This window comes from Orbicella franksi, chromosome 2, assembly GCF_964199315.1.
Source record: "Orbicella franksi chromosome 2, jaOrbFran1.1, whole genome shotgun sequence".
In the NCBI taxonomy this organism is placed as follows: domain Eukaryota; kingdom Metazoa; phylum Cnidaria; class Anthozoa; order Scleractinia; family Merulinidae; genus Orbicella; species Orbicella franksi.
Window position 1 is genome coordinate 21,094,407 of NC_138146.1, and position 142,933 is coordinate 21,237,339.

Below are 142,933 nucleotides of genomic sequence, written 5' to 3' on the forward strand. Positions count from 1 at the left end.
TTTTCACTTTTCCATTTCAGGAACAAAACCCGACTGCTCGTGATCGACAGAAAATGATGATCACAGAACACTCCTGACCTCTTGACTACTGACTAGTTTGTTTAGAAATCATCGTCGCGTTGCGGACTGAATATTTTAATAATAAGAGAAAAGTTTACAAGCTAAATTAATATCATCACAGTAAACGAAGGATTCGTTTCCCAAAATACATTGGTGCGTGTTTTTATGTAAAATCTTCCATTGTACCTGAAGAAGGCTGGTTTGGTCAGCCGAAATATAGTACACCTTCAAAAAATCATTCTACGTTGTGTCGGTTTTTGCTTTTGTATTCTTCATTTTATATGTAAAGCCGATTAGATCACTATTGATCCAACGTATACCAGCAGGATCATCGTTCCGGTTGCTTGCTTAAACATTTTATAGTCTTTGTATTCTGTCCAAGATTGTAGCTTTAGCTGGCGGGATCGTCGCGCGGCTACTGGGGGTATTCTTCTGAGCGAGGTATCTAATTCCACGTTTTACTACCAAGAGGAAAAAAGGAAGTCGAGGGAATATTTGAAACCAATAGTAAATTGTCTAGCGTGTGTATATATAATAAGGAATTAACAGCAGGATCTATAAAATTCAAATCAAATCACGAATCCAGTGAAAGCTATATAACTGTATCATTGTCTACCTCTAAAGTTTAGGGTGGAAATATGCTCAGCACTTTTGTCCAAACGTCAGGTAGTGAGCTTGCGCGAGAATAAAACTCGCATTAGGCCCTTTGCGGCTAAGCCATGACGTGACCTATTTTTCATAAAATTATGGGTTATAACTTAACGAATGCCAGAAATGGAAAAAGCATGTCGAAAATATCAAAATGGCCAAGTTTGAGGCCCCCATCATCAAAGAATGAGATTTTATGACGGTCTGAATTTTTAAAAGAATCAGAAGATTTGGGTGGAAAAAGTTGTTGGAGAGCAAGGCCTTGCTCTCCAGCTACATTTTCCATACAAATCCTCTAAATTTTCCGAAAATTCAAACTGTTGTATAAACTTACTTTTTAATGCCAAGGGCCTCATATTGGTATTTTCGATGTGCTCTTTCCATTTCTGGCATTCTTCAAGTTATAGCCCATAATATAAAAATTTTCTAGGAAAAATTTGGTCACGTGACCCCAGCTGCAAAGGGCCTATAACACAACGTACAGTGCGATAACCATGCAGCCTTTTCCGCGACCAAAGGAAGTCACCCAGGTGTAAGATCCTTCAAAAACATACCCAATTCAAAACTAGAGTCCAAAAAGCATACCCACAACGGCTAAAAACCCTGCACATACCCGTTCATGCACATGCACATACTATATAGCCCATTTAAGGGAGTACTCCACGGGGGGTGGAGGAAGGGGAATCAATCGTGTTGTCATTTTGGTGTACTTTTGTTTACAAAAACGGTCGTGAACTCATGCGTCGCCGCTGAACCGGATGTACAGAGAAAACCCTTGGACACAGGAAGGAATTAGAGTTTGACGCAGTCACGCGACCTGCTTGCCTCGTTGCCTTGGCAACCAAATAAACGATTTGGCAATTTTGTAATTCATTAAGCCTTTTAAATACTAGTGAATCCGGAAAATGAGGGGGTCAGTCGGTCATGAACTCTAGACAATTTTGCACGCACATCCTCCATAGAAGAAATTTCGTAAATATAAAACGTGTGCCATTCTTGTCAGACCTTACCATTGAACTGTATTGTATATTTCTGATTAAATGTATGCTAGATAATGTTTTTATTGGCTTTGAAGTCTAATCTAAAATTCTTTCGTGGGGAGTATTAAATAACTGAAAGTTAATTCTAATCCGACCATAAATAAAGGATTACATTTTCCAAAATTTAACGTGATGTTCTGTTCAAAGATATATTTTTCTACGCTTTGATATTTATTTATATGTTATATATTTCTCCTTCCTTCATATAAACGTTAATATTTTTATGTTAAGTATTCGTTCATTGAGCGGCATTTTGACGCATCACAAGTATAATTAGACCATTTTCCAACCTAGTCACGAAACGAAGAATTCCTTGAAGAATGCGGACATCTTAGCTTCGTAAAATTTTACGTCACGTTGACGATTTCAGTATGAATAGTTCCATTGTGAAGCCTAAAGAAATCTACCACAACTCAACCACAACTCATTGCCGTGTTTGTCATGTTTAGATACACGTCAATGCGTGACAGAGAGAGACTGTGACCAGGGACTGGGAGCGACATCAGGATATGACGTCATATTGTGGAATGGCCGGGAGGAGGAAAGAGTTTACGAGGGAAATTGATGTGAAAATCAGCGTCTGTTTGTGAACGAGAACTAGCTGAATATTTATGCTTGGCTTAAACCAGCATAGACCGCTTAAAGAAAGGTTATTCAGGTGCGTAGCTGTGAAAGTCTGTCAAGTTCAATGCAAGTCTTGTAATTGTACAACTTTGTGGTAGCTGCATATGCTGAGAATCCAAGATGTCTTCGTTCTTGAAACAACTATTCCCCTTCATGAAAGTCAAGAAAAAGAAGGAGTTTTCCTACATTATTCGTGGAGTAGACCCTAATACTATTTGGAGTCTTGTTGGCGAATTAGGAGATGGTAGTTTTGGAAAGGTTTATAAGGTAAGATTAAAATGCATATTAACTATTAATCTTAAAGCTTGCTGAGCTTGAGATGCCGGCTATAAGTGAGCTTGAAGCTTAATATCCTGTTTGAGTTTGCTTGATACAGCTTGTAGCTTCCAGGATACAATATTACGGTACAATACATTGGAGAGTTTTTAAAATATTTCCGTTGTTAACTCAGATAGCGGTGGAGTAGGGAAGCATTTGACGAAAAAACGTTTGTAGATTTTCCCAGTTAAAGTTAGTTTTTGCTCCAGTTTTTGTAGAAAATATTTAAGGATTTCATATTCATTCTTAATACCTGTAGGTTTAGTATCTTGACAGTGATAGAAATTTGTCACGGTGAAATCAGACATTTTGTGTGTCTTTGATCATGTTTTATGCAAAGTTGTTCAAACATACACGATGTTAAATTAGTGTTTTGAGTTGCTGGACGTTGGTCAAGTTTTAGTAATACAGATCAGTTATTGGGTTTACAGACCTCGTTCAAATCAAGTTTGCAGAGATACCGAGCCACCACTCCTATTCAATATATTTCGTATAGAATACTTTCCATTCTTGAATTCAGATGATTAGTTTCGATTTGAAATAGACGTTGTTGGTTATTTACACAAACTAACAACACAAATAAAAGTAATTATTGCTTTCAGCTGTGAGTTCAGTGAAGTGTAACATCACAAGAATTGACCACCGACGGTTGTATTTAATATTCATGCATAAAATGATATTTATGGGTTTATTTGAAGAGCAGCTCAAGTAGAATACTTGAACGAGAAACAGAAAAATAACAAAACAAAGCGAAATCTTTGTGCAGAGCACATTTGTTGGTGTTTATTTCCTCCAGAAGGGAAGAGTATGATTTTGTTGCAATTGGATTTGCTCTGCTTATGTTAAGTGCAGTTTTCTGGTCATACATGTAACTTGTTTCCTTGAGCTGAATGAACAAAATCAGAGCAGTAAACATTCATGACAACCTGATTTTTTAAAGTCATTTTCGTTCTACCAAGCAAAGCATTATTGTATTACAGAATTGGAATTTAAAAGGAAAAAATAAATTTATTTTTGTTTGCAAAGATAAGGAAGTCAAAATAAGCAACAGATGTTACCCAATTCATGATCAAATTTTAAATTGAAGTGCCTGGAGCAAACACTGTTGTTAGAAAATGGAAATATGTAAATTGCTAGACTTACTGCCAAATTTGTTGTGTTTTTTTGTGCAAAAAGTATATTAATTACATAGCACCATAACTATAGGAATGGATCTAGAACCACATGCATGCATAGAAATAGAAATCCAATCCATGCAATACCTTTTTCATCGTCAATATTGTTAGCAGCATGTATCATGAGTACGTGTGCCCTACAGTGACAATGTTGTCAGGCAACATAGGGGTCATTCTCCAGCTGATAGGTCGACTGAGGTATGCAGCCCTGGTTTACATTTAGAAATAAAAACAAGTTGTTGCTGTGTAGCACTTTGAATTAAATTACTTCAGTTTAAGTTATATTACTTCCGTTTAAGTTAACAAAAAGTGCTAAATGGTATTTTTTTGAGACGTTTTGGGAAAAACCCCTTCATCAGTCGCAAATGAAGCCCTGGTTTACAACATACATCTTTGATATTGGGCGTCCATGTTATGGTCAATTGACACCTGTCAAAACAAGGTATCTGCTGACCATTATTGCGTGATCATATCGCAAGCTCAGGTTTAAAGCACATCAAGATCACATGTTTTTTTTGAAGTTGACCACTGCCCAGGCACTGGCTTTCAATTAGATCACTGGTTCAAGCCAGGTTAGCTCATTGCAATCAGGAGCTCCATATTTAGGCTTGACTAAGTCTATATATTATGGCTTTCTCAAAATAATGCATGGTTTAAAAATTGAATGTAGTGCTTCATTACCTTGATATGGTAGGCACGCTGGCCTAACAGTTTGTGATTTGGACTCTGGATTGAGCAAGAGACTTAACTCTGACTCTCAGTCCCTCCCTTTACCCAGTTGTGTAAAATGTTGATGGCTAGCAAGTAAAATGCTGAGTAACCCTTATAATAGACCAGCAACCCATCCAAGGAGAAGTAGAAATATGGAATCAACTGATGTTTTTGAGAGATCATTGTAGGAGGGGGCAAAAAGTTTTGAATTCTTATTCATTAGTCCAAACTGATGCAAAGCACTCTTGAAAGACTTTTGGGACTGGGCATGTTTATTGATGTGCCCATGAGACTGGCACATTAGAAAATTCTATATCAGCAATGATCAGATGGCTGGTGTTTAATAATCTATTTGCAATACAGGCACTAATCTGAACTGTTTTGCATGGAATATTCTTAGGCGGAACGCAAGACAGATGGTGTTCTGGCAGCTGCTAAAATCATTGATGTTAAGGATGAAAGTGAGCTGGATGATTTTATGGTAGAAATAGACATTCTGAGTGAGTGCAAACACAAACATGTTGTGGGAATGTATGAAGCTTACTACCATGAAAATAAATTATGGGTAAGTGTTCAAGATACATGTACTGTGATTAACAGTAACCTTCAGACCTCAATATATCATATTGCATGCTTTCTATGAACAGTGTAGCACCACATCTTATAGCTTGCTATCAAAATGTTTGTTATTGAGAATAGGAAACATTTTCTGTGTTTTTTTGTTCAGTTATAACAATGCTAGGGGAAGTTTGGCAGAACAGGAAATACTGTAGGATCATGAGCCATGGATCAGTGTTTCCAAAGCTTTTTCATGCTCTCCCTAACCTCTGTGAGAAACCACAACCATTGTGTGAAAAAGAATGGAAAATCACTCAGTCTATTAGTGATTATCAAAATGTAAATTCTCTTCACCCACCCCATTATTAAGTAAAGCAATCAGTGCTATTCAGTTCTGTGTTACTATCAAGTTTTAGATTGTAGAAGTACAGTTGTACCCCTGCTTACCAACATCTTCCTTAATCCCCTTAATAGTAACTTCCCATAAGTGGACACCTCTTAAGCAGACACTTTTTCTGGCCCCTAGGGTGTCCCCAGGTTAAAGAAAGTTTGACTGTATGGCTTTTAGTGCATGCTTTCTAACATTGAGATTTCCAAATTTATGAGGGTTGTGTTGGCCTGGCCTGATCCCCTTACTATCACAGCATTTTTCCTCACCCAACAGTGTAGATACGAAAGGTGGCAAATGGTCCTTAAAAAATACATATATTGAGAAATTTAGTCAAATATCACTTGTCTCACCATATTCTTTGCAACATTGTTTTGGAGTCTTGATTTCTTTTGTGGGGCTACAGAAGTCTTGCATTTGTGGAAAAGAAATAAAGCTGACCATCTCCTAAAACCTCACTATCATTAAGTGCGGCAAATAGGTGCTGCATATTGTATCACAACATGGCACAGTACAGGTGTAATGACCTCCATCCAGGAGGTGTTGCCATGTATTGCTAGCCACTTCATGCTTCAAACTACAGAAACAGAGGTAAACTTTGGCTTGGCTTACCACTTTACCCTTTGTGTAGTGAGCTGGTCCAACACTGTTTAGTCCTAAGTTCCAAAAGGACTTGAGACACTGAGAAACTACAGTAACAGTAATTCCAGACATCCATAATATAACAGTTCATGAATCATACATTGCTTACTGTTTTCCACATTGGCAGTGTGTGGTTATCCATTGACAAGGTTTGTGATGTAATGGAATTGACAACGATTATGGAAAGACTGATTAAATTTTCCTTTTTAGATGATGTTGGAATTTTGTTCTGGTGGAGCCTTAGATGACTTAATATTAGGTAAGCTTGCTTTTGGTAAAGTTCTACTTTGTACTGTAGTAAGCTGAGACAATATTTCCAGTGAGGACAGTGAGGACAGTAGTGAAAATGTCAAGAAAATCACCAAAAAGTCTTTGAATCTCTGGGAACATTTTTGTCTTTGTGTCGAGTGCCTTCTGATCACACTCTTGTGTATAATATTTGAAACCTTAACAGGGGTTTTAGTCAAGTTAAGAAAGGTGCACGGTACTTCTTAAAAAGTATAATTTGCCATTTGCTATACACTACAGAATAAGGAAATATCAGGTGCTTGTTTGCTGCAAACGTGCATAAAGCTGGAAAAAAATTCCTGTCACCAAAAGAGTGGCATTCCGCAAAACTGGGAGAAGATCTGGCATTGTGGACCACTTTAACCCTAGGGGATAAGGATTTACTTAGAACCTTACTCCTGATAAGCCACAGTCATTCATTAGTTAGTTGGTGATGATGATGATGATGATGATTTTAATGATGATGATGATGATGAGTGCATGTCAATAATAGATCAGACCCACAAATAGCATTGGACTGTCTAGTTTATGAGGGGTTTAGCAGTACATGTTACATACAGGACTAATTTCTTTTATTTTGTGATTATATAGAACTTGAACGAGGTCTTACTGAAGAGCAGATCAAGATAGTTTGTAAACAAATGTTTGAGGTACTTTTGTTTGTGATTTGCTACACTACATTGTAGCTGTTGTTACTTTATTGAATTGCAGTATTAATTTTAGTGAATTATTTTTACAAAGCCCACATTTTACACTGATATTGCTGGAATCAGATGGGTTACTGTATATTAAATGATTTTTTTTTCTTGATTTTAGTGCCTCCATTTTCTTCATACTCACAAGGTGATCCACAGAGATTTAAAGGCTGGAAACTTGCTCCTCACAAATGATGGGAACATTAAACTTGGTAGAGTATCAACTTAAAATAATCATCAAAGTGCTGCTGAGTATCCCTAATGTTTGAGAAGGAAAACAGATACAAGTTCCCTCTCTCGTCAAACAACAGCAGTTTTTATTTTCTCAACAGAGATTTCTAAGAATTTGCAAAAAGGCACACTTACAACTTGAACTTAATATTTATATTGTAAATCTCCAGTTGGTTAAAAGATGATCATGGTAGCAAGGAATTTGTTTTTGATACAGTTCACTTTATTTTTCAGCTGACTTTGGTGTTTCTGCTAAGAACAAGAAAACAATACAAAGAAGAACAACTTTCATTGGAACACCTTACTGGTGAGTTTTATCAGGAGCTCATAATTAGCTGCTGGAATCATCGTAATATTATGTTATGCATTTGTGGTAAATCTTCAGGGTAACATTTCTTTAGAGATTCCCTGCTTTGTTTCAAGACCTTGGACTCTTGATTTCCAAAATAAATTTGTTGTTCTTTAGGATGGCTCCAGAGGTTATTGTGACAGAGACCTGCAAGGATGATCCGTACGATTACAAGGTAATGTTAAAAATAATAAATATGCTTTATAAACAAACTTTCTGACAGTGTTGTCTTTTTACTGCCCTAAGCTGGGAAAACCTGGTCTTTTCTGGCCTAGGTGCAAAAAAGGAAGTTGGTCTCAACAGGTCTAGCTAGGACACTTTATTGCACAGACCAGGTGCACCAATCTGTATGATTATGATATTGTGCAAGATCACTGGGATGAACAATAAAAATCTTCAATATTTGTGATATGAGACGTGAGATATGGACAGTTACATTCAACAGCAATTCCACAGAAATAGGCTAAGTGTATCCACCTCTGTCAGTAATTTAAATGGTGAACTGTTGACTCGTTCATTGAATCAGGTTTGGTGATTTTATTGCAGGACTTTTTAAAATGGGGAGTTGTAGAGTGTTAATCTCCTGAAGCATTGCTATGTTTGTTCTCTGCAGGCTGTAATAAAATTTATGTGTGATTTTTCCAAGAATCAAATTCACTGAAACAAACATACGAAATCATGTAGTGTCCCACAAGCTTTTGCCTTTTGTAATCATTAAAATTGCTTAAGTTTCCTTTACTTTTTTTTTTGTCAGGCTGATATCTGGTCTGCTGGCATTACACTCATAGAACTGGCAGAGATGCAGCCCCCTTACCATGACATGCACCCCATGAGAGTGCTGTTCAAAATACCTAAAGCTGACCCTCCTATGCTGCAGTTTAGAAACAGATGGTAAGTTTGTTGGTGGAGTCTCTAACTTCCCTGTAAATTCTCGATGTGTATCCCAAGAAGTATCTATATCCACCCTTGGGTAGGTCATTGGAAATTCTTAAAGGGAGTTTTTGAGCAAGGTAGGAAGTTGAGCTGAGATTTTCAGAGAGGTGGAAACGTTCAATCCGAAAATCAAGTTTCTTTAAAGGGTGAATAAATCTTTTCTGGGACAACAAAAGATCGCAATCTACATCTCAAGCCCACAGAGATAAATGTGAGATAAATGATATCTTTCACTATCGTTGTAACACAATATCATTGTAAAGAACAAAGTTGATCATATGTTTCTATGGTGTTAACTGAACAAATATTTGTTATATCAGAGAGTTTTTATTGTGTTATGTTTGCTGTCAGTGTTTCCCATTCTTTGATTAATATTTCCAGGTCCAAGGACTTTCATGATTTTCTTTCTCTTTGTGTGGTGAAGTCTCCAGAAATGCGATCTTCCGCAGCTGATTTAATTACAGTGAGTAGATGATGCATGTTTAGATGGTAATGTGGTATTGTTGATATTGTTGCAAATTATGCTGTTACTAACTAGTTACAGTATAATGATGCAAAAATGAGCAAGGGACTTAACAAGGAATAAAAAACTTGTACAAACACAACACCTTAAGGTGGCTCCCTTTAGTTTTAAGATCACACATGCACTGATGATGAAAGCTCAAGTAATCTGCCCGTACTCAAAGGAAAACGTCAGTGTTTTTCGATATTTTATGATGTCAACATGAGCACAAAAAGCAAAACGGGCAGTGAATTTTCTTCCTTCAGTGAAATTCTGTAAAATTTGGTAGACTGGTAGTGAATGTTTTACTTTAGTTGGACCTCATTTTTCAGGGAAATCTATAAGACCAGTGTTTTTCGCAGTGTTAAATCAAAAAATCTATGAAACTGCCTTCTCAAACCCTGCTTTTTTCACGTTTAAAATTTGTAACCCCCAGGATGCGATGTGCTGTGAAGGAAATTCAGAGAAGGAATTTCAAGAAAATCACAAATAAGGCCATAAAAAAAGTAAAAAGCACATTTGTTTGGGCATTTATAATTCAACACTTAAATCCAAACTTTAAACAGAGATGATAGTAAAACACTGTTTAATCATTGCTTATCACATGTAATACATTTGAGAGGACTGGGTGTAAAAACAAATGCAAAAACAGCATTCAAGACGTAACACTTGCACACGCAACACCATAAATGATTACCCTATGGAGCCACCTTAAGATAGACAAGACAATAACAATAATTGTGTTTTGATTGGAAAATAAGGACAAGCAATTGAGTTCTGTATTTTATGTTGTCTGCTTCAAATGTACCGTGCACATTTCTGGAATGCGTCAAATGAGTGGCACTTCATGGCAGTGTTCATGTAATGTAACTCACAAGCTCTTTTTTCTTTTCTTTTTTTTATCAGCATCCTTTTATTGCTGACGTTGTTGACAATAAACCCCTGAAGGAACTTTACAATGAAGCCAAGGCTGTTGTGATTGAGGAATTTGAAGATCTTCCTGAAGATAAAGAGGTGCCGTTTGTTTGTTTGTTTGTTTTAGCTCTAATGCATTGTTGAACAAAGGCTTGTCTTACAAACTGGAGAGTAGATGCCGCATTACCACATTGAACCTTTTTGGATAAACCTTAAAAGGTTTGTAGAGCAAGAGGAGAGAGGGAGTGACCCTGATGATTAGTACGTTGAACTCCAGATCAGCAGATCCAGGTTGAAGGCAGTGCTGGCGTCATTGTGCCGTGTTCTTAGACAGGATATCCTCACAGTCCCTCCCTCCATTCAGAATTATGTAGAACTGGGACTCAGTCTAGCAAATTGTAAGGATGCCTGATAAAATAGTGTGGTTTACCTGTGATGGACCAGCATCCTCTACAGGGGAGAAACCATAAGCTACAGAAACGTCACTTAATTAAACTGGAGATAAAGCACTGTCAGTTATGAACCACATAAATTCATGAGGCGTCAGCAGATCTGTTATTTATGATGCCCCATTGTGAAGAAAATGAGCTTTGCCTGCTGAATAGCAATCCGATTATCATTTGAATAAACATTTCAAGTAGCTTAATGTTAAAAGATGTTATCGGAGACAAGTTTTAGTAAAAGTACTTTTATCAACGAGCCATATAAGGCTTGCAGTCAATAGCGAGTTGCCTTACGCCAAAATATGTTGCTTTTTTGGTGTTAAAATACCACATGACATAACATGTTTCACCTTGCCACCATTAAAATAACTAAGGAACTTTCTACTAAACTGTGATTTGATTTTTGTATTATTTTCGTCTTTTCAGAAGAAAGGTAAAGACGAGCTAAAGGCTGCAGAGTCCACCGAGTCTTTGAACGAGAGTGAGGAACTGAGTAGTGAAACAGGCTCCAAGGATTTTGAAAAAGAAGGAGAAGAGCGAGAGAAAGAGCTTGAAGAATCTACAGAGATTGAAATAGAAGAAGAAACAAAGGAAGGTGACGAGGAGATCAAGGATTATGTAGAGGAGAGTAAGGATGAAGCAGAGGAAAAGGAGAAAGAAGAAGAGGGAGAAGAAGTAGGGGGTACAAAGGAAAAAACCGACCAGGAAAAACAGGTGGAAGTAATAACTAAGGAAGGTGAACCCGTAGAGAAGGAAGAAGTTTCAGAGGAAGCGAAGGAGGACGAAGTTCAACAAAAGGCAGAGGATGTAGAAGGGGAAAAGGAGAAGCCAGGAGAGGAAAAAGAGGAAGTCCAAGAGAGGGAAGAGGAAGCTGAGGGGAAGAGAGATGGGGCTGAAGAAGAAAAAGAGGAAGTGGAGGAAAAGAACGATGAAGCCCAAGAGACAATAATAGATGAAGCCGAAGAGAAGAAAGACAAAGTTGAAGAAAAGACAGAAGAAAGAGAAGAAAAAGAAAAGAAGAAAGAAGAGAAAAGACAGAAATTGTTCGTCAGCGTCGACAAAGCTGAAGAGAAACCCGAGGAAAGTAATAAGCAGATAGAGGTAGAAGATATTGAGAAGGAAGTGACTGAAGATAAGACGAAGGAAGCCGAAGAAAATAGGATAGAAACTGAGCAGAAGGTTGAAGAAATGGATGATAAGAGGAAGGACGTGGGCGAGGAGACGAGAACAGAGCCAGAACCAGAGGAAGGAGTTTCTGAGGCAGCTGTTAAGGAGAACGATGTTTCGGCCGAAGGAAAAGAAAAACAAACTCAGCAAGAGAGAGATAAATATTCGGCACGTTTAGACAACATCTTAGACAGCCTAGAAGAAGACGAACAAGCACATCCGGCAGCTGAAGGGGAAGAAGCGCTGGTTTCTCAAGACAAACGGGAGGACGATGGAAAACACGAGGAGGAGAAAACCACTGCTGTTCAAGAGGACGTAGAAAAGAAAGAAGGAGAAGAATCCGGTGAAACTGAAGAAAAAGCCACAGAAGATGAGGCTAAAGAAACAGAAGACGAGATCGAAGGAACTGACGGCGTAACAGAGGAGGAAAACAAAACTGAAGATAAGGAGGAGTTGGATGTTAACGAGAAGGCTGCAATACCTAACGGTGATGTGTTGATAGAGGCAGTTGGCAAGGAGAAAAAGCCATCCAGCGGCACAGAAGAGAAACAAGAAGCTACTGATGTTAGTAGATCTTTCCTCGCTTTTCGGTTCCTCTGTTATTGCATAAAATTGATCCTTTGTCAATCTTAAGTGAGATGGGTAAATCCCTTCCTACCAAAGCTTTGCACTTAAGCTTGCGTTATCTCTTCTCACAGGTTCAGCTGAACGCTTTTTTATATTCCAAAGTTCAGGATCACTGACATTTTGGATAACCTCAAGTACATGGGACTTTGACATCTGTCTTTTAAACGAAACAAATTGGGGGAGTTGGTCAATTGATTGATGCGTTAGGCCTAATGCAGCGGTCGTGACTTTTTTCTCTGGCTGTTGCCCTTGTGTAGTGTTCTTCAGTTTCTTTGTCAGCTGAGCCATTATTGGTTACCGGTAAATGTGACATCTTAACAGATATTTAAGGCAACCTCAGGGAGAATATTGATAGCCCGAAAGGCTTCAAGGCGGCTACAGAAATCAGACATTCATGAATCGGACGGCTTATTGAAAGACACTACTTTTTCTCTTACAGTCTGTCTGGTTTCTCTCTCGACAGGGCCCAGAGGAGAAAAATTTCAAAACACTGAAAAGGATTCGTAAGTTTGAAAAGGATGGCAAGATAGTGACGGAGACGACATCACGAGTGGTGGATGTGAGCCAGGAGGATTACAGAAATGCTCAAATGAAAGAACAGCAACAGAGGTAAGTTCTGACAGCTATCCCACACCACTTCGGTCTTAGTTAGACACGAATCTTTAGCCTGAAGGACTTGACTTCCTTGTTTTGATAAGTGCTTAAGTCACGTATTTTCAGTAGATGTTGGCCTAAAAGACTTCCGTCTTAGTTAGACACTAATTTTAACATGAAGGATTCTACTTCCTTGTTTTGATAAGTGTCTAAGTCACGTACTCAGATGTTAGCGCAGAGGACCGACTGCACTTCCTTGTTTTTGATAACTGTCTAAATAACTTTATTTAAGAAATAGAGAACATGTACCGTGTTTCTATCGAGTTATAGAAACACGAGTGGAGGTTTGAGAGAACGAGAAATGCTGTGGGAACACGAGCCGCAGGCGAGTGTTTCCACAGCTTTTTCGAGTTCTCCCAAACTTTCACGAGTGTTTCTATAACTCGATAGAAACACGGAGAACATGTTTTCTATTTCTTTTAGAAAACACCGCGACGAAACAAAGAAAAACAGCTTGTTCACTTTGTTTCCATCGAGTTATAGAAACACGATTTTTAACCAATGAGCGCGCGTATTTTCTTAGGGCTGTTTTCTAATTTTAGACGTTAGCGTAGAGGACTCCACTTCCTGGCCTTTGATACTTACCTTATTTTGTCAATGAGAAGCCGAGTAAGTCGTGTTATCTCTTCTCTAGAAAAGTCAATTTGCGCGAGATGAAGATTCTCCAGCGCGAGGAACAGAAACAAGGCATGCTGCTCATGGCCAAAATTCGTCGGCAGTGGGACGCTCAGGAGCAACGATTTGAACAGGAGCTGCAGGTATGTTCTGAAAGATCGTGAAGTAACGTTCGTTGAATGATTCACCTTGTTATATACACACGTTCAGGCAGACTTTGAACACCGAGCACTAAGTCCCCTACTATGTTGTGAGATATATGTTGTCCCTTCGTACTGTGACAGTGAAGACACTGAGCTCAACAAATCTGTCTTAGGACGCGGTCTATTTGGTCAGACACGCTTGTGCAGCCAACATGATCTCACCAGTTATTTAGTTGCCAAGAAGTTGGCAGATGGGCCTGATGTGGGTGACAGTACTCGTCGCGCTTGTTTAATTTTGTCAGTAGCATAGTGTAGTCTTGAAGCTCAAATAGTGCTAACGTGACTATTGTTTTGTAGGATTTGGATAAGAAGTATGAGTTAGATTTGGACACGTCGAGTAGGAATCAGAAGAAGGAAATTGAAAAACTTGAACTAGCGCAGAATGCTGATCTGCGCACTTCGTCACGCAAGATGAAGCAAGATCAGGTAAGCACAGAACACTTGATTCGACAGAAATTTTTTTCCCTGCATGACATCTTTGTGTTTTTATAAGATTAGAATATATTTTATAAGAATATCGAGGCTGAAATTAGCGAAATTTTAAGAATAAACCCGATGCTGGGCTTTTGAAAAGAATATAATTTTGTGGGTTGAAAATATGAAAATACAGTACAATTATGTGTTTTTAACTAAACCGTATAAAATTCGTCCTTTCTCTTAACGGCAAAACTAGCCAAGAAACAACAAACTCAGCAGTAGCTGTATTTCGATGCTAATAGCGCTTCTGTTTAATTAAATAAAATAAAATAAAATAAAATAACGTCATGCGTGTCACATCAGGCAGTATTGCCAGCAGTCTGGCTCCAAAGTTACTTCAGCGGCATCAAAGTCGTGATAGGGTAGATGATCTGATATTTTATTGGCATAGTCCACTTTGTATTCTTATAATCTTTGAATATTCTCAAGAATATTTTCAGCCTAATATCGGCCGAAAAATAAGAATATTCAGCCTGGGTCGGAAAAACAAAATTCTTATAACGAAGTAATAAGTAAGTAGAAAATAAGAGTGTAGTTTTGCGGTAAAAGCGGTAAAGCTTTTGCCTTACTATTTAGTAGCAGCATTGGTGACAAAACAATTCATATTATTTACATTCGTAGCTGTTCCTCCTCGCTGCAGCTTTTCACGTGACGTCATCACTTTCTAAAATCCAAAACTAAAGAGCCACCAAAGTTTTTATCCTCATCAGGCATAAGAGGCGGTACATTTATATCTGTTTACAATTTTACAGCTCAATAACGTGCTTCGTTTGGAATCCAGAGCATTTTGAATTTCGGGTCTATGGAGGTTCGTGACACAAGGCTACGATCGAGTTCGTCGAAAAATATATACTTATCTTATGATTTTGAGCCTTTTTAGAAGTTAGAGCATTAGGAAAAGTGCTTCTGTAAATGCTTGTTTGATCAGTACTGATAATCAGTCGCCTAGATAGCCAAAATAAGTTCCAGATGTTTACACTATTTTCCGTCCGCCATATTGGTGTACCACGAAGGTACACCAACATGGCGTTTTCATACTGGACTCTGTAAATATCTGCGAAACATTTCGACGAATATCTGAAGTTTGGGGAAACGCACAGGCCTAAAACTTGGAGAAGTGTCTTATTTAGTTATCTTCTATAACATCATAATTTCATAGCTTTTTCCAATGGATGGTTTTCGATTTATTTTTTTATTGCGTGACAGTGAAAACGATCTATTGAAAGCGTCATCAGCGGAAATGACAGTGTAACTGATCGATCAAAATGTGATTATTATTCTCAACAGGAGAAAGAACTGAGGAGATTCAGGGACAACCTCAGAGAAGAACAGAAGTCTGCTAAGAAAGAGGTTTGACAAATAGCTTCACGTCAATGGACCATTTTGAAGATGTCACGCTTTTCCGATTTTCCATTCAAATTTATCAGTTCTGCCTAACTTAGTACATATGCGAAGTTTCATAAGAACCGTTGCAAAGTCTTTGAAATATTAGACCATAAAGCTGCCTATTTTACTTCGAAATGTATGCCAGCAGACAACGCTTGGCCCCTGGCGTACTCTTCTTGAATATTTGCTAAGTTGATCTCTGGAGCTGACTTTTGTTTATGTGAAAAATACAAAAAATTGTTGATATTGCGTGACATCGTCAAAAAGGTCCATAGACTTGCCATGCGCGGTTGAGTCTAGTCTAACTGTAGCTTTTCTAAACAAAGGATTATGTTGTGTTTTAGGTGGATCAAATGCCAAGAAATCAAAGAAAAGAAAGTTGGAGAAAGAAGAAAGAAGAGATGGAAGTCTCACAACGGCAAGCTGTGAGTACATCGAGTACACTGTAGAAAGATTTTCCAACGATTGGAGAATTGACTGGACTTCATTTTCCCTCTATTTGATATCGAAAATTGCACGTAATACAGTAAACTTTCACATATAAGAGCCTATGATTTCGGGGTTCAGGCTGATCAAGTTCTTATTTACTGAGCACTTAGTGAGAAATCAGCCTGAAAATGTTCTTAAAATGTTCTTAAAATTTGGTTGAGAAATACCATAATTTATACATTACTGGAGGTATAATTAACATGCAATGTTTTATTACGTAGAAATACAATAAAAAATAAATTTCAAATAAAAAAAAAATAAATAGAGACTATTACTAATAAAATACCGTACTACTTTAACATGAGTGCTCTCTTATTCTGGCATCCTCCTACTTTTTATATAAGAACATGTATTATTTATTAGGCTGAATTGGTTCTTATATGTATATGGTGCTTTATGGGCCAACTTTCAGCCTTGATGTCCTTAATCCACTTGTTCTTATGTGTGGGTGTTTAGTGTAGTTGTTGACAAGTGACCCTCTCGCTTGTCGAGGCTCTAATCGTTGTCCAATCTATTTGGTAGGAACATGAGTTCTTAGCCATGCAGCGGGTGGAGTTTGAGAAATTTTGCAAAGAGCTGATTGAGTTGCACCGTGAACGGATGTACAACCTAGAAATGCAGTTCCTAAAGGCCAAACACAGCCTCAAGAGAGGTACGTTTCTCTTCAGAAATTGTTAGTTACTAAAAGGAGCTTAAAGATTTAGATTTGTCCGTCTCCTCAACTTTATTTTATTCTTGTTATTACTTGCTTTGGTGTTTGGAGTGGTTTTCAATGTACTGTCGTAAAACCAAAACCGAAATATCACTTCAGCCAATCAAAACGCTCACAGGCAATACAATAAACCAATCAAAGCTTGAAGCAATTACATGTATGTGACGCGAAACGCGGGAAAACGTGTGCAAGCGAGCTACTATTGTGATTGGCTGGCGCGAGTTTTTTTAAGCCAATCATGGTGTTCCTACGGTTTGAGATTGGCTGAGTAACCAAAACCAAACCAATCACAGTCAAACCTCTCTACAACGGCTACCTTTAGGACGCGCTTTAGTGGCAGTTGCCATTGTGGAGAGGTGGCTGTTGTAGAGAGGTTAAAGGAGGTCACTCCAGAAAGCTTACTTTTTTGGTCTTCGCCTATAGCAAGTAAACAGTAAGCTTTTCCACTCACCGAAGTTTCATCTCTGAAGTGCCCGCTATTCTGAAGAAATTCGTCTTGAAGAAGCGACGTCGGAGGCCACCATTTTGAAACTGTGTTGGCAGCCAGGCCGTGTTTATGTGACGTCATTCCGTCCGACTCGAAATTGGCGGAAAGGAGAAAAACCTGCAACTTACTTAGTATCCTTCTCAAGGTCAGCAAAATCTATTTTTTTCCACGCGATTATCCATTTCACTATCTTCAATGCTATCATTTCGGAGTTTGGAGCATGTTTGGCTCAAAATATGGCTCAAGAGCAACCATAACCCAGAGTGGTAGTGAAAAGGCCCTTCGGAACCATTTGGACAAAATCTCTTGGACGGAATGACGTCACGAAAACGCAGTCTGGCTGCTGAATACTGTTCAAAATGGCGGCAACGAAGTTCGAATTTTGGGCTTCTTTGGAGACGAATTTCATAAGGAAAATCTGCACCTCAGAGGCTGAAACTTTGGTGAGTGGCTAAACTTAATGCAAGGTTTTTATTAGCGCTGACAAAAAATATACGTTTTTTAGAGTGAATGTCTGGACCGTCCGCTGGGACGAAAAAAAGGGGTCGTTGCAGTGAGGTGGCCGTTGTAGGGAGGTTGCCGTTAGTAGAGGTTCGACTGTACTAACCAATTAGGCTACTTAGCCAATCTCAAACATTAGTAAAACCAAGACCAAAGTCTTGGCTGATTACTTTCGACACTCAATTGAAAACCGCTCTTAAAGTGCTACATTACTCTCAGAAAATGACTGTGTGTTCCGTGACAGAGATCGCGCCTTTAATCATGTTATCAGACTTCGATGTGCAATGGGAATGTTGTTTGCTTGTTTGCAGGTCACGAGGCAGAACTGTGGGAGATAGAACAGCGGCAGCTACACGAGAGACACCAGTTAGCCAGAACACAACTCAAAGAGACTTTCTTTTTACAAAGATCACAGATGCTGAACAGACATAAAAAGGTCAGTGTTGCCACGCACACAGACAGCAATTTAGGCTTACTGAAGAGGTCTTGAATGATTTTCCAAAGTGTTAATGTACTTACTCTTTATTACTGACTGCCACCAGTCGTAAGGCAAAATGTAATTGCGACTATTCCTGTATGTGTAACACACATTGAATTTTGGACTGCGCGATCTGGTTTCGAGTGCTGGCCGTGGTCATTGTGTTGTGTGTTTGGGCAAGACACTTTACTCTCACATTGTTTCTCTCAACCAAGGGGCCGGAAACCTTTCGGGCCCGAAAAGCCATTTTTAGTTAATCGGTATTTAAAGAGAGGTGTATCCGCCTGAAACTTCTTCAACGGAATGGAACTTCTGTTTATATTAACAATACGCGAATGAAACAGCTGTGTAATCATAAGGTTTGAGATTTTGCTTCGGCTTTCCGGGTGCGAAAACTTTTCGAGACCTTCGAGAAACGGGCCCCTGGTGTCTAAATGGGTCCTAGCGAAATGTCACAGGGCAACGTGACAAATGCTGAGGACAACCTGCGATAGACCAGCACCCCATTCATTGAGAACACAAATGCCCTTATTGTCTTCATGCCACAATATTGTGACAAGTTCCAGATTAAAACAGAAACCAGTCATAACTTGACAGTTATACCCTTATACCCCTTACACCCTTATACCCTTATACCCTTATACCCCTTATACTCCTTATACCCCTTATACCCCTTATTCCCATTATACCCCTTATACTCCTTATACCCCTTATACCCCTTATTCCCATTATACCCTTTATACCCTTATACCCCTTATACCCCTTATACCCTTACACCCTTACACCCTTACACCCTTACACCCTTACACCCTTACACCCTTACACCCTTACACCCTTACACCCTTACACCCTTACACCCTTACACCCTTACACCCTTACACCCTTACACCCTTACACCCTTACACCCTTACACCCTTACACCCTTACACCCTTACACCCCTTATACCCCTTATACCCCTTATACCCTTACACCCTTACACCCTTATACCCCTTATACCCTTACACCCTTACACCCTTATACCCCTTATACCCCTTATACCCCTTATACCCTTATACCCTTATACCCCTTATACCCCTTATACCCTTACACCCTTACACCCTTATACCCCTTATACCCCTTATACCCTTACACCCTTACACCCTTACACACTTACACCCTTATACCCCTTATACCCCTTATACCCTTACACCCTTACACCCTTATACCCCTTATACCCCTTATACCCTTATACCCTTATACCCCTTATACCCTTATACCCCTTATACCCCTTATACCCCTTATACCCTTATACCCCTTATACCCCTTATTCCCATTATACCCTTTATACCCTCATACCCTTATACTCTTATACCCCTTATACCCCTTATTCCCATTATTCCCATTATACCCTTTATACCCTTATACCCCTTATACCCCTCATACCCCTCATACCCCTTATACCCTTATACCCTTATACCCTTATACCCTTATACCCCTTATACCCCTTATACCCCTTATACCCCTTATACCCTTATACCCTTATACCCTTATACCCTTATACCCTTATATCCTTATACCCCTTATAGCTGGTTTTCACGTGACATCACTAAAATTCAAACTACAAAACTATTGATCTTCCTGAGATTTTACTTTAATGATGTATAAGAGCAGCTGAAAACTAATATTCATACAAATTTTCACTCCGAATGGGTTTTTGGTTTTGTGATACACTACGCTTGAATTTCTAAGCCTTTGCGTGACGCGGCATTTACATGACAGCCTAGAGAGTTGTCATGATGGTTAAAAACGTGACTTATTTCGGCGAATTTTGCTATCTGAACAGTTCATGTCTTAGAAAAAGTATTATTTTGATGGATACACCAATTATTGAATTTGTTTGATCATAAATAGTATTCTTTGTCAGTCATGACCTGATCACTTTGCTGAACGCTTTATTTCGAAAATTTGATTGGTATTAGACCATATTAGTGTCATGGAAAATCTCTGCCCGCAGACCCCTCCCCTAAATTTCTACAAGTCACTCCACCCCATGTCTTCCCTAACCTCCCCGACCTCCCCAACCCCCCGGATTGACCATGGCAAATTTTATCCTGGGGTCCTAAAAAAGTGGCTTGGGCTCCTAATTTTTGAAGTTAGAAGACCAAAGGACTCCTTAAAAATTTCCTCAGGCAACAGCCTTGTGACTGGTTGCGTTATCCCGCGCTTGGGACCCTTTGGGGGTTTTCCCGCAACGGAACTAGTCGGAGGGTTTCCCGCACTCGGAACCATTTGGTGGTTTTCCCGCGCTTGGGACCAGTTGGAGGTTTTCAGGCGTATGGGACCAGTTGGACTTTTTCGCGCGCTTGGGACCAGTTGGACGTTTTCCCGCGCTTGGCGTCGGTCTCACGTTGTCGATTCGAGTTCTGATTGGTTCGTTGTGGTATTTGTGATTGGCTAAGAGTAAATACTTTGATAAGAAAAAGCTCCAGCAAACACTAGCACCGGGTTGTCCTTGAGCCGTGTCGTGTTTTAATTTCCTGCATTTGCACTTTTGTAAGTTGAGTCGTTATTTTCTTTCAGGAAGAAGAACAGCACACTCGTCTTACCAAGCTTAAGGAAGAAGAAATGAAAAGACGTCACGATATCGAGAAAAAACGGCTCCCCAAGATACAAAGGGACGAAATCAAGAGCAAGACACAACAATACCGCAAATCACTAAGGATAGAGAAGAGAATGTCCGTCGATATTGAACGAGAAATGATGAAAGAGGTAACTTGAAAAACTTGGTTTTTGTTGTTGTTGCTTTAACCTGAAGTATAAATATAGATGGTTTGAGTTAGACTGAACAAAAAAAATCAAGGAGCAAAAGTAGATGTAGCCTCCTGCGCAGACATTCTTAGGGCTCGTCACGCAATCTTCCTCCCCCTCGAGGAAGATTGCGTGACGAACCCAAAGAGCGTCTGCGCAGGAGGCTAAAGTAGTTGCTGCGGAAGCGAGCCTGGCAGTGCCCAGCAAGGACGAGACAGCTGACCATGGCTGCTCACTCTCGGGAGTTCTTCAGTACTAATTTAATATGAGGTGTGGGTTTCACGTGCTACCACAACTGATTTTGCGTATGATTTTTGCCTGGGACCGCCGGCTCCAAGACGAATGGAGTAGTAAACGGAAAGCACAGAGAATAATTACTGCTACTTACCGTGATCTTGAGACGTGGGGCTAACGTATCGTTCAAGTTTTAAAACATACGTCCTCTAGTAAGGCCCCGCCCACACTGATGCGTTGACGGTTGAAAAACACGTACTATTTGAGGCGTTTCCGTCTTCCGTCCACACTAATCAGGCGTTTCCCACTACTCCGTGTTTGCCAAACACGGAGCGTTTGAAAACTCTCTCCAGAGTGAATACTTTCGCCGTTTTCCTGTTGCAGTGCAGGCGAAAGCGAGTGTGCTATTCGAAAATGCTGACAACACGACGATCACTGTAACGCTGGCTTAAGAATACTGCCCATGCTTCATTCGCACCCGCTTATTGCCTGTTTTCGTGTGGACAGCATAAACGATTCAAAAACGAAAGTGCGGACCAAACACTTCTTAGTTCTGGATACCATCACACCCTTTTGGAAAACAAAAACGGATAATCGCTGAAAGGTCCAAATCATCAGCGATTTTCTTTTGAAAAAAATAATATTCAAAAAAAAAAAAAGAAAAGAAAAACTGTGTTTTATTTGGAGCACTAAGACGTGAAAACGTTCGTGTTTTTGGTGTTACTGTGGTGTTCAAGAATTTAACTTTTGTTTTTCAGTTTGAACTGATGGAACGTAAAAGAGCTCGTACAGAGTTCGAGAAAATGCTGTTCCGTCAGGAAATGGAGGCTGAGGAGCTTCGCATCTCCTCTGAATCGGCCCTCAAGGAGTTACAACAACTACAGGTCAGTTGCTCATAACTCTGTTACTTTTCTCTGTTTTATGCAGTTGTGGTGCATTTGCGCTCAGGTGAATGACGACCACTCAGAGACTAAAAGCGAACAAACTGTGGCGTTTACAGAAATATCTCTCAAGGCGGTGCATTGAGACTCTTGTGCATGCTTTTCTGCCCGCTAGGATTGACTATTGCAACAGCCTTTCGTATGCTCTTCCTGACTAACGTCTAAATAAGCTACTGAGAATACAGAATGCAGTCGCCAGACAGTAGATATTCCCAGCAAAGTAGATATTGCCATATAACACCACTCCTATTTAATTTGCACTGGCTCGCAGTGAAATTTCGAATTGAGTTTAAAATTCTTTTAGTTACATTTAAAAGGTTCTTAAAGGTTTGGCACCTAATTATATATTATATTTAATTGCTATTAAATCACCTTCACGGTATGATCTAAGGAGCTCTCATGACAGCTTCCTTCTTAGTTGCCCTAGGTCATTATCTAAGGTAACTCTTGGTGATCGCTCCTTCACATATGTCGTGCCAAAGCTTTGGAATACTCTTCTCCTGGACATCAGGTCTGAGGACACTGTTCCCGGCTTTAAAAGCAAACTTAAGATATACTTTATTGTAAAGCGTTTTCATAAAATCCGATTAACTTTGTAAATATATGAGAATTTTAGCTTTTAATTTAATTTAATTTTATATTATTTTATTTATTTTTCCCCGCTTTGATAACCACCACTTTTGTGATTTAGATTATTTAGCTCTAACTGTAATTTTAGGGCTTGTGACTTTTAGTTTTAGATAATTTGAGTTTTAATGCGCATTTGAACATATCCATACAGAATTTGCGTACTTATTATCATTGTCATTGTCATTGTCATTGTCATTGTCATTGTCATTGTCATTGTCATTGTCATTGTCATTGTCATTGTCATTGTCATTGTCATTGTCATTGTCATTGTCATTGTCATTGTCATTGTCATTGTCATTATCATTATTTGTGAGGTTGTTTATGTTTCGTTTGGTAGAACGAAAAGCGCCATATGTTAATGGAAAGCGAGACGACGAAGTTAAAAGAACGAGACGAGAAACATCAAACGCAGTTAGAGGCCTGGAAAGCCGAACTTGCACCAAGAAAGAAGGTAAGGCACCCACGCATGGCGAGTCTCGTGCTTCAACTTATTTCGTGTGTCTGAGATTTGCAAGACAAAAGTAGGTAAAATACCAATCTGCAAACGAGATTTGGGGAAATCACGGGTACTAAACGTATTTTTGCTGGTTAAGAGATGCATATGAGATGGGAAAATGTCAGGGCTAAAAACACCTTGACCATATTTGAGTTTCCCTGAGCTTCCCTGAGCTTCCCTGTGCCTCTGTGAGACGCCTGAGGCAAATTAAACTCCTTTCATATGCAAGGCCATTTGTCAGTAGAATGTGATATTTCTTACCTTGTCAAATTTACTATTTCCTCTTCTCTCACTAGACGCTTGAAGAGGAATTCGCGCGTGAGGAACGCGAACAGCAGTTGTTTTACGCGCGAAATTCGACCGATTACCCAGTCTCTCCGGGAACGCCGACTAAGGAATCAGAAGAAGAGCCTGGGGAGATTCAGGTAGATGGAGAGAAAACTCCAGAGGACAATATATCAAGTAAATCATCATCTGGATCCATGGAAGTTTAGTTCTGAGCTTTGTAGTTCTTGTACAGTTTCTATTCTGTATGATTGTGGATTTTACAGTCAATTGAAACCAAGCGATATCATGACCGGTGGCTAACTCAGAACCCAGTTTACCCGGGAAGGCGGAGAAATCAAAGTAGCTAACAAATTGTTGATCGTTGTATTGGCTAATTGCTTAGAAAACTAACACAGATGTCAAAAAGTATAGAACATAAATAAATAACGACTGGGAAAGGACCTGTGCGTTTGGCTGAGGAGCAAGTACCTATCGTTCGGTATCCCGCGCGCCTTCATTCAGCGGTTTTTGTCGCAGACGTTGCTAGGCAACATGACGTAACCTGCAGGATAACATTCGGTCAACCTCGTTCTCAGGCTCTCTTTCTCCTTTGCCTCAGGGAGGCAGAGAAGAGAGAGCCTCGGATCGAGGTTGAAATTCGGTGTACTCGCAAATTCCAAATTGAGTTTTATTGGCTATTGAGATTCGGAAACTGTTCGGGTATTCGCTCCACTGACTGCCTTTTTCAGCAGTTATTTATAAGTAGTATGCAATTGAGAAATCAAGCACGGAGGGTGTAAATTTCTATATTGAGCTCGGGGTTTGGGGAATTACAAAGGTAACGCTAATGATAGTTAAAAGATAGGAAAATATATGGATTAATGCTTAGCTGTAAGTCTGGATACTTAATTACATTATATAATGGGGCAGTAAGCCAATCAGAATACACGAGAGAAACTCGCACGCGGTAAAGATAGTGGGGAATCAGCTGATTGGCTAAACAGATGATATCTGAGCTCTGATTTGTTGGGGCGTTCTAAAATATTGAATGAATTTCTTCTCCCCCTGCGTGAACATTATTTTTCATTCGTAAGGCAATCCCATCCTTTCCAACTACAAGTCGATAGAAAAATCTGTGTAGAAGTCTAAACTACCCGCCATTTGATTGATTACATACATTTGAGCCAAGACTCAAAAGAACATTTTCGCAAAGTTATTGATTGTATGATAGACAGAGGGAATTTTCACTAAAATTTAAGTTTTCGCTATTTATGATTTTGTTTCATTGTGATTTTCTCGTACGTTCATAGAGCTTCGACTGTACCTTGCTGATTCGTTTTGTTCCTACATTTTCATAATTTCTTTCTCTCTATTCCGTGGAAGATTTTCCTTTCACTTTTAGAGGTGTAAGTGCTGCGATATAATTGAAGGGTGGTGAGTTTCGTCGCTTTGCGCATGTCACTAACCGGCAGGTTATAAGCACACATAACCAGTCTTAGTGTATCCTGTTCTTAACTGGCATGTGTAGGTATGTCTTACGTTCATCATTTCGGTGTTTCTCAACCTTGGTGAACTTACTGCCGGGTTTTTTTCTTCAATTTGAAGATAATTTTATTTCTCACGTAAAAGCCCGAGACAGCAAGTCCAAAATTTTTGCTTTTAATAACGAAGAAAACATCCTTCTTACTTTGTTTTCTGTAAGCTTAAGATAACAGGCCTGTTCTCTATTAAGTGCCCCGAAAGATGGAGGTCTGTTTTCTTAATATGCCTACTATTAAATGTGTCCACGATTTGGCGCAAGTATTTACTATTTAGGGATCTCTATTCCCGTCTAACGATTATTTTGTCCAGTGCTAGCAGTAGTTGTTGAGACGAATACTGGAAACAGTAGAGCAGCGCTCTCGTAGACTATCTCCTAAAACTGGATTGGGGAGGTCAATAAAGAACATAGATTTTTAACTGAATCAAATAAACAGATTAATACTTACTTGTGTGCTCTGTTTTATTTCTTTATACTAGTATACGTATGTTAAAATCTTTCACTCTGTTAAGTACTTCTGATATTTGTATTATACGACCGAAAAAATTACTTTATTGTGATTGGCCGAGAGCAGGCAAATTAGTCGTTAATTTTAATTTGCACTGCAGTGCAAGCTACTTGGCGCGAGTTCGTAATTTTCCCAGTCATATAATAAACGAGTAATCATATGAAAGCTCGAGCAATTAAGGATTTTCACTAATTGTGATATTTGAAAATTCTTTCAAATTACTCTCGCCAAAAGGCTCGTGTAATTTTAAGAGACATTTCAAATATCACTCGTAGTGTAAATCCAATTAAAATTGCGCTCGCATTCGTCTGATTACATGTAGTTAGAAGAGAAATCTTTTCCAGCAAACTGCTTTTCACTTAATTGATGGTTATCAACCAATCCTGAGAGATTCAAATGATAAAGGCGTGGCGGCTATCATTGTATATTGGAAGACACAAGTAAAAGAATCTAGTAGGAGATCTTTTGTTAATTCCATCCATTATGACGGCGATGAAGTCAGGTGAAAACCAAGAATTCGGCACTTCAGTCGCTTAAATAATGTTTTAGTTTAGTTTACAAGACAGATAAATTCAAATAGACAAACAAATCATCATAATAAAAAAATCAAAATAGTACGGAATGTGACGGGGGAAAGAAACAAAACTAGCGTCCCAATTTCGATCTAACCCCCAACTACAGTCAACATACACTTAATAAATACACTAGAAGTAAATACACGCAAATAAAAATGTCATAAATATGAAAATCATTGTATAAGACCTCATTAGTTTCTAGCCTGGAGGACTGTAAGTTCCTCGCTTTGATATCTATAAATATCAATTAAAGCTGGCCTGGTCTACAACGTAGTAAATGGATTAATTGCTTTAGTACTGGATGGCAACGAGTTCCACAGTTGAGCAGTTCAGCAACCCTAATAATAAAGTAAGCTCCCAGTTTAACGATTCTAAGCTCAGTCAAGTTTTCACTTAAGAAATCGACTTTTCAGTTAAGAATTTTAACTTTTGGAAATCGATTTTCGAATTTGAATTTTCACTTTTAATGGCCACTCTCAGCCACCGTACAGATCATGGTCCCAGCCACCTTTCTCTCTCTTACTGTTCCTGCTCGTAAGGGTGTCCGGGTTTTATACCAGCTGCTCGAATGAGAGCGTCAAAGGGTCTCTCTGATATATCTCGAGTAAGTTGGTGCGAGCCGCGAAAGACTTGAAGAATTATATGCCCTCTTGTAGTTGTTCAGACTGTAATCTTTATTCCACAAATCCTTTTGATTCGTGCATATGTGGGCGTTGCAGGCTAAGAAAAGAATGAGACTGCTTGCAGTCTAGTAGTGGTTGTTTTTTCCCAGTGGTTCGGGCGTCTTTCGTAAGGCGTGTTCACCCGCGAGATCCCTCCGCGCGCCAACTGGCCACTTCTGCAGTGCATGGTGGGATATTAAAAACCGTGGTGAACTGGGCCCTGTTGTGAAAAAATGGCGGGCAAAACGTCGTCTCATGATAGCACGTTGTTGGAAATTACCTCAGAGTGGTTTTTGGATTATTGTATTTATCAGCTATGGAAGGAATTCAAAGAGAAACGATCGTTTTCTGCCTGTTGGAGAGATGCTATACAAGGTAAAGTTATGGGGACGACACAGTACAGTGTTTCAAACGCGAAATTGCTCGTCGTTGTTTACTCCTTCTCCTTTTCGTGCTATTTCTTACAGATTTTTTGGAAAATGGACGATTTGATATAGGAAAAGAACTTTCAAATAAACTCAGTTGCATCAGATTTATTGTTGGGTTGCTGGAGCATCGGGAAGACGTGGCTGTTTGTTCAAGTCAGGAAAGTTCATCTGATGAGGAAGATTGCAGCGAACAGAGCAAAAGGCTTCTGAAACCAGACTGTCTGAAGTTTTTCGACAAGGTAGCGGCAATATATCCATTTTCTGACGTGGAGAAGTCGCATATGAGAAACACATTAAAGTTACAGGTAACCTTGGATCCAATATCAACTGATCACTTCTAAACAAAATGCTTTGAAAAATAACTCACAGCATTCGGTAATTGGTTGAAAACGACAGAAAACTCCCACAAAGTGTTTTTTAGTTTATTAGAAAAGTCAAAGCATTTTTAGACGAGGGTCAAGAAGACTCAAGATGTTGCCAATGTATGGTTTACCTTGACTACCTGCTGTTACTTTCCCTGTCCCCAGGGATTTGCCTTATTTTTTTACTTGGCATCCTATTTTCCACCCCAGGCAGCAACAAAACAAGTAATTTTCCATCCCTAGAACTCTTGAGCTGTTTTACAAGGTCCTGGAAGGGGTGAAAACATCTCTCCCACTGGCCTCCTCCTGCTGACAGTTTTCTATGCACACTGATTAAGTATTCCACCCAACAATATACCTTCCACTGAGAGGCAACATTCCCTAGCAAAGTTCAGTCACCAAGTTTGTCCTATATCTCCTTTGCACAACTATATACTTGAACTATTGCTACTCTCTGGACTGAACTACTGTCAAAACTGTTACAAACTACTCGGATTACGTGTACTAAAGGTATCCACGGTCAGGTGTCAATCAATACCCTTGATCAACCCTCATCTTGATCAACACTCAATCAACATCTCCATCAATAATCAGTCAACACAATCAATATCAGTTGACATTCAGTTCAGAGTCAACTAACTTTCACAGACATGCCATCAAGTGTTGATCGATATATAAGAGTCAGTCAATGCTCTGCCAACTATTGACCAATTGTTGACTGAGTGTCCATCAAGATGTTGATCAAGTGTCAAACTAGTGTTGACCGAGTGTGAATTGAGACGTTGATTGAATGTTGATTGAATGTCGATCAAGATGTCGATGGAGTCAGCTGAGGGTCAATCAAGGTTATTGATTGACACTTGACTGCAGAAGCATTAAGTACACATGATCCAACTACTTGACCATCATGGTGCAAGAGCTGATTTTGTCCTGCTGGTTACTGTGGAGGGATGATAGTTACAGCTGGAACTGAACCATACATACGTTTACCCAGTTCAACTTGTTTAAGAAAATGTGCAGTTTCAGTTCCAGAAATATCAATACTTACTGTGTAGGTCATAAAAGTTTCCAGAAAGTTGGGTGGTCTGAAAAGCCCGTAAAAATTTACAGGACGTGTGGCAGTGTGATAAGCATACTGAACAGATATACACAGTTGCAACATTCAAAGGTAAAAATTAAATAAATTTATCCATTTTTACAAGGCAAGTCCCTGGTATCTCCATCATCATTGCTAATAAAAGCTCCCTAATAAGTTCATGTGTGTGTCTTTTTTACCAAGTTTAACTGTACACCATATTTTTTTATTATAATTATTTTTCAACAGATCATTCTGTCACATTACAGATGTGGAGATACTAAAGGTGCTGAAAAGTTTTACTCACTGCTGTACACTGAAAAAGGAGATGATGAGGTATTAACCAAGGTTCTTGCTCTAAGAAACCTTCATGCATCATGCCATCATCACAAAATTAATATTCATGTCTGCAACTAAAAACAGTTAACAGGCATCTTCATATAAATGAGTTCAAAAAATTATTGTTCAACTTTATGTAGTTAACATAGATTGATTCGCCAAAGATGATAATCTTTCCTGACAACAATATGCGATTTGTATGATGGCGCCACTTGACTGCAACTACCAGAATCCTTCACTTTTTCTGTTTCTTAAATGCTAATTAGGGCAATTGTTATTTAAACCTTACTGGGAATTCAAAATTTAAACAATAAAGAAAAAATGAAAGGAATTCTGGTAGTTGTAGTCAAATGATGATATTGTGCAAATCAGTTATTGAAAGTATTCTCAGTGTAAGTAATATTGGAATCTTGAAAACTCTTTACTCAGTCAGAACAAAGAAATACAGGTGTTTCATGAACGTTTTCAGCAGAGGGGTAACTGGTTTTCACAAGTGGGAAAAACTATTTCAACCGAACTTCTTTGATAGAAAAACTTTCCACTTGATGGTCAAACCAACTAGGCAAAATTATCCTCACAGCCACGGGTAAATTTGCCCGTTGCTAAGCCCTTAATGAAATTGCTGAAATATCAATAGCATCTTACTATTAATAACTTAAAGATAGGAGATTTGCATATTTGTTTTTCAACAGGAGTATCAGAATGATCTCCAGGAGTTATTTCAGTCTGAAAATGGTACATTCAAGGAAAAGTTTTTAAGGAAACACACATATGATAAACTTCTAAACCAAGTTCAGAAATTTTTTACACCAGCATGGAAAAAGTTTGAAATTCCGATCTTAGAAGAGGTAAATGGAAAAACCATTATCGTAATATGGATCTATTCTTATTGTAATTAACATAGACGTTTTCTCAACAATGCAATAGGTATGATTAGGTACATGTATTTTGGATAGTTTATAGCTGTGTTTCTTGTGTTCCATGTCCTGTTATATTATTCTCAGTCTCGATGATGCATGTATAATTTATATATTTAACTAATAACTGCCAGTCAAAACCTGTCTAAGAAGAGATATTATTTTTTCTGAGCTAGGGATAGTGGACTAATGGTTGTTTTTTTTTTTTACTCTTGAATGGAGTTCTGGGCTCCAGACTGGGGAGGTCAAGGCTACTTTCATTGCACCTCTGTACCTTATTCATCGGGGTCCTTGACCAAAGTACTGCTAGGATAACCTGCAGTAAATTAGTATTTTAATTTAGGGAGATCTGCTATATCCCTTGCCACTTCATGCCACAGTCTACTGATGAGCCACAGGTCTTCAATTACTAGGACTGGGACATAACTGAATCTAACATGACTTTTTTACAAACATCTTTATGTCCACCAGGCTCCTTTTCTGGAGGATTCAAATAGAGAAAGGTAAAGGAGACTGTCATGTCAGTACTCCAGTGATAGCTCAATTTGATATCCTTCAAAGAACAGTATTATTATTAGCTCATGATAGAAAACTGGTTCATGTACTGTGTTTCTATCAAGTTACAGAAACATGAGTGGGAGTTTGGGAGAATGAGAACTGCTGTGGGGACACAAGCCAACAGGCAAGTGGTTCCACAGCTTTGTTCAGTTCTCTCAAACTTCCATGTGTGTTCTATAACTTTATAGAAATACAGCAAAAATGTTTTCTATTTCTTTTAGAAAATTCCACAACAAAAAAAAGCAAACAACTTGTTTACTTTGATCATCAAAATGTAAATTCTCTTTGTTTGCACCATCATTATGTCAGCAGCTCGTGCTGGTTCTGTGTTTCTTTTGAGTTATGGAAACATGATTTTAAACCAATCAGTGCACATATCGTCTTTGGGCTATTTTGTAACATCATATATAACATAAACAGTACCTTTATACTCAATACAACTCATATAGTGTTCATAGAAAGTAACTAAATGTATTGTTATGCGATGTTCATCAAGTAATTTCCAAGTAATGTAAGGAGGTAGCACACTGCGAGTTTTGCATTGTAACTTAATGTATCTTTAAGTAAAGTAATGTAAGTAATGTATGTAGCTGAATGGTAGGAAGTACTGTGTTGTAAAATTTATTGAAATTAATGTATTGTTACTTAAGAAAGAGAAAACATGTATTGTGTTTCTATCGAGTTTTAGTGTAAATCTACTAGCGTTCTATCACGAATGCCATTCACTGATTGGCCACGCTACTCACTATCTATTCTGTTGTAGATAGTGAGTAGTGTAGCAGCATGCACTGGGAGCTGCTTTTTTGTGTTTTTGAGACGTCTTTGAAGAGAATTTAGATTAACATTTTGAACAACTATTAGATACATGTGCCCTCGCCAACTATCACATGAGTGTTTCCACAGCTTTTTCAAGTTCTCCCAAACTTTCACAAGTGTTTCTATGACGCGATAGAAACACGGAGAACATGTTTTCTATTTCTTTTAGAAAATGCCATGAGGGAAAAAAGAAAAACAACTTGTTTAGTTTGATCATCAAAATGTAAATTCTCAAGGTCAAGATGGCTGGATATTGGTCAAGTCCTTTTTTTGTGTATTTATGGACCAAGACGAAGTCGAGGTTTATAAACTCACAAAAAAGACAGAGTCCAATATCCAGCCATCTTGACCGAACAAGCTTGGTCAATAAAGGATTTTTCATATGGCTTTTGTGGAGATTTTTCTTGTGGGACACAGCAGGTAGTCCAGAGCAGAGAAGATAGTGCCATCTTGCCTACTCGGGTAGTCAATCACTGTGCAGAATTTTGGTTCATCTTGCCTGCTGACTAAGCCAGCCATATAATAAATCTTCATACTGGATGACGTGATCAGATAGAAGTTAACTGTTAACTATGCTTAACAAAGTACAGCTTGAAGACTTAAATGGTTACCTGTAATGATTTCACAAACAATAGATTGAAACTGGTGTTTACCCATTGAAGTTTAATTGCAGACCCAGGATAGATGCAAGAACCTTAAGAGCCCTTTACTTTGCATGGGATAAGTCAGGTGAGGCAGAGCAAAACTGGACAAGCATTGTTGAAGAAACTCATCCTGATGTTAAAGCTCTGAAGAAAAAGTTCAGCAAGAAGAATGGCAGAGATACCACCAGCAACCCAGCAGAAAGAAGTCCTGTGACAAGGCTGCGACAACAGGTACAATAATACATGACTGTAGCGATACTCTTTGGAATAATCAAATGTGGCGCTTTCTATGTTTTTTTTTATGTAAAAGATAATATTTAGTTGTCATAGTTCAATCTGTTTCTGACTCAGACATCTCACATGAAACTGTCATGTCATGCTTTTAATTTAAAATGCAGGTCCTGGTTGTTTGTACGTGGGTTAATCAGGTACATGTAAGTTGGGTGAAACAAAAAAGTAAACCCTGCCCAGGTTTTTTCATCGTAGTAATGACAGCTAAATATAATTCAAAAATTATTAAGAAATTACATTCTGAGACTGTGTCCACTTATCATAGACTGAGGTAATACAGATGTCTGGGATCAAGACAACTTAATACAGTTTTCACAGGGTACGTTATATTTTCTGGCTTCCAAAAGGTTACTAAAAGCAGAGCAGAAACAAGTAGTACTGCAATGACCAGTGTATCAGAGGGTGTCCAGCGGTGTGAAGAAGTTATGCAGAATTTGAAGACTTCATCTTCAAAACTCTTGTAAGGGCCTTTTCTTTGTTTTCCACAAATTTTTGTTATGATTTTGTTGCACCATACTTGATGTTGGATGGAGATTAAGATGACATGTTGCTGATTGTTGCCATGGCTAATTCTTAAAACTTTTGATCTTTATGTTAAACAATGTAAAATATGATTGTTGGCTTAATGGTTTTCATTCATTGGGTTCTGGATTCAATCACCTACTGACAATTTGCTGCGGCAAGTGTAAATGCTGGGTTGAGCTTACATGCCATCCAGGGATACTTGCGCTAACTTGCACAGCCATCAGTTATTCAGTGGACTTGAGACAAAATCCGATAGGAGATAGAGCAATCTCAGTTTTTAGTGGACAAAATCCTGGTAAGAGAATGATTTTAGGTATTTTACAGTCCTTTTTACATTTTCTTAAAGCTAAAGATATATTAAATTCCGGTAGTTTCCTGATATAACACCAAAAACAATTTCCCATGGGAAATTGAGAAAATAAATTTCAAAGTTTAGATAAATTGTGCAAACACAGAACAGTAAAATTTCATCATTAGTTTCATTTCACCAGTACTTTCAAGTGTTTCATATGAAGTTCAAAATTTGTTTTTGACATTTGGTGTTGTTAGAAATGATATTTTTTGAGAAGATATTTCAAACAGTTGCACAGAAGTTTGCATTTATGATTTAAATAATCTCGGTACAAAGTTTTTGTCCACTTGCTACTTGAACTTCTGGTGGATTCCTTCTTAAAGTGGTTCACATTTGCTGCTCAGGTGTGCAAGGCAGGGCGTGTTTGAAGGAGTCAAGGTATCTCTTGATTGATCCATACAAGCCCTCCATGTGTTGCAATATCTTACATTACATTACATACCAAAATTACCTACTACTTACAATGTCAACGTAACTTACAATTTAACAATACTAACAAAACTTACAATACTAACATTTATGATTTGTTAATATCTTACGTTACAATGATATCTTACAATTTGTTAATATCTTTCATCTAAGGGGTTAGCTACAAAAGGAGGCTTTCTCACATATTAATTTGTAACTTAGATTTATGTTTCTCAATTTTAATTTTGTTTGTCAACATCGCTAAGAAAGCATCGAAATAAAACTCTTCTTCTTTTCTTGAGGCAGTATATAAATAATATTTGGCTATAATAATGCAGAGGTTTAAGCCAAGATGACGAGCAAAGTTATCTGTCATGCCATGTACCGGTATTATTTCATTTTTATCGAGAGTGATCCTATGCCTGTTTTTGGAGCGCCACCAATTAGTAAAGAGAGACCAAAAATGCTGAGCTTCAGAACAGGTAACAAAAAGATGGGTTAACGTTTGTCTTTCTCCACAGAGGTGACATTTATCATGTTCCTTGATTGAATCTCTAAAAAGTGTCGAATTTGTGGGTAGAATGTGATGAATTATTTTGTATTGGAAAATGGCAAGTCTAGTGTCTTTTGTAACATTAAACGGAAGGCTATAAATGAGTTGTCTTGTATGTTCTCTTAGACTGGCTTCTTTCATCCTTTATTCAGCTGTAGGCGTAACAAATTTACTCTTAACAAAGAATTTAGTTGCTGATCTGCAAGAGAGTTAATCTAAAGATATCTCATCCTTCTCAGAACGTTTTTCCAAGGGTTCAGTAACATTTCCTTTGAGAATATTGATCCATTTTTGAGGGACTGTGTGGCATGGACCGAAATAGTTTAAGAAGTTTGTGTTAATTTTGAACTTGCTATGGAATTCCGCAAAAGTTAGGAATCTGTTACCTTGAAAAAAGTCTTCAATTTTAGTTAATCCAGCATCGTGCCATTTTTTGTAATAAATGGAATATCCTTCTATCTTTATGTGATGATTGTTCCAAACTATTTCATTTAGTACCTGCTTTTTGGTATTAGGAGTACTGCAGTTAATTTTTTGCCAGGCGCACAGAGCTTCTTTGTAGAAATCAATCGGTATATCAACTTTAAGTAGCTTTAAGTCAAAATTACACTGCAGAAGAAACAGACCACCAACTGGTTGTAGATAGGAAAGAGGGATATGACTCCAACTTGTGGTTCCATTGCTGTCACTTAATCTTCTTACCCAAACAACTTTAAGTACTTCATTGGTTATTTGAAAATCCGCCATGTCTAGCCCTCCCTGCTCTTTCGGCCCTAGCATTGTTCTGTATTTAATTTTAGCTTTCTTATTCCGTACAAATTGTGTGATTGCTTGATTTACCATGGCGGTGAATTTTGTTGGAAAAGTTACGATGGATGTATTATAAAAGAGTTTGGAAATCGCTAAGGATTTTAGAATCGTTGTGCGACCATAAAGTGTAAGGTTTCTAGGATACCACAAGTTAAGCAGGCTTTTCATTTTGATTAGTTTCTGTTCAAAATTCTTATTGTAAACAATTTCATCATTATACGAGAAATTAATTCCCAGTGTGAGTATAGAGTTAACTGGCCAAGCAATTCCCAGTGGTTTTGCTGTGTTTTTGCGGCTTGTGCCTAACCACAATCCTTCAGTTTTACTTTTATTTATTTCTAGGCTGGAACATTCTTCAAATTTTGACAAAAGTTTGAATAAATTTGTTGCAGATTTCGTGGCAGAAACAAAGGCAGTTGTATCATCAGCATACTGGGATAATTTAAATTCTTTGTCATGAATTTTTATTTCTTTGATGGTGTTGTCATTTCTAATGGCGTTAGCTAAAATTTCCGCGCATAGAACAAAGAGACAGCCTGAGAGTGGACAACCTTGACGGACACCCCTTTCCACTTTGAAAAACTCAGATGCGAATCCGTTATTAATAAAAGAGCTGGAGCAATCAGTGTAAAAAGTTCTAATCCACTTTTGAATGCATGGACCAAAGTTAAAAACTTACAGCGCCCTGAAGAGGAAGTTCCAATCCACCGTATCAAATGCTTTTTTAAAATCAATAAAAATGGCCAAACCAGGTATACTTTCTAGTTCTGTTACCTTCATGATGTCTGTGATTAGCCTTGTATTTTGACCAATGTACCAGCCTTTGACATATCCGGTTTGGTCTTCATTGACAATGATTGGAAGAACACTTGAAATCCTGTGTGCTATAACTTTGGTAGCGATTTTGTAATCAACATTGAGTGAGCTTAAGGGTCTCCAGTTTTCAAGGAATGACTTGTCTTACCTTTTTTTGGTATCACCTTGATAATGCCCTGCTTTTGCATTATGTTCAGTTGTCCGTGTTCATATGCGTAGCTGAGACTTTGTACCATTTCTTCACCTAGCAAAGACCAGAACCTCAAAAAAAATTATACAGAAAGGCCATCTGTTCCTGGGGTTTTGTTTTTGGAATGCTGTTTTAATATGAGAAAGCACTCCTCGTTGAGAAGCGGACGCTCAAGTTCCTCTTGTTGAGTTGCTTCGAGTTTAGCAATATTTGAATTTTCAAAGAATAGTTCATAATTCGAGTCGTTACAGTGCGCCGCAGTATATAGGTTTTTATAGAACATTTTTCCTTGTTCTAAGATTGTTTTAGGATCATTGATCTCCTTATCGTCGTTTGTTTTAAGCTTTGAAATGTGTGATTTACAATGTTGTCTTTTTTCCATATTCAGAAAATATTTGGTGTTTTTTTCGCCATTTTCATGCCAACGTATCCTGCTTCTTATTATAACACCTTTTGTTCTGTATTCAGCAATCGCATTATATTCTGCTCTGAGATGGTAAAATTTTGATATGTTTTCTTTTGTTCTGTCAGTCTTAAGCTGGTTCATCAAATGATCAATTTGTTGTTGGAGGTGCTTTTCGGTATTCCGGCGTTCCCTGTATATTGAACACAGAAACCTCTCACCTCCATTTCAATCATGTCCCAGTATAGGCCTTTGTCGTCCAAATAATCGTGTTTTGTTTTGAACTCCGGTATCTTACGCGATAGATCCTGTACAAACTTTTCATCACTTAAAAGAGAGTTATTTATCTTCCAAAAACCTGGACCTCGTTGAACGTACTATTTTGATTGCAGGTGAAGAGTTATTGCAGAATGATCTGATATTGTTGAGGTGACAATTCCGGAATCTGTCGCAAGCGCTGACAATTCTTTTGAAACCGGCCAATAATCTAGCCTGCATTGCACTTTCAACGAGTTATTGTGCCATGTGTATTGTGATGTTCTGGGGTGTTGTGATCTCCACACATCTTGGAGATCGAAATTCGTGCACAAGTTTTTGATTTTGCTAATTACTGTCTTTTTTCTCTCAGTTGAAGTTCCACCAGTTTTATCCAAAGGTGCTAGAGCACAATTGAAATTGCCTCCTAGAACAATTTGTGTATCAGTGTGGCTCCTGAGACTGTCACTGAGCTTTGAGAAGAATGTAATTTGACTGTTATTGTCATTTGGGCTGTAAATGTTTCAAAACAAAAATATAGACTCGAATATGGAAGCTTCTAGTAGCAAATATCTCCCATTTTTGTCAGCTTCAGAGCTCCCTATGCGTACATCCAGTTTGGGGTTAAAGAGAATTGCAACACCTTTTGAATGATTTGTTCCGTGACTGTAAATGATGTTCCCTCCCCATTCAGATTTCCATATCGCGTCAACATTTTGCTTGGTTTAAACCTCTGGCATTAAGTGAGCAAAAAGATGCTTTAAACGGGGTTGTCATATTCAAATCTTAATAAATTGGTTTGAATAAAATTGGAGAACTTTTGCGGTGATGACAAAGCCACCGGTGTAACTAGCATTAGAATTTGGGTATATAAATTGTTATAAAATCTTCTGTAGTTGGCTGTAAAACGGAATCTATTAAACCTAATTGGGTACTCATTCTTGATATGTAAACGAAGATCGACACTGAAAAATAAAACCAACCTAAACACAAATAAATGAAAAGGTGCCAGCATAAATTTATCGAATTTGTACAGTTAAAGCCGCGAAAATTTAGGAAATTCTAGGGCAAAGCAATCAACGGCGGCAAAGTTAGAATCTGGCACTTTTGACTACTTTACTAACAATTAGCAAAGGAGGCAAGGGAGTCTCAAGTATGCATATGACCTAAATGTACACAACTCCCTTGAAAATGTGACAGCTTACCGTGCAAGATGGATTCCCGAAGCTGTCTTGTGATCTAAATAAGATCAGATAGCGATTTTACGAAGACAAAACTTTCGCATAGAAAGGAAACTTCTCAGTTTCAGGTCCACGGTAAATTTGACCATTAATTACAAGTCTGTCCACATTGAACGAGGCTGAAGCCTTTTCCCTCTTGGCCTTTCTTAGCACTGGTAGTAGCGCCTTCCTCATTTCATCTATTCCCTTGGGATAGTCATCTGCAATGCCGATCTTTAACTCAGGGTCGATATTCTTCACATGCTTAAATATACGGCCCTTATCCTTGTAAAAACTCAGCTTGGCTATAATAGGTCTTGGTCTATTCGTTGGTGTCCTTGCTGAATGTTTAGTTGGCATGCGGTGTACTCTTTCAAATTTTAAATTCGCCACATCTTCCTTCAGCATTTTGAGCTCGTTGACAAGAAGAAGTTTTACGATCCTCTCTGTTTCGTATGGGTTACTTTCAGCTTCTGCTTCTCACACTCCAAAGAACTTAATGTTACTTCGCCTTGATTGAGCTTCAATTTTAATGTTGTGTATGGTCTGCATCTGGAGATCTTGCTGGACATATTGCAACATGTCTCTGGAGCTATTTAGTTTGGTTCTCATTTCATTCTGGTTGTTTCACAAATCATTTACTTTGTCTGTCGCTCATTGTAATGATTTTTTTAGCTCTGTATTTTCTTCCTTTAGCAGCGCTAACTGGGTCTTAAGGTCTTAAGGTTTGGCGTGACAGAAGCACAACGTTTGAATCACTGTTGTGCCAGAGTCATGTAGCACAGCAGAACTTGTCGAACTTAATTGCTTGCCAAGCTTAATTCAAAAGTTTGATTCAGATGCCATGCTTCTGCCGTGCTTTTGTTGAACTTAATTCCTGAATTTAGTTCGGCATGACAGAAGCACACCATCTGAACTGGGCCTAAAATTCTTAATAGTGAATGGATTATGTACATAGTCCTGCTTCTATTATTTCCTGCAACCTTAAATTCAAACAGGGTTTGGTTTTTGGAATTGAGAAGGTTTTTCGTCTGTACCATGCAGAGACATGATTATTTATTATTATTTTTATTAATAGCTCTCATTTGAAAGATCCATACTCTAACATGGTAGCAGGACAAGCTACGCCAAGTGGAGTTTTTGATAATGATGATGAAGACAGAGACCAAGATTTCACTGTAAAAAAGTGTTGCAAAACAGTGGTTGCCATACCTGACAGGTTAGATGTATAAGAGCAATTGAGCCAATTGTAACTATAAACAATGTAGTTGTATCATGGTTGGCTCACTGGACTCCAGGTTGAGCAATCTAGGTCATTATGATGTGTGGGCAAGACACAGGGTATGAGAACATTTTTTACCAGTGAAAAATTGAATTGCAACCATTCACAACCCGGTAGCACAGACCAGAGTGCTGAATTGCAGTGTTTGATGATACAGATTCATTTTCATGGTAATAAGAAGATCATGGGAAAGTTGTCCAAGGCATATTCATTTATAAGGTGGCTAAAAAAAGTGAGGTTAGACACACAACATTTTTTTAAAAAACACCATAATGATTGAATTTAGCACCTGAGATGCTCATTTACTTTTGGTTACTGATGAGAGGGTACTTGTTGGGTGGAGAGGGCACTTATTTTGGATAGAATGAGTTTGGGATGGAATGAGTTTGAAGGATTTTAATGAACAGTAACTGATACTATAACTCAAGAACTGTAGCAAAAGAGTTTCTCATTGTCATAGCATCATTTGTTTCCTCAACATTGCATTCAGATGAGAAAGTAGACTAATAGCTAGTTGACTTGTCTCATTAGTCAATGTTATGTCAATGTCTTGAATGTCAACAGTGGCAGTGTTGGAAACTAGCATTCTCCCACTCGCCAATGCGGGTGTTAAAAGTGTCGTGTAATTACAAATCATTGATCAATTTGTTGTAGTCATCTTTTGGTTTAGGTCTTTTAGTAGAATTTTTCATTGATAGGAAAATGCCAGTCTTCCACGTGTCAACAAGCTGTTCACCCCTATGACTTGATTCTATGGATATATGCAAATTTGGTAGCGCCAGCTGTTCATTTAGCTGTTTTTCAGTTAAAACTATGGAAATGTGGAAAAAATTCCAAGGTGTGTCAAAAGCTGATGATAAAAACGAGGATAAAACAGTAAAATTGGTCCCCAATCCTAACAAGGGGTCTCATAAATGGAACAGAAAAAGAAAGGTCAACGTGAAATGGCAAGCTGGGCCTCTGTACTTAAGAGATACCAGAGAAACGTATGTTTGTGAATCATTGCGAGTATTTTTTGTGGGGAGCATCCTTCTGGACGAGTGAAAATTACACCGGGCAAGTGGATTTTGAGAGTCATTCACCCCAGTGGTGAGTGCTGTAAAAATTTAGTTTCCAACACTGCAGTGGGGATACCTATTGGAAAAGGGTACAAATTAGAATATGGATACTTATTAAAAATACCACTCAGAGACACTTGTTAGAAAGGAGGTACTTCTTGGAAGGAGAGTGTTAAATCAAATCATTGTCAGTCTGTTTAAGTAGGTGTCCCCCTTCCCCTTTGTAGGAAACTACTGAGGGGAGATATCTGTTTTGGCAGGGGTGACTGCTTATGGGACACTGTGCAGGAGTAGTGCCTGTTTCAAGGCTGTCATTAATTTTTTTGAGTCAACTGTAGCTATGATCTTCACACCCGTAACAGACAAGTTTGTTACCTTTTGCGTGAATTGTATCAACTGTAGTGCAGTTCACCCGTAACATCAAGGGCCCATCAAACATACTCAAGCATTGCAGGTGTTATGGGTTGCAGCCCTTGTTGACAGCCCTGTGCTTAGTGGAGGTGTCCAGTTGCAGGGTTCTTTTTACTTGTTTGTTTGTTTTTGAATTATCGTCTGTTGTTTTGAATTTTCTAGCCCCAGTGGAAAAAAGGTAGACAAAAAAGGTAAAAGACCCCTGGAAACCAGATCAACTAGAAGACGATATAACGAGGCGCACAGTGATGCTGAAGAAATAGAATGGCAATCAGATGACGAGACAGACGAAATGCCCAAGACAGTCAGTGAGTCAATGTGATATTTTAATTCTGACTGATGGTTGGCAGCTGGAAAGGCAGCTGGAAAGGCAGCTGTACATACCAACTGGACTCACAACTAAGTCGGTTTAATCCCTGTTTTAATGAAATAATACTTGATAAAAGCCTTTTGTACTCCAACACCACATGAATTTCTTTTTCAGAACTGTCCAGCCCAGCTAGACGAAGATGTCTTAATATAAAGCTTCCTATTGTTCCAGGAAGGAAGAAATGGAGTGTTGAAGAAACAAAGTGGTTAGAAGAAGGAGTGAGGCTGTACGGCGAGGGAAACTGGGCAAAGATTCTGAGCAAGTATAACTTTGTTGGGAGGACATCAGTTAATCTAAAGGATAGGTGGCGCACTTTACAGAAGAACAAATGATGCTGGAAAGTACTAGATGATATGGTAACATTTGAAACTCATTCTCATTCAAAGAAAAATCAAAACTATGTATTTGGGTCAGAGCTAATGTTAAACAGGCCAACAAGTTCTTGTTTTTAGGCAACTCTTTTGTAAACCACTATAAAGAATGGTTTGTTTGTTGTTGTTTGTGAGAGAAAATTCTAATTATGTTCTCAAATGGTACCAAAGAAGTTAAGACTAATCTAATTACCACTAGATACTAAATCTAAAGAAATACAATGTGTTAGAACTAGACAGCTCAACAATAATCAGGCTGACTCCTAGCAATCCTCCTTGTTTGTGACATACCTGACAATAATGACCATCTGCCATTGAGTGATTACAGTCAAACCTGTATTTAGTGGATCTGATTGGTACAAATACTATACTTTTAACAATGTCAAGTATTTTTGACATATTTTGATCGTTTTTTGAACTTAATGTCATATTGAAAGGGATCTGCTTGATGACACCTGAAAATTGTACCCCCCCCCCCCCACAATTTTGTGTGTCAGTTGACCACTCTAGAACTTTTAATTTTTATCTGATTGTGTACATTTGGAATGTAACATAGTTGATATTTGTCACTATTTTGTCCCTTTGTTAAGGTATTTTTAACTGAATGATGTGACAGACTTGCCTCCAGTTTTGATATATTGTAGAACACTATATAATTTGTACTGAAATGTTAATTTGAGCATGCCTCGAATAAAATAATATTAATATTTAGTATTTGCACAAACTATGTATATTTTTGGTTGTCCAGTGACTATATTGCATGTTCTCTGACTTTTCCAGGTTGAAATAATTTGAAGTGTTGGAATTTTATTGCACAAGACTTTTCTAAACCACTTATAGTCTAAAGATCTTTGTATCTTTTTTGTATTTTAATATTATAATTATTATTCTATATCTACTGATTATTATAGCAGTGATCAATCAAGTAGTCTTAAAAAAAGATTTTTACTAGACTACACTTTATATTTATCAACTGACTTATACACTTAACACAATTCAGTCATGTCTGACATCATTATTGGCAGTTCAATGATACTAATCATGCAAAACTGGAAAATTTCTAACATGTAATTTGACTTTCCTATTAAGCTGCCTATAGAATACCCAGGTATTTTTCCTCACATTGGTCATTCAGCTCATAATGTAACACTCTTCTCTAGTGGAAAGAAACATTGTGTGACATTCAAGTAATATGCCTGCAAAAGAGACTATGTTACCCCTCAAACAACAGCTACAGCTAGGATAAAAGTAACTGGTTCAGAAATAAATCAAAGCAAGAACACAAAAAATGGGGATCAATACTTCCTAACCAATTCTATCTTTTTAGCTAAGAGATATATTTTGGATTATCCAGTGCTCGCAGCTTTGGAGTTATTGGCAATGACTGGAAATATGTTAAGATGGCTGTTGATTTTCAGTGCTCACTACTCCCAGGCAGCCTTTCAATAATATTGATGTTTTTTTGTTTTTGTCAAGTAGTGAAAGGTCTTCAGAAAATCTTCAACTGATCCTCATTCATTAGTCACATTTCTTTTATAAGATAGATGTATCTTGGTATTAGTTACCTTAGTCTTTGTAGTATCACTGCATATTTTTAGCAGTCTTGCAGTATCAATTTTGGCAAACCTGTAGGATAACTCAAAATACAAATGACAAGTAAGAATGAACAGCCATGATATCCACTAAAATATCTCAATATCTAATAACCTACCTGTTTCTTTCCTGGAAAAAAAAAAAACATGAAGTGTTTCCTCACAGTTAACCCTTTAAGCCCCGGAGAAAAACCTTATTTTTTTAAAATTATAACAGTACATCGAAAGACCACAAGTAATATACCAGTTGAGAGGTATTGTTTGGAGTAGGTACTAAATCACCACAACAGACATACAAGATGTCACAAATTGAATTGAGGAGTCTACAAAGTAAAAAAATGAAAACGTTCAAAAATACCTTATTCCTTGTAAATACTGGGTATACCCCTAAACAATAGCTTAAATTGCAGCTCTGGGTGTGAAGATTTTTATCAGATATTCACTTGACAGTGAAATTGTAAAGTGTAAAAGTTTAAAAAACTTGAGGGGTGGTTAATCAAGTATGATTCATGAGGGGGGTATGATTTTATGCTTTCAATGTGAAGATCTCTCAAAGATCCTTTTGGCCTCCAAATTTGAAATGAATTGGCCAAATATTAAGCTTATTATAACATTTTGTGCTATATGGCACTATCGGAACTTAAAGGGTTAAGAGGATAATTCAATCAAGAGTACAATAAACCATGACAAAGTATTTGCAATTTTCAAAGTGGAATTAGGATGCAAATTATGAAAATATTAAATAATTGAAAATATAAAGAAATGTTATTTCTCTTTCCACCTGTGTTTGAAATATTTTCACATATGGTTAATAAATGGATTGCAGGATAAAAACCAACCATGGAGATCTAATTCCCAGTGACACTAGATGTGAACAATGCTGCCACAAGTTTGTCGTTTAACCTAGGGTATCCTCAGAGCTTGAATAATTACAAAAGGAGCTTTGTATCAAAAATATGTTTGAACAAAAAGTGCAAAGACAGAGCACTTGGAGAATTCAGTGTCGTTTTTCTGATACACATCTGGGTTGCTCTGCATTCCTTGTGAATTAAAGGTCAGTGCCCTTCAGTTTGAGACAATGATCATGGATGTAGAAACAGGAAATTTCGTATCCTTTTTAAGACCCTTTGTAATTTAAATAAGTGCATTTTGGTACGTATTTCACTTGCACTTCCTTTAGGGTTTTCCCGGAAAACAGGAGACATTTCAGAGAAATGGTGGTATACCCAGGGGGCTTTGGTAAATGGGGCCAGTGATTTTCTTATAAATTGATATTGCCAAACAGTCTTGATATTGGTATGAAAACAGAAGAGAAAGGACAGAGACTAAAAGAACTGAGAATTGTGTTTTGACAAGACGTCTCCACACAAGTGTATCACTGTTGATCATGACTTTTTCAGATTTGGGTGGCCCTGAAAAGGGCCGGTGTGTTGTTGTCATTGTTGTTTTGTCTTGTCTGGGTATGTTGAGCACTCGTCTTCAATATCTTGGTCTTGTTGTCCTCCAACCTCGTGGTCTTTTAGTTTATGTGTGTTGTGCTGTACTTTAGTCTCTGAAGTCTTCTGTCTTCTTGTCTTTAGTTCAATTTCTTTCGAAGGAGATCAGTCCATTAGCTGGCATCTCAAACTTCTATGGGGTACTGGATTCGGCTGTCAAAGCGGTTTTGTCTCTTCTGTGAGGTGATAGTCGGTCTTGAGTTGCAGTCCTTGTAAAAGTCCTATACTATTTTCGGTTACCTAAGCTGTCGTTGTTTCAGTCCCTAATAATCTATTTCCTAAGTTACAAAATACGTCTCTCAGACGCCGCATTTGCCTTACGCATGCAGGCGCATCTTAAACCTAAGGAGATTTCTAGTTTTCTACTTCTCTTTTAAAAAAATCTAACTCGATCAAACACGTACAAATAACCAACAATTAAATGAAAAAAGCAAAACGAATATTACAGGTCAATATTGCCTAAGCATAGTGAACTAGACACGATTACAATTTGAAAATTGGAACGTATATAAATTCTTCTCTTATTTACAAATATACAAATTTGTACAAAATCTACAAATTTGTCTTAACGTAAGCTTAAGCTAATGTCTTTTCTTATATACACCAAGAAAGCGCTTTCACTTTCGGTCTTGTCGAATGGCGTTATTACGACTCTACTCTCAGCAGCATTCGAAGATGTTGTGACATCGCTGCGATATCCCCGTCGAAACTGTGCATGGGAGAACTTATCCAGTGTGATGGCGGTTTAGGGAGTACACTTGGTGGCGGTGGACTGCTAAATTTCGGTCCTGCGTACGGAATTACCGACGCGTCAGTTCTGTTCTCGCTTCGTCGTCGACGTGGAATGTTGACAGGAGTCGCAAGTCCCGAATCCAAAGCAACCGAAGTAGATTCTTGAACCGATTTAACTTTAATAGAACGGTCGTTTCGGAATTTTGGACTCTTCTTTGACTTATTTTTGTGATGAATACTGTCCTTATTCGGCAAAATTCGATGGCTTTGTGCCACTGGTGTTCCGAACGTCATTATTCGTCACGGTTTGGTTCTGAAGCGATCGCTGCTGAACGGTCAGTTTTTCTCTCCTCGTCCGATTCTCTATCTTTGTCCTCTCTAATTTTCACTCTCCTTTCAACCAATTCTTCTTTAAGCCGCTCAAAACAGCGAAAAGGAAGAATCAAGCTTTTCCTTTTCCTCAATATGTCTCTATCAGCAATGGCAAAGCCAAATTACCAACTCAAATGATGGCTACTGTGTTTCGCTTCCTCTGTTATGATTGCCTCATGAACCAATCAACTTAGTTCCTTACGTAAGAAGTGCCATGGCAACAGCCAATCAGCGTCCATTTACTCTCCACACCCTAATCATGTGACAAAGAATGACGTTTTGAGATGAAAATGGGATATGTTCTAATTTTAGCAGGAAGGGGGTTCTCTGTTTGTCTTCAGGTTTTGTTTCGTGAAACTGAAAGGATTTATAAATTGGGATAGTGCCTAGAGCGAAGCAAACTGGTTTATTCTCCTAAAATCATAAGAATGGGAAAGATGAATCTCCTTCTTATGGTCTAATATTAAAAGCGGATGTGTCGAAACGCATCGTATGTGTTTTGCATACAAATGTCGTTCGTTTCAACCGCGAGTCTAGCCAAAGTAACCCCATAAAACGGAAGATTTCTGGTCAATGTCTTGTTATTCAGTGGTTTGAGATGCTAGTGCTTTACAGTTTAACACCAGTATTTTTGTGCAAAAAAAACAGCATCATTCCGTGGGGTGTTTTGATTTTTAAGCGCAAAGATGATTAGTTCGTGAAAACTAAGGAACAGGCAGATGTCACGCGCCAATCGTAATCCGTCTTTGAAAACAAAGGGCCTTTCTGATGTGCGAAAACAACCCTAATCTGGATGCATGCCTCGCTCTTTGCATTATTCATGCCTTTCACCATCAGTGCGCCTAATGTAAATCGTGATAATATTTCGTTGTGGAATAGTCCACAAGGATCGAGAAAACTTCTAAGCCTTTCTCCCTAATTCTCGTTTCCCGGGCCACAAACATAAACAGGAAATGTAGAGGAACTTTTCTTTCGTAATAATGATTCTCAAACCCAAAACCGTACTCGCTATGGCTAATTATGCTTGGTAGAGCCCAAAAGAGAAGCAACATTCATTTCAAGAGCTGTTGCCTTTGAGAGCATTTTTCCGCCCCCCTAGACCGGAAGTGAGCTTTAAAAGAACTGATTTCTCTCAAAAGTAAAATATAAAGGCGGCCATATTGGTCACATATTCTTTTTATCCAGTCGAATTTTATCCATAACATGTCTCAAAGCAGCATACCAAGGAGATAAAAAAGGAAAATTAAGCCTTGGCGCACTCTACACCGGACGAAGTTGAATTAATCCACGGTGACATACAGCTGAACAAAATCACGATAACTTAAAAGCACATCCGTTAAATTAAACTTTTTGCAATCAGTTAAAGGACTGGGAAGTGATAAATCATTTTTTCCACGAATAAAAATCCTTCAATACAACGATAACTTCTCGCTATTCGGAGAGGGAATGAATGCGATCGAGCGTACAATATCAAGTGGAAGTGATTATGGATTCAGTGGGTTGGGACTTCGAGAACTGTCAAATGACGTCACAATGTGATTGACTATGATGTCAAATGTCAACAAAGGCCAGGGAGGTTTTCCATTGATCAATTTCACAAAGAACCGCAAACCCATGTGCAGAGGAGTTCATTCTCGTATATATACATTCATTTTCTACCTATTCCAATTCGATCCGAAACTTTTCAGGGCTGGTTCTTGAGCAAGACCGAATCATTTCTACTGCGAAGACTGAGATTCATTTGGCCGTCGATTTGGGAACCAAGAACAAAACCAGAAGGGCAAACATTTTCTAGGTAGGCTACATAGATGGTTTTAGGATCCTTTTGGTATGAGCCATATGTTGTTCTGTTGTTATTGCTTTCAAAAGCGGAGTAGTAGAATGTCATCTCCATAAATTATATAGTATAAGCGATCTGGAAATATGTGAAATGGTTTTGAAAGCAACATTCCTAGGTCTCACAACCCCCCTCTATTACAGTGTAACTTACTAGAGCGATCGATCGACCCTCAAACGGAAATGTTTGTGTTTTCTGAAATTCGTCCATAGGAAACGTTCAATCTGGGCCCAAACTACTGAGTGATAAATGCTTTTCGTAGAAGATTCTACGGCTGCTCAGAAACAAAATTAAAAAAAAAAAAAGATCGCGCGAAAAGTAGCGAACGCATCTATAGAAGAGAAAGGAGCGCTAAGCACGACTCGATCCTGTTGAGGAACAACAAACTTGCCCCTGTATCGATAGGTGGGTCTGCTTCTTATTCCAATCGGACTCGCAGAGCGGAGTTTCTTCTGAAAGAAACTGTCGTGGTTGTTCACTTGAGTGTCGATGACGTCTTGTTAGTTTCATGTGTTATTTCATCGCATGTTTGTATCAGAGCGCGATGGAGTTCACTTCCCTACGACCGAAGTGAATATTGACTCAAATCACGTTTTACCGTATGGTCGCCCGCCAGGCAAAACAACGAATTTTGTCTTAAGAGGGACCCCAGTTCAATCGGCAAGTGCTAACTCAATCGTCCATCGATGTTTTGTCCAGAGGTAGATGTGTTTGGTTCCTATATGTTCAAAGACGAATGAATCGACCTTGGCTAGACCATTATAGCTCAATCGCGCAGATCGAAGCACGGAAAGGCAAGGCACTGTGGTTCCGCTGAAGGCGAAAAGCTTATAGCTGGCGGCGATTTAGACCTATTCCAGCGTTCATTATCGTAGGCAGAACAATTGTTAGTCAAAGAATTCCGAACCTAAAGAGAATTAACTCAACTTTTGAATTAAGTTTCTAACATTTCAGGACTGAAACATGCCAAGTTTTCGAAAATATTTCGAGGCAAGGTTAAGGGGGAGTGTTATGGAGCAGTTTTGTAACAAATGTATTTGCATCAATCCTGAAAATAGATGTTTAGTGATTCACAGAACCCTGTAAGGGCGAAACTCTGAAATGAATCATCATTTTCTCTCTGTTCTGCCGAGGAAAACCATATGCAAATTTTTGCGGTATTTCCGAGTTCAGCTGGGTGATGTTATTTCTCTCTCATTTTTCTTGCAATTGCTATGTCCATCACTTTACAGGTAGTATTTCTCTCAAACTAAATGGCGTTTCAGAGGAAAATCAAGGTTTGCGGAAATGTCTAAAAATGTTTGAGCCAAAAATTTCTTTGCGGGGAGCGTTTCATGCTGTCTTCTTTCATGCATAAATTACAAGTCAAAAGGAATTGTTTGAAATGACGTTGTGGTTCAATCATTTTGCTCTGACAATATTGCTGCTGAGGCGTTTCACGTTAATTTCAATTTTTATAACCTAGGTTTATCTCTTGGCTATGCTATCTTTCCTTGACACAAAGAAGTATTGGAATCGGTGATCAAAGATTCGATCCGAAATCGTGCGGACGCGCGTCCGTCACGCCTGGTCGCAACAGTGGTAAAGTAGCGGCAAAATCAAAAGAAGAAAAGAACTCGCTTTGCAATGCTACGAGTGGGTAAATATTATATTAGAAGAGCTTCATCGTATTTTTCCATTGAGGAGGTTTGTTTGAAAATTTGATTAACACCTAAACATCCTGGTCGTGGCATGTATAGAAATCATTTCTGTAGTTTGTCAGGGGTGAAAAAAGACGTCCAAGATTTTTTGGCCCCAGATTCTTTTAGTTTGTGGTTACATTTACCTATCACGTTTCACTTCTTTGTCTGCGGTTCCTCTGTAGGCTGATTACAACCCTGGGGTTTGCTCTTGAAAAATGCATGCCCTTTCCACTTTCCATTGGCTTATCTTTCCTACTTTGAAATTCTCTCTGTATCTCCCTGTTACACTTAGATAACTTTTCTCTGATGTATTTTATTCACACGACATACCTGAGGGGTGAACTGGGTAAAGCTTCAGCAATTTTTACAGTCAACAGAATAAAAGTATTTTTATTAAACCGAAAACGTTTTGTGTTGCCCTAGTTCTTTGTTTTCTTTTATTTGGAGAACTAAAGCGGCTGTTGAGTATGATTTATTTACAATTTTAAGATTCCAATGGGTTTTAAAAGTTCACACATTTTTGATAAGGCACTTTGTTCTTGTTTTATTGGACCTTGACAAATGATACAAATCAGGAAAAGAATAAGCTGCTACAATGTAGCAAGTCAAGTTGAGTAAGTTTATCTTGAATTTACATTCAGAATAGGCAACAAGAAAGGTTTTGGTGCGGTTTGCAACCATCCCAGTAATTTAACCCACACTGACTTAGCACTGGAAACCTAACAAACAGTTAGGTGCAGTAGACATTGACTACAGTTAGTACTGATGATGAATATGAGAAATTATAGCATACTACAGTGATGTTCAAATGTTTCCTTATTCACTGTCATTTTTCAATATGTTTCTACTTAAATTCAAATCCTTTTGTGCAAAAAGCTGTATAGATAACTGACAGCTGATAACAAATTTTTGGACTAAGACCTTGCAATACCACTGTTATACAACCAAGGGCACGCTGTGACTATTACTTATACAGCTTCTTTCCCATATGGAACTATAACAGACTGGAACTGTATTCCCTTGCACTAAGAGCTCGAAGTTATCCAATAGTTTGGAAGCGTCTCTCTGAATAGTCTTGGCTGACCATAAAATTGGCATGATGGTGTTGTCATTTATGGATTATTTATTTTTAATTCTTTTTTTAGAATTTTTAATGTTTTATTTTTATCAAGTAGTTAGTTTTGTATTTTATTTACATTTATTTATGTATTTATATATAGAGGATAATACATGGGTGCACGTAGATATGGAATTTCTCTTTGAGTGTTCAACTTGATATCTTACGAGTAAGCACAGCGAATGAGTGAGATATTAAGATGAACAAAAGAAGAGAAATTCCATATCTACAAGCAGCCATGTATTATTTTGTTTATTATATAACCATACTAATGACGACTTTTTTGACGATTTTCACATGAAAATAACATGTTATTTTCATGTGTGAAGATATCATGTTTATGTGCAAAAGCTCACCTGGTATTTCACTGGTGTTTATATGATAAATCTATTTATATATCTCTTCTTGGTCCTACAAAGTGTTGAAGAACATTAATTATAAGTAGATTTAGGTGAATGAAATCAGTGCTTTGACCAGTTCATTTTGTATTCTTTTGTAGGTTTGTTATGATATGGCCAGAGAGTTAATTCCCAGCTTGTCGTCATTTCCTCCTTTAGAGCATCCTCCATCTTCTTGTGGCACTTTCATCAAGGTAATCTTGAGCACAGTGTCCTTATAAATATTTAGTTCTTCTAAAGGTGAACTAGCCACACATCCATTCACCGCTTTACTTGGAATTTGAGTTCATTTGGCCAGGATATATTGGGATTTTGCACACATGGTCTTAAACAGAGATTTTAGGGAGCTGGGCTGTGTTTTAATAATATTTTTATTTATAATTGTATCTGGTTCTGTATAACAGTCATGCAGCTTTTGATACTTATGAAATGCAAGCATCTGAAATTTATTAAACCTAAACTCTTGAACAGTGATTTGTTGGCCATGAGTTAATGATTTTAATTAGTTTTTGACTCAAATCTTGATCACCACTCAAATGTATTACTCAGTGAAACTTGTGCAGTCCCCAAGATTTGCTTCACACTAATTTCCACTCTACTTTCAGTAAACATCTTCTGTTAGTAGGAATTGTGTCTTGTTTTCCCTGAAAACATTCTACCACATGTTACCATTTTAAATTTGAGTGTGGAAGGAGTCTGATGAAAATTGAACCATGAGTTGATATAAAATGTTTTCTTCTTTAGAGAGATATCAAACCAAGTTGTGGTCCACAAGTGATTGACCTAACAAGTGAGAGTTCTTCAACTACTATGTCGCATCAGCCATTGAGGCACATGCCACCTTATCCACCCCACCCCCACCATTCATCGGCCTTCCACAGAGTAAATCATCCACATGGCCATCTTCCTGAAAGCCATGGGTGAGTGATCTATGAAGCTCTCTTTTTCAACTTCAATATCACCCCTACATGTAACTTCAGAAGTATTTGGATGACCTATTTTATACATTGAACACAATCAACTTCTCATTTCAGGAGTTCCTCAAGTCATGCCTGTCCCTTTCTCCAACAACAACAGCAGCAACAACACCACCACCCATCACATAATAGACTATTCCATCCCCCAACAAACAGCAATTTGTGTCCACTCAGTATGGGGTCAACTGTACCTCTACAGCACCACCCACCCCACCCTGGACCTCCAGTTATTATCGATGTGGATCAAATGCCAGATCATGTTAGAGCAGTACCAGTAACAAGTCTACCAAATTCTTTATTGGTTGCAAGTGTGCCTGTTGCAGCACCAACATATATTCAACCACACCATCCTCATCAGGTGAGTGGTGTTTACGTAAGGTAGTTATTCAAACAGGCATTCCTAACCACTTATTAACCTTGAATGTTCAGTCTTTAGGGGAAAATCTTGCTGTATTGACCGAACAATAGCGACGTCTACGGCAAGGCCAAGGTTTGAGATTTTCCCATAAAGACTGAACTATCAAGGTTAATAAGTTGTTTGTTACGTTGTTTTGCCGGCACGTAATCGGTCCATGAACATTATGGGGAATTATGCCCTAGAATTAGCCAATCAGAGTGCAGCTTCTAACACAAGCTATATCATAAGAGTTTATCTTGGCTTAGCTTGACAAATAATCTAATGCAAATTTTAAGATTCTTCTTGATCAGTACATTGTATGTGATTTCATGTTCTGTTTTGTTTCATCAGATGGATGTCGACCCAAGAGGAAATAATGGAGTCAGTACCCACCATCATCATCATTATCACCACCACCACCACCATCATCATCATCATTTTGTGCAGCCACCATATCAAGTTCCACAACCACAGGCATATCACCCATATCCTACACCTGGAAGCATGGTGAGATATGATAAACGGGCAGGAGGCATCATCTTTGATGTATTTAGTGTACCAAATTATTGTAAGACAATTGTTAATGAAAACTGATGTTTTGAACTTTTAATTGAGACTTCCTATATTCTTTTTTTTAGCATCACAGGCACTACCGAAGATGGCACCAGAACAGTTCATCACATTCACCTTGGCCATCACGGCGTTCACATCCAACACCTCCACCTCCACCCTTGCACTCTGGAGTACACCCTTACCCAGATCTACTGTATCATTTAATATCTGTGATGTCAATGCAGCCAGTACCAACACAGCAACCTCCTCCTGCCTGGGAAGAAGAACTCCATCCTCGTGAAAACTATGAGGTAACCATTCGACTTGAAAAATTGATACCTTTAATTCTGTTGAAGTTTAACCTTTGGAGATTCAGTGAGTATACAGAAGGTTTAAATAGGCAGTTAACTGTTTCAGTATTAAGTGTTTTTGTCTTAAACTTCCTTGCAGACTCTTCTAAACTTTGCAGAGCAGATGGGGGAGGTGAAACCTAAAGGTTTGTCTCGTGTAGAAATTGATCAACTACCTACGTACCGTGTTACAGCAGGACCAAAGGATGAAGAGGAGGACAAAAGATGTGTGGTGTGCTTAGTGGATTTTGAAGAGAAACAGCTTGTCAGGGTTCTACCCTGTCTTCATGAGTATCACACAAGATGTATTGATAAATGGCTCAAGGTAAGGAGATTGAGGAAGAGCTAATGTCTTAGTACATGTAAATTTTAAAAGTAATGATGGTCAGTTGGTGGGTGAAGTCATAATCTGAGCTTGGTCAAATGGAATTTTAAGCAATTGAACAAGTAAATGATTCCAGTGTGTTTTATCTTTTGCAGTCAAACAGAACATGTCCCATCTGTAGAGCAGAAGTGAACGTCAACACAGATTAAAAGATCATGATAAAAATGGATTTAAGTTAAGGCTCAGATGTCCTCTGTAAAGTGGGAGTGAAAGGATAAAAGCACAATTAAGGACAGTGAACAACAGCAAAGCATTTATAAAGCCTTTGAATTGTATAAAGTAATTGAAGCATCTGTGTAGCCTAAAAGGCACTCCACAGTTGTCAGAGGTTTGATATGGAAGTTGCGTGTTGAGACATTAAGATATTCAAGTGGTCCATGTATGGAAGATGAGTTGTGGGGAACCCATCATTATGTGTCTCTCTTTAACAACAAAGCGACATGACACCATCAATGCGAGAGGGTAAAATAACATGTAATGAATGATAAAGTTTGAAACAAATCAATTTGAGAAATACAAAGATCTTGCTAGTAATAATAATTTAGCTTTCAGTGAGCAAATTCCCAAACCAGTATGGCAGTTATTTTTATCCTAATCAAGAAAAGAGGTTGATGTGGGAAGCAAATCAGATTTAGATGTCTTGTCCCATAACTTTAAAGCAGATTTCTTTCCAAAGTTTCCGTGGTTTAATTGCATAGTTACATTATTTGTCTGTGTTAGTTGATTGATGTAGCTTGTTTCAACTGAAACAACCCACAGCCAAATTTTGTTGCCAAAGCCAAAAATAAATGAACTTGAGTCAAAATTATTCCATCCATTTCTTTATCGAATGGTTTGTCACAAGGAAAGCAAGTTAATGTCCCATACTATATGCTTTAAAGATACATTTTTGTTATGGAGTGTCGTCAGTGTCATTTATATTTGAGTTTGCCAAATCTGAAATCAACGCATTTACACAAGCTGCCAAAATTCTTGTTATGTTTTGACTTTTCTGAGCAAAATTATTTTCCCTTGCCATTTAACGTAAGTCAGTTTGCCATGAGCAAACGTCCAGGGGACAGTCGGTCATCTCTTTACAGAGCTCTTGGGTTGATGTGTTTAGATACTTTTAAAAAGAAATGGATTGAAACTTTTGACCATTTTCAATGTACATGGTAAAGATCAATGGCTTAGGACTTGATATGCTGTACTTATCAGGTTTTAATATCTTTATGTGGAACAACACTAACTCACCACCCTAAAATATGAAAATTATCTGCTTTGTACTGCATAACACTGGGTGAACTGCAGTCAACAGTAAAATGTACTTTGTGTTTCATTATATTCCATACAGAAACCGATTCATGCCAAAGCAATTTGTAAATACATTGAGTTGCTACTCAAAAGTAAGATAAGCTAGGTATGAAAAATTTAAAAGTGGGAAAAAAATAATTTTTATAAAGTAATGTCACATATATAAATATATTCTGCTGTTTTGTACAAAAGAAATGTATGAAGTTATCATGTACATTTGGATTAATTTGGCTGTGAAATGTTATAGTGTTTTGAGAGAAGGGGCATGACACTTCAGTTATCTAAAAGTGCCACTACAAGTGATTTTTTTTAATCAGTAGGATTTTAAGAATCACAGCCTTTTAAGTCTACTCTGTACTTGATGCAGCTACAATAAAATAACTTTTAAGATAAAATTTAATGTGTGGTTGTGTGATTTATATGAATACTCTGTTGAAAATACACAAATTGGGGTTATAACTTTGTGCAAGTTTCTGATCAGCAAATCAGTGGGAACCATCCACTATCAAACTTGATTAACCCTTGTAGAACACAACCAACAGCCTGATTAAACAAGAATGTTAGTGAAATGGGATTGTTCTTGTTGTCATTTTAGCACGATGTTCATATCTGATGACAGCTTCAAGACAAGGGCTCTCACCTCTTTGAGAGATAGTAATTTAAAGATGATTTCCAGTCCACACTGCACAGTCTCAGTACCCTAATGTGTATAAACATAAATCTCACTTGATGGAATGCAAATCAATGTTATTCATTATGAACCACATACCTTATCTTTGAAGCCTTTCAAATTTTTTTTTAACAGCTTCATTGATTTTTATAGCTGCAAAGTTGTTTCATCAAGTGATATGAGGAAGAATGAAGCATAAAGCTTCGACCACTTCGCATCCATAATGGTGGTTGTTTTGAAACTTTGAAATTACTTCATGTAAGTAGTTGCAAAATGTTTACATTCAATCGATCCTTTCGATTTTTACTTAGTGGATTTTAATTTTATTTTTTATGACTGTATATTTTGTAAAGCGCATTTGATCATATATATGTTAATGTGCACTATAAAAATATTGAATATTATTATTATTGTCATTGTTATTTTTATTTTGTGATGTCTTACATGAATAAAAACACACACAAACAAACTCTCGATAGTGTGCAGTACAGACTGGAGATAAAGTTTGTTTTGTCTGGCCATTTAAATGCTAGTTAATAGAAATGCATGTAGTTCACTTGGCGTAATCTTCTACAAACAACCTGATGTAATATTGAACCTTTTTTACTAATTAAATAAAGCCAAAATTTCTATGTCACCAGCTTGCAGTCATTAATGGGTAGATTATGGGCATGATGTCTAATTCTTACATATATTCAAAGATAGAAAAACTACTCCCACTATTCACCACAAATACAAATATTTTCATTCTATTATTCAAACAGCTAAAGACAGATGGCAAAAGTTGCTGTTTGCTATAAATGCCACGCTTAACTTCTGCAGCATAGTGACAAAGAACTCTCTATATTTCATTTTGGTAATTTTTTTTTAGAGTTGCCTCATATAGATCTTATGGTTCTCTTTACAGATTTAGTATTTCTTTTGCAAGATGTTTGTTGAAGGAAAGGAAAACAATAACACATTTACTCAGGACAACTATATGTTGAGTATCAAAATAACTTTAATTTACTCAAAATTATTTTCAGCAGATTACATTACAATGTCTGTTAATATTAAGAATCACTGTTGACAAACCCAAAGATTTGACAGTCCCCTAAGCCTGTTAAGTAGTAGTGTTACAATTAAATGCTGATTAATTAAAACAATGTTAAAATTATTTTCACTTCGTAATAATTTCAGCAATAAAATGTAACACTGAAAATTTTTACCTTCTTTTCTAACTTCAACAAGTTCAACAATGCTTTTACACATTGTTAAAAACATTTGATGTGATGTTAAAGTCTATAGTGATGTTAAAGAACAATACTCATACTGGAGCAGATATTCATTGTAGAAAAAAAGAGCGCAAAAATTTTCATTACTATCTGAACTGTAAAACACAGTGTTTGCTGACTAATACAGTGATATTAATTGTATCTGTAACAAAATTCTTGACCGTGATTGGTTCTCAGCCTGCCTATTTGTCATGTAATTATCAGCACAATAACGTGGGTGTTCAATTACAGGTATCTAATTACAACTTTTTGTATTACCTTTTGGAATTGGATACCCATGTGAATCACACATCAATTATGTGCACTCTAATGGCTTTCTTTTCAATTTTTCCTACAGTTTTTATAGATTGTGGAGAGTGCTACTGCCTTCTTTGTTCAAATGAGATTGTCATAAGACTTTGTCAATTTTGAAATTTGTTATAGTTACGATTGATTAGTAATTAGACTTAGTGTCATACAATTCAGGGAGTCATCGTGCTTGAAATTTCAAATTGTCCTTTTGCTTTGCGCTCATCTGATATTACTTTTGCAATATTGCTCCCTGAATTGTACTCCACTCAGTCCAATTACTATTACTAATCATGTTGCAAGATTCAGATAAGACAATGTTTAGCCATGTCTCAAGTCCAAATCAGTGATCTAAAGAATTTGTTTCATCCCTAATTACAGAAAGGTAACAAGAACCAATTATGTTCTAAAAATTTGAACTAAAAAGTGAACAATCCCTGGAAACATGAAATTGTGTGGACGTAAAATGTGCATGCCTTTCTACGATAAATATTATTGCAACACCATTTTATGCTCAGAATAATCCACAGTCAATTAACACAAATTTAAATGGCTGAAGGCTATTGTAAATATATTCTGATACTTAACAATAAATTTAAAAATGGTTTCTTCTCATTGAAAGATCTCAAAAGGGATTTCTTGTTACAATTAAACATGGCCTTTGTCTGGACTGAGTGAGTGAAAAGTAACTACAAAGAATCTCAAATTTAAAACTCTCAGCCAGTAAGTTTTAGAAATCTATAAAAATGTGTTCTCTTTGATTATTTATTTTCGTAAATTTTTATCTACCTTTTAGAGTGAATGTCATAAAATTTACTAAGTGAAAAGGTTTAAAGTGGCAAACCATCATTCATCAAACAGGCATCTAGATCAAAGTCACCAAACAGATCATCGACACTGCTTGGGGTGGATGTAGACATCATATCATCATCAGCGTCACAATTACTGTCCACCTCCATCTTCACCTCACAGGGAAAAGACTGGACACTGCTGTTGAATAAAAGAGATATATTTGTAGATATCAGACAGACAGACAGACAACTTTTATTTAAACACGATTAAAATAAGTTTTAATTATTAAAGCTTAGTACCTTTGCTTTTATGAAAAGAAAATTAAAAGAAATCATTACAGCAGGATGTTGAATTGATTAAAACCTGAACTGTGTACTAGATGGCTCCACAATCTCCACTCGTCAAATGACAGGATGGATAAAAGCCCAGTTTGCCAGCTACCCATACACATTCCTGACTGGTAACCGCTTAGCACATTTTATTTTGCCACCACAAAATCAACAGAAATAGAGAGTTGATTCTAAATACCTCTGTGAAGAGGAGGAGAACAAATCTTCTTGTCCTTCAGACGGTGGGTCCCAGACATGGAGTTTGCGACGCCAATTCTTGATCTGTCCCACCCATGATCGAGTGCTGCACATTTGGAATTTGTCAGGGGTGTTGGGGTCTTCCTTTGTGCGCTGCTCCCTGTGAAACAAGTTCAACCACAAAAATACTCCATTTAACATGAAGAGGAGATGTGAAAGAGAACATCAAGGCCAGTAGACAATCCTCATATGTTTGCCCAAAGATGGGCTGAGACGTTGGTCATTAAGTTTATGGGCACAGGAATAACCTGACCAGAAATCTCTGCCTCTATTTCTATGTGCAGACCATAGCAAATCATAGCATATTTTGCACCTCTAAAAGTACTTTTGCTGTGTACAGTAAAATTAATAAATATTGTGGAAGAGGATCTGTTTCTAAGTGGTGAATCAGAATTACCTTGACACTGCAGTTATGTAACGGCCATAAGATAACGTGTTCTTTCCAATATCAACTTGCTTTTGCCTTTGAAGCAGTTTATGTGCATCTGTCAGAACGGGTTTTGATGGTTTTGATCGCTGTGAATTCTCTTCTTGGGATTCTGAGAGAAGTAGTCTTCTTTTAAATCTGGAAATAAACAAAACTTGCAATGCTCAAAATGGTGTACTAATGTGCAGTTCCAGAAAATATCCACACTCCCCCCACATAAGAGATTGGAATTTCCTGGGAGGGGGGGGGGGGGGGGGTTCTGGAAGACCAAAAAATTTAAAGAAATGTATGAAGCTTAACTGGAATTTCCAGAGGGGTGGGGAGGTGTTGGAAAAACAATCCCTTCCATTGGGGAGGTATGGATATTTTCTGGAACTACACATTGTCAAAAAATATTATTTTATAACAAAATGATTTTGAGCATGAGCAGAAGCCAGGGCCTTAGTTGATCAAAGGGTGCATAATGCTACGCATAAGAAAAATCACTATCCAGTGGATAACTATTGACAAAACAAACTTTGCTATCCATCAAATAGTTATTTATCCATTGGATACTATTTATTTATCAATCCTTTGAACAGCTGGGGCCAGATGTATCACACTGGTCTTGGTCCTCATAATTTCACTCAACACAAAAACAATTAGAAAGCTGGATTTTGGATTAGAAAATAGTTGCATACCAGTATTGTCAGCTTATTTAGCATGTTCTGAAGAAAGAATGTTTCTCAAATGGAATGTTTACTTCATGTCAGTCTCTTTTGGTTTTAATTTTTGCCCTAGGGTTAAGAAATACCAAACCATAGTATTGTACAACTTACTGGTGAAAACTTCATTGAAGGTATTTCAACTTATTAAAATCAAAGCAAAGCTGCATTTGCATAGGTACAGAAGGATTGTAATAGGATTCAGGCAGCAGCAAGTTCAGGCTGTGAGAAGCCTGAATGATAAATACCATTTCATCTAACATTGTTAACTGTGCATATTTGTAATGCCTTTTATAATGTGCCATCAGTCAGTTTTTTGTTTGTGATCATGTCATAGCAACATGTAACACTGTGCCTATTGTGCCATCCTTATGAAAACATGATTTAATTCTACCAAATCTTGCTAGTCTCTCAAGGATGCCCAATTTGATGTTTGCCTGATCAAAGAAAAGTAATGCTATAAAAAAGTAGCATACTTCACAAAGTGTATAAAGCAGACAGACAGGAATGAGGCAACTGTCACATACGACTGGATAAGTAAGACAGATCAACATGCAATGTACAGAAGCAACAGTGAAAGAAACATGGAGAAAGATGTAGGAAGTGAATGAATGAATGAATGAATGAATGAACGAATGAACGAATGAATACACGAACAAACAAGTGAATGAGTAGGCAAGGTCACATGGCCACGTCTCTTGCACTTCGCTGTCATCACTTGGCACATGCTAATTAATAATATTTTATGTCAATGCTTAACCTTGTAAAGCCACAGGCGCCATTGATTTCCTGAACTAAATTTAATGACAGAATCTCAATTTCTGAAGGTTGTGATTCAAAAAGTATATTTCAAAACAGGACTTAACCGCTGTTTCATTTTACAGATAATGTAGTACCTTGAATTGGTTTTGGCCCCTGTTTGCATTCTTCTGCCTTTTTCTTCTTCTTCCTCAACTATGCTTCCCCAGTCTTTGGTCATTTCAGGGGTGTAACTGTACAATAATCAAAGAAATGGCTTCTTTGGAAAAAGTACTTCTCTTTATACAGCAAGAGCCTCTGCTTTACTACTTTTTGAACATAGCTTGAACACAGGCTGAATGTACTCATTGTGTACTGCTTTAGTAGATTATGTAACCAGGTTACATTCACACTCACAGACTGGAGAGGCTATTTTCCAGTCAACTAGAGTTGATCTGGAAATACAACCCAGCCCATTACTGGCAAGAGAACTATCTGTGCCAGTTGAGTATCACAACTGATCAGAGGTATCACTAAGGGCCAGGCACCAGGCAAATTGCCTGCTGGTAAGGATGATTTGGACAATATAGATACCCTGATCTGATGGAATGAACAGCATGTAATAAAAGGTGACTATTTTGGCAGAATAACATTTGTTTAAGATGTTGTTGCACAGAAGCAATTAAAATGTTTCATGTGCCCTGTCTCTTGGCTTTTTTCAGACCATTACAAGTTACAGTGGCACACGGGTTATCTGTGGAATTTTTCACAGGCAGCCAATAAACCATAACAGACGATGTAATGCAAATAGCCTCTATGGGCTACCAAGGGCATTATTTGATGGTGTGTTACATACATGTTAGATAATTTTTCATGTAGCTTCAGAGTGCCACAACAAAATGGCCTTGCAAGTTACAGGAAGTGTAACAGCACCTTAACTTTCAATGAGTGTCTGTATATTTACCTCGACATTCCAAGTGGAGGGAATTCTTTAGAGAGGTTCAGCTCGTTTTGTGTGTTGGACATTGACATTTTACTGTTTTCAGTTTTGATCCATTTATTCTTAGAGTTTTCTGGAGTCTTGTTCTCTGAGAGGTTCTCTTTCGAGTTACTCTTGGCAGAAGGAAGGAGGGATATGCAGTGGTCCTCTGGAATTTCTTTTCTTCGTCTAGTAAAGGAACAAAGTAAGCTAAAATTCCTTTAACGGCGTGTACGCAGGCTAACAACAACAAACAAAGAAGTAAGCTTGTAAGCTTTCGAGATGCTTTAACTAGCAAGTCAAGACATTTACTAATGCGATGAAGCTAAACTAGAGAATAGTTTAAGCATCAAAGAGAAATTCAAAGAATGACCTGATCAACCGATCGAACTATGAGGCAACAACACAAGGTGATGTTCATGGAGAGTTAGCTTACGTTTAACTTATATTGGCGGGAAACCGTTGAAGTACAAGTATTCCCTGGAATAATCGAGCAATTATTTGTGCGCGATGACTTCAATATTTTGTATAGAACTTACCAAATAAGTTCCTCTTTAATCCCGATTCTCCTAGATAGACAAAACAGCTGAATTACAATTCATACCTAGGAACGCGACTTTCTGGTCGTCGCTGCGTCCTCCGCGAGGAATGACCGTACTTGTAGATTTCACGGGAATCTTTTGAACTGCGCGGTCGCTCTCCGCTGTGTATGCGTGATTCTTTATATTTCTCTAACGATCCAAGCGTTGTCTCCATTTTTCAGTGAAAAAATCAAGTTGTTTTGAATTCTATTCACCGAAAGAAAGCTGTCTGAAGGAGATGAAAAGAGCTTCTTTCCGCCGTCTAGAATTGTTTGCGCTCTTTGTGAAATGAATTTCGCGCCAACCGGGTCGAAGAAGGTTCTTTTCCAAATATGGTAGTCTTCTACCAAATTTGGGTAGTAACTTTTTGAGAGCAACCGATGACCGATAAGAGCGTAGATCAGACGCTTCAGCATCCCATAATATTTCGTTTTGCAGCGTGGTTTTGGACAAGAAAGGCGGAAAACATGTCTCGGTATTCAAGACCCCCGAACAGTTCACTTTATGTAAGAAACTTACATCATGAGACCAGGTGAGATCATCAGAAGCTTGATTTCAATTTTGGTGTGGTTTTAATCTAATTCATACGTTGAAATTCACTTACTAGACCTGAAGATCTTCGACGTCTGTTTGGCAAATATGGCCGCATAACCGATGTCTACATTCCCCTGGACTACTACACGAGGGAGTCTCGCGGATTTGCTTATGTACAATATCCTTTTTGTTTCTTTCACTTTTTCCTTTTTTTGGCCTTTTGTGTGGGTTGTATGTCTTGTAGTTCGATAGTATTAGCACACTAAATGGTCTTATTGTACCTTTGGTAAATAGGGCTAAAGAAAAAGTAAGAGCTTAAAGTCCACGAGAAAAAGTCAGGGAAATCGATAAAGATATAAAAGTCGCAGCTAATCCAAGGTGGGAAAGAAGGTTAAGGCTCAAGTAAAAAGAAATAAAGGCAAAGTAAAGGCAAATGAATCTAGCACGTTCCAAAGCTCAAGCAAAAAGGGCAAGAAAGGGCAAACATAAGGCACAACTTACAAGAAAAAGTTCAGAGTGCAAGCAAAAACAGCAGGTTTTACAGCTCCAACAAAGGCACAGAAAAGGCTCAAGTGCACATTGAGATTCAAAAGAATAGCAGTAAAGTCTGTCTTCTAAAGAAAGAAAGATCAAAATGTAAGTATCAGGAGAGCCAGCCTTCCACCACCTTAACAAACCTGATTGTCTGGTAGCTAAACGCATTATAGTTACACCAAAAACCAAAATAACATTTTCAGGCCCTTTTTTTCACTTCAGAGTAGCACAAGTAAAGAAAAGTCCAAAGTTTAAAAGTCCAGGGTTAAAAGGACCTCATCAAGCAGCCAAGTAAAAGATATAGTGAAAGAATCTAAAAAGTCAAGTCCAGAGAAAGAGTCTGTTGTTTGCCTAATCAAAGTGCGCAACTCAAGGGTAGGGGAGTGGCAATCTAACAGCAGCAGCATCCTCATCATGGTTTTGTTTCCAACCAGAGTTTAAAGCAGTTTAAAGATTCAAATAGTTGATTTGGTTGTCACCTCAGTGGTAAAAGCCCATAGTTTGAGAGCATGGTCCAGACAAAGACAAGTTTCAAAGAAAAGTATCGCAAAGCATAAAAGATTAAAGTTTGACAAGTCGTAAAAGGTGTATCAAGAAATATTTCTGTCAATCCTGGCCTCGGTATTTCAGTAGCTGAGCCAAGTGCCAAGTTTTGAAAGAATGCCAGAACTGTTGTAAGTATTTGTGCATTGTTGTTTATTACACAGGTTTAAGGTTTCCTATGTTCTTCTCTCAACTTTAGAAAAGGTATTTGCTGCTTGTTAGAAGAACAGTGTTTGCAACATATCAGATGTTTCTTGCCAAAAAAGTTCATCTGTCCCTTCTTGCCACTGTTCATGGCTGTCTGTAAGTTCTTAAACTGTAACTATCTCAGCTGCATGACTGACCTATTCTCCCCTCCCTTTTGGTAACCCTGAACATCTTATTAGTCTCTGCTGACTGAAAAAATGTTTGGTAGCTTGATTACTTGTGTGAACCAAGGAATAGCACTTTGAGAAAGAACATGTTTCAAACAGTTTACAATCTCTGTCACTGCAGCACAATCTCATCTTTTTGGTTTGTTTGGTTTTATTTTTGACCATTTTGGCCTATCCATATCACCTTGATCTATCTGTAATGGACATTTATGACACAACATCAGTGAGGCTGAATAGTCAAGATTGTCAGAATTCAAAGAGAGACTAAGAGGCCCTTGCATGGAAATTTCACGTTGAAACAGTTACCAAAATTTGTCTTGTTGAGGTATTTTTGCATCAAATAGTGGATGACTTTGCTATAATTTGCATTCAAGGTTTCTTTCGTATTCTCATGGGAAACTTGCTTTCAAGTGCAGCATTTATGGGTTGTTGTTGAATCTACATGTACATGTACCCTAGAAATGGGATCATATCAGAGATTTACATTGTTTTGGACTACATGTATTAAACAGTTAGAGCAAGTGTCATGATCATCAAGTGCATGTCAGCTATGCCAGCACCATCAAGCTTCTGGCCTTGGCTAAGCTTGGTAAAGGAAAGGTCGCGCCTTAACATATCATACATTTGAAGATATTCGTGATGCTGAGGATGCCCATTACTACTTGGACAGAGTTGTGTTGCATGGAAGGGAACTAGAAGTTCAGTTTGCAGAGGGAGACAGAAAGAGTAAGTCCTAGTTGCCTTGACTATGAAAAGAAATTATTTCCCAATTAAAGTAACTCCCTATAGTTTTACGATCACATGTGCACTGAGAACAAAGGCTTAAGTAATCTGCATGCATTCAAAGGAAAACGTCTTTTTTTAAATATTTTATGATGTCAACATGGGCACAGAAAGCAAAACTGACCATGGAATTCCGTAAAATTGGGCAGACTGGTAATACATGTTTTACCTTAGTTGGAACTCATTTTTCAGGGTAATCTGTTTGACCAGTTTTTCCGCAGTCGTAAAAGACATACATTTGCAGAAATTGAAAAACTGCTTGTACAAACCCTACTTTTTACGCATTTAAAAACTTGTATCCTGTTGGATTTAACGTACTGTGAAAATTTTGGAAGATTTCACTCAAGAAAATCAAGAAAATCACAAATAAAGCCATATAAACAGTTAAAAAACATTTGTTTGGGCAATTAAAATTCAAGACTAAAAGCCAAAATGTTAAGAGAGATGATAGTAATACACTATTTCATCATTGCTTATTGCATGTACTAAGTTTGAGAAGACTGGGTGCAAAAGCAAACACAAATGAACAGCATTCATAACACTAGCATACAACAAAGTAAATGATTACCTTATGTAGTCACCTTAATCAAGAAAATGAAATTAATAATGTTTATTATATAGCTAGCTCTGTGAGTGGGCGACTCAAGGAGGCAAGATGGGGCTATTTTGCCCATTTGGGATTACCTGCAGTTTCCTGGAAGATGCCTTATAATTTACTATATATACATTGTTGTATAAGTTAACTTTGTATAACTGTGTATTCCTTAGCACCGTCACAGATGCGCAGCAAAGAAAAGAGAGATACCCATGGTGGGGGTGGTGGTTACAGTAGTAGCAGGAGAGATTATCAAGATGAAGGATATAGGTAATGAATTTGTTAATGTTCAATGCTACATCTTCTCCTGTTGTGAACTATGCATGCTTAAGGTTTCTATTGGCTGAAAAAAGTTCCAAGCAAGTCATCAAGATTGGCATAAACCAAGAAAGAACAGTCTAGCTTTGTGTAAGCGTAACCCAGTGACTGATCAATGAAACCTGTTTGAGTATTGAACATGAGCCACTGAGTTATTCTAAAGTGCAGTCACAGTGTGACTAACTCCCTTCATTGGTTAGACAGCTTTACAGATCCCATGATAATTTTTTATATAGGATTGTTTTTTTATTCTTTTACTCATGTTTTCAGTACAGTTTTTTGGTAAATTGACACACTTAATGGAAGATCTTGATAAAAAGTAATGGAAAGACTTCCACTGTTACTTACAGTTACTGTTAGAACACTTGAAATTTGTCATCCAAAAAGCAGGTGCAGTGTTGTAGAGTGATGTAGATAATGGAATAAATATTTCTCTTTTTGCAGTCGTCGCTCCCGTAGTCGAAGTCCAAGGTAATAAAGCACTGTTATTGATTTTATGTCTGGTCTTATTGGAAAGTTTCTAAGCAGCAAAGTCTATTATCTATAAGTGAAGAAATATGTAAGACTCCAAGTCAAAGGGTAATGGAATATGCAACACACAGTCAGAAAGTTTTGAATCATTGTGAAGAATTGGAAGGTGGGAACAATGAAAATTACTCCTTTTCACACTGAGGTCTCTACTTGTGCAAGGGTCCTTATTGAAATAATATACTGTTGCCTTGAAAATATTTTAAAATTGTGAGCAGAAAAGGATGACCCAACCAACACATTGTATCAACTAGGAATAGGCACCTTGCAACAGACGTTTTCGTTGACGACGGCGACGTGACGACCGATAAGAAACTGGGGCTAGAACGGCTTCAGGTTGCGGTCGCGACAGCAAGTTTATACCACTCCATCTACGAGTTGAAGATAAACTATGGTTGAAAAATAACTCGATGGAATTAAACCTGATACTATTCATGTTTTACGAAGAGATGTAAAATCATTGCGAAAAATAACGAAACAACTTAAGTTTATAAACTTTGCCTGCTTTGAAATGTCAAATGTAACGAGTAGAAATTATTTTACATGTAAAACGTGTATTGCTAAAACAATTAATTGCGATTTTTAACCAAAGTTTGTATCACCGCTCATTGAGAAAAAAACAGGTGTATTTTTAGATTGCCAAGATTACATACACACCTTGTTGTGCTAAACATAGATTTTACTGCTAAACATAGATTTTGAACAAAATCTCAGCTCACTGCGTTTTTCATTCGACACATTGATCGGCCGCTCAAATACAGGAGTTTTGCCAGCTCTTTTGATAAAGAATCGTAAGCAGCATTCTGCGAAGGATGCAATAATCTTGTATGTACAAGAAATAAAATCCAGGCGAGACAATTTGGTAGCGCGAAGTTTGTCAGCTCTTGTAAACATTAAAAAAATACATGTACACACTGTTCGAATACAAAATTCATTGAGTCGATTAAAAAAGCCTTGATGTTAAACGAAATATCAAGACGAGGGATTGCTAAAATAAAATCAATGTTATTTCACGCTATAGCAATCTACCGATTCTGCGTTGAGAAAATCTGAAAAAACTAATTATACTAAGCATCATTACGTTGGATGAAAGCAACCTCTTCGATGAAGGCTAGTTTGACATGTGAAAAACAATTTTTCAGTTAAAAAATGAGTCCAGGAATACTTCCAGAACATTGTTTTAAGCATAAAGGCAATCATTATGCAACTTTACCTGGGTTCGGCACCAAACTAGCACAAAAGTAAGCTAAAAGGGATCAAAACAAAAGATTAGGTACTCATGTTTTCGTTGCGACGTGAAAACCCACGTTCTCACGTTCTCGACCTCAGGGCAACGTCGGGTCACAACGTGTTGTACATGCGCAGTGACGTCTCGAAAGAAATGTCACGTTTCCGGTTGCCGTCGTCAAGCCGGCGACGTCTGTTGCTTAAGGTGCCTATTGTATCAACTAGGAATATGTAGGGTAAGATCTAGGAACTTTAGAAGAAGACTTTTTAAAGAGAGATGTGTACATAGTGCAATTCTTTTTAGTTAATTTATCTTCTTTCAGTTTGTTATTTGTAAACGTTTATAAGAATTTTAGATGAACTGTATTTATCATGTATATACTTTTTACGGAGTTAAATGGAGTTTATCATGCACGACCCCATAATCTACTGAGCTTTACTGAGTGAATTTTTGCTGAGGTAGGCTTTCCTTTTCCAGACGTCGTCGTCGTCGATCCCACTCTCGATCCAGATCACGCTCTCCCAGGCGTCGTGAACGCACCACTCGTGGTGAACGAAGCCGTGATAGTCACCGAGACACCAGGAGAGAAAGGGAACGGGAACGAACACGCTCACCCTCACGGTCACGCTCAGCATCACCCGCGCGATCAGCGTCACGGTCACGCTCCGGTTCACCAGCAGCAGAGTTCAGTGATAAAGAAGAGGAACAGGGTGGTGGACAAAGTCGCTCAGCTAGCCCCAACTGAGTTGTGCGACACTGAGAAATTGTCCCTTCCAATGTTGTCAACTGGAGCGCACATAAAGTGCATATAGTTCAAACATACTTCAAGAAAGAAAAAAGACCTTTTACTTACACAAACGCTTCAGGACTTGAGTGTTTTTAGAGTTGTTAAGTGTGATGTTGTTCAAGTACTGTGTTGGAGAATTATTTGTGTAGGGAGTAGAAAACACCACTTTAATCACCAATCCTACACGTCAGTATGCGGAAAAAAGAACCCACAAACTAAAATTTTGCTAGTATTAAATTGATGAAGTTTGCTTCAATCGTTCTAAAGTAATTCGTTGTTGTAGGGGCATGAGTGAAGTGAAGTGAAAAAGTAAACCGAAGCAAATAGGTTACTTTTTCCCTTTTCTGTTCCGCTGGTTAATTTTTAGCGTTTTTCTTCGCCCGTACCACCACACTTTGGAACCCTGTGTGTCGAAAGAATGTTAACTTTTATCTTTATGTTGAGGAATAAATGTTTCATAATTGTTTTAAAATCTTTTATGTTGAATTTATTTCCAATTTTAGTTGACTAGGGTAGACTAAAACATTTTCCCTTCTGTCCTGCTCGAAGCTTTCATCATCTACTTGATCTAAATTGTAGCTTACTTTACCATTTACATAAAGAGAGAGAAGTAGGGCAATTGTAATGGCTAATCACAAGGTGAGCCGGTGAACCAATGATATCATGAAGCAAATACACCAACCAGAACGGCAAAACACGCAAGGAATGGTTTTCATTCTGCATTTGATTGGTTAGTAATTTGCAATAGTTTTTATACGCCATCCACAGATTGACTACAATTCAACGAAATATATTTTTTGCGTCCTCTGGGACTCGCAGTCAAGATGGATTTCAATTTTTCAAAAGTACTCTTTCAGTTGAAAGTGGCTCAAACATTCATAGCGCGTAGAGGATTATGAATTGAGAAAGAGCAAGTTTATAATCGAGAATAAAACTGCGTGGTGTTTGCTTCCTCCCACCTCTTCCAAACCTCTATCGGGGTTCGTTTCTGAACAATTCCACGAAAAGCGAAGGAAACGGGAGAGATGGAATCGAAGCATTGTTTCGAAATACTTGAAGACAATCTATCCTGTTTCAAATACTTAGTCACCAGTTGTAGGTTACATTAGAGATACCTAAAAGAAAATACGCGCACTGATAATTCTAGGTTATTTACTATAAATCTACTAGCGTTCTATCACGAATGCTGTTCTCTGATTGGCTACGCTACTCACTATCTGTTCTGTTGTAGATAGTGAGTAGCGTAGCAGTGTGCTTCTTGGCGTTTTCGGGGTGTCTGTAAAGAGGATTTAGATAAGGTTATGAACGACCAGAAAATTTGTACTAAAACAATTAGATTATTCGCTCTCGATTTCTTTGCGAGATAGTTGACGAATGTCTTTCTTGATCAGTCCTTACTTGAGGCAGATACGTGTTCAGCATCGTCGACATTCAACAACCTGCATGAAAATAAAGCAAAACGACGGTCAATAATTACAATATCACAAAAAGAATATCAACTTCGTTACAAGGAAAATGAAAAGTTACAGTCGACAGTATAGCGTTACGTGACAACTAAAGTAGTATAGCGTGACGACCGTCACGAAAGCTTGACAGCCATAGTAACGCAGCAGAGAACTAGGATAATGCAGAGTAAAGCAACGTGACAGTTAAGTTCCGAGTAAAGGCTAGCTAACTTTAAACATATAGAAATATTGCATGCTAGTTTGCAATTGTCCTGGTGTAATAAAACAAGGAGAAGACTTGGTGACTTGGTTACTTTAGTTTCCAGCCCGAGGCCTGTAGTACAGTAAGAACAAAACATCAGAAAACGGTATCAAACCATTCATCACGATTGTACATTAGATTTTTGATGTAAAACCTGGATTTTAGATGTTAACATTGGCTTCATGAGGACAAAAGCTGGGCATTTGGGTGTTCTTAGTCAATTAAAATGGTAACGAGTAATTTTTTGGTGTGTTCATCCCCTTTTATCGGTTTCCTCTTAAGCTTAGCCTGTCAATCATCAAATCATCTTCCGTGCAGATTGGAAGTGCATAAGTTTCATCTGTCTAGATGTTTTTCTTTTTCTAAACACATGTTAAATTTTTAAGACAGTAAATAATCTCTATAAAGATTAATCAATGTAATTCAATTCCTCCGGATGACCTTTAGCAATTCCGCAAAAGAATTCATCTTATGAAACGCAGCACTCTATGATCAAGCCACCCTCTTCGTCAAATCAGCCATTTGCCGCAAAAATCTTGTTTTAGTTTCAATTAACTTGCAACTGAGGCTAATGCAGGGAGTCGTTTCAAATGCAAATGACGTTAATCTCTTTTTAATGATATTCCCCATCATGAGCCACCATTGTAAGCTAGTTCCAGTCCAATACCGAGAATACAAGAGTGTGGAACTTATTTCTAACTTTTGCTAACTTTCTTTTATTCTTCTAGTTCATGTGTCTCTTGTCTGAACTGAGGCACTCGTTGGGTAAGGCGTTGTCTGAATGTAGTGTGTATCGATTTACATGTAAGGATCAGGTTTGAAAAAGAATAGGGAAAATAGCGTTGTTTGGTTTTAAAGTGTCGACGCGCCGCACGCCCCCCCCCCCCCCCCAAATGTTCCTGGAACACCCCGTTTCGGAAGATAGCCGACTTTGTTAGCGTGAGATGGCTAGCCTGCGTAACAAGCGTTCCCGTACGAAGAACTTTTCTGCATTCTGGCCGCGAGTAAATTAGAGCGGGAGCCCGCAAAAATCGACGAGACAGGGGATGGTGGCCCCGCTTCGTCAATTTTTTGCTCTCGCTCCAATTTACGGGCGGCCAGAATGCGGAAAAGCTCTTCGTAGGGGAATGCTTGCTACGCAGGCTATGAGATGGCAAAACGCCATTTACAACCAGGTTGGAGAGTTATAGCAGTGCGATAGAATTCTTCGTTCTTGTAGCTTTCTTCAGTTCAGGGTTAACCATGAGAGGAATTCTCGCGCGTTTTGCCCTCGCGTGCTAACAAACTCAAGATGTTATTATTTTTAAAACTAAATACCTAATGGCTGACTACCTAACTACCCATAAATTTCCGGGTGTCTGGAAAACCCGAATGGCGAATAGTCGCGAATAGCGAATAGCGAATAGTCCCGAATAGTGCGAATAGTGGCGATCAGTCGCGAAAAGTGGCGAATAGTTAACAAGGCCGAATCAACTATCACCTCATAGAAATCGAGAGCGGATAATCTAATTGTTTTAGTAGAATTCTTACTGAAATAAACGTAAATAACGGTTTCTAATTATCTTTCTACGCATTATTGAACTTGACGCTTTAAGAAAATCGCACGCATTGAATTGGTAAATTTGTTGTTGTTTATGCGCGCGCATCCGTTTTTTCAATAATTTCAAGTTTTTAAAGTCAAGAAACCACTAATTATTATCCATATACATCAAAACTTTCTTCCAAAACTTACGATAAAAACTTCGCATTTTGTGGACGGTCGACAGCCACTGCACTCTATAATAATGGCTGATAGTATACGAGTAGCTCAGCCAATCAGATTGCAGCATTTGCATTAGTATACTAGTATAATTCTGCTAATGATGAATACGTCGCCAATAGTCACCGTTTTAGATCTAATATCCTGCGTCAAGTAATTATCCAATAAGCAACAGAATTTCAGTGAATTTATTTCCTTTTCTTCTCCGGACTCAGGCTATGGCTGTCCATCGCCGACATTAAGGAAACAGAAAACACAAGGATAACCTAACAAAGACGTATTTACGCTTTTGCAGCGGTTAAAACAGAAGAAATTACGTTTAGAAACACCCTTTGTCCTGATAAGCGTCTATGCTTTTTAGCGGGAAAATCCCATCCTACGTTGCTGCGAGGTTGACTGCGAGATACTAGGTACGATTTGCCACTATTTGCCGCTATTTTCCACTATTCGAGACTGTTCATCACTATTCGCACTATTCAAGACTATTCGCACTATTTGCACTATTCGCTATTCGCTATTCGGGTTTTCCAGACACCCATAAATTTCCTGCCAGGAGGTACGAAGAGGGAGGTTCGGTCCGGTCACAGCAGACTGCAACTAAAATATCAATCCGTGAAGGCATGAATGAAAGTGGATCAAAGTATCCCGGGGGAGGGGTTCTCCCTTAAGCCTACCTGGGACATCATTTATCGTCGAAAAATAATCTATCCCAGGCATTGACCGCCGGCTTGCCTGCAAGGTTGAGCTGAGTTCACCTTCGCAGGCGCAAGCTGGCGGTTGTCGGTGATGATATATTTTATGTGAACATCATCTACGGACGCAACGACGATTCGATCCATATTTACAGGTGGAATGGTTGAAAATTGCGCCCATTCGATTTGCATTTCGTGCAAATTTGAGTACGTCGGCGATCCATCGCAGATGCGCCGCGGACCCACTGAACAGATCGCCGAACATTTTCAGTTGGAACCGGCGACTACGTCGCAGGTAGGTCGGCGGGATATGAGAAGCAGGCTTTATATGGGCTATATAGGTTTATGCGGCCCCAATGGGTATATGGTTTTCAGCCGTTTTGGTCATGAGTAGGGTATCAAATATGGATTACGCGCGAATATTGTCACGACACCAACTCGCGCGTGTAACGCGCGAGATGAGTGAACGCTCCCAGCATTCTTTGCAACAACAGTTCGTCCATCTTGTTGAACCGCGAAAGAGGCCGAGAAAAGGCAGACTGAAATATAAAAGGTTAATTTGTTCTTATTCACTGTGTATTTAGTACCTTTCCTTGTAGTGCTTTCATGCTTTGTTCGCATGGAGGACTTTCTCCTTATCAGTGTGCCTGTTGTATATTCAGGGAAGAACTGCGCTTGGAGCTGGAGAGCTTTCTTGGCGAGCTATTGAACTCGGATTGCAAGTAAGCTTTTTGGACAAACAAAATATATTTGATTTATTTACATTGTTAACTGTGGTAATATGTATGTTTCCCCTTTTGATAGGGTTCCAGCGTGCTTCTAAATTAACTTCGTTCTGCACGAGTCATCATCATATATGTCCCCCCCCCCCAACCCCCCGCCAATGATATGTGTATTTTCGTGAGTGTTGCCCCCCACCGTCGGTATCTTCAGTATTCTCGTGAGTGTTGCCCCCACCCCCCCCCCCCCCCACACACACACACACACACATACACACAGCAGGCAAGATTAAATAAATAGAATGGCTATATCTGCCTTAGAAGGTGAATAATTTTATCTCAGATGAATTATTTGTCTTTGTTTAATCATAACAATATTCTTTAGAGTAATTTATCTGGAATGAGACAACACATGGCAATTAAGCTTATGTGTAAACTGCTATATGTTTTGGAAATTAATTTGTTTGAAATGCGTTTACTTGTAATGTACATATTTGTATCAGTCAATTTGAAACCATCACATCCCCTCCCTGTGCCCACAGGGGAGGGGGTACGGGTCGGCAATTTTCTTCAAATTTGAATTTTTGGACCAAAGTAGTGGTTGAAGAATAATCTCTAATTTCTGAAAAAAAATATTGAAAAAGGCTAAATATTGGCGCAGAAATGGCTGTTTTACGTTTTCACTGGACGTAAAAGTTTACCTCTTGATTGACAGCCCTATGGTGCGTATGCAATCAACCGAGATGATTTTCGCGGGAATTACCTGTATGGATGTCACGAATTGACTACACAGTTGATCAACATTGTTGTTCTGACTACCCAGCATTTTTGGTATTAGGTGTAACTCTATTAAGTTATAAGTAAACATAGACCACATTAAAACCATGGACCAGTTCGAAAAAGCGAAAACAACGAAGAATGAATGAAAATACATCAATGAGTGAAGAAACGAAAGTTTGCAACGCGGATGAAGCTATAGCTATGGTATAAGGCGCGCAAAATATTCGTGGTAAGAGTAAAGAAAGGTTCTGTAAAAATTTTGGAACTTGACAGCAATAACAGGGATGTTGACAGAGACTCTTCTGATGAGTCCGATATTGACGAATTGCCGGACTCATTGAGACCATTTGAAATATTATCCATGCACAGTTGACCACACACAATTGCTCCCCCACTTTCTTTTGTTTGTTTTCTTCGCCCAGCCACTCTAGCGTTTGTATCCTTTTTAGTCTTCCCCATTTAGGGAGACCAGCTTCAAGAAAAACCGAGCTGCAGAAAAATTATCTCTCCGCCTTTGGTTCCTTGAGCTCATTGCAAAACACAAGAGTTTTTGAGAGATTCGCACGTAAATCTCACCAGGAGGTTAACGGTAGTAAACTTTCCCTGCACTGATCGGCTCAGTTATCTGAGAACCCAGTTGAAGGCGTTTGTGGGCGGGGTTTGTTGCGAAGCAGAAGATTTTTCGTAGCACTGTTTTCTCGAATAAATTTTTTCACTTGAAGCAGACACTTTAAAGAGTTATAACTCAAAGGGAATTTGTTCAATTACCCTCTGATTTGGACAGTAGCTAGTTTAACATATAAACTACAAAAGCGTGTCTGGGAATTGTTAATTTCGAAATACCTTTTCTTTGAGAGGGATTTTTGTACGGTCACTCCACATTTTTTTAATCCTATTTCGAAAATGTTCTGTAACTTTTTACTGCAATTGAATATACCAAAACGCAGACATGTTTTTTAAGTGCTTTGGGCCCTGAAACCGAGGAAAAAATTAAATTGGCGAAAAACGAAGTTCACTTTGACTTGTAGCTTTCGAAAGGTGATTCAGGCACTTGCATTCAGTGGTCGTGAAAAATTCGGCAATTCATTTTGTTTCAAAATTCTCAGTATAGTTTGATAGCCAGCTCTATAAGCTTTAATTTGATATAGGGGTTTAGGTATCTACAGCTTAAACTGCACACGCCACATCGCTTGCATGCGAGACACCCCTGAAGGTACACTGTAGCCTTAAGTACTGACACTTAAATCAATACTCTGGCTGTTTCAGACCTGGCAACATTTAAGAATGTTTTGTACACGCAATGTAAAGCTTGCAAGCGATGTTACCATTTCAGCCATTTTTTTTATCAAGATAGATTAAATTAAAGTACCAAATTTCGCCAACTACTGTATGTATTCTACTAGTTTTCTCAAATATTTTTCTCTATGCTGATTTATCGTCTGATATTTTGTTGTGTGCGTTGTCTGTAGTTGCCAACCGCCAAATGTATGATTACTTATCCAAAAATAACATCCATTTAAAATGCTTGTTTGCAGCCTGATATGTATTTTCAATTGCAGTAACTGATCTTAGAGACTTAGAGAATGATCTTAGAGAATTAGACCGACAGGTAAACATTTCTGGATCAATGTTGGAGATAATGATCATGGTGTGAAAGGTCAAAATGTCAGGCAATTAGCTTATAATAAGTGCCTAGTCTTCAAGATGCTCTCAATTTTTGTGTTTTATAATTTTATTTTTTGTTTTGTCCAAACTAGATTTGCAATAAAAACTTAGATTAAGGGATGCTTTTAACCAGGAAAATTGTTTTGACAGGTACACGTAAACTATGTACCACAAAATTGGTCCACAAAATTGAACTAAATTTTGACATGACTCAACATCGTTGAAGCATATAATTTTTAAAATTTGATGAAAAGTCAGGTTTAAATTACATACAAATCTGACAGTGCTGAATAGCTGCTAAAAGATGATATTTTAGTACTATGGGTTAGCTTTTCTAGCCACACTTATTATTTTGGCTTTCTAGCATTTGTAAAAAGTGTAATTTTAGGGTTGCGTTTTACTTTTTGCAGCACTAAATGTGTATGTGTAAGGCTGTCTCAACAAGAAAATAATATTCAAACAACCTAAAAGGTACAGTTTTGAAACAAGTTACTGAAAACCTCCTTCCTGACAAAGTTTGAGAAAATCATTTTTTTTTTTCTATCCTGCATAAGGTATAAGTGATTGTTACAGCAAGCTGCTCTTGATATCAGGTCATGAACACCCAATTTTGGATCTCATTAGTGACCAGAGAATCGCTATTTTGAGCCCTGAAATCATTACAATAAGCAGATATTTAGTAATTAGTACATTAACACAATGGAACATGTAAATTAAAATCACAACAAGCTAAAACTATTTGACTTTCTTCTAAGTAAATCCCTCCTCTTTGAACAGTGTTAAAGGATATGTAGATTTGAAAGATTTCCATGAAACTTAAGGGGACAGTGCAGTGAATTGTGCATGTGGTAAGTTTGGTTTACTACTTAAAAAGTTTAGGCTGAATTTTTCAAGTTTGTTTGACAAATTCAAAATGGTGATGAGTAGTGGAACAAGTGGAAACTAGCCACGGTGTGTGAACAAGAGGCAACTGCAATCAGGGAAAGGTGTTTGATGAATATGCGAAAAGAAGAGTAAACCTTTATAAGCTTTGTGTCCAGCTGTCAGTCTTGAAAATATTGCAGAGTTCTCCATAAGCTCTGGCGACCGGCGAAATTCACCGTCTAGTCGTCCTTGGCGTGCCGGCTACTTGTAGTAAATAAATTATGAAAAAAAAAATTATTTGTAACAATGTGAATGTCAGCCTATCTGTCTATAAAATTAAGCATTAAAAACAATATGTCTAATTTTCTCAACAAATACGTAGCGATTAAAAAATACAACTCTTATAGCTGTAAGATAAAAGAAATCTGAAATCATTCGGGCCGTGAGAATTGCCACCAAAAACGTGACGTGGGCACTGAGCCGTGACAGCAACACTGAATATTTGACAGCCAGGGTTAAGTTAAAGCTCAGTTTTTCCTCTGATAATGAAGCGAAAAACCCAGCAATCGCTGTTCAGTATGTGGGATAAAGCGAAAAGAAAATTAAGATGGCACAAACGAAGGTCATAAGTTGTTTTCTTTCAAAAATATAATTAAAATTAGTTCTTTTATCTCCAGTGAATGTACGCGTAATTTAATTAGTTCTTTAAACACAACGACATGCAACCCAGTGCTTGGCTTGCACATGGAGGATTTACGAAAACAAATAACTGCAAAGATTTCTTTCAACAAAAGAAACAAACTTTGTAAGATCTTACACAACTAGGCAGCTGTAAGATGTTTGTGTAAATATTGAAAGTGGGATATAAAACAGGCGAGCTTATCAAGCAGGGAAGTATGGATAAATACATGCACCATTTCAAGGCTTCACTATAAAGCGAAACATTTGCAAAATATGCCAAGTTTAAGTTTAATTGTATTAATTTTATCACTTTTGAAATCATGAACAAAAAACCCAAACTACCGCAAAGGTTCAAAATGTTGATGGCCGGCACGCTTAATCAGAAAAAATTCTGAGCTTAAATCTGTGGGAAACTTCACAGTATTACAGGCTTCCGCTTGCAACGGTTACCAATCACAAGCTTCATCACGTTCAATGAATTCCACCCCTAGCACTGTGTTAAAGCCACTCAAAACTTGTCTTGTAACAAAATAAATGTCAAACCTCAATCTAGCGCCTTCAATGCCAGCAAAACTCTTTTCTCGTGTGGCTTTCTCATCTGTTTTTACACGCGTGATGACCACAAAATGAGAGTGTTTTTGACGTTTTTGATATTTTTTTCGAATTTGATAGGATGACGATGATTAACCTGTTCAACTAACACATTACATTACATGTATGTTTTTCTCGGTGAAATTGCTTTTCTTTGAGAAAAGAACAAAACCATGATTGCTTAAAATACATGCACTTTTTAGAACCCCAATTTCAAAATTTTCCCAGGGAGGCTCCCGGACCCCCCAATAAAAGGTTGTGGTTGCCCCCCCGCCCCCCCCTCGCTCCACGTGGCTCTGACAAAACCACTCCACGTCTTTTTATCGGCACTGTCCGCCGCCTACTCAAAGTTATTCTCCCTCTATTTCAAATTTTCGGGAGAACCCTGTATTGTGAGTGAAAACTTGGATCAATCTCTCACTGCTGATATGTACAGGGTTTGTATGGGTCCTGGAAAACCTGGAAAGTCCTGGAATTTTGTTGTGGCATTTTCCAGGACTGGAAAGTCCTGGAAAAAGGCTACTGGTCCTGGCTAGTTCTGGAAATCTGTTAAACCCTAGTAAAAAAAATATGAAATGTATGGCAGACAGTTAGGAGAATTAACATTGAGATCTTGGAAGTGAAAGGGTCAATGTGAATTTTAGAGTCCTGGCAAAATCAATCTGAGTCCTGGAAAAGTCCTGGAAAAGTCCTGGAAATTTGTTTCTGAAAAAGGGTATGAACCCTGTATGTAACCCTTGTCAGAATTGGTAAATAAGTTTGGAGCAGGTTGGTTGGGCTTGCTTGTCTAAGTTATGTTTCTTGTATGCTGAATCTGTTCAAGCTTTTTGTCTCCTGAGCTCGATGTTTAGGTTTATACCTCCTTTGTTCATTCTTAGCACCACATGATCTAAATTTAGGTAAATTTAGATGTTCACGTCTGTTGACTGTTTAGTGTCACGTGTACATTTGTAAATTGGTTACTTGAGGCATTTTTTTGTGCCAGTAAATTCTCATTCTTCCATGCCAATCATTTCAAGGGGGCGGTAAAGCATAAACAATGGTGTAACTACAGGCGGATTTTTTTTGTCTTATGCTTTGCTCTCATGGTTGCGCTCTGCACTTGTGTATCGCGTTTCCCTCTCTGCCCTGCTAATCCGCCTGTTCTGCAGGCTATGGGTCATGTAGCTAAGTGTCAGGTTAGAAAAGGGGGGAGAGAGTCAAAGGGTGAATTTGGGTAAAATATTTAGGTGTCTGGAAGTTAGAGAGGGTCTTTCAAATCAGTGGTAAAGAAAAAGTAACAATTTTTGTAGGGAAGGGGGCAGTTGAATGATTACTGAATTCTTAAGCATTGTGGAATTTCTAAAGTGAAGAAGGGGGTTTAGATGATGATGGAAGGGCATGGATATTTTCTGGAATCTACACCCATTGAATGTATCTTCATTATCTTAAAAATCTGCATTCATTGAGCTTTCAAATTGTGTATTGAACACAGAATTCTGTGACAATATTCAAGATTTTACACATGCACAGACTATGACACTATCCCTTAATAATAAATCAGGGGTTTCATTAGGTGCTGCGCAGTTGACCAGTTGTGAGGATGATTTTGCCAGCCTTGTTTGACCTTCTACAGAAGAGGTTTTCTCCTGAAGAAGTTCAGTTAAAAGAATTTTGCCTGACCCTACCCCATTATAAATACAGTCAACCCGTTAATGCGGCCAAATTTTCATGGCCTGTTAGTGGCTGTATTAACTGGGACCTTCCACTGTAGGTTGTTGGTATCCATATATAATCCTTGGTGAAGTATGTTACTGTTTGAGTAAAGTGCTGTGTTCAAGATCATAACTCAAGGACTTTGGGAAGGCCTCTTAATCTGGGGACCATTTCACCTAGTGTTATGCCACTACACCATAAACATTTGTACAGTATCTAAATTTTTCTATTTCTTCTTTTGAACAGCTGAAGACAAAATACCTGAGGACAAGCTTATTCTAGAATGATGATGTTTTTTGCAATCCAGGACCAGGTAAACCCTTGTGTCCTTACGCAATGATCAAATCAAAAATTAACCTGGCTTCTTCCAGGGAATCCCCCAAGGGCATCCTCACAGGGTACCCAAGTCATCAAATTCTACAGCAGAAAAAGAACTAAAATGCACCACTTTTTTTTTCCTTTTTAAGCGATGACATATTGTGTGACGTCATTGCTTTATGCTGACGTGCATGCATTCCTTTGGATAGTGATTTCAGATAGTTTTGTCGCGCTTATGTCCGTGCGCTTATGTCGCACATGATTTATCCCACTGTGGAAGCGAAATGCACTCTGGGAGTTCCTTTGCTGCTTTCCTTTGCTGTTTGTAGGTTCAGCAGAGTGCTTTTAATTGTAGCTTTTAAAAGAAGATTTAGGGGTGGATTTTGGTTTATACGGTATTGGATAAATTTGCGTTCACGGGCAAACTCATAATAAGTAAGTCGCACAGGCGATAGGTGAAGGCTTTGCGGCTTGCCTTTGCTGTTTGTAGGATTTAATTGATATGACAAGTATACAGTTAAAACAACAAATTAATTTCCGGTGAGGTAATTAGTGTTGCCAAACATTTTTTAAAGATAGTAAGGTGTCGATTTCAGAGAGAATAACTTCCTTTGCACGTTTCCTTTGCGGCTTTCCTTTGCTGTCTGTAGGATCAGTGGAGTACTTTTAATTTCAGCTTTTAAACGAAGATTTGGGGGTTGATTTTGGTTTATACAGTGTCAGATAAACTTGTGCTCACTGGCCTACTTGTAATAAGAACATATCGTCCATACATACAAATTTATATAGACAAGCAAGTCGCACACGCAATAGCTGAAGGGTCTACATAAAATTTATGGATTGGTAGCACAGTTGTACTCTTGCCAGTCTTGAAGTGAATTGAATGAGCAGTGTCTGAATTGAAAAAGCACTGTGAGAGCACTGTATGAGCATTGTATGAGCACTGAAATATACAGTTTACAGTAGTGATAATGAAGTCAGGGTACGATTTATTTGCAGTTTTCGGTTTTTTATGAAGTTTTCGAAATGTGCTGTTTTATATTTTCTGTCAACGATAGAGTGGTTGTGATTAAACAATTGATAATTGTTTTGTCATGGTAAAGACAATACGAGTGTTCATTGATGACAAGTATACGGTTAACAACAAATTAATTTTCGGTGAGGTAATTAGCGTTGCCAAATATCTTTAAAGATAATAAGGTGTCGATTTCAGAGAGAGAAACTTGTACATGTACTTTGCAGCTTTCCTTTACTGTTTGTAGGATCAGAGGAGTGCTTTTAATTTCAGCTTTTGAATGAAGATTTGGGGGTGGATTTTGGTTTATACAGTGTTGGATAAATTTGCGCTCATGGGCAAACTCATGATAACATATCTTCGATACATACAATTTCAGATAGACAAGCGGGTCGCACACGCGATATGACAAGTCAAGAGAAAATGATTTTTCTTGGATAAGTATATGGTTAAAACAACAAATTAATTTCCAGTGAGGTAATTAGCTTTGCCAAATATCTTTAAAGATAATAAGGTGTTGATTTCAGAGAGAGGAACTATTCAGCAGAGTGCTTCTTATTTCAGTTATTTAATCTTTCTTTTGGGTTGGTACATTTTGCTGACCCCCTAGTACATGGACTAACAAGATGGACCTGGTACATAAACCACTTGAATTAACCACCAATGGACTGCTCTAAATGTAAACCCCTAAAATTTGTATCACTTAAGTTTAAGAATCAAATTGTCTGCTTATGTTCCAATCTTCTAGGAACAATTTTTAAACATCATCGCTTCTGCATGCATTGCGTGCCGTTTATTAATTAATTAATGCACTATTATTAAAGGATTGAAAACAGTCAGGGAAATTTTTGTTTTTCAAAATCAGGGAAAGTTCAGGGAATAAATGGAGAAAATGGGAAGGTTCCCTTTCATACTGTACCTTTGAAAAAAAATAACTACATGTAGACCAAACTACTGAACTAACTCCATTCAAATTAAAACCTATAGTACAACACACCAAACTAATTAAGAACCAACACTACTCAACTTATACCAACTACTACTCGCCCCTACAGTAGTCACTATGGTATTTCTTGACCTCAACAGAACTCACATGATGTTCTTCAACCAACCTCAACACCTCACCAAAAGTAAACCAGTTAAATCGGACCATAACTGATCAGTCACTGATTACTACCTTTTCGTTATGGCTTGACAGGTTATCAAAGCATCAGTGCTTTTACACTAGACAAACTACTTAATGATACTTGTCCTGTTTTTTTTCTCTGTGGTTGACAACTTGACAGTTGTTCCTTTGGGCACCTCAGAATGGGACATACTGTAATATGTTCCTCAATCCCCCCCCCCCCCCCTCACTCTCCAATCTTGTCATGATTCACTATTATTTCCCAGGGTTCCCTAGGTTAAGGATTAGTTTTGAGTTGATCATTGCATTCCTTGATGTAAACCAAGTTCTGCTTTTAATTTTGAAATACCACAGACATGTAAATAATTTAAACTGCTTTCATTGGCTCAGTAAGTAAATTACATGTAGTTTTAAAGTGGATAACATTTCATTTGGTTATATTTTTTGTTTTTACTGTATTTCCTCCTTGAAACCCTTGTTGGACTTCCTGATTTTTGCCCATACTTGTATCAAATATCAAAACTGCAATTGGTATGTTGAAAAGGAGATTTGGAAAGACTTCCCTATTAGAATGGAGACTTGATATAATCAACCAATTCAAAGTTCTGGGATTGCACAAAACAATCAGATGATCTGTGTAAATGTATCGTTGACACCACCAGGAAATTCTCTCCTTTTTGACCTCAACTGGAATGGCTTAGAAATAATATGATCACCCACCATATGGATCAAAACAGGAAAAAAGAAAGAGATTGGGGCTAATTATGAGGGACACTGAATAGAAGGAGTTGAAAGGAAATTCTAACTAAAATTCATCATTTAACACCCACCACCCCCTTCTTTCTCCCCTTCCAAAAACTTCGAGCAAACTGCAATTTTTCATCATTGTTGAAAAATTGCACTGGAGCCGGGGGTTGGGTTGGTGTCCTTATACAGGTGGGCCAGAGGATCACTGGAAGAGATTGTTCTGTGATAATGTGAGAAATATGCATACATGTACCCCTGATTGGTTTCACATTCTAGACAACACCCTGCCATTTAGATCATTAGAATCAAAAATAGATTGGCATAGGACTGGTGTAATTAGGGGGAGGGGAGAAGCATACCACAACATGGCAATCTTGCCAGGTCATAGGTAACAAAGTACACCTGGGAGTATGTACATTGTATGCTTTCTTGCCTTCAGAAAAATACTGCAAAACTTCATTGTCTTTAATATAGTTGAAGGGTTGCAGATAAACTTCAAGGCAGGTTGTCAAGAAGAAATTCCATGGATGGGTCAATACATCTTTGACACAGAGACAGAGAGAATATTTTTTGCAGGGGGGGGGGGAGGGGGGAGGTGGGGCTGGAGGATATAATTCTGCTTTTATCCCTGATAGGGGTACTGAACAACAAGTAAAAATAAATGGGCAGGTTGGACTCTTTACAGAGGGAGGGGGCCAACTGAGGAAATACAGTAATTTTTCAGAAGAGTGAGAACATTTCTGAATGTAGATGACATATCATTTCATTCATTCTTGTTCTACATGTGCATGTATATTTTAAAATATTTCTGCAGTCCAATTGTAAAGAATTCTTTTTTCCAAAAATTTCCTTTCTAGCTGGTGAAAAATGAAACTCAGCATCAGAAATCAAGGGATTTTTTTCGAGTTAAAAAAGGTCACTCCAAAAAGCTTACTTTTTTGTCTTCGCCTATAGCAAGTAAACATTCAGGTTTTTCCTTTCACCGAAGTTTCAGCCTCTGAAGTGCCTGCTATCCTGAAGAAATTTGTCTCGAAAGAAGCAACTTCAGAGGCCGCCATTTTGAAACTGTACTTGGCAGCCAGACCTTTTTTATGTGACGTCATTCTGTTTGACTTGAAATTGGTGAGAAGGAGAAAAACTGCAACTGACTTGCATCAAAGTGTATTTTTTTCCGAAACGATTATCCACTTCACTATCTTCAATGCTATCATTTCCAAGTCTGAAGCATGTTTGGCTCAAAATAATATGGCTCAAGAGCAGCCATAACCCAGAGTAGTAGATAAAAGGCTTGTCGGAAGCCGTTTGGTCAAAATTTGGATAGAACGATGCAACGGAAATGCTTCTTGGCTGCTGAGTACTGTTCAAAATGGTGGCAAACAATATACCTTTTTGTGTGTTTTTTGGAGTGACCCTCTCTTTTAACCATTTCAAAACAACAAGAGACTTGTTTTTGTAGTCCAAAGAATTTTCATTGACATGCTGAATAAATCTCTGCTGTTGTGGCCACAGTGTCTTGATAAATTAATTGCTAAGAAAGTGAATATAATTGGCAAATTGATAATTGAGTAACTGCTAAATTGAAGACTCCTCATCAAAACATTTTAAGGACTGATTGATTTTAGCAGTGGTTGTAACAGTTGACAACTAGAATAAAAGTTTTGAGTAACTAATATTACTCTCTGAAAAGCTGTTTTACAAATTCTATGGCTTGTCTGTAATTTTTTTGAAGAATTCTTTGTTTATGTTTATTCACATTATTATTCACATTCTTCTCTGAGGTGTTATCCACTTTCAACAAATTTATTTAGAATGCATGTTATTTTTGGCGATGTCTGTTAGTTTTCAGTTGACCTGTTTGGTTATGCATGTCTGTGGTATTTGCAGTTATTGTACAGTGGCCCATTGGTACAAATATGACTTCAGTTTATTTATTAACACTTATCCCTTCAGCATGAGTTTGAAAACAATACATTTTGCAAGTTACCCAAATCTGCAAAACACTTGGAAAATATGATGACTGGCAGTAAAAAAGTTTGAAATATTTTGCTTTGTTCAATCTGTTAATCACCAGTTAAGTGCAATGTGCAAGTGTTAAAATTAATTGTTGATGAGGGAAAAAAAAATAATATTAACTGCACTTTGTTATTCAAAAGTTCTGCAGGGCAGGGAGACGAGTGTTTTCAAGTTCCAAAATGTCAATTGTGTATCACCTCAATCAAAGAGATTTAGTTTCGATTTCTACTGAATTCCAATTACTTTCACAATAAGGCTTTATCAAACCGAATTATTGATCAGTAGAAAATGAAAATGGTGATTCCACTTTGCTATTCAACGGTTTTATCATTGGTTTTTTATGGAGTTCAAAAACGACTTGCAAGTTTTGAAAGAGATTTAATTTTTATTTCTGCCAAACTCTCATTACTTTGACTATGCAGATTTACTACAATGCATCATTGATGAATTTAGAAATCAAAATTGGGATTTCACTGTGTGATTCAGATATTTTATTTCTTTTTAAAACAAAACTCTCATAACTTTGTTTGAACTTTTGCTGAAGTGATAAGTACAAAATCAATGTCAATTACCTGTTCTATGTATTAATCCCTTTGCAATTAGGCTATGACGTCTTGGTTGTTTTATGGTCCAGAACTCGCGGAAAATCCATGAAAATAACTACACCCCATTTGGGTTGTGTATTAAGTGAAGTCTCTTGACAAAACAATATGGGCCATTGTAAAATAGTGATGTGAGGGTACAAGGAAATCACTGATGAAATGCAATGTATGTTGTAAAGCTCTCAGAACCACAAAGACGCACAACTTGAGGATAAAGCTGTCTCTACATTGCGATACAATATAATCTTGAAGTCATATTTACAGATTCTCTTGAATTATTGCAAAATTCTTCATTATAAATTTACACTTAAAAGAGAAAAAATTTAAAAAGGCACTTAATTTTCTTGAGTATTTAGCTGTCTCTAAACTTGGATACAATTTAATTTTTAATTCATGTTAAAAGATTTTCTTGAAATACTTGACACTTAAGATTATTTGAACATTTACAATTACAAACAAAGTTAAAAACATGCATTTAATTTCTTTGAGGATATAGCCATCTCCAAAGTTGGATACTATTTTAATCTTTAATTCATATTTTACAAAATTAATTGTCTTGAAATATTGCAAAATTCTTAAAATTATTTGGAAATTTACTATCACAATTTAAAGTCGCATTAAATTATCGTTGTTTTTGTAATCCCGTTTATAGTGCGTCTTTGTGTTTAATACCTCATTTTATTGCTGTATTTGTGAGGCACAAAATGTGCTTAGTTGCTCAGTGTGGAAAATGGATTTTCCGGATTTTTTTTTTTTTCGGGACCAACGCTTTTGACGTCAACATCGGGCAAAAAAGTCATTGTCGCGTTCCGCGCGTTTTTGAAAAATTTAGCATTTTCTTTTACATGCTGAAATTTTACCGCAGATTTTCGAGGAGCTACAGTGAGTTACAGGCTGATATCTCGCAAATTCGAGGGGATTTTCAATCGCTCGTGCTTCTATTAAATTAGGACAGTCTAATTGGAGCTTACGATGTTACGCATTTTTACGGCTGTGAATTGTCTAGATCTCTGTGACCAAATTATAGCGTGACATGCAAAGACTTGCATCACGCTTACGTTAAGACGTTCTTTGACAGTTACGCAAAGGGCCAACTTATTAGTCGACTTCTTGAGCAACTAAGTACAGTTTGCAACTCGCAAATACTACAGCGAAAACGCGATAGAAGTACAATGAGAGTTTTATGGCAGACAATTGTTGAAGTAGTGGTTTTCTTAAAAGCAGAACTTGGTTTGTGGTCCCCTTATTCAGTGTAATCTCTTACGCAACTAATCTCTTAATGTTTTCGATGGCGGCGTGACAAGTGCGTTGTATGAAACATTGGGTCGTTATCATAGCGTTTAACGGACAGAATTTATGCGAAACAGTTGCTACAGCGGTTGGAGAAAGTTGGAACTTAGTTCTACTTTCTGTAACCGTTGAAGCGACTTGTTTTGCAAACGTTTTTTCCGTTGCGCGTTGTGTTACACGGCTCGATGTTTCATTAACTTTTCACGTCGTTTTCGAGAAGATTGCGGGACAAGTCGCGTGAGAGATTACAACACTGTATATCAGGACTTTGTCATGGACACAAGTGTTTACTTGGTTAGTTATGATGGATTGCTGGTAAAAACGACAACACACAAAACTGTCTCTTTGTCTCTATTTGCGTTTTTATTGTGTTAAAAAAATTTTTTAAAAAATCTAGCCGATCTTGTCCCTGCTTGTCGGGTTGTTTTCACTCTTCTCTGAGTTGAAGTGTTTCTTCTGTTCCTCATTAATATTCCAACTTTAAAATCCTGGTTTGTTTATTTGCTCCGCCATCTTTGATGACGACACTTGACCATTTTAATGATATGGCCGTTTGCTCTCAAGTGGAGATGGCATAATGAGGGCGGTGAGAGTTTGCTCCCCATGCCTCCTCGGTTTCACTCAACTACGTCATAATACCACACCATTTGAATTGGAATTTTCATTAGCTTTCAGAGCCGTAAGTAATGCGTGAAAAGATTAATGCCAAAATTTAATTTCAGATGCGTGTTCCAAGCACTGTGTCTAGAAATTTCCGTTGGAGGGAAAGGGAAAACAGGAGCGCTAAAGTACAAGTCATGTTTAGTAATTTCCATGGATGCCAAGAAAAGAATCCAACGCAAAAAATCATTGATCTGACTTGCCGACCAAACCTCCTGCCGACTGACCTCCCACAAACTTCACCAAAAGAACACAAGTCACTTGAAACTTTACCGTCCAAGCTGATACAAGTTTAGGAATTTTGCATATGTTTAAATAACATCAAAGTTAAAGCGATGAAAGATTAGTAGTTTGTTTTTATTTTGCTAAAGTAAACCAATACTAATGCGAAAGCAAACGGGCGATTTTCGTCCGTTCACATCACCTAGAATTGCGTTAACTTTGTTTTGATATTCAATTTCAGTTATTTAAAATCGATCGAGTCTAATTTGAACAGAAAATCCAAATATTTTTCGAAAGAATCGTAGTTTAAATATTCATAGTATATCTCATTAAATATTCGCAGTTAAAACCGTCTTAAAAAAGGCAAACACGGTGGAATTTTGAAATTTATTTGTGCTTTTGTTATTGTTAATCTTGGCTTTGAATAACATTAAACAACGAAGGATCCTCGGAAACTTAGGGCAGTTATTCGGAAGAGTCGACGTAAACCGAGCGGCAAAACCGACCCGACGAAAGGTTTTACCGCTCGGTTTACTTCGTCTCGTCACGATCAACTGCCGCTGCATCCCCGAGGATAATAACGAAGTTGAGCAACTATTAGAAAAAAAACGATGAGAAACGTGTCCTAGGTTTAGTTTGTTTAAGAGGTAAAAATGAACAAATGGCCTACGAAATTTAAAAAACAGAACGAAATAAATGCTTGGTTTTAGAAGTTGAATTTATAGTTTTGGAATGCAACATTGATAATTAGCTTACAGTTATGTACTTAGTCAAAAAATAAAGTTTCCGCGCTAAATCTCAGGGTTTGGAAATAAAAATGAGAAATTGGCCAAAGTTTACGGGAAAAAAAATTAAATACCAACTTCAAGATTAAGCAAGTTAAAGAAGGCAAGATAAACCCTTGACGTACAAAATTCATATCGAACTATGGATGTTTCGTTACAAAAAACCTTTACGAGGTTAGTTAAACGTTTTGGAAGTCAAAATGAACAATTGGCCTACGCTTTGAACTTTGATCACGGATAATGTAACTATATGTTTAGTAGCTAAGATTAAAATTTCCCAAAAAGAAGCCTCCTTCATAGGCGTTATCTGTATCATTACGCAACACTCCAGGAAGAAGTGTTGCGTGACAACTCAAGCAACGCCAGCGCAGGAGACTGCTTTTGAGTTCTTTTGGGTGAACTAATTCCTGGAGTTAATCAGAAAAAGAAGCCAAAGTTGTAATTCCAGATAATTTTAATTTATATTTTAAGCGGCTAATGTTCTTAATTTTTCTTTGAACTGTGGACTGATAGTGTTAATAAATTCTGTTCTTAAGATAATTGACTAATTTATTTTTATTCGATACCTAATTTATTTTTATCTTCAGAATTTAAACGAAAAAAATTATTGCTTTAATTAAAAAAGCCCTAAACGAGAATCAGCTCTTTCAGAAGAATCCCAGATGACTATTAGCTCAATCTAGTCTCGCTTGTGAAATTCCAGTCAAGCCAGATCAGTGACCTTCATTGTTCAAAACTAACCCCAACATCCTGAAAATGTACTACCCATGACCTGCACTAAAGCACTATTGTTTGACGTCCTCAACAACAGAAAAATTCTAGAAACACCGATTGAGAACAAACATCTTTCAAGCCAATTGGAATAAAGGTGTGGTTTTCTGACGTTGTCAAGTAAAGCCATAAAGACATGAAAAGCAAACCCTCACCTTCCCCCATGATGTCTTCTCCACTTGAGAGCTAACGACCTCATCATCAAAGTGTCCAAGTGCCTCCATCAAAAATGAGCAGAGCGGATAAACTCACCAGGATTTTTCAGTTGGAATATTGCAGAGGAACATCAGAAACACCGTCCTCAGAGCAAGAGTTTCCACAACCTTGCAGGGACATCGATCGGCTAGATTTAAATCTGACCATTTGTGTTGTGTGCGGAACTATGGGCCATCTCAGTTCCTGAAAATAATCTAAAATATACTAAGTTCAGTGGAAAATATCACATCCTCAAAGAAAAAACTAACAAGCTCATTAGCACAGTAAAAAAACTATTCACTTGAGTTAAAAAAACTTATAAGCTAACTAACTAGTTCTGCTATTGAATCGATACTTAAGTAGTAATAATGTCTTAGACATACTCAATCTGCCTTAGTTTATACTTTTTGTAGAAACGTAGGATTAAGAAGCCCAATTCCCCAAGTGGTTTTGAACTACTGCGAACTACTGCATCGAAAACCTAACGAAGGTTAATTTTCTCTCCATGTTTTATGATGCCAATGTTATGGCTGACTAGGAACACCCACTAGATCTGAAGGGTCTGTTCTAGACCCCTGTTCTTCTGACTATCTCCACGTTTGGCCTATCTTTAACACGTTAGTGTCAATGCTAACGTGAAGACCCTATGAAACCAAAATTTGCAGTGTTTTCTTAGCTGAGTTAATTAGTAATTGTTTACTTCTGAGCTAATGAGCTTGCTGTGGCACCTTCAAACAAAGGAGGCAAAGAATTTATCATTAATTCGTTTTTAAAAACTGATCGAGTATAAATAACAATTTTGTATAACACTTAAGTAAATTGAATAAATTTGTGAAAAGCAGTAGATTGGTATTGCATTCAATTAATAATTTCTTGATCAGCCAATCGAATTAACTTGCATTACCACAAAAGGGTGGTTTTAGGAAGCTTCCTTTGTTCAAAGGTGATAAAAAACAATACTACAGTTTCATGCACCGTCATGCTATTGATCTGAACAATGTTGCTCACCCAAAGAGAATAATTGTGACCAGTGAGAACTGAATTAGCTAATGATTTTAGAGCATGATGCACGTTGAAACTACAAAAAAAGTAAAATATTTTCTTGAATACAAGTTTCCTATTGTGCAGCTACTTTCCCAAAACAAGTTTATTTGGATTACAAAAATGTATTTTATTTTTGAAAGTAAAAACAGGAAAAATTTTTCTCAAGAAAAGCAAATACCTTAGCATTCAGGCAGCGGTATTTTAAGTACAACATACATGTAGATTTTTTTCAAAATTGGAAAAAAAATAAAGAGAACCTTAAAAGGTTTCTTATGTTGATGTTGGCAAAAGATTTGTTTTTCAACTCCAAACTCAATTTAAGATTTCTGAGGAAAACCGGTGGAAGTGAACAGTTTTCACCATAAAGCTGCTCAATAGGAATCTTGTGAGAAAGAGAAACTAGGTTTTCATGAGCAAATAAGTGGCATCTGTGAAATCAAATTTACTGTAATGATTATATCCTGCTGTCTGACTTCTTTAGTGGTACACCAAAATGCCTGTACATATATCAAAAAGTGTAACTTCAATTTCTTTTAGGAACTGAAATAAATTGTTGTTACAACTCGATAGGAATATTTTTAGCTTTGCATTTACAAGCATCCTAGAATTTAAAAATGAGAATTTTAATGAGCACTCAAAATGTCTGTACACGGGTAAAAAATAAATAAAATGGTAAATACGTTTAGACTGTATTTTCTAGTAATAGAGGCTTTGGACAAACAATTACGACAAAAAATTGGTGATAATAATTTTGAATGACCTTTTGATGACTCATTCATTTTCAAATTCGTAGAGCTAAACGTCAGATTCTTGTGAGTTCTTTATATACTGAGAATGCATGTGAAAGTCTTGTTGCATCTGATCAAAAACACTACAATGTGGAATGTAGAGAATATTAATTAAGAACTAAATAGTTTTGCTTTGATTGAGTCAGATTGTGTGTTCAGTTTAGGTTTCTTTACTTGGATGAAGAGCATTTCATAAATTCTTTCTAATTGAAATATATTTTGGTTTATTTTCTACATGGGTTTTTGACATTGCATTGTCTGTTTCTGAATTCAACAATAATAACTGCCAAATTTACTTTTTAAGGCAATTTTGAACAAAATGTTGGCTCTTTTTTGTTTTAGGTCTGTAAGCATGAAAATACAACAAGAATTACCAAACTTCTAATTCACGGAAATAGATTTAACCATAATTGAGTTTCAGTTATCTTTTAGTGATGATTGCTATTGGCATAATTCCTGGCTCTGATATAATGAATTGTATGGAAAATGTAACAAGCAAGCCACTTATTTGCAAATGAACGACACCCACACAACACACTGGTCAGTTCAATACTCTGTTTACATGGGTACTAGTTACATGTGCATCAAAGTGGTATTGGAATACAATGTTAAAGATCTTCAAATTGCAACTAGATAAATTTAAAGGTTGGTTATTGCTATTCTAGTTAGCTGCATATCCTGGGCTTTTTATCTTAATTATTAATAGAGTTATTGAGAGATTTTTTGATTGGTTAAACGATTGGTTGATTGGTTGATTGATTGATTGATTGATTGTTTCATTGATTGATTGATTGATTGATTGATTGATTGATTGATTGACTTGAGAATTTCCCTTTACCTATGATTAAAAAAGAGCTCCATGAAAAAGACAGAAAATAAATAAGCTTCTTCCCAATTTGTTCATTAACCAAAATAACAGCTGCAAAGGAGACTGCGAAACCACATATGCACATGTAACTGGGAAATAAACAGAGAGTAATAAATTGGTATTACAAATGTTTACCTTGAGTAATCAAAGAATTTTTCATCCCAGTTGGCCCACCGCAATGTGTCACCAATTTTGTTAAGTTGGAATTTAGAAATATTGGTTTTTTCAGGAGTGAGGGAAACCGGAGTACCCAGAGAAAAACCCTCGGGGAAAGGTGCACTGTGCCATCTCTGCTGGCGGTAATATCTCATATACCTTAATATATCTATAATTCAACTTATGAAAGTTCGTCACTCAAGGCTTGCATTCATCCACTGTCCTTAATCCCCAGTTGTCAGTCCTCAGTCCTATCCTTGCTCCTTGATCCTCTGTTCTGAGTCCTCGGTCCTCTGTCCTCTGTCCTGGATCGTCCTGGGTCCACGGTCCTTGATCCTGAGATCTATGTCTCTAACAACTTGCCTGCAAATTCAGTATGTAACTAGTAAGTATTTTGTACATGACTTTTGCTAAACTTGCATAAAAACAACATGCAAATAATTCTTTTCTCTTAAAATTTTGCTTCAGGGTCTTAAGAATTTCACAACCTCCTAAAGGATTACCCAAACATTTCTACCCCACCAATACAACCTAATTCCTTAAGCAATCAATCAATGTTTTAGCAGCAGAATGTTAGCCTCGAGACTGCAGGCAAGGATGTTCCTTACTGGGATAAATGATTCTGAACCAGACATTAACTCTGAAGCCGGAGGCAAGAAATTCTGAATCATTCCAAGGAATAATTAAGAGCAAATGTACACAAGAATCAAAAATTAATAGTTCGGTAAGGCTTGAAAAATAGAATTTGCCCTACTCTTGCATGTAAGTAGGCCTTAGTAAAAGTAAAAACGCTATGTAGTTTTTTTCTTCAAATACTTGGTATTTCCGAGAAAGAGGACATTATCAGTTTCACGTCCAGACATCAATCTTACGAGTTCTAACTGGGCTGAAAATTGACCATTTTCATTCAATTTGCATTTCGCAACTATTGAGCGCAGAAAAGTTGTAATACAACCAACTTAAGGTTACTATAGACCTTCAAGGGCCTATTTTGTTCAAAATAATTTTTTGTACCAAATTCAAGACTTCTACTTAAAAAAATCTGAATTCTGCAAAAAAAAAAATTATCTCAAAAACTTAAAACGCAAATGAGTTATCCACAATAATGTAAATTTTTAAAACGAGTCAGTGAACCAAACTGTGATAAGCCAGTTAAAATGTGTCAACCTTTGAGTTGAGCAGGAACAATTTTTGCGGCAACTGATCTCATCCGCGGAGTCGTATTTCGCTTCTTTTGTTTATCCCTTACGTCTTGCAATTTCTCGCACAGAAATCTTCACTTTTGTTGATTGTTTTCGTCTCTTAAGTAACAGACTGGACGATTTTGCACGGTCGTTGCGTTCCCACATTTGAACGGGAAGAGCAAATCGCAAGGATCCGCAAGCGAATGTTTCGTCAATGTCCTGCTCTAGCTTCTTCTGGCGCAGAAGTTGATTGCCACGGAATTACCGACGAATTTAATCGCTGATATCTGACAAAGCAGCTTCTCCAAACGCTCCTTTCCTGTGCTTCGAAGAGCATTTTTCCATATTCTACTAAAACAAACAGGCGGATGAAATACGCGTTTCGAATTTTTTAAAAACATGTAAATATCCTCACTCGACTCCATTCCACTATCATTCCTCTTTTTTCCCTTTTCCTTCTTTACCATTTATCTGCTGATTCCGTTTATAAGCTGCTGAATGTTTCACAGCAGACTTCGCTACTGCCCATGTAAGATATAAAGATATCCTGTCGATGCAAACATTGCACATTCATTCCCGGGAAGCGTTACTGTAGCCCGCTGGGGAGTTCAAAGCTGCGTTTCATTGGTTGGCGGCATGGCGACGTTGACAACCGCTTCAGTGAGGTGCAAAAACTGGGAATTTCTTTCGAGCCCGAAAACTCAAGGTTTATTTTTGCGTGAATCACCTCTATTCAAATGAATTCATAAGGTATGTAGATTTATCGGATTTTAACGAAACTTGGCCAAAATCTTCATCAGATATTAGCGCACCAAAGTGTGTGAGGCTTTTGCGAAAATCAGAATATTTTTCCTGTGATGTCCCATTGAGTAACAACAATCAGAAAATTTTCTATTGTCCAACTTTAAAAGGGATTTCCCAAGCAACCAATAGAAGTATCGAAAAAGCCTCACACATGATTGAAAAACGTTACTCTGGTTTAAAAATGTAAAAATGTCAGTAAAAATTCTTTTTGTAAAAGTCCCAACGTTTCGGCTAAAACTTCAGCCTTCATCAGGGGAAAGTGACAAGGAATTTGTTGAAAAGGCACGTTCTTATACTATGCAAATCGGCAAATCGGAGCTAATTATGTTCTGTCCCTTAGGGCTAAATTTAAAAATTCGTGCGGCAAGTGCATACCATCATCACGGTTCAGCGGATTCCTACAAGTGTTAATTTCCCACGCTTCTAAAATACGTCTGTTGCGCCAATTTGTGCTTGTACGTAAGATCTTTGAAGATTCCCAGGAGATGGTGTGGCCAGAGTGTAAACAATGTTCCGCTAAAGCTGACTTGTGCGAGTGTTTGTTTACAACCGCTTTTTGATGTTCTTTGAGCCGGGTGGAAAATTTTCGTTTCATTTCTCCGATGTAGCTTTTGTCACAACCTTGACAGGGAATTGAATAAATTGCGCCACGAGTCTGATCTTTCGAGACTGGGTCTTTTGATTTGGGAAATAAATTGCCGATGGTATGGTGAGGTTTTAAAGCAACTTTGATATTGTAATTGCTTAGGATTCGCTTAATCGGTTCCGTAGTGCCCTTGACATACGGTAAAATGCAAAAACCTTTTTTGTCATCCGGTGGAGTTGCAGGCGTTTGTTGAGAAGGCCGTTCCGGTTTACTTGCATGAATAACAAAGCGTTTCGGGTAGTCATTCGCCCTGAGTGCCGCGATCACATGTTTCATTTCCTTTGATTGTTGGTCAACAGAAGACGGGATAGCTCTTGCGCGATCAGTCAGAGATTTGACCACAGCCCTTTTGTGAGCAGCCGGATGGTGAGAGTCAAACGAGAGATATCTTTCTGTGTGTGTCGGTTTGCGATAGACTTTAGTGGAGAGTTGGCCATCATCTTGTCGACAGACAGTGACGTCAAGAAAGGATATTTTCCGTTCTGTTTCTCTTTCAACCGTAAATTGGATCGACGGCTCGATATTGTTCAAATGACTCTGTAAGGCTAGCACCAGGTTGGATTTAACAGCGGCACACACATCATCAACATATCGTTTCCAAAAACACGGTTGGGAAGGAGAGGTGGATAGTGCTCGTTTTTCAAGGTCTTCCATGACCAGGTTTGCCATAACAGCTGACACTGGAGAGCCCATGGCGGTGCCAAAGATCTGTTGTAGTGATTGTTGTTATACTTGAAATTTGTTGTCGACAAACAGAAATCCAACAGGTCAACAATGTCATCGACAGGAATGGTGGTTCTATCCTGCAAGGTGTCATCATTGGAAAGCAAATCTTTAGCAACTTGAATGGCGAGTTCCACAGGAATAGATGTGAACAAAGAGACAACGTCAAAGGAAACCAGCTCTTCATCTTCTTTGAGTGAGACATTTTTCATCTGTTCACAAAATTCCACACTGTTCTTGACCGTGAAATCTGTCTTGCCCATCACAGGACTCAGGATCTGCGCCAAATGTTTCGATAACATGTAAGTCGGAGAGTCTATGAACGAAACAATAGGTCTTAAGGGGAAACCAGGCTTATGAATCTTTGGTAAACCATAAAAACGAGGAGGCAGTCCATCAGAACTGCGAAGTCTTTCGCAAAGACTGTCACTGATCTTGTTCTCTCGTTTAAGATTGGCTAATTTTTCATTGAGCTTCTTCTCCGTTCGCTGTGTAGGGTCTTTATCTAACACCTTGTAGGTTCGTTGGTCATTGAGCATTTGCTGTACCTTGTCGTCATAGTCCTTGCGATCCATGACAACAGTACTCACACTTTGTTAGCCCATCAACTCCTGATTGATAATGTCCAGTGAGTTTGGACGTCCACGGTAACACAATGGCTGGTAATTCAAACAACATTCCTATCCTGCCATTTCAACGGTGTTCCATTAGGTTTGCATAACCTGTACGCATTCATCTGGTGATTTTGAATTCCCCAAATCGCTCAATATTACCAAGTTCCTATGCAAATGTTCCTACGTTTTCCATTTTGTTGTTCGGTACAATCATTCAACCTGCTATCACGCAGAAATCCCCAGTAATTAGCAGTAATAAATAAGCCATCACCTTTGATGGCTCCGCGTCTCTTATTTGTATATTGTCCAGCAAAAGTCCGTTGTTGCACATAGGGTAAGGGTAGAGTGGGAATTTCCGAAAGAAAAAGCATTAGAATTTTTCCAACATCTCAATGTTAGTTCCAATTCAGGGCCTCCTTTCTTAGGTAAAGCAATAAAATGCTACACACGAACCAGGTCTTTGTGGCTTAAAATTGAAACAAAGAAAAGCAACTCTGTTAAAAGCTCTGAGATCCCATCCCTCACCCCCATATAAAATATGTTGTAAAACACAGGTCTTGGATAACACACCTTCAGTCAAAATGGAGGACTTTCAAACGTCTTCAAAATGGAAACCCAAAAATCGCACGTGGAATAACACTTTACCAGTTACTACTGGCTCAATCAAACAACACAAATAACAGATAGATAATACATACATGGGACTTGGCAGTAACTGTTTTTCTTCAAAATCGGATATGAGTACTGACAAGAACGCTGCTGAAAATTATATGTAGGGAAAGAATCAGTTTGCAAGATTCAGGATATTACAAACCGAGGTAGGTGAACATGCTATTATTATGTGTATATCATTTATACTGCTTGGTAATGCTGATGTTTTGAACTGAAGTAATATGCTGATACGATGATAATACTTTTAGTCACGCACTCGGAAGCTGCTGGCGTGATTTTGTGTCTTTTGTGAAAGATTTTGACTAAGTTTTTGACAAGTGCCTAATCATTTGCCCAAACTGAACTTAACATATATTGAAAGACCTATCCTAGTGTAGTTAGAATCTAAACTCTTTTGGAATTCCGAGACATGGCACATGGTCAAAATGACAATTCTTTTCACCAACTGACTAACTCAATTTTGGAGAACACTCTGGTTTCATTTACCGCTAAATATTTAGATTAATCCAATATTCTTGAAATCGTCCTTTTTTAGACAAGGAATAGTTCTGCAATAAGCTGTTTGTATTACAACTTTTCTGAGCTCAATAGTTGTGAAATGTGAATCAAATGAAAATGGTCGATTTTCAGCTCAGTTGAGACTCGCTAAATTGCATGAAATTGAGTCTGAAAGTTAAATCATACATGTAAATGTTGCTTTTCTCAGAAAGACAAAACTATTTCAAGGAAAAAACTACAGCCTGTTTGCACTCTTGCTAAGGGCTAGCTATATGCAAAAGACGAGTGAATTTGAGTTTTCTAGCCTGGCCAAAGAATTTGATTTTGTTTGATTTTTGTGGGCATTTGCTCTTAATATTGACCCAGGAATAAATAAACTTGAAATGAAAAGCTTAAAATCCTCTGAACTGGGGGACATCTCAATGAAATGAAGACTTTTCTTTGCTCATTACTCTCCTTATTACGACAACATAAAATTTAAATAGTTTGCATATACATTACTTGGAAAAAATTTCAGAAAACATTATTTCGGACAAAAAAATGTCCAAATTTATAACCATCTGAAATTTTTAAGTACATACAAATTTGTAAAGTACATACTTTCTTCTTAGATAGTCCCATCACAAGCATGATGAAGCAAAAACTTGAATTAGGATTTGCTTGTTCTTTTTATCACCTGAAAGGAAAATTTTTGTTTCTTTTATGAGAACACAGAAAGTCATGTAATGGAGATCAATTCCATTAATTTTCCAGTCTGACTCAAGTTTTGTAGGCGAAAATTTAACTAAGCTATGTTGTAGCAAAGCGTTCCAAAATTAAATGTCCAAAATTTTTTGAAAGTAATGTACCTTTGGCAATTATTAAAATAAAATTAATGTTTATCAAAAACATGCCACTGTCAAGCCTGCAAATGACAGTCAGTCATCGAATAATTGTCCGCTAAATTTGAGGTTTTGACAGGTAAAAGCTTATCCTGGTCGCACACTCTGATCGAGCATTTCTGCTACAATGAAAACTAGTAGTAATAGTAGATTAAAGAGTGCGTTCGAGTTTTGGTAGGTTTGGTATGTTAAAAAAGCAAAAATTTTAGGAACATCATTTTGTGTCAAGGCTGTTAGGTAGACATGAAATTGACCTCCCTTCAGCATGGGTGAAAACAAATGAATTGATCACAAAGCACGTATACATGAGAGGGTTTGTTCTGGTTTATACATGTATTATGTAATATTAGTTACGACCGGTCAGTAAGAAACACGGATTGCAGTCAGTAGGCCACATTTAGTCCACAGTCCGTGTTTTATACCTGATCCATGAGTCTGTGTTTTATACCCAGTCTGTATACATAATGCTTAGTCCACGTTTTATACCTAAGTCCGCAATCCACAGATCATATTTATACTGACCATGTAATGGTACATTTTGCTGACCCCTAGTCCATGGACTACCCATGGCCTACCCTAAATGGACCACCCTGAAATTTGTGGCACACATAAATTTAACAATGCTAGAACCCGAACAAAATATGCAATCAATCGACAAACACAATTACCGAACACTTGTGAAGTGACAAATTTAACGATCATGGCCGGGTTGTTCAGAAGGCAGTTAACGTTAACCCAGGATTAAAAGTTAACTGAAGTATAATCTTTTCTTGTATAGAAATGTTTTTCACTGCTTGTGTTTTGTGTATTTTGAGATTATTCAAACTCAAAACAGAAGGCCAAACAATATAAACAGAAAATCTCCCTGCAAAGTTACAAAACTCACATCAAAATTCTCTTTTATCCTGGGTTAGCCTAATTGGGCTTTCAACAACCCAGTCCAGGGGCTCTGCTTTTAGGCTTGGCTTAATCTATATAATATCCATAACACAAGAACAAGAACCTCACTTGTTTTGTTCAAAATGGTGTCACATGCATACAGAGTTATTTAATATTATGAATTAGCCTATTACCTTTTGTGAAAAGAAGTCGGGTGGTCTTGGTTTCGCACAACATCCTGTTTCAAGCAGTGGTTTAATCGTACGACTCACAGACACCCTGGAAGGATAACAATTGTCCCCAATTATTTTTTTTTTAACCTAAATACTATTGAAACCTTAATAGAGTCTTTCATTCATTCATTCATTTATTCATTTTCAACGTCTTAAAAGAATCACAGAGCCACGATTCAATTCACTTCTATTTTGTCGTCATGAATAAATTGAAGCTATCACCTTCAAAACAGATTGTTTCTAAGCTAAGCTCAAGTTTAGCAAACAAAAGACACCGATCCTCATAAAAAGCACATCTTTTGTGGAATAATTCTTCTCAATTATCTGACGTTAGGCGTAAAAATCCATGTTACTCACCAGTTTTGATCGCCACTTCGGACCACAGACGAAGCTAAAGTTAGTTTTTCTCTTATTGTCCACTCATCTGGGTTTTGCCCTAGAGGAAGCTTTTGCTCTGTAAAAGAAGAAAACAAACACGACATTAATTTCAATTGTAAAGAAACTCAAAGTAGGAGAAAGTCATTGAATAAAATGTCAAACTTTACTTTGACTAAGCATGAAGACCGCCATCTTTGTTTCTATTTGGATCGGTACCACTCTCCTAACCGGTGGTTTACAGGTCCGCGCGCGTGCAAAACTTTAAACCCGTAGATCGTTTATGACGTCAAAAGTTTTTCAGTTAGCGAAGGACAAGTGGTTTCTCCAGAGGATGAGTGCAATACTTCGTGATTGTTTGTTAAGATAGAAATATGGATCCTGATAGCAATTTACAATTGTGTTCTTTTTACCGCTTTTACTTTTTGCTTTCATCATTTCTGTTTTTTCAACCGAAATGAGCTGTTTTTTGTTCTTTCATCTAGGTGAATTTGCTTCGCCGTCATCAAGGAAAGCCAGAAATCTTCCAATGTTCTTTTTCCAGGTATGTAGGAGCTTTCAACAAAGCAAGAAATCGAGTTTTCTGTCTAGCTCTGACCTGAGCTTTTCAGCGTTGCTGGTTTTTGTCTTGGAAATTGACGCGTACATGCTTCGATGGAAACAACCTTGTGGCTGATTGAAATGGTTTGTTGACAAGCTGAGCATTATGTTCGAGTTCGAGCCACCTTAGATTTTCAAAACCAGGAGCCTGCCAAAACTCTAAGGTGACTCTGAACCCTATGTATAGATTTTTTAAACAACTTTGCCAGAAGTTGCGTCTTATCATGCTTATTAAAATTGGATAAGGAACAAAATTTCACCTTGCCGTTTTTGAATTATAAGCCTCTAAAGCTGTAATTAAGGGTGTTTTTAGAAGGTAATACTGTTGCTATGGTAACCTATTGTGTCACGAAAATGATAACAACGTGTTCACCAATAATTGGGCAGTTTTTTAATACCATGATTGTAGTATCAAGTGATAAAGAGTGGTAATAATGACCTATCAAAATCTAACTGCTCAAAACTGCTTTGAGCCACCTTAACTTGAAAAATGATAAAATGTTTAAATTACTACATGAAAAAGTATTTCTTGATCTCACGAGCTCCTAAGTAAGTGAACAAGCAAAGCATTCTTCGGGTCGAAAGAGAGTGCATTCGATATTGAATTAAACAAATTGCTGCGGAAACCTTGTAAGTACAGATGAGATATAACGAGGAATTCACATTCACATAATAAACATTCCACGGAGACGAAACAGCCACAACCACGAAGAGCAAGCTCGACTGAGCATCCATGATTCGACACGTGTATCTCGGGTCTGCACCATATCATCTTTTTCAGTTGAATATACCACTACACTCTCCAATGAATGGCACCAGGCTACGCTACATACCTACCTTGTTGTATTAAGGTGGCTCAAACAGTAACGTTTCAGTGGGACACCTAGGCTCTAGCGCGCACTTCAGCGCGAGGCATCACGCGATCACCCGAGAGTTCGCGAGATAGCGCGCGAGTTTTTGTTATAAATAGTTTTTTAATTAAGTTTCTGGCAGGTCCCCACCGGCCTTTAGGTTGCCGCAAACCAACCTGCCTCAACAAAAAGTATATGTATGCGTGTATGTATGTATGTATGTATGTATGTATGTAGCTTCAAAGTTTACAAAAACCAAAACAAACATGACAGCGCGAGGCCTGCTTCGTAAAACTTTGTTTCCGCCAAGCTTTGGTGAGCTGTTTCCGTTATCAGTTATTTTTAACATCGAAAACATTCATCCTTCAGGCAATTTCAAAGGAAAACATCCCTTTAAACCGCTGTGCTGGAACGTAAACCAACATTGTGATGTTAATGTTGCGATCCGGGGAAGGGGTACTCCCTTATATGGGCTAGATAGGTATGTGCGGACCCAAAGAGTACGGTTTTTAAGCCGTTTTAATCATAAATAGGGTATCAATTTTGGCAAATTTGGTCTTAAATAACGTATGGATTTTGCACTCTAGTATTGAATTGGGTATGTTGTTTACTACAAGCTACTTTTTCATCATTATCCATAAGACCATAAGCAAAAGTCCTTCAAAAATTACCTTTAGGGCAACTGTGTCAGCTGCAACGGTCATAAATGGGGTATCGATTTTTGCTCCGTTCATAAATAGGTTAGAGAAAATCGCACATATTAGACATAAAAAGAGTAAGAGTTTTGGGAAGTTTCCCGCACACCCCCACCAAATTTTTCTGTACTACAGGGGCACTCCATGAATTGGGTAGCAAATTTAACGGTACCTATATGCACATAAAATGTAGTTTCTATTGACAGCCCCATCTTTCTTTGCAAAATGTTTAGTTAAAAAAATGAAAGTCCTTGGTTAAGTTATAGAGTCTTTTTAAAATCCCTTATTAAATCTTTCCCAGGCACAAATAAAAAATTTCCATCAAGATCCATTCTTTTGCAGGTCTTCGTTTATTGGATACAAGCTAATAAAGAGAGTTTAAATCAAAAAAGACATAACAAGATGCATATATTTTATCGTCAGCCAAGTTTGATGTCATATTTTATAAGGTCTTTTGATTCATAACTTGGTCAAAAGGGAAACAAACAGAAGATTGGACGAAAAAGAAATAAATGGAGTCCAGCACAAATATGAAAAAAAAAAGAAAACTGAGGAGTCCCCCTACGGGGGCTGAACGCCATGCCCTTCCGAACCGAAGCTCGGAAATGTAGCCACTGTGCTACAGGGGGACTCCGTGAATTGGGTAGCAAATTTAACGGTACCTATATGCACATAAAATGTAGTTTCTATTGACAGGCCTATCTTTCTTTGCAAAATGTTTAGTTAAAAAAATGACAGTCCTTGGTTAAGTTATAGAGTCTTTTTAAAATCCCTTATTAAATCTTTCCCAGGCACAAATAAAAAATTTCCATCAAGATCCGTTCTTTTCCAGGTCTTCGTTTACTCGATAAACGCTAATAAAGAAAGTTTAAATCAAAAAAGACATAACAAGATGGATATATTTTATCGTCAGCAAAGTTTGATGTCATATTTTATAAGGTCTTTTCATTTATAACTTGGTCAAAAGGGAAAAAAACAGAAGATTAGACGAAACAGAAATAAATGGAGTCCAGCACAAATATGAAAAAAAAAACTGAGGAGTCCCCCTACGGGGGCTGAACGCCATGCCCTTCCGAACCGAAGCTCGCAAATGTAGCCACTGTGCTACAGGGGGACTCCGTGAATTGGGTAGCAAATTTAACGGTACCTATATGCACATAAAATGTAGTTTCTATTGACAGCCCTATCTTTCTTTGCAAAATGTTTAGTTAAAAAAATGACAGTCCTTGGTTAAGTTATAGAGTCTTTTTAAAATCCCTTATTAAATCTTTCCCAGGCACAAATAAAAAATTTCCATCAAGATCCATTCTTTTGCAGGTCTTCGTTTATTGGATACAAGCTAATAAAGAGAGTTTAAATCAAAAAAGACATAACAAGATGGATATATTTTATCGTCAGCAAAGTTTGATGTCATATTTTATAAGGTCTTTTCATTTATAACTTGGTCAAAAGGGAAAAAAACAGAAGATTAGACGAAACAGAAATAAATGGAGTCCAGCACAAATATGAAAAAAAAAACTGAGGAGTCCCCCTACGGGGGCTGAACGCCATGCCCTTCCGAACCGAAGCTCGCAAATGTAGCCACTGTGCTACAGGGGGACTCCGTGAATTGGGTAGCAAATTTAACGGTACCTATATGCACATAAAATGTAGTTTCTATTGACAGCCCTATCTTTCTTTGCAAAATATTTAGTTAAAAAAATGAAAGTCCTTGGTTAAGTTATAGAGTCTTTTTAAAATCCCTTATTAAATCTTTCCCAAGCTAAAATAAAACATTTCCATCAAGATCCGTTCTTTTGCAGGTCTTCGTTTATTCGATAAACGCTAATAAAGAAAGTTTAAATCAAAAAAGACATAACAAGATGGATATATTTTATCGTCAGCAAAGTTTGATGTCATATTTTATAACGTCTTTTGACTCCTAACTTGGTCAAAAGGGAAAAAAACAGAAGATTAGACGAAACAGAAATAAATGGAGTCCAGCACAAATATGAAAAAAAAACTGAGGAGTCCCCCTACGGAGGCTGAACGCCATGCCCTTCCGAACCGAAGCTCGGAAATGTAGCCACTGTGCTACAGGGGGACTCCGTGAATTGGGTAGCAAATTTAACGGTACCTATATGCACATAAAATGTAGTTTCTATTGACAGCCCTATCTTTCTTTGCAAAATGTTTAGTTAAAAAAATGAAAGTCCTTGGTTAAGGTGTAGAGTCTTTTTAAAATCCCTTATTAAATCTTTCCCGGGCAAAAATAAAACATTTCCATCAAGATCCGTTGTTTTGCAGGTCTTCGTTTATTGGAAAAGTGCTAATAAAGAAAGTGTAAATCAAAAAAGACATAACAAGATGGATATATTTTATCGTCAGCCAAGTTTGATGTCATATTTTATAAGGTCTTTTCACTTATAACTTGGTCACAAGGGAAAAAAGCAGAAGATTAGACGAAAAAGAAATAAATGGAGTCCAGCACAAATATGAAAAAAAAAAACTGAGGAGTCCCCCTACGGGGGCTGAACGCCATGCCCTTCCGAACCGAAGCTCGCAAATGTAGCCACTGTGCTACAGGGGGACTCCGTGAATTGGATAGCAAATTTAACGGTACCTATATGCACATAAAATGTAGTTTCTATTGACAGCCCTATCTTTCTTTGTAAACTATTTAGTTAAAAAAATGAAAGTCCTTGGTTAAGTTATAGAGTCTTTTTAAAATCCCTTATTAAATCTTTCCTGGGCAAAAATAAAAAATTTCCATCAAGATCCGTTCTTTTGCAGGTCTTCGTTTATTGGATACAAGCTAATAAAGAGAGTTTAAATCAAAAAAGACATAAAAAGATTGATATATTTTATATTCAGCAGAGTTTGATGTCATATTTTGTAAGGTCTTTTGACTCATAACTTGGTCAAAAGGGAAAAAAACAGAAGATTGGACGAAAAAGAAATAAATGGAGTCCAGCACAAATATGAAAAAAAAAAACTGAGGAATCCCCCTACGGGGGCTGAACGCCATACCCTTCCGAACCGAAGCTCGCAAATGTAGCCACTGTGCTACAGGGGGACTCCGTGAATTGGGTAGCAAATTTAACGGTACCTATATGCAGATAAAATGTAGTTTCTATTGACAGCCCTATCTTTCTTTGCAAAATATTTAGTTAAGAAAATGAAAGTCCTTGGTTAAGTTATAGAGTCTCTTTAAAATCCCTTATTAAATCTTTCCCAAGCTAAAATAAAACATTTCCATCAAGATCCGTTCTTTTGCAGGTCTTCGTTTATTCGATAAACGCTAATAAAGAAAGTTTAAATCAAAAAAGACATAACAAGATGGATATATTTTATCGTCAGCAAAGTTTGATGTCATATTTTATAACGTCTTTTGATTCCTAACTTGGTCAAAAGGGAAACAAACAGAAGATTGGACGAGACAGAAATAAATGGAGTCCAGCACAAATATGAAAAAAAAAACTGAGGAGTCCCCCTACGGGGGCTGAACGCCATGCCCTTCCGAACCGAAGCTCGGAAATGTAGCCACTGTGCTACAGGGGGACTCCGTGAATTGGTTAGCAAATTTAACGGTACCTGTATGGACATAAAATGTAGTTTCTTTTGACAGGCCTATCTTTCTTTGCAAATTGTTTAGTTAAAAAAATGAAAGTCCTTGGTTAAGTTATAGAGTCTTTTTAAAATCGCTTATTAAATCTTTCCCAGGCAAAAATAAAAAATGTCCATCAAGATCCGTTCTTTTGCAGGTCTTCGTTCATTGAATACAAGCTAATAAAGAGAGTTTAAATCCAAAAAGACATAAGAAGATGCATATATTTTATCGTGAGCCAAGTTTGATGTCATATTTTATAAGGTCTTTTCACTTATAACTTGGTCCAAAGGGAAAAAAACACAAGACTAGACGAAAAAGGTATAAATGGAGTCCAGCACAAATATGAAAAAAAAACTGTGGAGTCCTCCTACGTGGGCTGAACGCCATGCCCTTCCGAACCGAAGCTCGGAAATGTAGCCACTGTGCTACAGGGGGACTCCGTGAATTGGATAGCAAATTTAACGGTACCTATATGCACATAAAATGTAGTTTCTATTGACAGCCCTATCTTTCTTTGCAAAATGTTTAGTTAAAAAAATGAAAGTCCTTGGTTAAGTTATAGAGTCTTTTTAAAATCCCTTATTAAATCTTTCCTGGGCAAAAATAAAAAATTTCGATCAAGATCCGTTCTTTTGTGGGTCTTCGTTTATTGGATACAAGCTAATAAAGAGAGTTTAAATCAAAAAAGACATAAAAAGATTGATATATTTTATATTCAGCCAAGTTTGATGTCATATTTTGTAAGGTCTTTTGACTCATAACTTGGTCAAAAGGGAAAAAAACAGAAGATTGGACGAAAAAGAAATAAATGGAGTCCAGCACAAATATGAAAAAAAAACTGAGGAATCCCCCTACGGGGGCTGAACGCCATGCCCTTCCGAACCGAAGCTCGCAAATGTAGCCACTGTGCTACAGGGGGACTCCGTGAATTGGGTAGCAAATTTAACGGTACCTATATGCACATAAAATGTAGTTTCTATTGACAGCCCTATCTTTCTTTGCAAAAGATTTAGTTAAAAAAATGAGTCCTTTGTTAAGTTATAGAGTCTTTTTAAAATCCCTTATTAAACGTTTCCGAAGCAAAAATAAAAAATGTCCATCAAGGTCCGTTCTTTTCCAGTTCTCCGTTTATTAGATACAAGCTAATAAAGAGAGTTTAAATCGAAAAAGACATAACAAGATGCATATATTTTATATTCAGCCAGGTTTGATGTCATATTTTATAAAGTCTTTTGACTCCTAACTTGGTCAAAAGGGAAAAAAAAGACGATTAGACGAAAAAGAAATAAATGGCGTCCAGCACAAATATGAAAAAAAAAACTGAGGAGTCCCCCCACGGGGGCTGAACGCCATGCCCTTCCGAACCGAAGCTCGCAAATGTAGCCACTGTGCTACAGGGGGACTCCGTGAATTGGTTAGCAAATTTAACGGTACCTATATGGACATAAAATGTAGTTTCTTTTGACAGGCCTATCTTTCTTTGCAAAATGTTTAGTTAAAAAAATGAAAGTCCTTGGTTAAGTTATAGAGTCTTTTTCGAATCCCTTATTAAATCTTTCCCGGGCAAAAATAAAACATTTCCATCAAGATCCGTTCTTTTGCAGGTCTTCGTTTATTGGATACAAGCTAATAAAGAGAGTTTAAATCAAAAAAGACATAAGAAGATTGATATATTTTATATTCAGCCAAGTTTGATGTCATATTTTATAAGGTCTTTTGACTTATAACTTGGTCAAAAGGGAAAAAAACAGAAGATTAGACGAAAACAAAATAAATGGAGTCCAGCACAAATATTTAAAAAACAACTGAGGAGTGCTCCTACCGGGGCTGAACGCCATGCCCTTCCGAACCGAAGCTCGGAAATGTAGCCACTGTTCTACAGGGGGACTCCGTGAATTGGGTAGCAAATTTAACGGTACCTATATGCACATAAAATGTAGTTTCTATTGACAGCCCCATCTTTCTTTGCAAAATGTTTAGTTAAAAAAATGAAAGTCCTTGGTTAAGTTATAGAGTCTTTTTAAAATCGCTTATTAAATCTTTCCCAGGTACAAATAAAACATTTCCATCAAGATCCGTTCTTTTGGAGGTCTTCGTTTATTGGATACAAGCTAATAAAGAGAGTTTAAATCAAAAAAGACATAAAAAGATTGATATATTTTATATTCAGCCAAGTTTGATGTCATATTTTGTCAGGTCTTTTGACTCATAACTTGGTGAAAAGGGAAAAAAACAGAAGATTGGACGAAAAAGAAATAAATGGAGTCCAGCACAAATATGAAAAAAAAAACTGAGGAATCCCCCTACGGGGGCTGAACGCCATGCCCTTCCGAACCGAAGCTCGCAAATGTAGCCACTGTGCTACAGGGGAACTCCGTGAATTGGTTAGCAAATTTAACGGTACCTATATGCAGATAAAATGTAGTTTCTATTGACAGCCCTATCTTTCTTTGCAAAATGTTTAGTTAAAAAAATGAAAGTCCTTGCTTAAGTTATAGAGTCTTTTTAAAATCCCTTATTAAATCTTTCCTGGGCAAAAATAAAAAATGTCCATCAAGATCCGTTCTTTTGCAGGTCTTCGTTTATTGGATACAAGCTAATAAAGAGAGTTTAAATCAAAAAAGACATAAAAAGATTGATATATTTTATATTCAGCCAAGTTTGATGTCATATTTTGTCAGGTCTTTTGACTCATAACTTGGTGAAAAGGGAAAAAAACAGAAGATTGGACGAAAAAGAAATAAATGGAGTCCAGCACAAATATGAAAAAAAAAACTGAGGAATCCCCCTACGGGGGCTGAACGCCATGCCCTTCCGAACCGAAGCTCGCAAATGTAGCCACTGTGCTACAGGGGGACTCCGTGAATTGGGTAGCAAATTTAACGGTACCTATATGCACATAAAATGTAGTTTCTATTGACAGCCCTATCTTTCTTTGCAAAATGTTTAGTTAAAAAAATGAAAGTCCTTGGTTAAGTTATAGAGTCTTTTTAAAATCCCTTATTAAATCTTTCCTGGGCAAAAATAAAAAATGTCCATCAAGATCCGTTCTTTTGTGGGTCTTCGTTTATTGGATACAAGCTAATAAAGAGAGTTTAAATCAAAAAAGACATAAAAAGATTGATATATTTTATATTCAGCCAAGTTTGATGTCATATTTTGTAACGTCTTTTGACTCATAACTTGGTCACCAGGGGAAAAAACAGAAGATTAGACGAAAAAGAAATAAATGGCGTCCAGCACAAATATTTAAAAAAAAGCTGAGGAGTCCCCCTGCCGGGGCTGAACACCATGCCGTTCCGAACCGAAGCTCGGAAATGTAGCCACTGTGCTACAGGGGAACTCCGTGAATTGGGTAACAAATTTAACGGTACCTATATGCACATAAAATGTAGTTTCTATTGACAGCCCTATCTTTCTTTGCAAAATGTTTAGTTAAAAAAATGAAAGTCCTTGGTTAAGGTGTAGAGTCTTTTTCAAATCCCTTATTAAATCTTTCCCGGGCAAAAATAAAACATTTCCATCAAGATCCGTTGTTTCGAAGGTCTTCGTTTATTGGATACAAGCTAATAAAGAGAGTTTAAATCAAAAAAGACATAACAAGATGGATATATTTTATCGTGAACCAAGTTTGACGTCATATTTTAATAGGTGTTTTGGCTGATAACTTGGTCAACAGGGAAACAAACAGAAGATTTTGACGAAAATGAAATAAATGGAGTCCAGCACAAATATTAAAAAAAAAAACTGAGGAGTCCCCCTACGGGGGCTGAACGCCATGGCCTTCCGAACCGAAGCTCGAAAATGTAGCCACTGTGCTACAGGGGGACTCCGTGAATTGGGTAGCAAATTTAACGGTACCTATATGCCCATAAAATGTAGTTTCTATTGACAGCCCCATCTTTCTTTGCAAAATGTTTAGTTAAAAAAATGACAGTCCTTGGTTAAGTTATAGAGTCTTTTTCAAATCCCTTATTAAATGTTTCCCGGGCAAAAATAAAACATTTCCATCAAGACCCGTTCTTTTGCAGGTATTCGTTTATTGGATACAAGCTAATAAACAGAGTTTCAATCAAAAAAGACATAACAAGATGCATATATTTTATCGTGAGCCAAGTTTGATGTCATATTTTAATAGGTCTTTTGGCTGATAACTTGGTCAACAGGGAAACAAACAGAAGATTAGACGAAAAAGAAATAAATGGAGTCCAGCACAAATATGAAAAAAAAAAGCTGAGGAGTCCTCCTACGGGGGCTGAACGCCATGCCCTTCCGAACCGCAGCTCGGAAATGTAGCCACTGTGCTACAGGGGGACTCCGTGAATTGGGTAGCAAATTTAACGGTACCTATATGCACATAAAATGTAGTTTCTATATACAGCCCTATCTTTCTTTGCAAAATGTTTAGTTAAAAAAATGACAGTCCTTGGTTAAGTTATAGAGTGTTTTTAAAATTCCTTATTAAATCTTTCCTGGGCAAAAATAAAAAATTTCGATCAAGATCCGTTCTTTTGTGGGTCTTCGTTTATTGGATACAAGCTAATAAAGAGAGTTTAAATCAAAAAACACATAAGAAGATTGATATATTTTATATTCAGCCAAGTTTGATGTCATATTTTATAAGGTCTTTTCACTTATAACTTGGTCAAAAGCGAAAAAAACAGAACATTAGACGAAAAAGAACTAAAGGGAGTCCAGTACAAATATTTAAAAAAAAACAAAACTGAGGAGTCCCCCTACGGGGGCTGAACGCCATGCCCTTCCGAACCGAAGCTCGCAAATGTAGCCACTGTGCTACAGGGGGACTCCGTGAATTGGGTAACAAATTTAACGGTACCTATATGCACATAAAATGTAGTTTCTATTGACAGCCCTATCTTTCTTTGCAAAATATTTAGTTAAAAAAATGAAAGTCCTTGGTTAAGTTATCGAGTCTTTTTAAAATCCCTTATTAAATCTTTCCCAAGCTAAAATAAAACATTTCCATCAAGATCCGTTCTTTTGCAGGTCTTCGTTTATTGGATAAACGCTAATAAAGAAAGTTTAAATCAAAAAAGACATAACAAGATGGATATATTTTATCGTCAGCCAAATTTGATGTCATATTTTATAAGGTCTTTTGACTCATAACTTGGTGAAAAGGGAAACAAACAGAAGATTGGAGGAAAAGAAATAAATGGAGTCCAGCACAAATATGAAAAAAAAACTGAGGAGTCCCCCTACGGGGGCTTAACGCCATGCCCTTCCGAACCGAAGCTCGGAAATGTAGCCACTGTACTACAGGGGGACTCCGTGAATTGGGTAGCAAATTTAACGGTACCTATATGCACATAAAATGTAGTTTCTATTGACAGCCCTATCTTTCTTTGCAAAATGTTTAGTTAAAAAAATGAAAGTCCTTGGTTAAGTTACAGAGTCTTTTTTAAATCCCTTATTAAATCTTTCTCGGGGAAAAATAAAAAATCTCCATCAAGATCCGTTCTTTTGCAGTTCTTCGTTTATTGGATACAAGCTAATAATGAGAGTTTAATTAAAAAAAGACATAACAAGATGGATATATTTTATTATCAGCCAAGTTTGATGTTATATTTTATAAGGTCTTTTGACTCATAACTTGGTCAAAAGGGAAAAAAAGACGATTAGACGAAAAAGAAATAAATGGAGTCCAGCACAAACATGAAAAAAAAAGAAACGGAGAAGTCCCCCTACGGGGGCTGAACGCCATCCCCTTCCGAACCGAAGCTCGGAAATGTAGCCACTGTGCTACAGGGGGACTCCGTGAATTGGGTAGCAAATTTAACGGTACCTATATGCACATAAAATGTAGTTTCTATTGACAGCCCTATCTTTCTTTCAAAATGTTTAGTTAAAAAAATGAAAGTTCTTGGTTAAGTTATAGAGTCCTTTTAAAATCGCTTATTAAATCTTTTCCGGGCACAAATAAAAAATTTCCATCAAGATCCGTTGTTTTGCAGTTCTTCGTTTATGGGATACAAGCTAATAAAGAGACTTTAAATCAAAAAAGACATAACAAGATGGATATATTTTATCGTGAGCTAAGTTTGATGTCATATTTTATAAGGTCTTTTGACTCATCACTTACTCAAAAGGGAAAAAACAGAAGATTGGACGAAAAAGAAATAAATGGAGTCCAGCACAAATATGAAAAAAAAAACTGAGGAGTCCCCCTACGGGGGCTTAACGCCATGCCCTTCCGAACCGAAGCTCGGAAATGTAGCCACTGTGCTACAGGGGGACTCCGTGAATTGGGTAGCAAATTTAACGGTACCTATATGCACATAAAATGTAGTTTCTATTGACAGCCCTATCTTTCTTTGCAAAATATTTAGTTAAAAAAATGAAAGTCCTTGGTTAAGTTATAGAGTCTTTTTAAAACCCTTATTAAATCTTTCCCAAGCTAAAATAAAACATTTCCATCAAGATCCGTTCTTTTGCAGGTCTTCGTTTATTGGATACAAGCTAATAAAGAAAGTTTAAATCAAAAAACACATAACAAGATGGATATATTTTATCGTGAGCCAAGTTTGACGTCATATTTTAATAGGTGTTTTGGCTGATAACTTGGTGAACAGGGAAACAAACAGAAGATTTTGACGAAAAAGAAATAAATGGAGTCCAGCACAAATACTAAAAAAAAAACTGAGGAGTCCCCCTGCGGGGGCTGAACGCCATGCCCTTCCGAACCGAAGCTCGCAAATGTAGCCACTGTTCTACAGGGGGACTCCGTGAATTGGGTAGCAAATTTAACGGTACCTATATGCCCATAAAATGTAGTTTCTATTGACAGCCCTATCTTTCTTTGCAAAATGTTTAGTTAAAAAAATGAAAGTCCTTGGTTAAGTTATGGAGTCTTTTAAAATCCCTTATTAAATCTTTCCCAAGCTAAAATAAAACATTTCCATCAAGATCCGTTCTTTTGCAGGTCTTCGTTTATTGGATAAACGCTAATAAAGAAAGTTTAAATAAAAAAAGACATAACAAGATGGATATATTTTATCCTGAGCCAAGTTTGATGTCATATTTTATAAGGTCTTTTGGCTGATAACTTGGTCAACAGGGAAACAAACAGAAGATTGGAGGAAAAGAAATAAATGGAGTCCAGCACAAATATGAAAAAAAAACTGAGGAGTCCCCCTACGGGGGCTGAACGCCATGCCCTTCCGAACCGAAGCTCGGAAATGTAGCCACTGTGCTACAGGGGGACTCCGTGAATTGGGTAGCAAATTTAACGGTACCTATATGCACATAAAATGTAGTTTCTATTGACAGCCCTATCTTTGTTTACGAAATGTTTAGTTAAAAAAATGAGTCCTTTGTTAAGTTATAGAGTCTTTTTAAAATTCCATATTAAACGTTTCCGAAGCAAAAATAAAAAATGTCCATCAAGGTCCGTTCTTTTCCAGTTCTCCGTTTATTAGATACAAGCTAATAAAGAGAGTTTAGATCGAGAAAGACATAACAAGATGCATATATTTTATATTCAGCCAAGTTTGATGTCATATTTTATAAAGTCTTTTGACTCCTAACTTGGTCAAAAGGGAAAAAAAAGACGATTAGACGAAAAAGAAATAAATGGAGTCCAGCACAAATATGAAAAAAAAAAACTGAGGAGTCCCCCTACGGGGGCTGAACGCCATGCCCTTCCGAACCGAAGCTCGGAAATGTAGCCACTGTGCTACAGGGGGACTCCGTGAATTGGGTAGCAAATTTAACGGTACCTATATGCACATAAAATGTAGTTTCTATTGACAGCCCTATCTTTCTTTGCAAAATGTTTAGTTAAAAAAATGAAAGTCCTTGGTTAAGGTGTAGAGTCTTTTTCAAATCCCTTATTAAATCTTTCCCGGGCAAAAATAAAACATTTCCATCAAGATCCGTTCTTTCGAAGGTCTTCGTTTATTGGATACAAGCTAATAAAGAGAGTTTAAATCAAAAAAGACATAACAAGATGGATATATTTTATCGTGAGCCAAGTTTGACGTCATATTTTAATAGGTCTTTCGGCTGATAACTTGGTCAACAGGGAAACAAACAGAAGATTTTGACGAAAAAGAAATAAATGGAGTCCAGCACAAATACTAAAAAAAAAACTGAGGAGTCCCCCTGCGGGGGCTGAACGCCATGCCCTTCCGAACCGAAGCTCGCAAATGTAGCCACTGTTCTACAGGGGGACTCCGTGAATTGGGTAGCAAATTTAACGGTACCTATATGCCCATAAAATGTAGTTTCTATTGACAGCCCTATCTTTCTTTGCAAAATGTTTAGTTAAAAAAATGAAAGTCCTTGGTTAAGTTATGGAGTCTTTTAAAATCCCTTATTAAATCTTTCCCAAGCTAAAATAAAACATTTCCATCAAGATCCGTTCTTTTGCAGGTCTTCGTTTATTGGATAAACGCTAATAAAGAAAGTTTAAATAAAAAAAGACATAACAAGATGGATATATTTTATCCTGAGCCAAGTTTGATGTCATATTTTATAAGGTCTTTTGGCTGATAACTTGGTCAACAGGGAAACAAACAGAAGATTGGAGGAAAAGAAATAAATGGAGTCCAGCACAAATATGAAAAAAAAACTGAGGAGTCCCCCTACGGGGGCTGAACGCCATGCCCTTCCGAACCGAAGCTCGGAAATGTAGCCACTGTGCTACAGGGGGACTCCGTGAATTGGGTAGCAAATTTAACGGTACCTATATGCACATAAAATGTAGTTTCTATTGACAGCCCTATCTTTGTTTACGAAATGTTTAGTTAAAAAAATGAGTCCTTTGTTAAGTTATAGAGTCTTTTTAAAATTCCATATTAAACGTTTCCGAAGCAAAAATAAAAAATGTCCATCAAGGTCCGTTCTTTTCCAGTTCTCCGTTTATTAGATACAAGCTAATAAAGAGAGTTTAGATCGAGAAAGACATAACAAGATGCATATATTTTATATTCAGCCAAGTTTGATGTCATATTTTATAAAGTCTTTTGACTCCTAACTTGGTCAAAAGGGAAAAAAAAGACGATTAGACGAAAAAGAAATAAATGGAGTCCAGCACAAATATGAAAAAAAAAAAACTGAGGAGTCCCCCTACGGGGGCTGAACGCCATGCCCTTCCGAACCGAAGCTCGGAAATGTAGCCACTGTGCTACAGGGGGACTCCGTGAATTGGGTAGCAAATTTAACGGTACCTATATGCACATAAAATGTAGTTTCTATTGACAGCCCTATCTTTCTTTGCAAAATATTTAGTTAAAAAAATGAAAGTTCTTGGTTAAGGTGTAGAGTCTTTTTCAAATCCCTTATTAAATCTTTCCCGGGCAAAAATAAAACATTTCCATCAAGATCCGTTCTTTCGAAGGTCTTCGTTTATTGGATACAAGCTAATAAAGAGAGTTTAAATCAAAAAAGACATAACAAGATGGATATATTTTATCGTGAGCCAAGTTTGACGTCATATTTTAATAGGTGTTTTGGCTGATAACTTGGTCAACAGGGAAACAAACAGAAGATTTTGACGAAAATGAAATAAATGGAGTCCAGCACAAATATTAAAAAAAAAAAAACTGAGGAGTCCCCCTACGGGGGCTGAACGCCATGGCCTTCCGAACCGAAGCTCGAAAATGTAGCCACTGTGCTACAGGGGGACTCCGTGAATTGGGTAGCAAATTTAACGGTACCTATATGCCCATAAAATGTAGTTTCTATTGACAGCCCCATCTTTCTTTGCAAAATGTTTAGTTAAAAAAATGACAGTCCTTGGTTAAGTTATAGAGTCTTTTTCAAATCCCTTATTAAATGTTTCCCGGGCAAAAATAAAACATTTCCATCAAGATCCGTTCTTTTGCAGGTATTCGTTTATTGGATACAAGCTAATAAACAGAGTTTCAATCAAAAAAGACATAACAAGATGCATATATTTTATCGTGAGCCAAGTTTGATGTCATATTTTAATAGGTCTTTTGGCTGATAACTTGGTCAACAGGGAAACAAACGGAAGATTAGACGAAAAAGAAATAAATGGAGTCCAGCACAAATATGAAAAAAAAAAACTGAGGAGTCCTCCTACGGGGGCTGAACGCCATGCCCTTCCGAACCGCAGCTCGGAAATGTAGCCACTGTGCTACAGGGGGACTCCGTGAATTGGGTAGCAAATTTAACGGTACCTATATGCACATAAAATGTAGTTTCTATATACAGCCCTATCTTTCTTTGCAAAATGTTTAGTTAAAAAAATGAAAGTCCTTGGTTAAGTTATAGAGTGTTTTTAAAATTCCTTATTAAATCTTTCCTGGGCAAAAATAAAAAATTTCGATCAAGATCCGTTCTTTTGTGGGTCTTCGTTTATTGGATACAAGCTAATAAAGAGAGTTTAAATCAAAAAACACATAAGAAGATTGATATATTTTATATTCAGCCAAGTTTGATGTCATATTTTATAAGGTCTTTTCACTTATAACTTGGTCAAAAGCGAAAAAAACAGAACATTAGACGAAAAAGAACTAAAGGGAGTCCAGTACAAATATTTAAAAAAAAACTGAGGAGTCCCCCTACGGGGGCTGAACGCCATGCCCTTCCGAACCGAAGCTCGCAAATGTAGCCACTGTGCTACAGGGGGACTCCGTGAATTGGGTAACAAATTTAACGGTACCTATATGCACATAAAATGTAGTTTCTATTGACAGCCCTATCTTTCTTTGCAAAATATTTAGTTAAAAAAATGAAAGTCCTTGGTTAAGTTATCGAGTCTTTTTAAAATCCCTTATTAAATCTTTCCCAAGCTAAAATAAAACATTTCCATCAAGATCCGTTCTTTTGCAGGTCTTCGTTTATTGGATAAACGCTAATAAAGAAAGTTTAAATCAAAAAAGACATAACAAGATGGATATATTTTATCGTCAGCCAAATTTGATGTCATATTTTATAAGGTCTTTTGACTCATAACTTGGTGAAAAGGGAAACAAACAGAAGATTGGAGGAAAAGAAATAAATGGAGTCCAGCACAAATATGAAAAAAAAACTGAGGAGTCCCCCTACGGGGGCTTAACGCCATGCCCTTCCGAACCGAAGCTCGGAAATGTAGCCACTGTACTACAGGGGGACTCCGTGAATTGGGTAGCAAATTTAACGGTACCTATATGCACATAAAATGTAGTTTCTATTGACAGCCCTATCTTTCTTTGCAAAATGTTTAGTTAAAAAAATGAAAGTCCTTGGTTAAGTTACAGAGTCTTTTTTAAATCCCTTATTAAATCTTTCTCGGGGAAAAATAAAAAATCTCCATCAAGATCCGTTCTTTTGCAGTTCTTCGTTTATTGGATACAAGCTAATAATGAGAGTTTAATTAAAAAAAGACATAACAAGATGGATATATTTTATTATCAGCCAAGTTTGATGTTATATTTTATAAGGTCTTTTGACTCATAACTTGGTCAAAAGGGAAAAAAAGACGATTAGACGAAAAAGAAATAAATGGAGTCCAGCACAAACATGAAAAAAAAAGAAACGGAGAAGTCCCCCTACGGGGGCTGAACGCCATCCCCTTCCGAACCGAAGCTCGGAAATGTAGCCACTGTGCTACAGGGGGACTCCGTGAATTGGGTAGCAAATTTAACGGTACCTATATGCACATAAAATGTAGTTTCTATTGACAGCCCTATCTTTCTTTCAAAATGTTTAGTTAAAAAAATGAAAGTTCTTGGTTAAGTTATAGAGTCCTTTTAAAATCGCTTATTAAATCTTTTCCGGGCACAAATAAAAAATTTCCATCAAGATCCGTTGTTTTGCAGTTCTTCGTTTATGGGATACAAGCTAATAAAGAGACTTTAAATCAAAAAAGACATAACAAGATGGATATATTTTATCGTGAGCTAAGTTTGATGTCATATTTTATAAGGTCTTTTGACTCATCACTTACTCAAAAGGGAAAAAACAGAAGATTGGACGAAAAAGAAATAAATGGAGTCCAGCACAAATATGAAAAAAAAAACTGAGGAGTCCCCCTACGGGGGCTGAACGCCATGCCCTTCCGAACCGAAGCTCGGAAATGTAGCCACTGTGCTACAGGGGGACTCCGTGAATTGGGTAGCAAATTTAACGGTACCTATATGCACATAAAATGTAGTTTCTATTGACAGCCCTATCTTTCTTTGCAAAATATTTAGTTAAAAAAATGAAAGTCCTTGGTTAAGTTATAGAGTCTTTTTAAAACCCTTATTAAATCTTTCCCAAGCTAAAATAAAACATTTCCATCAAGATCCGTTCTTTTGCAGGTCTTCGTTTATTGGATACAAGCTAATAAAGAAAGTTTAAATCAAAAAACACATAACAAGATGGATATATTTTATCGTCAGCAAAGTTTGATGTCATATTTTATAACGTCTTTTGACTCCTAACTTGGTCAAAAGGGAAAAAAACAGAAGATTAGACGAAACAGAAATAAATGGAGTCCAGCACAAATATGAAAAAAAAACTGAGGAGTCCCCCTACGGGGGCTGAACGCCATGCCCTTCCGAACCGAAGCTCGCAAATGTAGCCACTGTGCTACAGGGGGACTCCGTGAATTGGGTAGCAAATTTAACGGTACCTATATGCACATAAAATGTAGTTTCTATTGACAGCCCTATCTTTCTTTGCAAAATGTTTAGTTAAAAAAATGAAAGTCCTTGGTTAAGTTACAGAGTCTTTTTTAAATCCCTTATTAAATCTTTCTCGGGGAAAAATAAAAAATCTCCATCAAGATCCGTTCTTTTGCAGTTCTTCGTTTATTGGATACAAGCTAATAAAGAGAGTTTAATTAAAAAAAGACATAACAAGATGGATATATTTTATTATCAGCCAAGTTTGATGTTATATTTTATAAGGTCTTTTGACTCATAACTTGGTCAAAAGGGAAAAAAAGACGATTAGACGAAAAAGAAATAAATGGAGTCCAGCACAAACATGAAAAAAAAAAAAAAACGGAGAAGTCCCCCTACGGGGGCTGAACGCCATGCCCTTCCGAACCGAAGCTCGGAAATGTAGCCACTGTGCTACAGGGGGACTCCGTGAATTGGGTAGCAAATTTAACGGTGCCTATATGCACATAAAATGTAGTTTCTATTGACAGCCCTATCTTTGTTTGCAAAATATTTAGTTAAAAAAATGAGTCCTTTGTTAAGTTATAGAGTCTTTTTAAAATTCCATATTAAACGTTTCCGAAGCAAAAATAAAAAATGTCCATCAAGGTCCGTTCTTTTCCAGTTCTCCGTTTATTAGATACAAGCTAATAAAGAGAGTTTAGATCGAGAAAGACATAACAAGATGCATATATTTTATATTCAGCCAAGTTTGATGTCATATTTTATAAAGTCTTTTGACTCCTAACTTGGTCAAAAGGGAAAAAAAAGACGATTAGACGAAAAAGAAATAAATGGAGTCCAGCACAAATATGAAAAAAAAAAAACTGAGGAGTCCCCCTACGGGGGCTGAACGCCATGCCCTTCCGAACCGAAGCTCGGAAATGTAGCCACTGTGCTACAGGGGGACTCCGTGAATTGGGTAGCAAATTTAACGGTACCTATATGCACATAAAATGTAGTTTCTATTGACAGCCCTATCTTTCTTTGCAAAATGTTTAGTTAAAAAAATGAAAGTCCTTGGTTAAGGTGTAGAGTCTTTTTCAAATCCCTTATTAAATCTTTCCCGGGCAAAAATAAAACATTTCCATCAAGATCCGTTCTTTCGAAGGTCTTCGTTTATTGGATACAAGCTAATAAAGAGAGTTTAAATCAAAAAAGACATAACAAGATGGATATATTTTATCGTGAGCCAAGTTTGACGTCATATTTTAATAGGTGTTTTGGCTGATAACTTGGTCAACAGGGAAACAAACAGAAGATTTTGACGAAAAAGAAATAAATGGAGTCCAGCACAAATACTAAAAAAAAAACTGAGGAGTCCCCCTGCGGGGGCTGAACGCCATGCCCTTCCGAACCGAAGCTCGCAAATGTAGCCACTGTTCTACAGGGGGACTCCGTGAATTGGGTAGCAAATTTAACGGTACCTATATGCCCATAAAATGTAGTTTCTATTGACAGCCCTATCTTTCTTTGCAAAATGTTTAGTTAAAAAAATGAAAGTCCTTGGTTAAGTTATGGAGTCTTTTAAAATCCCTTATTAAATCTTTCCCAAGCTAAAATAAAACATTTCCATCAAGATCCGTTCTTTTGCAGGTCTTCGTTTATTGGATAAACGCTAATAAAGAAAGTTTAAATAAAAAAAGACATAACAAGATGGATATATTTTATCCTGAGCCAAGTTTGATGTCATATTTTATAAGGTCTTTTGGCTGATAACTTGGTCAACAGGGAAACAAACAGAAGATTGGAGGAAAAGAAATAAATGGAGTCCAGCACAAATATGAAAAAAAAACTGAGGAGTCCCCCTACGGGGGCTGAACGCCATGCCCTTCCGAACCGAAGCTCGGAAATGTAGCCACTGTGCTACAGGGGGACTCCGTGAATTGGGTAGCAAATTTAACGGTACCTATATGCACATAAAATGTAGTTTCTATTGACAGCCCTATCTTTGTTTACGAAATGTTTAGTTAAAAAAATGAGTCCTTGGTTAAGTTATAGAGTCTTTTTAAAATTCCATATTAAACGTTTCCGAAGCAAAAATAAAAAATGTCCATCAAGGTCCGTTCTTTTCCAGTTCTCCGTTTATTAGATACAAGCTAATAAAGAGAGTTTAGATCGAGAAAGACATAACAAGATGCATATATTTTATATTCAGCCAAGTTTGATGTCATATTTTATAAAGTCTTTTGACTCCTAACTTGGTCAAAAGGGAAAAAAAAGACGATTAGACGAAAAAGAAATAAATGGAGTCCAGCACAAATATGAAAAAAAAAAACTGAGGAGTCCCCCTACGGGGGCTGAACGCCATGCCCTTCCGAACCGAAGCTCGGAAATGTAGCCACTGTGCTACAGGGGGACTCCGTGAATTGGGTAGCAAATTTAACGGTACCTATATGCACATAAAATGTAGTTTCTATTGACAGCCCTATCTTTGTTTACGAAATGTTTAGTTAAAAAAATGAGTCCTTGGTTAAGTTATAGAGTCTTTTTAAAATCCCTTATTAAATCTTTCCCAGACAATAATAAAACATTTCCATCAAGATCCGTTCTTTTGCAGATATTCGTTTATTGGATACAAGCTAATAAAGAGATTTTATATCAAAAAAGACATAATAAGATGGATATATTTTATCGTCAGCCAAGTTTGATATCATATTTTATAAGGTCTTTTGACTCATAGTTTGGTCAAAAGGAAAACGAAGAGAAGATTGGACGGAAAAGAAAGAAATGGAGTCCTGCACAAATATGAAAAAAATCTGAGGAGTCCCCCTGCGGGGGCTGAACGCCATGCCCTTCCGAACCGAAGCTCGGAAATGTAGCCACTGTGCTACAGGGGGACTCCGTGAATTGGGTAGCAAATTTAACGGTACCTATATGCGCATAAAATGTAGTTTCTATTGACAGCCCTATCTTTCTTTGCAAAATGTTGAGTTAAAAAAATTAGTCCTTTGTTAAGTTATAGAGTCTTTTTAAAATCCCTTATTAAATGTTTCTTAGCCAAAAATAAAAAATTTCCATCAAGATCCGTTCTTTTTAGGGTTTTCGTTTATTGGATACAAGCTAATAAAGAGAGTTTAAATCAAAAAAGACATAACAAGATGGATATATTTTATCGTCAGCCAAGTTTGATGTGATATCCTCTGAATAATTTGCAATGTAAATTTGTAAAGAACAGTTTCGCGCCAACTGATCGCCATTTTGCTGTTCCTTCTTTCAAGATTAATTGTACTTATTAATAATGTTAATGCCCTTACAGCACAAATTCAAGATTGATCATCAAGGAATAAAATTGAACCTCTAAAAAGGTCACTTATAACTGATCTCCGCAACTGCGACGCTCGATGCTTGATGTAAAATATTTTGGGCTTAATCATAACAATTACAATTTCCTCAAATGTGATTGGTGCATAAACTGCTGTATTTTGCTCTAAGTAATCTGGAAAGCTGTAATCGGACAGTTGGCTGTAATCGGACACCTGTAATCGGACAGTTACATGAGCGAATCATTTTAAGTCCTCTCCACTAAATCACCAATCACAACATTGATTACAATCACTATGGTAACCAATTCAAGAGACTGACTTTGTAAAATTGTGGAGGTTTAGTCTCTGGTGACTGTTTTGAAAGAAACTTAAGAGCCATTTTGCAAGCTATTCTCCATAGTTTTAACTATGATATTTAAAAGTGACTATTAAACGCTGTTTTTCAAATGAATTTTTGTTTTTGTGGGAAATTGTAATTGTTATGATTAATTGGTAACAGGACTTCGTGTCGTCCAATTCAGTCTGTAATCACACTCGTGATTAACAAATCGGACTCCCGCTTCGCGGTCGTCCGATTTTGTTAATCACTCGTGTGATTACAGACCAAATTGGACTCCACTCAGTCCTATTACCATTATTAATTAGAGTTGCTTTTAAGGGGTATAACTTTTACCATTGAAAAGAAGTTAATGAATAGATGGTAGGTTTTAAAGCGTAGCGTGATCATAGTTGCCTCTAACAACCATGGCTGTATCATGGGGTGGACAAAACACAAGGAAAACTACTGGGAATGCACGGTATAACGCAGGAGAAAGCGAATGGGGGAGCACACAGCGTTGGAGAGAATCCATCGCTTCTGGCAGTAGGGACTTAAATAAAACACAAGGGAAGCAAACCATAAGGTAAATACAGTGTTTGGCCTAACCTGACCTAACCTAACCAAATGTTTCTGCTCTTAATATTAAACTTCTCGCTTTAGAGAATTAGCGCGGATTGGGTTGTCAATTTGACATTTTCAGTTGTGTGCGCGCGCTTATCAGTTTCTTTCAAAAAATTCGAGTCTTTATAATTCCAGAAACCGTGAATGTCCCTTTTCAGTCTTCTCAGGAATTTAATTATCCTTTTCTTTTTAAGTGTTCTTCAAAAACTTCAGAGAAACGAGAAAACGTTGAAATTTTATCGACTACACCAAACCACTACCACGAATTAAACAATAGAGTGTTTCTGTTGAGGAACTATCGGCTGATAGTTGCCCCGCGGAAATTTTATGTTCTTAAAACAAATATGCTAGTTTTGAGAACGTCAAATTTCCAAGGGACAACCATCAGACCGATAGTTCAGAGACATAAATACTCCATTGTCTTTATTGTTCACCACTAAATTTTCTTCCGCGCGCCAGTTCAAAAATCAGATTGAATTGTTTTCAACTGTAAATTGTTTTCAAACGTAAAATTGAAAAAGGAAAATAAATAAAACCCACTTAATACAATTTCAATTGTTTATTTTTTTTTTTATAAGCTCGATTGTTTACAGAAAAGTTTTCACGGACGAGTACTATCCATCCGGGTATTTGCTTTGGACGGGCACTATGGGTTGATAGTAGGGACCTTACGCAAAACACGACGGCAACGGCAACGAGAACGTCACCAAACAAAAGGTTTAATAAGCAGAACAATGGCTGTGCACGTGCACTATAATTCTTGGTACATTTCTTTGCCGTCCTCTGTAAAACAGCAACGTGAAATGACCATATTCTGCGTTGTCTGGAGAACGTGAACCACGACAGCTAATTTTTCGTATTTCTATTTGTAACTGAACGCATTCGTAGCATATTCAGGCGGGGCAAGTTTTAATACCGACAGACACACTGGACAGTTCCAAATAAATGCGAAATTCCAAGGTAAAATAGAACCACATATTTTACTTGGCGTCGTCCTCGCCGTCGCCGTCGCATATGCGTAAGGTCCCTAGTGTCTCTCCGCGGATGAACACTATCGCGTCACGTGATCAATTTAAACCAATAAGAATCGGAGAAAATTTAGTGGTGAACTATAATGGCTGATAGTGTGCAATGGCTCAGCCAATCAGATTGCAGCATTTGCATTAGTGTTCAAGTAGAATTCTACTAATTCGTGTTAGGTTACACCATGTTGAACAATGACTACAGCTTCAAAGTCAAACCAAACCTCAATTTTATTTATAGCTTTTTCTCCGAAAATACGAACAACATACACCAAAATTAATAGCTAGAAAATTTCAAAACTTCTCACTGCACATTTGTACACGATCTTTATGCAGCTTCCACTGTAAACCGTAGAGCGAGCGATAGGGGACAGCTTGGGAAAGAATACCAAGCAAGCCTGTAGAAGGGAAAAATATGCAGTTAATATAGCTATGAACTTAACAACTCTTCACCATTTCTTTACCTTTCTCTGGGGGCTCTCAATTGATGCCCAGAACATGCTTTTTTGTACCGTTTATGCCTGCTGAGGATTACAGGAAAAGACTTAAACTACCTTAAATTAACCGCCTTAAAATAACAAATTAAAAAGCAAAATGTTCGAACGAATTCGAGGGGTAAGGTGAACTCTTCTTGTACGCGCTTCTTGAATTTAAAACACTTCTTAATCAAAGTAATCCAAAAAGATCATCGAAAATGATACAAGCTTGCTCCTTATGCGACTTACGTAACTTGTTCTACCTCAAGGTTTTTTATGTCTTAGTTAAACGTTGTGTGTGATTTATGCTTCGATATGCTCACCTTCAAACAAGGCTGGACAATGACGTTCATAGAAAGATGTGAAAGACTGAAAGAAATAAAAGGGAAACATTTTAAAAGGGGCGTGAAAACACAATGTAAGACCTTTGAAAAGTTAGACAGTTTCAGGATTGGGGTTTGGCTGTGTAAATCTGTCCCCTCCCCTCAAAAAATTCGGGTAGAGGGACCCTCTCCCCGAGTTTTGCGAGCGGAGGGGAGGGGAGAGGGCGGATGTGCACAGGCTAAATTCGAGTGCGTATAACAGATTTTATTCGGATCGTGACGCAAAACAAGAGAAGTAAAACGATTTTGTGCACAAAACTCGAACTTAAATCATTTTCCCTTGACCTTCCCTTTCAGTTGCTTATTATCTCGATATTTCAAACTGTTAGTTTTCTTGTTTCCCCTTTAGAGAGTTATATAAAGCGGGGTTCAACTGTAGATTAATTCTGGAATGCTGATTAGTAGAAGTTTTCCAGAAGGTTAATAACGCTCTCCTCGTACACAGGAGACAATCATGAAAACCAAACAAGAAATGCTTACCATCCTGTCTGTGGCCACGTAACATCTTTGAATCCACCATGATCTGTGTTGCTATGTAAGACTGAAAGTACATGAAAGACAAATTAGTTTACTACACGTCCCATTTTCCCCGCGGTTATTACTAATTTTCTTCACCACATAAGACGATGGATAGTCAAAGGCCCTATTGTTGCGTGACAGTTTCACAGAACGTTAATGAAATACTTTTTTTTTGCCTCGTTCTACTCATTGCTGATGAATGGAGTCAACACTGCAAATGGCTAAAAAAAATGCGCCTTTGCCAAAAAAAAAAAAAAAAAATCGTGGAAGCAAGTTAAAGAACTAAGGAATCCAATCCAGCTACTTGAAGACGATGAACATACAACACAAAACAAGACAAGGAAAAACTTGTCTTACAGGACATAGCCTGGATTGTCAGCAGTCTCTTCTACATGTATTGAGTATTTAAGTAGCCTGAATGTTTGTCTACCTGAATTTGCTCCATAACATCGTCACGCATTTCTTCCGCCATACGGTACCTGTTGAAGACAATTGAATTTCAATACATTAATAAACCTGCTTGAGGGTATAAAAGAGTAAAAACGTGTAGACGAACACTATATCAAGATGGACAGAATAACGTACTAATCAATATTTTGCGTTGCGTGATACAGCAGACGCAAATCTGTCTACATTTGCGCAGGCCAGATACTAACTGAAAACTAAAACAAAACATCACATGGAAGACAAAATAAAAAGCCATTTACTTACACATCGTGATCAGCGCTGTTATACATTAGAGCATTCTGAAACATTAACATCATGTCTCTTTGGAACTCGCTTGTGGTACGAATGGTCTGAAACAACAGAATATTGCAATTATTATCTCTGAAGACAAGAGAAAAAGACTTATTTTTACCACAATTGCTGCTAATCTCGCAATCTGATAGGGTAATTTGCCGTTGTCGATAAGAGTCCATACCACGCTGCTCGCATCAATGTGTCGCGCAATGCCTTTTTCAGCTCGCGCTCACAAAAAACATTTTCTTTGACGTTGATATTGTGGTAAAAAACAAATCGAAATGTGGTTTAGCGTGGTCTGTACTCTTATCGACAACGAGAACGCGTCATTACTCTTTTCCCACACATATTTTTCTTATTGTTTCTGCATGTTGAGCGAGTTTGCAAAAGTTTTTGAAAGGAAAGTCTGACGCGTACAAGTAGCTCATTTACATAGTGCAGCGCGTGCACTTTCAAGTCCGAGTCGGTGTTTTCAATTGTGAACAAATCTTGACAAAGATCTCTTTCGTTATCTTTGATGTTGTGGTAAGAAACAAATCGAATGTGGTTTAGCGTGGTCTGTACTCTTATCGACAACGAGTACGCGTCATCACAGTGGTCAAAATTTGGTGGACGCACTCTGCTGCGCCTCGTGAGTCCAAACCTTCTTGACCACTGTAATAACGCGTACTCGTTGTCGATAAGAGTACCGACCACGCTAAACAACATTCGATTTGTAAATCAGACTGAAAATTTACGGGATGTTACTTACTCCATTTTCAATGTTCTTTTTTATTGTCAATAGATCCATAGGTCTGCAGGAGAACAAGGCAAACACGTCATCTTAATTAGCGGTGGCAGTTCTCATTGCAGAGTATTTCTAAGCTCGCATAAGATTGATTTGCGAAGCATGTCTTTTTATCACATAAACAGAAGCCTGTACTATCTGTTAAATCTACCGATCACAAGCACTGTCCGATTCCCACTGTCCAATAACAAACACTAAGACAACGAGAGCATCGAGGAAATAGACCATATTCGTATTCTCGGTATTAGACTGGAACTAGCTTGCAACCGAGGCTAATGCGGGGAGTCTTTTCAAATGCAAATGACATTTACCTCTTTTTAATGATATTCCACCCCATGAGCCTCTATTGCAAGCTAGTTCCAGTCCAATACCGAGAATACGAATATGGCCTATTGTCAAATTTGATTGTCGCCGTATCTAGATATGTTGGTAGCCTAACAACAGCCCTGCCCACCCCTGCTACGTAAAACATTGGACTTAATTATTCTTAATCATTCTGCCCATTGTTCTCGGAGGGTACGCTTAATCGTTGTTTTCGAAGACGGAAAATAGCCTCAAGACTTGTTCTAAACGACCAAGAGACACTGACATTTGGTAAACTTACTAACTTTTAGGTGCTCTCTTTAGGTACCACGCTCATTTTTTTCAAATTAATCGTACTCAGTCCCTTGCTCGTTTAGAACATGGCCAGTTGAACACAAAAAAGAACCTTGAGAAAGGTTGTACTCAGGGCTATTGAGCTGACCTGAAAACAATGCTGTGATATCCTGGTGCTTCATCGTCAGTCACTGGATGCAGGAATACGTTAGCGTACCTGAAAAACACAAGTAGTAGAAATAACTGTAAAACGTTTTCGGTATTGACAGGGAAAATAATACTATACTTGGCCTTACTGACGTGACCGTGGCGGAAAGAAACTACTAAGGTGGTAAGAGTACGAACTGCTCACAAGCAACTTCTAAAAGCTTCACGTAAGTAGATCCAGCCTAGGAAACTGGTATGGAAATTAAAGTACACTAGGAAACGTGTGTGCTGGAAGCCCGCTGGCCGAATGGTCAGCAGCGCACAGGACTCCGGATGGAGAGGTCCCGCGTTCTAGTCCTGGCCGGGGTCACCGTATTGTGTTCTCGGACAAGGTGCTTTACTCTAACAGGACCGGGTACTGGCGAATTGTTTGGGCAAACTAACAGAATACTGGGGAATAACCTACAATGGACCAACATCCAATCCGGGGGGGGGGGGTGGGGTAGAAAGACTCCTCGCCGCCTTAGGGTACAGAAACCGGAGTAAAGCGTCCAGAGCTGTGAGCCCGTTTAGCTTAAAGGCGTTTACTACGCACAGGAAATGTGGGCGGAAATTAGATTAAGTTTTAGAAAATGGGTTTGCTTTGTCGCAAGGAACAACGCTTTAGCTAAAATGAATCACGTCTTTTCTTTCAAGGCCTAGACAACTGTAGATAAGACTTTTCTGTATGTGGCAAATTCATTAGTTCATTCATTAATTCATTCTTTTAAGTGTTACAATAAGGATGATCTCTTACTAACTTGTGATTGGCTGCAGCTCTCCAGACCAGCATGATTGATTTCTTCCAAGTTTTTTGTGCTTGAATGGCTTCCTGTTCGTCGCTACTTCTGACAAAAACGAAAACGTTTAACAGAAGCTGCATCTTCACAACGCTAAAATCAACACAAAGTTCATTCATTTGGATTACCGGTTTCACTTACCCCTGGGACATTTGAGAGGCGGGGCTACCAGGTACCGACTCTGTACCCCCTATCCCCGCCCTGTCCAAAAGAAACTCCTTCATGGAAGTGGTGGGCTCTTCCCTCTCAGACTGACTCCGTTCTCCTGAGTCAGACACTGCTTCGTCTCCACTGTCCCGCTCCATCTCCTCGTCACTCTCCTCCTTCTTGTCCTCGGTGACGGAATCATTATCTTCTTCATCTTCGGTTTTTTCGCTGGCTTTCTCAGACTCTACATCCAACGACTCGAATTTAGATTCCTTGAAGGAAAAAAAAAACATTCATGTTAGAAAGAACAGCCCTTTTACAGCAAGTCTTCTGAACTTTAATATTACCTTGCCGTCTTTTTTCTTTGATTTAAGTTCTGATGCAATCATACAATTGCTGTATTTTCATGATTTTCTGAGGACTTTTTATTCTCCAAAACTAGTGGTGATGATGGTGGTAGTCGTCAGAAATCTTCTACCCTGTCTACGCCATTGCTTTCTACTTCGAGTGCCACGAAATTCAACTTTCATTTTACTTCTCTTAGTGTGCGTTTTTTTTTTTCTCGCTTCGTTGTCTTCCTTTGCTTTTACGCATTTGCGCGTTTTGCTTCGCTTAACTACTTTTTATCCTAATTTATAACCAATTTGTGTTTGGATGACAGCATTTCTAATCTTTTGTTAAGTCTTCGGTATCTTTAGCTGGTTTTTTACATAAGCCTTACTGGCTTCATTGGGCTACCTTGCCTTATGCATTGATAATTTGTAAATATATTTATAAATGACAAAAACAATAAAACAACAGCGGTCTATACCTCCTCATGTTCCTCTTCGATGTCGCCTTCATTATCCTACGATACAAAATGAAGATCAGATCCAGAAACGAAGCTAACTGACACTTACATTGATAAAGTGATCTGATGATCTCATTACAAGGTGATTACAGGGTGCTACTTGCCGTGGAGGTCGCAGATTTGCTCCGATTTCGTTGATTTCTTCGCGCCGACCTTGGCGGTCTACCTGTAAAGGTACAAAGTACAGCTCTCTCAATGTTGCTTCCAAACAAGGTGTTCAGTATTAAAACAGTAATCGAACATTAACCTTGTGACAACAGAAAGTAAGAAGGACAAAGTTGTTTTCAGTTTGTTTCTTACCAGGCCTCAGCGGCTTGGCTGCTCGTTTAGTGACGCGCGGAGAGGAGGCTGGGGTCTCCACAGTTTCCACCTTTACTTCTGGAATGACCGCTGACCGTTCGGAGTTTGCTCGTGGAGTGCTGGTGTCGTTTTCAAGACTGTCGTTGGTTATTTCTATTCCGCTGTTTTTCTCGGAATTCTTGACTGTTGGCTCGAACTTTTGAGTTATCATTTCCTGCAATACAAAAACAAACCAGCAAAATGTTTACCGTTGTACGTGGAAACCTATATCATCACTGATCAGGTAAAGATTCAATGTCAAGCAGCTTACCTTCCTGTCTGCAGGAGGGGTAGTGGGTGGGGGTGTAATTGCCAGAGGGGAGGGCAACGTTGCAGTCAGAGCAGCAGCCTGGTAACAGACAAAATAATGTCAAGCTCGACCTCAGAAATGGCAAATACAAGCTTTGTTATCTAATACTATTTTCATCCTGTTAAAGCTCGTGTAGGTTCAGTGATGCTGGATTAGTCAAGGGTTAGAGCCCCAGCAAAGGACAGCCCTTCCCCCTAGATTAGAAATACATCATCTCACCGCGTAAACACCCAAATAATTACACAGAGACGTATTATGTGCATCATGATACAAAGAGGAGCAAGTAAGTATCCAATAATATTTCATTACAGTTTTAGGACCTGTCATGACCATACTAAAGAAATTAACAACCCACAAACGACACTCTCTCTTGTTACTGAAACGTCAACAAAGCTGTTATCTGAGGTTTATTTTGCTCCTGCGATATAAGATCATATAAAGAGCTAAAAAATTTATCAATTTCAATGATTCTCTTGATATTATACCTTGGGGTTGACCGATATGGCTGGTACAGATGTTGACACATTCAGAACAGCTTGAGTACCTGTTAAGGTAAAAACAGTGTTGTTAAACACTCCACAGGCACACCCTTCTGTCTCTGTTCTCTTGTTTAGTTTGATTAAAGGAAACACAAAAACATCACTAGTTAATAATAATAATAATAATAATAATAATAATAATAATAATCACTTTATTTAAGTGTCGATGTATTTAGCACTAGATGTATTTAGCACAAAGTTTTAGTTGAATTGTTAAGTTTGTACATGTAGTTTCAAACCAAAGTCTGCCATTTAATTTCATGCAAAACACAAGCAAACTAACTAGTCTTCTGGGCTGGGTTGTTCAAATCCCGATTAAGCTAACCCAGGATTAGTGAGAATTAAGATTTGAGTTTTGCAACTTTTCAGTGCTGTTTTCTGTGTATATTGTTTGCCCTTCAGTTTTGAGTTTGAATAATATCAAACGACACAAAATATACGTAGTGAAAAACATTTTTATATAAGAAAAAATTAATACTTCGGTTAACTTTTAATCCTGGTTTAGCGCTAACCTGCTTTCGAACAACCCGGCCCTGAATCAGTTCGTCACATCATGAAATTTATGAAGAATTCATTCACGTTCAAAATGGCTAGCACAGTGTATATGGAATTCTTAAAAACCTGAGTTTAGTCAGGAGTGTTTTAATAATTTTATAAAGGAGATTAAGAGCACAGCCCTTTAGTTTTACTAATAAAGATTTACGTAAACAGTCCACTTTATTATTTAAAATAGTAGTATTGATTTGGGTAATCCTAAACACCTCTTTTTAATTTCATTTTATATAAAGGTTTTCCTAATTATATTGTTTTTATCATTAGTTAGCATGTATGTACTTTGAACGAACTTTTGACTCATAGACGTTACCTGTCTAAATAAAAGATTGATTGATTGATTGATTGATTGATTGATCATCTGCTGGACCTATGTCGAATTAATGAATATGGTGAACTCTCTCTACGGTGGACACATTTGGAAATGGTTTAGGGAAGTGTCTCTCTTAATACAGAAAAACAAGTTAAATTCAGCCTTGTCCAGTGAGTCACTCATGTTTGCCTTGGGAAGGTGTAGCGTAATAGTGGTGTCCATTTTGAGATTTTGAGAAATTTACCAAGAAAACATGGCTGCAGAGCAAGGACTTTCAACATTACAAATTTTAAACTGATCTGGCGTGCAAAGTTCTTTATCAAAATTTGTATGAAATTTAATCACAAACATGTTACTTCTTTCAGAACAATACACATGTACAGTTTTAATGTATCACTCATCAGCATGTAATCTGCAAGATTAGACAAAGTGTGTTCTTCAACCACTTGTATCACGTCACCAAAAAATATGATAACAACAAACAGGCTCTACTAAAACAGCTGCTTGTGAGTGTCAATGTGTAGCACTATAATAATGTACATGTAACTGTACCTCCTGCAGAGCCCCCGGCACCACCAATCACAGAAACAGAACTTTCCACTGGTGTCCCGGGGGCAGAATCAACCAACATTGATGACTCCACCCCTCCTGGAGCCTGGAAAACAAAAAAAGAGAAACTTTTAGTTTACATTTTGTTAATTGAACTAAAGTGTGACTTTCCTTTCATTTTCACACAGTTGTTTCTTAAACAAGAAGAAAAGATTTCCCCTGTGTTTCTAATGAGTTTCAGTATAAACCTACAAGCATTCTATAGAAAATGCTACGTAATTATAATTTGATAGAACACTGAAATGTTTTCTTTTTCTCAAACATCCTAGACTACAATATGTATGCAAGATTGTCTTCTGTAGCTCTTTGCATGCATTGCGAGTCATGGTGATACTTGCAACTCTAGTAAATGACTTTGCAGTTACTTTTATAAGTTACCTTTTATACTACCCTTTGAAGACCACTCTAATATCTACAAAATACCTTAGTTAGTGCTCCTCCATGTGAAGATATAGAGTTCACAGAAGATGATGTTACAGTGGGTGTGTCAGCCAGGAGTTTAGAAAGTGTAGGTGCGCTGACTGATGGTGCTGCGGTTTGTGGTGTGCTTCCTTGTCTCTCCCTCATGGAGTCCAGTTTTTTGGACTCCATGGAGGGAGTTACCCCTAAACAACAAACAATGTCAATAATGTCAAACGTCTGCAATGTGAAAAATGCTCTAAATCTGCAGGATTTGCATGAAACACTTCGTGACTCTTCCAGAAAATCTACAATAAAAGATATCAGGTCTGTGTTCAAGTCTAGTGGCCCATCAGGCTAGCAGTTATCTCCAGTTTCAGTACTCTAAAGTGACTAGGAGTATTTCTACTCCCCCAAGGAATTACAGTCCATTACAAGGTTACATTCCAGCATGGAACACTTCATCTGGAGTTTGGGTTACTGAGCACCAGTCTACTGAAACTACCACTAGGGATGAAAGACACTAGTGTGTGAAAATGTTTTGTTGACAAATTCAACGGCATTGTCATTCCACCATCAATACAACTATACTTTACTGCTCATCTTCCCAGCTGCAAGCCTGATTTTCTCTAGGTGTGCTATTGAATCGTCAACCAAATGAATGACCATGTGGTAGATAAGGTATTTGTAAACAAAAGTAAGGATGCAGTAAGTGAGTGCATGATCAAAAGCTCTCACCTAAAAAATGCTTTCCATCAGAATTTTGGGAGTTTGGTGTCTGGCCAGCACTTTGGGTATTATGGGATGCTGTAGAGTGTGGAGGAGTACTGGGAGAGACAGACTGAGAAGTCTGACTATTTAAAGAGGAACGACGCTCCTGCTCCTGAAAAGGAATTGGCTCCATAAGAGAAATATTTACATGTACCTTACTCTTTCTGGCTTTATGAAACGCTTAATTTCTTACCATGCAGGATATATGAAACAGTAGAGAAAAAGCTTTTGATGTGAGTTACCTTAATTGAAGACATCTCCTGATCATTACTACTGGGCCTTCTCATCTGTTTACTGTCTTTTGTGGATCGCTGTGAAAGCAACGACACTAAGGCAGATTCGTTTGAACCCTGTGAACTAGCTGTTGCTGCTTGTGATGTGCTGCTGGGTTGCCGTACAGGACTTTGAGGAACATGATCCGTTCTCCTAGGTGATGCCAGTGGTGGCACCATTTCTCCTTGGGAGCTAGGTGGTAAAGTACCTCCCAGGTCTATATCCATTGGTTCTCCTTTAGAAAGCTGCAAGACAAATCATGGTCAAAACTGCGATAAATTTCCTGCTTTCTCTACCATGTGGTGAACATTACACCAGAAAGTCAATTCAATTCAATTCATTTCTTTTATTTACACAATACTTGGCATTTTAAATACAATTTATAGGTAAAGTTTATAAAAATAGTAAAAAGTTAACAAATATAGAGCCACAAATAAAATTTGTTTGTAAGCAGTGGCACATGTAGCAAGAGCTTATTAGTTGGCCACCACCATGGTCAAGGAAATGGCAGCCAAGAAAAGGGATAGGTTAAATTCATACTAAAAACAGAAAAAACTTCAACTGTCTGGCTCCCACTATGTTCTTTTCCATAAACATGCTTCCAGAGATTGTTGGATCAGCAACTCTACAATCATGTACTTATCAGCTTATGATTAAAATTATCCAACTGTAAGAATCGATCAAACCCACAAACCTTGAATAGGCCATTGTCACAAATAATATGTAATTGTCACATCTACAACTCTACTTGTCAGGTCATGAAAAGAATTTTCCTTTTGCCCAATTCGTACGAATCAATTTTTTCTTTTTGAAAGGAATGTAGTCGCAGTACTTGCATTGGACATGGATGAAATTTTCCTCAATGTACCATTATTAACATAGCTTCTTTAACTTTCAATGCACCATAATCCAATCCAGAGCAAGTACATATCAGGCAAAACCCACTGTTACATGTACTTCTTAAAAACAACTTAAAATTTAAATGAACAATTATTCTTGTCACAAGGTCTGAAAAAATTTTGTAAACGAAGCTTTCAACTGTATTGCACAGTCTTCATCAGTGATTAAAGTGAGCCCACGTTGTCATGTGAATGCAAATTGTTTAATCACGTGACAACGTGGGCTCACTTTAATTGCTGATGAAGACTGTGCAATACAGTCGAAAGCTTCGTTTACAAAATTTTTTCAGACCTTGTGACAAGAATAATTGTTCGTTTATTTACACACCAAGGTCAAGAATGAGCGTACATAGTCAAACTTAAAATTTGTTTACTTCAGTCAAGGATGAGATATCCAAAAGATATGAATTCTATTTTTACCTGAGCTCCACCTGAAAATGTTCCACTTTGTCCCAGTCCACCAAGTGGTCCTCCCCCAAGCCCAGGTGAAAAAGCTGCTCCATCCACAGGGGATTGGTTGGAAGCAGAGGCCAGTCCCTCTGGTGTCTGGCTCAAGGGTGAGGACTGGGAAGAGTGACCATGTCGCTGCTGAAGCTGTTGTTGATAGTTCTGAAATCTGCAGGAAGTAATGTTTGAAAAATGATTCAACATTTTGGCAGTCCTTGTGAGTCATCTTCTTTAAGTGACAAGTAAGAAATTGTTGAGTAGATCTATAGTATATACTGGTAAGTGAGCCATATGGAATACCTTGACTGATGTGCATGAAACCTCCAAAACAACCAATATGTTACTTGTTCATTGAAATCAAAAGATCACTAATTTTTTGAATAACTAAATCTAACACTTCAGAAATACACAAATAAAACATGTACTCCCAAATAACAAAGTCAAGATTTACAAACATGTCTCACTACTTTTAAACTCAATGGAATGCCCAGTGTGAGTAGACGGGTGGTTAAACAGAATGTCCACAAGTTGAAAGAGTAACTTGGCACAAGGTCTGCTCAGTTATCAGACAGAATCTTGAGGAATAATGAAGAGTCAGAGGTCTCTAAGTATACACATAAGATTAAACCACAAATGTCTAATTTAATCTTGGCAGTTATCACAAATGAAAACTTACATGTACCACATGTGTGAGCATAAAGTTAATTGTTATTTTTAACGCATTCTACATTGACAACAATAATTTTCATACTTTTTTGTTGGTTTAGGAACTCTCAACTGCTTTCCTTTATGAGGAGAAGACATTGGCTGACTTCCTTGTGGTTTAGGAGTACCTGAAAAGGATGATAACATTGGTACATTCCAGCTGGTCATATAGAAAGGAAGAATTTGCAGAATGCATATACCTGACTGTATCCCTGGTTGACCACCTGGTGTGGTAGGGGTGATTGGTGTGGTGGGCGTGGTGGGTGTAATAGGTGCAGATCCATCTCCCTCTTGTTGAGGTACAGGTGGTGGCCTCATCTTTTTCCTTCTAAGCACAAATAGATGAAACTGTATTAAAAACTCTCCAAAGACAAGTCATACTAAAGTGGTTGTTCTTTTTTTATCTCAAACATAACTCAGTTTCAAACCTGAAAGACTATTTTTTCCTAGTGACTTCTATATACAGTTGTTAGTTTGAAGGAAATCTGCAGTTTCATTAATATCATCTGTTAGTTCATGATTTTTCCTTTTTGTTGGCATCTATTTATAACAATATCCTGAAAACCTTAGTATGGGAAACAAAATATTAAGTATCCACTTACATTTTAATTTCATCCCATAAAGCTGGAAGTTGATGATCTAGTTTTCCACTTCGGACATCTTCTATTCTGTCCTTTAGCTTCCTGAGAGCAACGGTTAAGTTTTGTGGTTAAACTAACAAACTGGCTAAATCTGTTTGTAAATGTGCTTCACATTGAAGAAAAACTGATATCTAAGAAGAAAATGTTAAATGCACTGACAAGTTATGAGAAAGATGAAACTTAGTCACACAAGCTATGCAAAAAATCTTTTCCAAGTGCTCCCAATGGGACTTGAACTTGTGACCCTCTACACACTGATTAGACACTACAACATTCAGCCATAGATGACTAATGGGAGCTAAACTGTGAGGCATTTAACTAGATTAAAACACTCCCAGCATACTGCTAAAATTAGTTTTGTTGCTGAGAATGTGTCAAACGACATCACTTTTAATGATAGCAAATATTATGCTACTTGTAAGTTTGGAAGATGTGGTAGAATAATGCAAATCAGTCGGCGATACCAACTACTTGGAAAAGAGACTCATTTTTAACTGCAATGAGCTAATAATAGTGACCAATTTCTTGGCCAGTCTTGGTTATGATCAAACATTCTCAGATTGTTCCCGGTTCTAATCGTGCTAAAACATGCATTATTAATCATTATTTTGCATTCCTTACTTGTAGGTAAGCTGATCATTCCTGATAGACTTCTTTAATTCCTCAATCCGCTCAAATGTCAATTTTCTGACAATTTGATCTCCAGGTGTTTCTATGTTAAATGAAATAAAACATAAAAATAAAAGTAACTTGCAAAACTGAAAATAATCAACTATACTAATTTTGCACTATTTATACTTCTTCCAGCTCATAAATACTGTACTTTAAATAATAAAAAATACATCATTTTAAATGAACTTGTCCCCTCTTCACACAGATTATTATAAATCATGTTGTCATGTTTAAAAACCTTACCTGTTCCACCTCCTTCATTAGTCCTTTTTCTCCTGCAATTAACCAGACACACAGTTACATGGATAACAGCAATAAATAAGTCAGACAGCTAGCAAAGCTAGTAACGGCCACTAACAGTTGGCAATGCATGAGCTCCTTGCCAGCTTGTTGCTCATTGAGGAACATTAGCAACCCTAACAGGGTTGACTTAAATGCCAACCAGCTAACATAAAATTATGAACTTGTATATTAATCATTCTCACTGCCAGAGGGGTTATTACTTTCTTAATAGCTGTTTACATGGATTCCCAGATTTGAATCTGCACACAACCCTTTTTAGATACATCCAAGCACAGTATAAGCTTAGCAAGACATGTTGACCTCACTCCAAAGATCAAACAGATTAATACAATTGTGTATGTAGCCACAGTTTGTAAATACTTATCCTGTTTATGCTATAAAAATGGGTTACTTTTCCTTGGAACATTTGAACCACAACATCACGGGGAATTAGAGTAAGGTTAATATGACAAGACTTAAATATACACACTAATGATCAGACAATACTGATCCTTACTTTGGTGTGTTAACTTTTTCAAGCATTTCAGAGTAGTGTGAAGCACAGTTCTATGGAGAAAAAAAATGTTCTGTTATATCAGTTCTGTAATGTTCTACAACTAAGAACTTAAAAAAAAAACACCTTGCATGAGTGACTTTAAAGTTTCAACACTAGGAATCCCCAGGATAACAAAACTTGGGAAACAACATCTACACTGAGAAGATAGTTGAAACTTCATACAAGGCAGAGACTGTCCTTAATCAACTGTATATGGAAATTTAATGAAACACTGATTTAGTGTTAAATTAACATGCAGAGTTACATTATTATTATCCTAAAAATGTCAAAATCTTTTTACAATCCAACATGATGTCTTGGATACCAGGAGGTAGACTCAGGGGTTTTCATTATTATTTTCAGAAGGAGGGCAACTGGTTTTTACAGGCAGGCAAAACCTTTTGAAGTGAACTTCTTTATAACAAAATTTTTCCTCTAGATGGTCAAACCAAGTGGGCAATATCATCCTCACGGCTGGTCAAGTTGTCAGATTCCTAGCCTTTAATAGAGACCTTAAGCACCAGGATGGGACCCACACTGACGGCATACCAGAAGTTTATTTTCTGTCCCAGTCATGCACAGAACCTGAAAAGCTGATTGCAATCTGAATTGTCCTGACGTTGGCGATGCCACATTCACTGTTTTGATGTAGTGCAGACAACGTGATAGTTCATTGCAAAGTTTTGGGTCCTTTTCTTTGATTTACCATATTTTTTCTTACGACACACAAATAAGTACCTTTCTGGTGTTTACTGTTAAAGTTTTTTGAGGAGAAATTCTACAATGAACATCCCTGAAGCAGAAACATGTGCTAGCACGAGCCGCCAGTCAGCAAATTCACAGAATAACACAAGCTCAAAGAAATCCATTTGGTAAGATCTATTGCATTTATATCTTCAGTAATCTGGTTATCACTGATCCAATTAGATATGCTCGCCATTTGTTTATGCTGATCTCTCTCTCTCTCTCTCTTATTACTTATATATTTACATTTCTATTTCTAAGTTAGATGATGAGAAGGTAAAATGATCTTTTCAGTATAAACAGCGAAACTGGGACAACTTACCAAAAAATAAATGCACCTTATTGTTTACATTAAACGTCTTTTAAACTCTTTCAGCCACCAGAAATCATTTCTAAAACTGAAACTAAAAAATTCCCGCCAAAACTTCCACTCCTCTTCATCCTCTCTTAACTGAAATGCTTTGAATGAGAAAGTTAAGACAAGCAGCTTGAAATGTGTTTTATTGTGATAATTCAACAGCTCTAAAGTGTACTGGACCGAAGAGCATGACAAATTGATGTGCTGTGAGATTCTTGCTGTAGAACCATTCGAAGTTGCTGTTTCAGTGTTGCTTAACATGCTCAGGCGAGTGGAATGTGATGCCGGTCTCGCCCCAGCCTTTACGCGGATGTGCCGTCGCCAACGCCTTCTCCCGTCTTGTTGCTTAAGGTCTCTAACGAAATTCCTGAGAATGCTTGCAGTCTGCTTTTCCTTAGAAGTCAGGCAGAAAGTATGGGTGAGTTGCTTAAGAATTTTGATTGGGATGAGGCAAGAGTGCGAAACTCGTGACATGAAAAGTCTCATACCAATCCCTTCTCAGCCATACCAACTGTTGCCTTTGCATTTACACAGATAAACATTAATTAGACGCAAAGAGAAAAGAGACAGCTGTAAGCAGTCTAAGAGGGAAGAGATAGTGTTTCTAGACGAAACATGTTCATTGAATGGCTAAGAGTGAACAGGCACCATTTTTTTAATAGCAGAGCTCCAGCGGCCCAAGTGGCAGCCAAGAAGTGCCCCATACTCATACGGGAAAGAAAAGGAAACCCATGAATTGATTTACTCGTGGTTATCATGGCTAGCAGTGCTGCTCGTGGGCACGTATGCACAATGGCAGTGGTGGCAGTGGCGGATATGGCGGCAATGGCGGAGTAGTGTAAGATGGCAGCCATACTCCAGCTAATAGGTTGACAGAGACATGCAGTGTTGGTTTATTGTGTCCCTTTTTGATATATTGGACATCCATGTTATGGTCAATTGACACCTGTCAAAACAAGGAATCTGCTGACCAGTATCATGTGACCATATTGCAGGCTCAAATTTAGCACTCATTGAGGTCACACGGGTTTTTTAAGTTTACCACTGACCAAGTGCTGGTTTTCGATTGGATTGCGGGCTCATGTCAGGTTAACTTGTTGTAAACAGGGCGGGACTGTTCGGAAGCTGGTTCACGCTAACCGAGGATTCAAAGTTAATCAAAATATAAATTTTTCTTGTATAGACATGTTTTTCACTGCTTATGTTTGGTGTATTTTGAGATTATTCAAACTCAAAACAGAAGGTCAAACATTGTGCAGTGCCAGAAAATATCCACACTCCCCCCCACAGAAGGGATTGGAATTTCCTGGGGGGTGGGGAGTTCTTTAAGACCAAAAAATTTAAAGGAATGTATCAAGTTTAATTGGGGTTTCCAGAGGGGTGGGGGGGGGGGGGTCTTGGACAAAAATCCCTTCCGTGGGGGAGGTATGGATATTTTCTGGAACTACCCAATATAAACAGAAAATCTCCCCACAAAGGTACAAAACTCAAATCAAAATATTTCTCACTTATCCTGGGTTAGCTTAATCAGGCTTTTAACAACCCAGCACAGGAACTCCACTTTTAGGGTTGGCTGAATCTTTATATTATCCACAACACAAGCACAAAAACCTCACCTGTTTTGTTCAACATGGCGTCACATGCATACAGAGTTAGCCTATTACCTTTTGTGAAAAGAAGTCGGGTGGTCTAGGTTTCGCACAACATCCTGTTTCAAGCACTGGTTTAATCGTACGACTCACAGACACCCTGGAAGGATAACGCAATGTCTTGAAAGAATCACAGAACCACGATTTCTTTTCTATTTTGTCGTCATGAATATTGAAGCTATCACCTTCAAAACAGATTGTTTCTAAGCTAAGCTTAAGTTTGGCCAACAAAAAAACACCGATCCTCATAAAAAGCACATCTTTTGTGGAATAATTCTTCTCAATTATCTGTCGTTATGCTTAAAAATCCATGTTACTCACCAGTTTTGATCGCCACTTCGGACCACAGACGAAGCTAAAGTTAGTTTTTCTCTTAGCGTCCATTCATCTGGGTTTTGTCCTGGGGGAGGCTTTTGCTCTGTAAAAGAAGAAAACAAACAGGATAGTAATTTCAGTTGTAAAAAGACTGAAAGTAGGACAAAGTCATTGAATAAAATGTCAAACATTACTTTGACTAAGCATGGAGGCCGCCATCTTTGTTTCTAGTTGGATCGGTACCAGTCTCCCTACCGGTGGTTTACAGGTCCGCGCGCGTGCAAAACTAACACGTAGATCGTTTATGGCGTCAAAAGTTCTTCAGTTAGCGAGGGACAAGTGGTTTGTTCAGAGAACGAGTGCAATAATTCGTGATTGTTTGTTAAGACAGAAATATGAATCCTGATAGTAATTTACAATTGTGGTTTTTTGACCGCTTTTACTTTTTGCTTTCATCATTTGTGCTTTTCCAACCGAACTGAGCTGTCTTTTTGTTCTTTCATCTAGGTGAATTTGCTTCGCCGTCATTAAGGAAAGCCGGAAATCTTCCCATGTTCTTTTTTCTTTGAAATTGAAGCGTACATGCTTCGTTGGAAACAACCTTGTGGCTGGTTGAAATGGTTTGTTGACAAGCTAGGCATTATGTTATGTTCGTGTTCTATTGGGATCAAGCGTTTCTGGCTGGTTAGGTTGGTTGGGTTTTTTCGTGTTCTACAGGGGAAAAGCCGTTTTCGGTTGGTTTGGTCACAGGTCACTCAAGCGTAATATAAGAGTTTGTATGGAGAACTGTGGCTAAGATATAAGAGTTCGTGTGGAGATCCAGGAGTTGACATTAAATTCGTTCAATGTGTGGGTAATTTACCGAATAAAGACTCTTGAACATTCAATGGTGTCATTTTTTCTCATCCTGGAGAGTCTTGTAAACGAGATTTGAGCGAATTTTGAAAAATTTGTCTTACGGTGTTATAATAAGAGACAAGAAACAACAATAAGAGACAACGAATTTAATGTCAACTCCTGATCTCCATACAAACTCTTATATTTCAGCCACAGCTCTTCATACAAACCGTCATATATTACGCTTGCGTGACCTGTGGTTTGGTAGATAAACATTTTTCGACTGGCCTCAAACCGGGTTGAAACGGTTTGTAAAGCACTTGCGTGATTATTTCGCGTGGTTGTAACTTGCGTAAGGACTATTCCCAGGAGTTACCGCGTTTCAACCGAAAACGGTTGGAAAAGTGTTCCATCGAGAAAAAAAAAGAATCGTATCAACCCAAACTGGTTGCGGTTGATCTCAACTCTCAACAACCTCTATGAATTTCAAATATCGAGCTCAAAACCATTACTATTACTATCTTTTCCCCTGTGTCAACAGCAAACAGATTTTTTACTTTGTTCAAACTGGGTAAACCACTTTGACGCTGTTGCTTCTTTTCTTGAAGTTTTGGATCATGTAAATCCAGTTGTCACGGACATGACACAAAGAATTTAATTTTTGTCCCTTGCCCGTGTCATCTGAATTTGCTCTTATGGAGCTCAAAACTATCAGTGTCTTTCTCTATGTCAGCAGCGAAAAGATTATGTTTTTGCATGACCGCAGAAGCTGCTGATCTTTAACTTTAATCGTGGTCAAATAAAGGTTAGGGTTGGCGAATGGTAAATGCGAGACTTTGCGAGACGAGATTAGCGTTTTTCTTTGCGAGCCCGAGACATTTTGATTTCTTTTATTGCGAGACCGAGACTTTATAGTGTTTTAAAGACGTTCAGGTCCTAAGATGTTGTGATCTCGTTTAACTTTATAAAAAAAAATAAACAAATCGGTACTTGGCGACTTCCTTAGCCGTGAAAAAAAATCGAGACTGCGAGACGGACATATTAGCGCTAAAAAACGAGACTGCGAGACACGTCAAATTCGTCGAAAATTTTTCGAGACCCATGGTTTTTGAAGGACCATTCGCCACTCCTAAAGGTTGTCTGTCTGTCTATTACTTTGCTAAAATTGGGTAAACTACTCTGACGCTTTACCTTTCTAGGAGTTTTGGATCATGTAAATTCACTTGTTATGAACGTGAGATAACGGATTTATATTTTGTCCCATGCTCGTGTCAACTGAATTTGTTTTTTTTTTTTTTTACATTTCACTTATCGAGCTCAAAACTATCATTATATCTTTCTCTATTTGTTTATTATGTTTTGGATCGCACCTCTATAAACATGGATACTCAATCAATAACCAGCCTTGCTATATACCATAAACTGCCGCTTATAAGCCCTCCCGCTTATAAGCCCCACTAGTTATAGGCCCGTCCATCTGTAAACAAAATATTACTTCCGAATATACTCCCACCCCCGTATATAAGCCCTCCTCTAACTAAGAACAACTATGTGAAAAACGTATTGAACATTTATGTAGTTCGTTTCGCAAAAGTCTTTTGAATTCCGCTTATAACCCTTTCCGGACATAAGCCCTACCGTTTATAAGCCCATCCAAACCCCTTACGAAGTTGTATAGGCCCAAGTCTTATGAGAGGCAGTTTACGGTAACAGGAATTTTTCCCGAACAGCGCGCGCTCTCTCAAAACCTACTTCGAGGTCACATGACGTCAAACAAAGAAACCGAGTGTCAACTATTTTCTACATTTATACAAAAATATGGAAACAACTAAAACAACTAACAACACAAAACATTCACTCTCTTGTTTAATGAAAACGATAATGCATAAGTACACGAGTTAATCCCAACTTAATACTGAAATAACAGTTTTTGGATTCAAATGAGAATAAATATCTACATAGAGTAGTGGGATGGATATTCACTCTAATTCCACACACTCGAGGCCTGGCTTCTCCTCCTCTGTACAATTTTAACTTATTGATATTAAATATGTGCAACCCAAAAGCTCGCCAGCGTAATGAAGTTATCCTTGATGAACATTCCGAGGCCAACTGGTGCGTATTAAGAGGTTCCCTTCAATATCATAACAGCAGTTAGCAAGACTGTTTTTTTTTTGTATGTGCGCATGCTTGAAGAATCAGGCAATGTGGTATGAATTTCATGCAATATTTCCCATGCAATGTATAACGCCGCAAAACCGCGTATCCTGCAGGTTACAATAAAGGTCACAGGTCAACACACGAGTCAAGTCACAGGTCACGCGTCAGGAGCTGGAGTTCGTGCACTTCTCACTCGTTTACGAACATCTTTAGCGATGCTCTTGGTTAGCTTAGAGTCCATTCCCACCTCTGATAAGAAACAAAAGACGATAAAGATCATTAGACACTTTATGGCTATCTGAAAGCGAGGCTAACGTACATGTCAAGATAGCAGGAGAAAACGTAGCTGAGTGGTCAAGGAATCGAGATGGACTTGAAAA

At 37.6% G+C, this 142,933-nt stretch overlaps 8 protein-coding genes and 1 long non-coding RNA gene across 22 annotated transcripts in view; 5 read left to right on the forward strand and 4 right to left on the reverse strand.

Annotated features, from left to right (window-relative positions):
• Positions 1-2,276: 2,276 nt before the first annotated feature.
• LOC145478606 (uncharacterized) lies at positions 2,277-25,654 on the forward strand. Of its 3 annotated transcripts, none has more exons than XM_081456694.1 (22): positions 2,277-2,406; positions 4,977-5,141; positions 6,375-6,423; positions 7,044-7,102; positions 7,269-7,359; positions 7,613-7,685; positions 7,845-7,902; positions 8,482-8,618; positions 9,042-9,123; positions 10,069-10,176; positions 10,947-12,251; positions 12,778-12,923; positions 13,603-13,726; positions 14,084-14,212; positions 15,551-15,613; positions 15,994-16,074; positions 16,661-16,790; positions 18,150-18,274; positions 20,877-21,065; positions 22,097-22,222; positions 23,247-23,360; positions 23,702-25,653. In XM_081456694.1, exons 2-22 carry the CDS (start codon positions 5,055-5,057, stop codon positions 23,897-23,899), a joined length of 3,474 nt encoding a protein of 1,157 aa, XP_081312820.1. In that variant the 5' UTR covers positions 2,277-2,406; positions 4,977-5,054; the 3' UTR covers positions 23,900-25,653. The 3 variants fall into 3 exon arrangements, with proteins under 3 accessions (XP_081312820.1, XP_081312819.1, XP_081312818.1); XM_081456693.1 differs by having other exon boundaries at positions 2,307-2,639; positions 10,950-12,251; positions 23,702-25,654; XM_081456692.1 differs by having other exon boundaries at positions 2,309-2,639.
• Positions 25,655-26,553: 899 nt separating this feature from the next.
• LOC145478607 (uncharacterized) lies at positions 26,554-42,359 on the forward strand. The gene is made up of 10 exons (XM_081456695.1): positions 26,554-27,332; positions 27,425-27,690; positions 29,072-29,158; positions 29,854-30,009; positions 30,550-30,581; positions 32,126-32,327; positions 32,735-32,847; positions 38,998-39,138; positions 40,833-40,978; positions 41,155-42,359. The coding sequence occupies exons 1-10, from the start codon at positions 27,191-27,193 to the stop codon at positions 41,370-41,372; spliced, it is 1,503 nt and encodes a 500-aa protein (XP_081312821.1). The 5' UTR covers positions 26,554-27,190; the 3' UTR covers positions 41,373-42,359.
• A 4,738-nt stretch (positions 42,360-47,097) lies between these two features.
• Positions 47,098-56,156, forward strand: LOC145478608 (uncharacterized). The gene is made up of 8 exons (XM_081456696.1): positions 47,098-47,398; positions 50,739-50,831; positions 51,382-51,557; positions 51,672-51,972; positions 52,363-52,518; positions 52,650-52,874; positions 53,014-53,238; positions 53,394-56,156. Exons 2-8 carry the CDS (start codon positions 50,751-50,753, stop codon positions 53,445-53,447), a joined length of 1,218 nt encoding a protein of 405 aa, XP_081312822.1. The 5' UTR covers positions 47,098-47,398; positions 50,739-50,750; the 3' UTR covers positions 53,448-56,156.
• An 87-nt stretch (positions 56,157-56,243) lies between these two features.
• LOC145478609 (histone RNA hairpin-binding protein-like) lies at positions 56,244-61,927 on the reverse strand. Of its 2 annotated transcripts, none has more exons than XM_081456698.1 (6): positions 61,655-61,927; positions 61,036-61,239; positions 60,230-60,325; positions 58,600-58,767; positions 58,144-58,302; positions 56,244-57,810 (listed from the first exon to the last, which is right to left on the reverse strand). In XM_081456698.1, the coding sequence occupies exons 1-6, from the start codon at positions 61,804-61,806 to the stop codon at positions 57,654-57,656; spliced, it is 936 nt and encodes a 311-aa protein (XP_081312824.1). In that variant the 5' UTR covers positions 61,807-61,927; the 3' UTR covers positions 56,244-57,653. The 2 variants fall into 2 exon arrangements, with proteins under 2 accessions (XP_081312824.1, XP_081312823.1); XM_081456697.1 differs by having other exon boundaries at positions 56,244-57,813.
• Positions 61,928-62,024: 97 nt separating this feature from the next.
• Positions 62,025-68,327, forward strand: LOC145478610 (serine/arginine-rich splicing factor 10-like). The gene is made up of 6 exons (XM_081456699.1): positions 62,025-62,163; positions 62,239-62,343; positions 64,239-64,342; positions 65,168-65,264; positions 65,757-65,783; positions 67,546-68,327. Exons 1-6 carry the CDS (start codon positions 62,099-62,101, stop codon positions 67,811-67,813), a joined length of 666 nt encoding a protein of 221 aa, XP_081312825.1. The 5' UTR covers positions 62,025-62,098; the 3' UTR covers positions 67,814-68,327.
• A 3,519-nt stretch (positions 68,328-71,846) lies between these two features.
• LOC145478611 (uncharacterized) lies at positions 71,847-101,953 on the forward strand. 4 transcript variants are annotated; one of them, XR_014048299.1, is made up of 4 exons: positions 71,847-72,566; positions 72,676-72,735; positions 79,255-79,321; positions 99,603-101,953. It is a non-coding gene; the product is annotated as an uncharacterized LOC145478611 (long non-coding RNA). The 4 variants fall into 4 exon arrangements; XR_014048300.1 differs by lacking the exon at positions 79,255-79,321; XR_014048298.1 differs by lacking the exon at positions 99,603-101,953 and having other exon boundaries at positions 79,255-81,332.
• On the reverse strand, positions 91,344-99,603 carry LOC145478612 (bromodomain-containing protein 8-like). Of its 5 annotated transcripts, XM_081456703.1 has the most exons (5): positions 99,288-99,603; positions 99,100-99,196; positions 98,704-98,788; positions 97,350-97,425; positions 91,344-91,971 (listed from the first exon to the last, which is right to left on the reverse strand). In XM_081456703.1, exons 1-4 carry the CDS (start codon positions 99,310-99,312, stop codon positions 97,399-97,401), a joined length of 234 nt encoding a protein of 77 aa, XP_081312829.1. In that variant the 5' UTR covers positions 99,313-99,603; the 3' UTR covers positions 91,344-91,971; positions 97,350-97,398. The 5 variants fall into 5 exon arrangements, 4 of the variants coding, with proteins under 4 accessions (XP_081312829.1, XP_081312827.1, XP_081312830.1 ...); XM_081456701.1 differs by having other exon boundaries at positions 99,100-99,603; XR_014048301.1 differs by lacking the exon at positions 98,704-98,788 and having other exon boundaries at positions 99,100-99,603.
• A 20,957-nt stretch (positions 101,954-122,910) lies between the features above and the next one.
• On the reverse strand, positions 122,911-139,957 carry LOC145478613 (bromodomain-containing protein 8-like). 4 transcript variants are annotated; one of them, XM_081456707.1, is made up of 28 exons: positions 139,751-139,781; positions 139,563-139,659; positions 139,257-139,341; positions 136,452-136,501; positions 135,896-135,927; positions 135,602-135,692; positions 134,942-135,022; positions 134,540-134,667; positions 134,386-134,467; positions 133,608-133,803; positions 132,258-132,533; positions 131,983-132,127; positions 131,269-131,450; positions 130,789-130,891; positions 129,318-129,376; positions 128,794-128,871; positions 128,484-128,697; positions 128,288-128,349; positions 128,145-128,180; positions 127,328-127,605; positions 127,148-127,234; positions 126,349-126,417; positions 125,568-125,610; positions 124,787-124,872; positions 124,506-124,554; positions 124,037-124,097; positions 123,497-123,542; positions 122,911-123,095 (listed from the first exon to the last, which is right to left on the reverse strand). In XM_081456707.1, exons 1-27 carry the CDS (start codon positions 139,773-139,775, stop codon positions 123,523-123,525), a joined length of 2,715 nt encoding a protein of 904 aa, XP_081312833.1. In that variant the 5' UTR covers positions 139,776-139,781; the 3' UTR covers positions 122,911-123,095; positions 123,497-123,522. The 4 variants fall into 4 exon arrangements, with proteins under 4 accessions (XP_081312833.1, XP_081312831.1, XP_081312832.1 ...); XM_081456705.1 differs by having other exon boundaries at positions 139,563-139,957; XM_081456706.1 differs by having other exon boundaries at positions 127,148-127,231; positions 139,563-139,956.
• Positions 139,958-142,242: 2,285 nt separating this feature from the next.
• Positions 142,243-142,933, reverse strand: part of LOC145478614 (uncharacterized) — a 22,565-nt gene continuing 21,874 nt past the window's right edge. Inside the window, exon 28 of the mRNA XM_081456709.1 lies at positions 142,243-142,802. Coding sequence (XP_081312835.1) covers positions 142,711-142,802 — 92 coding nt within the window. The 3' untranslated portion in view covers positions 142,243-142,710. The remainder of the gene's footprint in view (positions 142,803-142,933) is intronic.

Bases quoted from the DNA above. Each gene is read 5' to 3' on its own strand.
- LOC145478606 (XM_081456692.1), top strand. From the start codon at position 2,493: ATGTCTTCGTTCTTGAAACAACTATTCCCCTTCATGAAAGTCAAGAAA. The intron at 5,142-6,374 runs GTAAGTGTTCAA...TTTCCTTTTTAG, and splicing joins ACCATGAAAATAAATTATGG to ATGATGTTGGAATTTTGTTC. The intron at 16,791-18,149 runs GTACGTTTCTCT...GCTTGTTTGCAG, and splicing joins CAAACACAGCCTCAAGAGAG to GTCACGAGGCAGAACTGTGG.
- LOC145478607 (XM_081456695.1), top strand. From the start codon at position 27,191: ATGGCGGGCAAAACGTCGTCTCATGATAGCACGTTGTTGGAAATTACC. The intron at 29,159-29,853 runs GTATTAACCAAG...GTTTTTCAACAG, and splicing joins CTGAAAAAGGAGATGATGAG to GAGTATCAGAATGATCTCCA. The intron at 40,979-41,154 runs GTGAGTCAATGT...TTTCTTTTTCAG, and splicing joins CGAAATGCCCAAGACAGTCA to AACTGTCCAGCCCAGCTAGA.
- LOC145478608 (XM_081456696.1), top strand. From the start codon at position 50,751: ATGGCCAGAGAGTTAATTCCCAGCTTGTCGTCATTTCCTCCTTTAGAG. The intron at 50,832-51,381 runs GTAATCTTGAGC...TTTCTTCTTTAG, and splicing joins CTTGTGGCACTTTCATCAAG to AGAGATATCAAACCAAGTTG. The intron at 51,973-52,362 runs GTGAGTGGTGTT...TTGTTTCATCAG, and splicing joins AACCACACCATCCTCATCAG to ATGGATGTCGACCCAAGAGG.
- LOC145478609 (XM_081456697.1), bottom strand. From the start codon at position 61,806: ATGGAGACAACGCTTGGATCGTTAGAGAAATATAAAGAATCACGCATA. The intron at 61,240-61,654 runs GTATGAATTGTA...TTCCTTTACTAG, and splicing joins CCAGAAAGTCGCGTTCCTAG to ACGAAGAAAAGAAATTCCAG. The intron at 58,303-58,599 runs GTAATTCTGATT...CTTGTTTCACAG, and splicing joins TACATAACTGCAGTGTCAAG to GGAGCAGCGCACAAAGGAAG.
- LOC145478610 (XM_081456699.1), top strand. From the start codon at position 62,099: ATGTCTCGGTATTCAAGACCCCCGAACAGTTCACTTTATGTAAGAAAC. The intron at 62,164-62,238 runs GTGAGATCATCA...TTCACTTACTAG, and splicing joins AACTTACATCATGAGACCAG to ACCTGAAGATCTTCGACGTC. The intron at 64,343-65,167 runs GTAAGTCCTAGT...TGTATTCCTTAG, and splicing joins TGCAGAGGGAGACAGAAAGA to CACCGTCACAGATGCGCAGC.
- LOC145478612 (XM_081456702.1), bottom strand. From the start codon at position 99,224: ATGTCGTGTTTGTTTTCTTCTTTTACAGAGCAAAAGCTTCCTCTAGGG. The intron at 91,972-99,099 runs GTGAGTAACATG...CTGAATTTGCAG, and splicing joins CGAAGTGGCGATCAAAACTG to GCAAGTTGTTAGAGACATAG.
- LOC145478613 (XM_081456705.1), bottom strand. From the start codon at position 139,747: ATGTTTGACATTTTATTCAATGACTTTGTCCTACTTTCAGTCTTTTTA. The intron at 133,804-134,385 runs GTATGAAAATTA...TACTTCCTGCAG, and splicing joins GTTCCTAAACCAACAAAAAA to ATTTCAGAACTATCAACAAC. The intron at 128,698-128,793 runs GTAAGCTGCTTG...TTTGTATTGCAG, and splicing joins CCCCTCCTGCAGACAGGAAG to GAAATGATAACTCAAAAGTT.